At 41.1% G+C, this 144,179-nt stretch overlaps 1 protein-coding gene across 2 annotated transcripts; it reads left to right on the forward strand.

Annotated features, from left to right (window-relative positions):
* The first annotated feature begins 2,505 nt into the window (after positions 1-2,505).
* LOC126419079 (cuticle protein 18.6-like) lies at positions 2,506-120,459 on the forward strand. 2 transcript variants are annotated; one of them, XM_050086168.1, is made up of 4 exons: positions 2,506-2,551; positions 20,014-20,196; positions 117,361-117,556; positions 120,132-120,459. In XM_050086168.1, exons 1-4 carry the CDS (start codon positions 2,537-2,539, stop codon positions 120,185-120,187), a joined length of 450 nt encoding a protein of 149 aa, XP_049942125.1. In that variant the 5' UTR covers positions 2,506-2,536; the 3' UTR covers positions 120,188-120,459. The 2 variants fall into 2 exon arrangements, with proteins under 2 accessions (XP_049942125.1, XP_049942124.1); XM_050086167.1 differs by lacking the exons at positions 2,506-2,551; positions 20,014-20,196 and adding exons at positions 107,903-107,950; positions 112,705-112,887.
* The last annotated feature ends 23,720 nt before the right edge of the window (positions 120,460-144,179 follow it).

Here is a 144,179-nt window from a genome sequence, read left to right on the forward strand (position 1 = left end):
ATCCACAGAATTGCGTGTGACCTGCCAACACTTAGGCCTCATGGGATGATGAGAAGGCAGCCGAAGCAGTAGGAAAAAGAGTGCCTGCCCTGGACCAGCAGAACAACAATGCGTCAATCGCTGGCGATACAAAGCTGTCAGCATATCCAAAAAACAAACAGCAAAAAACGTTTGATAGAAAGGCAATACTTAGAAAGGCAATTGAAAATTCAACTCTTATAACTTCAGTATCAGAGTGGCCTGCTCACAACATTGCAAGTTAACCTTCCCAGCAATAACAGGAAGCAACGTAATAGGCCATTTAAAAGAATAATCACGTAGTAATCTCAACAAGATTTTAAAAATCAAGGTATACCTTTATTGGGGCCTCTTAGGGCTTAATAGACACAGTAATTGGGATACGCACTAAATGACAGATGGCCGGTCAAACTGTACAATTATAACCCGAAAGGCTTCTCAACACGGAGTAGAGAGTGTGCAAATATAAGCACGCACACACGCATGACCCACATGTGCGTACTTTTAGACTGAGTGCATGCACACAACTTTAGCCACAGGCCAAATCCTATAACTCGCCCCGGGAAGGGCTATGAGGTCTACAACAAACAGAAATTCAGTCAGTAGTATCAAATAATAACAAAAAAACATGATTTCAAGAAGAAGATTAACACTGTAAAATACTAGCTTGGCACATACAGAAACCTCCAGATTAAGACACACAGCCCCAAGGGTCACCGAAAGGCATAAAGAAACTGAATACCTGGCCAGCTCACACCGGGCAGAATTAACAATGTTTAAGTACAGTACTTACTAAACAGTCTTCATAGACAATTTCAAACAAATGCCAAGGAGGCCAGTAGCTTCAGGACTCCAGGTAGGGACCGGATAATACTGGCCTGCTGCTCATGTTTGCTAACACGTTGTGCAATATATCCTTGCGTATTTAGCACACCACAACTGAACTGAACTGATGCACGTTGTAACCAGGCTGCAAGCGACGAGAGTCACTTCTTGCCTACGAAATTATTCAGCTTAAATTATCTGTCGTTGCGTTTGCAACGTATGAGGAAGTGAACTTGTCTCCAAACCATAGTAGCCTCAATACATGAACCTTAGATGAGAGACACATACGCACACGATGTTTCTTGTCAGAGATTATTATAAAAGTAAAGTGACATTGTTGAGAGGTTGAGTCAATTGTTTTCCTTAATATGTTTCTAGTATTAATCATAAAGGCGAAAGAAATGGGGCATTCAAGATGGGGGAGGGGAGGGGGGAATCTTCATTACTGGAAGAGGAAGGACCACATATTATTGTAATTGGTATAGTCCACCACCGACTATATAGTTCGAATAAGCACTTAAGTTTGTGAAAACTACAACATACACAGACAACGGCCCCAATAATACTGTAAGCAGGGTATGTATAAAGCAGCAGTTTATCTTGATTGAGATTGCAGATAGACAACGTACACGCTGTGTGACCGGCAAAGTAAGTTCGACGCCTAGTACGGTCAAAAATGTTGTAAATTTGTGGTTAGATCTTATGGGACCAAACCGCTTAGGTCATCGGTGCCTAAGCTTACACACTACTTAATCTAAATTAAACTAACTTACGCTATGGGCAACACACACACCCATCCCCGAGTGAGGACTCGAACCTCCGACGGGGGGCTGGTACGGTCACTGAGAAGTCGTTAAGAGAGGAAGGAATGTGGAAGCAAATGCCTTTGTAACTCTTTGCAGACGCCCGTTTGAACAAAAGAATCCAATACTCAGCTATAACACTCTTTGATAGTCTGCCCATTCAAATGAAATGTCTGGTAGACAGGAGAAGTGTTTTCAAACGTAGTTTAAAGTTGGTTCTCCATAACATTCCCTGCTATATCACTAACGAAATCTTGAAATGTACATAGATATAACTCCCTGTAACATTTTCTTCAACTGACACATTAGACGTTGTACCCCTAAAGTTCATTGTGAATTTGGTCTAACGAATATGGGAGTAACTAACCAAATAACTAACTAGTGTAAAATCTCTAATGCACTGCAGAGTTCTTGAAATAGCGTTTTCATTTTCACGGAGAGAAACTGGTTAGTTACTGTGGGCTTATCTTAATAGTTCTCGTGTACGGGGACAGAGGAGGCACAGAGACTATTTCGATAGTCAGTTATTCATGGAAATGGCTTTCTCCTTACACGGTGTCCAAATCAAATGTTAACGAACACGCGCTAAAATTCATAGAGCGTGAATGACTTTGCTTGTTCATTACATAATTATATTCGGCCAAACGGCAGTCAGGTGCACGTGAGCTTTCGCCGCTCCTGTTTCTCTACATCCTCTAACGGCCGGCAAGAAACTGCGCGCACGTCAGCTGAAAATTGGAATTCCTGACAACGCAACAAGAAGCGAAGCAGGTAGTTTTTGAGGGAGTTACGCAGGGCGCCGGGCTGATGTGTGTATAAATAGGTCGTAACACCCACCTGCGGCACCAGTCAACCGCGGTAGCCATTCAAGGACCAGGCAGGAAACAGACATGGCTCGTGGACAAGTGAGTTACTCTGAGAGCTGTAGCAGTATTCAACGATTGATAACTATACAACTCGTCATAATGTTTTAGTTATGAGGGATCACAATCATCTGAATGACAACATACTGACTGCTACTGTGTAGACTTAAATATAGCTTTATTTCACGTTCATTACGACACAGTTTCAACTGGAAGCCTTTTTCAATTGTTTGTGTGGTATATGGATATACTTGTAAGTATGAGAATATACTTGGATTAGGTGCCAAGTACTCCGTAAACCGCACAATGGAAAAAAACATGCGGGAGATATTTGGCCGCGAGATGTCACTATACACGGTCTATTATGCGCTTACACTCATTAAGAGGAATACTACATCACGGATGTTATACACAGATGAGCCAAAACGTTATGATCAATGCCCACCTGATGGTGTTGCGGGCACGTGACGCAGTAAGGAAAGAATGTAAGCCGAGGAGAGACGAATGGGCAGTCATAGATACGGTGCGGCGAAGATACGAGAAGCAAATTCGGAAATCCACTGAAATAAGCGGTTTTGACAAAGGACACATTATATATCTCTCCTCTCGGACATCCAATGAGTATAATGGGCAGGGGCACTATGAATATAGTGCGGGACAATAACTTGGGAATGTGAGTCTCACAGGAGGCGTGCCAGAGATAAGTCCCCGGCAGTGGCACTATCCTCCGTGTCCACGGTGGCTCATAAGGGAACCTCCCCATCGCACCCCCTTCAGATTTAGTTATAAGTTGTCACTGTGGATAGGCCTTGAAAAACTGATCAATCGAGAAAACAGGAAGAAGTTGTATGGAACTATGAAAAAGATTAATAAAATATACAAACTGAGTAGTCCATGCGCAACATAAGCAACATTCAGGAGAATCTGAGCTCAGCAGCGTTGTGGTCCCGTGGTTAGCGTGAGTAGCTGCGGAGTGAGAGGTCCTTCGTTCAAGTCTTCCCCCGACTGAACATTTTATTTTCGCAAAGTTATGATCTGTCCGTTCGTTCATTGACGTCTCTGTTCACTGTAATAAGTTTAGTGTCTGTCTTTTCCGAACGCACTGCAAAACCGTGCGATTAGTAAACGAAAGGACGTGCCTCTCCAATGGGAACCGAAAACATTTGATCGCAAGGTCATAGGTCAACCGATTCCTCCACAGGAAAACACGTCTGATATATTCTATACGACACTGGTGACGGCATGTGCGTCACATGACAGGAATATGTTGTCGGCCCACCTAACTTGTACACTTAGCGAATGGGTAAAAAGATTCTTCTACCTTGCCCGATTTAGGTTTTCTTGTGGATGTGATAATCACTCCCAAAAAAAGTGATGAAAACATAAGAGTTTGTCACATAAACTGAAAATAAAAAATTAAACATTTCACTCGAGGGAAGACTTGAACCTAGGACCACTCGTTCCGTAGCTGCTCTCGCTAACCACAGGACCACGGCGCTCCTTGACTCTCAGTTTCCTTGATGTTGCCTATTTTGAAATGGACTACTTAGTTTGTATATTTTACTAATTTTTTTCATAGTTCCACACAACTTCTTCCTGTTTTCTCGATTGATCTATGTTCAGTTTTTCAAGGCCTATCCACTGTGCCAACTTATAACTAAATCTGAGGGGGGTGCGATGGGGAGTTTCCCTTGTCAGATGGATAGACCGTCTGCCATGTAAGCAGGAGATCCCGGGTTCGAGTCCCGATCGGGGCACACATTTTCAACTGTGATCCTTGACTTATATCAACGCCTGTATGCAGCTAGGGGTATTCGTTTCATTGTAAAGGGCACATTGTTGTGGCTCTGCGGCGGGAAACGAGAATCTCTGAAGCGGCGAAGCTGGTCAGCTGTTTGCGTACTACTGCCGTGAGAACTTATGGAAAGTTATTGAAGGACGGCGAAATAACGAGTAGGCCGTGTGGTATTGGAGGTCCACGTCTCATCGCAAAACGTAGTGTCGGAGGATCCCCTACTGTGTAATCCAGGATAGGAAGCGACCTGTGGCAGATCTGCCGACAGAGTACAATGCTGGTTCAGGCACAAGTGTTTCGGAGCTCCCCGTTCCTCCATTGACCCAACGATATCGTCGGTTACGATTGCAGCGGGCACAGTGTCACTAAGTTTTCGTCGTGGATCAATAGAAACGTGTTCCTTGTCGAGTAAATCGCATTTCTTTTCACATTAGGTCTATGACTGGATCCTTACACGCATTCATCCAGGCGAATGCCTGCTTGAAACGCGCAGCGATCCACAGATGCAGACCAGTGAAAGCAGAATTAGGCTTTGGGGTAGATTGAGTTCGGCTTCTAAGGGAGCTATGGTAGTTGTGGACACCATGACAGCAGTGAACTACGTGAACACTATTGTAGACCACCTACGGGGTATTCAAAAAGTCTCTCCGCAGTGCCGTATGCCTCAGTGAATATACCGAAATGAAACTCAGTGAAATACAAGTTATTTATTCAATTCATTTAATAATGTTTCCAAGCACAAGCTGTAACATTTCTTCTGTAACAGAAGCAGTGAAAGTGGATATTACAGTTTTCAATTCATGGATGGATTTTGGGCTGTTTTTATAGACAGTTTCTTTCGCTGCACCCCAGAAGAAAAAGTCAGATGGTGGCAGGTCAGGCGATCGTGGACGCCAAAGTCCCTGTCAAATTATGCGGTCATCGAAAACATCAGCAAGCAGCGACATTGAAACGCGAGCTGTATGTGCGGTCGCACCATCTTGTTGAAAATAACCGTTCAGTATTTCATTTAACACAAGTTCTCCTATGAATGCGTACAGAATATCACTGCAGTATCGTTGTGCGTTCATTGTTTTGTTGAAAAATATGGGACCCAGAATCCGACGTCTAGAAATTGCAATCCAAACTCCTATTTTCACAGAATTAAGTGGTTCCTCATTAATACACAATTGATTTTCAGTACTCCACATACGAGAATTTTGCGAATTCATGCACCCGGATAAATGAAACTACGCTTCGTCAGTGAAAAACGTTTCATTAAGAATATCTCTTCCATTTTGTTGAACGAAATTTTTGAACCATTGACAATAATGCGGTATCTTGCCATGATCAGTATTTTTCAGTTCTTGCTCGACAGTCACTTTGTATGGGAAAAGTTCTAATTTTTTCCTTACAGCTGTGTGTACCGTTCCGACACTAACATCGATTTCCTGGGCGAGCTTTATTACTGACTTGTTCGGACTCATGGATATTTTATCGCAAATATCGAGTAGTTTATCCTCAGACAAAACGCTAGGACGACCACTTCTCGGTGCATCTGTCACTGAACCCGTACTTCGAAATTTGTTAATCAAATCTCCCACAGTATCGCGATGTGGGAGTGTTGTCTCCGGGAAAACTGAATTAAATGTTTGACGAACTGAAACTGTGTATTTTTCCGCCAGCTTTGAACACTTGTTCGACTAAAACTACACGTTCTTCGATGGTTAGCATTGTAACAGTGACAAAAACGAAACAAGCGAACAAAGGAACTAAACTTAAACGTTCACGTCAACACGTAACGACACACACCAACGATACTACTGACGCTGGCTGAGATAAACGAAACAGTGGAATGTTGCGAGAGTCCACTTGAAGGGAAATAATCCAGACAGGCGAACAAACATATGTCACGCGCGGCTAGCAATCATACGGCACTGCGGCGAGACTTTTTGAACACCCCGTACATCCCTTCATAGTTAAAGTTTTCGCTGATGGCGATAACATCTTCCAGCAGGTGACACAACTCATATTGACGTCTTAGTCAGCAAATGCCCCTGATCTGTACCCAATGGAACACATATGGGGCGCCAGCTGCGTGCCCACAAACCACCGTCCCGTAATTTACGGGAATTTTTGTCCTGTGAGTAGACATCTGGTGCCATGTTATTCTGAAAACCTATGAACGACTTGTAGAATCCATACCAAGCAGAACAGCTCCTGTACTGTGCTTGAAAAGTGGACCAACACTTTATTACATAGATGGTCATATCGGCACATCGGTGTAGATACATTTGCAATAAAATATTTAATTGTATAGTCCGACCAAATTCCTACGTTATTACCGCTTTGTGATTCGAGTGCTTGGGCTCTGACTCAAGCAAAAATTTGAAAAAGATTTCGCAATGGAAACTGTGCAGTAATTTACAGAAAATTCAATAATGTTCCTGTACACACCTCCACGTGAAGATGATGCTGCTGTGGCTCGAAAACTACCAAATGATACAATAAATCGTATCAAATTCGATATTCGACAGGTTGTACATTATATTTACATAAACTGCCAGTTTAAATCACAGTTTCTGTTTGGCTTCCACAATGATACAATCTGTCGTGACTGTAGTTAGAGACCCACACCTATCTGCATTGAGCCCAGACCACCACGTCCACCCATTGGATATAATGAAAATGAAATATTTTAACCCTGCCAGCAGCAGCTCCGGTGGCAAACTGCAACACTGAAATTACTCTGACGGCAACTTTGGTTCCGCTGCAGGGTTACCGTATGTTAATGACATAAAAGAAAAAAAATATGTCGATAATGATTCTACAAAAGGAAAGGTCCCATCTTAGCGTCTACAATCTAGTTCCAAGAAACCAATACCCATATGGTAGCCAGAAACTGCTGCTTGCAAGTCCAGTACTCCAGCTGTGATTGTTATCACAATACGTGTAAGACTATCATGTCCAATTCAGAATAACATTCTTCTATCTTCTGTATCTTCTCCGTAAGTATAATACTGCAGAAATGTATTCCCCGATTATTACGAACATGCCGCACACTAGCTCGTTACCATTTGCGTGGAACTACGGCTCCAAATGTGATGCATAGAAGGAAATAAAGCTAAATATCTAGGTTACAAAAATTATAAATAATGACGGCTCTTAGTTTTGAACTATTCCGAAGTACAGAAACGGATAACCAGGCATAAGACCATAAATCCTTTAACTGTTAATTATATTATCGAAGTATCGTTCGAGTATCGGATCAACTTTTAATTTTAAGAAACTTTATCGGACTCTATCTTTTGTTCACTTTCTTTGAGTGCGTTAATCGTTAGTTAGATGCCTGCTGACAAAAATCACGCCGTGTCGCTCGCGGAAATTGAGGTCTGGTAAGTTCGGGAAGTGTAAGTGTGTGGATGATCCGGGGTGCCGGCGATTGATGTAAACAATCGAGTGCGACGGACAGTAACTAGGTGTTGCCTGTCGTTTGGTTACAGAGCTAGCTTTAACCAAATACTTTTTGTTAGTGGATTGATAGCGGAAACTAAATTATAAAATCGTTCTTTATCTCAAGAACTGATGAAAACCCGTGGCAGCGTTTAAGAGACTATCTTAATTTTGTATACAGATAGGGTGGACAAATGTTTTTAGATTGTAAACCGTGCTTTCCTAAAAAATCAACAAACAGGGCTCACACTTCGAGGCTTAACGGTTTGAGACAACACATAAGGCGATCACATGATACGCGGTATGTACAATTTGAAGGAACGATGGAGGTAGGGTCCGGTCGTGGAAAGCATAAAGAAAAATCAACCTTGGGTATGTACAATTTGAAGGAACGATGGAGGTAGGGTCCGGTCGTGGAAAGCATAAAGAAAAATCAACCTTGGGCATTTATATATCGACAGCGGAGCCAACAGCAGTAATCCGGTTAAAAGAATACGACAAAGAAGCATTGGAGAGCCTCTTGGGATTTCAGAAATTGGCAGCTGTGGATCTGAAGCTAGTGTGGACCAATGCACAATAAATTCAACTTCCGATAAATGTCCTGTAAAATACCACTTTAACGTTTAACAAAGTTAAAGGAATACGTTTAGTGAAGTTAGCTTTTTGATTAACGCGAGAAAGGACATGCATGTGGAGGTTTCCTTGGCGTGTCGACATCGGCACTTGGTAGTCACCTTACACTGTCAACTGACGCCGTTAATAAACGACAAGATTTTCTTACAAAACGGGAAGTTTTGCGAGTGTCTTCCCAAACGGTCTTCACACATGGCGTGTTTATTCGTACTTCTGCTGAAGTAGATCAGTTTGCTATGAAACGTCCCCTTTAAACAATTTATACAAGACTGTGCTTAACCTGACACACAATATTTTGTTAGCGCAACGCAATCTGACTTTCAAAATTCCCTACAAAATAATGGCCCTGACTAACATTAAACTATACCTTTCACAAATCACTAAATCACTTACCTAACAATAATCTTCGTTTCTCCCACTACTGCAATACAGCAAGCGCCACTACTGCCAGCTAAATAAAAGATTCAAACTACTAAAGGCACTAACTACTGATAGGGATAGTTAGCAAATGAAAGATATTAATAGAGAACAAACAATGTATTTACCTTAATATCATCACATGTCATAATATATATATCAGTTCATGACAAATTATAAATCTCCGCCATCTCTCTCCCCACATCCACCACTGCTGGCGGCTCACCTCCAACTGCGCAACGCTACGCGCTGTTAACAGCCCAGCTGCCGCTGCCCAACACTACAATGGCAGACAACAATGCAAACTAGCCACAGACTGCACACAGCACAGCCAGTGATTTTCATATTGAGCGCTACGTAACGTTGCCAATAAGAAAACATAAACAGCCTACTTACATAGAGAAAACATAAACAGCCCACTTACATAGCCCCCATGCTCCCCACAAAAATTTTTACAAATGGTGTTGGGCACTGCCCAATACAGATTTGACAAAAATTTTTCACAATTACAGTAACAAAGATATAAAATGCACACACTTATTAATATTATGTTGGTCAAAAGATCAAAATTTCTCACAGTCCATAAAGACAGTCCTAATCGTACATAACAGTAGAATAGCAGTGTTTTTCTCAAAGTCTGAGCAGTAAAAGAAAATGCACACGGAAGTAGTGGATTTCCATGCAGTCTTGAAGAAGTTGTGTTGTCCTTCCAACGGAAAGACAGTGCTGACTCTTGACATGCATACAGGTAATGGTCCACAATAGAGCAAACCCACAGCAGAGTCATTCGAAGTTTGGAAGAATATTGGTAGCTAGGTCATCACAGAGCAGACCCACTGTAGTCCTGGTAGAGATTACGGTATTGGTGGGCCACCAGAGGTGCAGACCCACTGCAGTCCTTGTAGAAATAATGGTATTGATGGATCATCAAAGATGTAGACCCACTGTAGTCCTTGAAGAGATGGCCAGCAGACATCTGTTGTGACTGTGCAGGTGCACAATCACCATTGAAGAGTCTTGCGGATAATATAGCAAGTCCATAAACCACCACTTGTGCACTCACAAAGTTTTTGAAATTGTCCTTAGAACCAGCAATGCTGTTATCCAGTCCCTTGCTGAGTTATTAACACACGTGCAAACACTAACAGTCCCTACTTCTCACATATTGTCCACATACTATGACCAACAGAAACGTGTGCAGTGAAATGTAACTAACAAGTTAATAATGTCATGAACTGGTGACAATTACAATTTTATAACATAAGAATACAATTACAAAGGTACAAAATACATCATTAAAAACATAATAATGATAACATTTGTAGTACAGGCTTTACAAAAGAATAGAAATAAACATATACATCAGTGTTACAAAAATAGTGACATAAGTACATACATAAAATAATGAGAATAGTTTTCGAAACATTAATTTCACACATGAACATTGAAACAGAACAGAATTGTAAACAACTTTACAAAGAAAATAACATATTATTAATGCAACTTATATTTGAGGATAACAGTATTCCTCCTCATAGTGAATATAGCTTAGTATTAGAAGAGAAAAAAATTCTATGAAACAGTACACAGAGACAGGAAGAAAACAAATACTCAAGGGTACACAAACATATAGTGGGATAACACCAATAGGAAAGGACAGGGTTCGTTTTCAGTGTAACATTTGGTACTGCAGTCCATCCCAAAACTTCATTCTATAGATCATTCGTCTTATTTCAACCTTTGCTTCCACCAAAAAAATCTTATCCAAGCATGCTTTCTGTATTCTGTTCATATTTCTTTCAAAATAATTATTTCTGATTGTACACTACTCATTTGGGCCCAAATCTTTTTTATATAACTTCGCAATGCATTCTTTACCTATTCTCCATAGTCAGTTTCTCATATAGTCTACCCCCTCTTAAGCTAACTTAAATCTACTGAGCTCAGATGCTAAACTAAGGGACGAGGCAATGCAGCAGCACAAAACATGTAACACAAACAGCAATGACCAAAAAAATGCAGAGTGCAAAGCAAGCAGCAGTAAATCTAATTTACAGACAAAATGCAAAATTACAACTAATATGAGCCAATGTGCAGCAACATGAAAAATCAATGAGTAGTAAAATTGGCTTAGCAGAGTAACACAAATTAAAGTTCAGTAGCACTATGCCTGGCAAACAGCAGCTTATATCGAAACATGACATAGCTCAAGCAGAAAAAATAGTACACTAAAGATAACCATGCAGATAAGGCAAATGTATAATCACAGCTTAATGTCAAAGTAATTAAAGTGGTGCACCACAACAACTGATTGTAAAAAGAAATATTACCATGTACTTGAAAAGAAAATTATAGATGCAGTTACTGGTATTAGTCCCTTCTTATTGTTCTTTCCTTTCCAAGTGCTCCTTTTTTAAAGAATGTGGATCATAAAATAATTATTTAATAGATCTGTTGACAGAAAGTGTTCACATTAGCAAATGCATTTCATTTTATAAAAGCAATGCTGCAACACAGCTGGAAACCAGATATCAAGTGAAATAAGCAATTACGCAAACCAAAGCATAAAAACATCATTCAATAGTCATGTGGCATTTCGTAAGTCAGTAGCTCTCAACTCTCATAGAAAGACACTTGTCATTATCAGGTTTGCAGATGTAAAAATATTTCCAAGGATAATGGCCTCCCCTTTTTTTTTTTTGTGCTACCTGTGCCGCTGAAAAGGGCTCGCAATAATGGCTTTTTCTCCAGGCGTCTGACACAGCTGGGTGCCCGCGACGCATTACGTGCAGGTGGTCACTTAACTTTCGTACGGAAATATTTACGACAGGAGATTCTGCTACCGTGGTAGTCTCATATAAAAATATTTCACAGGTCAAGAATTAGCGTTGCAAATCTGTAGAAACAAAACCCTATAAATATAACAGTGTCCAAAAAAATTTTCAGTGGCATTGTGATACATTCATGCATATACACACACATTTCATAACTCTTAAAGTACGATTCTTGGTTTCCAACAACCTTTTCATAAATCAGAGTCCCTAACCCCTACTCCTTATTCCTTACCTTATTACACATATACATATTCATATTCATCAACACGTCTTCAATATTTCATCATAATAGCTACATAGCATAATCAGATTCCTCATATAGCATCAGCTTATTTATCATAAACATACCTCAACAGCATAGTACACATCGTCGTCGTAATAATAACATCATAACACTTCAGTCAAATCTCTAAATCGTCGTAACTTCCTCCAATAATTTCTAAGCCTAAAAAAATTCTCTGCTCATGGTAAAAGTGTCATCTGCCTCAAACGTACTTTAAAAATCATGATCTCATACCAAATATATCATTCAAAGCTCTCATAGTATCACAATGATTCCGAAAAATATGAACATTTCACAAAGTACAGACAAAATACAGTTTCATAAGTGTGAAGTTATCCAACTGTATAATTGCGTAAACATGTGTCACTGATGTAGTAAAATAAATGTTTGTCTCTCTCAGTTAAATAATCAGATAGCTGTGTAATTTGTGTGTTAGAGAAATATGGTACCGATGTGTAAAGTTGTATAAGCAAATACCATATTAGCTAGGGTTCCTTGTGGTTGCCACACACATGGTACACAAAGTAAGCGTGTACCCCCCTGAGGATAAATGTAATTATACCCTCAGGTGTTACAAATTACAGCAATGGAATGAAATGTATCACGGAAAACTTTCTTTGTAATTAAAAAATCTTTGAAAATAAGTGTTTTAAGTATAAGATTAATCACTCAAATGCGTGTCCTGTAGCGCTAAATGCGCGTCTTGCTGTAAGATAGTTCTGTGGAACTGTCGTAGTTATCGTCCTCTGTAAGCAAGGTTCTGCTAAAGTCAATGTACTTACCTCATGAAACACAAAAGTGAAATGCTTTGCGTATAGATATCTTAGTTATTACGCTTATTGCCGTGATGAGGAAAGTACTGTACAGTAACGTATTGTTATGCCACGAAAAAGGCTGTCTCATTGTTGCTATACCACAAAAGTTACTACTAAAACATTGTTTTTCTTCCTAGAAGAATTCAGAAAACTGTGCAGATATAAAACAGATACACTGCAAAAGCAACATTGTAAATTGTCACTCATTAGTAGCGTCGTGATAAAAATCGTGTAGCTGTCACATAAACTAACCTCTGTGTCATCTGGTATCTCTCAGAAAGTACTTTAAATCCGGAATGTATTTTCAAGTAAACCAAAATATTGCATTAAAATCTCATGAGCAGTACCAGTACATGTTCTATGTATGTAAGCCTGATAGTCGTTACGTAATCGTGCAACTAGCAAGCAAGAACGTACAAATACAACACTGTGTCGTCTGTTCACTATAACAATGCATTCGTAATTTCTGTTTAAATAAGTTCTCATGGTTCTTGGCTGGATATTTAACTTCAAACATTGTTGCATGGTAACAGTTTCTAAAGCATACTAGTAACGTCAAGTGAAACGTTTTATGGCAAAGACAAAGTTAAAAGGCAGATTATCTGTCAATAAATGGTTTTACATGAGAAATGTGGTGTAAACCTTTACTCTTCCTAGTACGCAGAGTTTCAACTTCAACGCAATTATCATGTGGTATACGTCGGATTCTGTAAGGTCCATTGTAAACTAGAAAGAATTTGTGACTCAAGTGTTTCTTCTTATGTGACAATGAATGAGCTTTAATGAGAACTTTCTGACCAATATACAATTTCTTTGTATTTGCTTTACCGTGTAGTTTTCTCCTTTTGTCTGCTGCAGATTTTATATTTTTAAGAGCCAAATCAATTATGTCTTTGTGTCGAAGTTTACGTGTATTTGGGAAAGGTACAAGCTCTCTGATTCTGTTCGGTGGTTCTTCATTCTTTAGTACAAGAGTGGGTGGTAAAGCAGTGGAATCATGAGGCATTTCATTCAGCACATTTTGAAATAAGTGTAAATATCTGTCCCAATGCTGATGCTTTCTGTGACAATAAAGTCTGCAAAGCTTATTGATTTCTTTCATAATCCGTTCAGACGGGTTACAATGTGGTGAGTACAATGAAATAAAAACAGGTTTGATTTTATGGTTGCGAAGCATGCGTGACCAAACAGCAGATCTGAATTGCGGTCCGTTATCTGAAATGACTTTAGCAACGTGGCCAACTTCACGTAAGAAATTTTTAACAAAGGCGTTGGATACAGATCGTCCAGTGGCTTTACGTAACGGAGTGAAAGAAACAAATTTTGAAGTAAGTTCAACAGCGACTAGAACGTACGAAAATCCATTGGATGTTCTGACAAGGGGTCCCAAGAGATCAACAGCAGCAAATTCTTTTAATTTAGAAGGAATGATAGGAAACAGCGGAGCACGATGTGAGATAGTAGATGGTTTCGCCTTTTGACAAAGTTTACAAATAGACAAGACTCTTCGAATTCGCTTTTCCATATTGTTAAAATAACAAGTCGTTCGAAGAATATGATAACATTTTCGTGGGCCAAAATGTGCGTAACTGAAATGAATGTACCAAATGAGCTTATTAACAAAATCGTCAGGAATGCAAAGTACCCATAGCTTGTCATCAACAGTGCAGCGTTTGAACAGTATGTTGTTTCTAACCAGATAATAATGCCGAATCTGTGTGTGTGTCCTTTCATGCCATTTGCTCTTGATGTCTTTCCAAATCGGATCTTTATCTTGTTCATGAGCAATGTCCTTTAAAGATGTGGTGATGAAGTTTTCAAAGGCGACTTTCTGAATGTAAAGAATACTGAAATTTTTCTCGAGGTTGCCTTCTTTGTTACTTTTCTCAAGCCCAGCCGGTGCGCGTGACAGTGCGTCCGCAACAATGTTCTCCTTGCCGGGAATGTAGACTATTGTGAAGCGGAATTCTTGCAGAAACAATGCCCAACGTTTTAACCTGTCATGATTTAATTTTGAAGACATAAGAAATTGTAATGCACGATGATCACTGTATACTTTTACGTGCTTACCAGAAAGAAAGAAACGGAATTTGTTAAATGCCCAAACGATAGCTAAAGCTTCTAATTCAGTAACGGAATAATTTTTTTCAGATTTTGTTAGCACTCGGCTAGCAAAAGCAATGGTTTTCTGAACGGTAGTGTCATTTTCTATGGCTTCTTGAAATAAATGGGCACCAAGACCGACTTTAGAAGAATCCGTGCTAAGGCAGAAATCTTGTGACAGATCTGGATGAGCTAAGATTGGCGCGTGAAGTAACGCTTCTTTCAAAGAATTGAATTCCAATTGTGCTTGTTCGTCCCAGTTCCAAATAGTATTTTTTCCAGTGAGAGAACAAAGTTTTGGTGTAACAAGAATTTGCATATTCAGAAAACGACGGTAAAAATTTACGAGACCTAGAAAACTGCGGACTTGTCTTTTTGTGGATGGAACTGGAATGGCTCTGATTGCTTCTAACTTTTCAGGATCCGGCTGAATCCCTTCAGAAGAAATGATATGTCCCAAAAACTTCACCTTTGTCCTACCGAATTCAGACTTTTCCAAGTTAACTGTAATTCCAGATTCTGCAAAAATACGTAACAAACTGTTGAGGATGCGATTATGTTGTTCCCATGAAGCTTCTGCTATCAGAATATCGTCCACATACAAGGTGATGTGACGTTTTAAGAACTCAGGTAATATGGAATTTAACCCACGAATGAATGCTGCCGAAGAAATGTTCAAACCAAAAGGAAGTTTCCGAAACTGATAACAAACGCCGAAACAAAGGAAAGCTGTGTATTTTCTACATTCTGGATGAAGTTCGATCTGATAAAAGCTGGATCTGAGATCAATGGAAGACAACACTTTTACACCATTAAAATTTTGAAGAAGTTCTTCTAACGTTTGCGGCCTGTCTGTTTCAGGAATAATGATCGTATTGATTTGTCTCGAATCTAAGACAAGCCTGATCGATCCATTTTTCTTCTCAACAACATGTAATGGATTGTTGTATGAGCTTACTGCAGGCTCAATAATGCCCTCATCGAGCATAGATTGTATTTCTGTTCTAACATGGTCCCTATAATGTGCTGGAATTACATATGGTCTAACACAAAATTTAGTATGCTCACGAACACGAAATTGGTATTGAAATCCCTTGATTGTTCCTGTTTTATGAGTAAAAACTGTGGAATGTGCTTGTAAAATCTCAAAAAGGTCCTGCCTATCAGTGTCATTACAATTCTCAATTGTTTGAATTTTATTCTGAATTAACTTATTAGTGTCAAATGGGCCGTCGATATCATCCCTGTCAGTACTTGCAGAGTGATTGTTAGTGTCTAGTTCCGTAGAAAATTCCGAACTGTTGTCTAACAGAACGTAAAGCCGATTAATTTCCTCATCATGGTTTGAGAGCCAATCTTCAAATTTCAAAGCTATTGACTTACCTTCTTTTTCTAAAGTTATTTCAGCATCGTGAAAGTTTAAGATTGCTTTGTATTCATTCAAAAAGTCTACTCCCAGTATAATTTCCGTCGACAATAATGGAACAATGAGGAAGTTCGTAGAGAAGCTGTGGCTTTGACAAAAGAATTCTAGGTTGGTTTGTTGGCGTACATCTACACTTTTTCCAAAGATTGCACCTTGTAATTTAATCTTACGTAACGGAAGTGTGGGGCAATCGTTCGATTTGTTGCATTTGCTAAAGGCTGTTTCACTGATTACTGAAATGGGACTGCCAGAGTCAAGTACTGCCGTAAATTTTACGTCATTTACTGTAATGCAAATCACAGGATATGCAACGTTGTTATGTTTTACGTCGTGTTCTTGGAGTAAGATGTCCCTAATATCTTCCATTTTTACGTAATTACTAGCTACGGCAGCTGCGTCGTTAGTGTCATAAGAACGTTTTGTGGCTGCCAGCGGTGTGAGTCATTGCCTATTGTCTCTTTGTTGGCGCGCGTCGTTATTGGGGTTTGGAGACCTAACTTCTACAAATTCACCGTGACGAGAGGGCCCTGCTCTGTTTGAATCCCGCCAGTTCTGATGCAATTCAGGTCTGTCGTTACGATCATATCGTCTGTCGTCATGTCGGTAGATTCCATAGTTTCTTTCTTGTCGGTCACATGGTGGAGAATTTCTCCCTGAATCGTAACTGCGCGCTGGTCCGTTGCGTCTAAAGTTATTCTGTCTCCCTTGATAGTATTTATTTTGGTCCCCATATTGTCTGTTTCTCTTATTGTCTCTGTGATAATCATTACCACGGAGAGGTGATCTTTCCCTGTAGTTATTACTACTCTGCCAACGGTTGTCATACGGGTGGTGTCTGTTTTGGTCACGATTTGTGTTGTGAGAATAGCCTTGTCGTGTCAAGTTATTACTTCTTTCATCGCGGAATTGCGACGGATGTGACCTGTAATTGTTGTGTTCCTGGTTTCGCGTTCCGCGATTGTCAGTGTCAATTTCTAATTCTTGTAACAGTCCCTGAAATGCTTCAATGTCGTCTTTGCAACGTCCTGCCAAAATAATATGTCGTAAATGTTCAGGCAGTTTGATTAAGCAAATGCGGATGAGTTCTGAGGGGCTGTATGGGTTTGAAAGATACTGATTCTTATGCAACATGTCTTCAAAATATTTCACAAGACTGGAGAATTCAGATTGTTCGAAATGTTTCATCATTATGATGCCATGTTTTACGCGGTCTTGTGTGGCTTGAGACCAATATGCTGAGAGGAAGGCATGGTAAAATTCTCCTTCACTGTGGCAATCGTGAATTACCGATCGCATTCTTACAGCTGGTTCATTCTCCAAGTAGCCACACATAAATTCTAATCTGTGCTCCAATGACCAGTTGGGAGGAAAACAATGAGAGAATTGATGGAGCCATGCTTGTGGATGAATGTCGTTGCCAGAATTCTTAAATGTTTTGAATTTACGTGTAGTAATGAACAGCTTATAGTCAAAATCATCATGTCGTCGAGTCGCATATCGGTCATTGTTAGGTCGTGTCGGCCGTTCCATCTCAAAATTCGGTGCACATTGCCAATTTCTTTCATAACTTCCGAAATGCCCTGTGTTATTATTTTGTGGCTGTTCCGTATTTCTGTGTCCCTCTTCCCGTATTGGGGCGCGAGTATCCTCTGAAATACGTAATTCTTGTATTAACTGTGTCAGCTGATCTTGTACTTCCCGGATTTCTCTTTGGTGTTGCGTATTAATCTGATTCTGATTTTGTTTGAATTTCCTAATTTGTTCGCACTCTTCAGTGTCAGTGAAGGCTACAGGTCTTGTGTCATTCAGATCATCATCTACCTTTGTAGATAAGTTAGTGACCTGATCCGAAAGTTCGGCTACTTTCTCCGATAGTGAACACATTTCCTCAGTGTGTTTTTCTGAACCAAGTTTCAGAATGTCCATTTGTGTTGAGATCGAATCTACTGTGTCCTTTAAGTTTTCCTGAGTTATTGCAAGTTGCGTAACCGAATCGGTAGATGCAACTGAGTCAATTTTAGCTTGCAAGGTGTTGTGATTTTCATGAAAAATAGTTTGCAGTTCTTTTATGGCTGCTTCATGATTCTGTAATGCATTTTCATGCCGCGAAAAAATAGGTTGGAAATGCTCACAAATTTGTGATTTTACGTCATTACAGACTTTTTGACATTTCGATTCAATGTTATGTAACTCACTAGTTAAATCTTCACGTGTTTGTTCAAGTGTGATGTCTAACTTTTGAAGATTTTGTTCCATTGTGTCTAACTTTTTGAGATTTTGTTCCACTGTGTCTAACTGTTGCTGTGTTTGTCTCTGGTGTTGTTCCATTGTGTCTAACTTTTCAAGCTTTTGCTGTGTTTGTCTCTGATTTTGTTCAAGTGTTGTGTCTAACTTTTGTAGCTTTTGTCCCATTTGTTGCATTAACTGTAATAACAATGCACTGGTGTCTGAAACATGTTCCTCAGTGCTTTTCGGCAGTGAATTTGCACCGGCAACATTGACATTTTGACATGCAGAAAATGTGTCTTGACTTATTTGAGAAAACGGTGAGGAACCAAAACCTGAATCTACAGTATTTGCGAGATTGTTTCCTGTCATTTCGGATTCCTGAGGCGAGCTGTTGCCGACCGATCGTTCGATAATGCGTCCCTCTTCACTAATTGTTTCACTGTCCACGCCATTGTTTGCCGCCCGCTCCAAATTACTACTTTGAATGTCTGTTAATTCATTACTCTGCGGCGCTAACACACTGCTTTCGTCTTCACTGTCATTTCTCAGTTTACTTTGGAGCCTAGTATTACGTTTTTCACACGCCATAATTGTCACAGTATTTCACACGACAACACAGAAAAACACAATTTGAAGATCAAAAATAAGAGAACACATTAACATAGCACTGAAAATAATATTTAGTTAATTGCAAGCGCAGCTGCGAAAAACTTGCTGCAAATCTACATGCATGCCACAACTGTTTTACTGTACAACAATGAAAAACTACAACTACAAAGGAAATTCTCTCTATAATTACGCGCTAGCAATAAACAAAATCTACACTAATTACACAAACTACAAGAAAAAATCAGAAGATTCCAGGTTCGAATCCTGGCAGGGTCGCCATATGAAACGTCCCCTTTAAACAATTTATACAAGACTGTGCTTAACCTGACACACAATATTTTGTTAGCGCAACGCAATCTGACTTTCAAAATTCCCTACAAAATAATGGCCCTGACTAACATTAAACTATACCTTTCACAAATCACTAAATCACTTACCTAACAATAATCTTCGTTTCTCCCACTACTGCAATACAGCAAGCACCACTACTGCCAGCTAAATAAAAGATTCAAACTACTAAAGGCACTAACTACTGATAGGGATAGTTAGCAAATGAAAGATATTAATAGAGAACAAACAATGTATTTACCTTAATATCATCACATGTCATAATATATATATCAGTTCATGACAAATTATAAATCTCCGCCATCTCTCTCCCCACATCCACCACTGCTGGCGGCTCACCTCCAACTGCGCAACGCTACGCGCTGTTAACAGCCCAGCTGCCGCTGCCCAACACTACAATGGCAGACAACAATGCAAACTAGCCACAGACTGCACACAGCACAGCCAGTGATTTTCATATTGAGCGCTACGTAACGTTGCCAATAAGAAAACATAAACAGCCTACTTACATAGAGAAAACATAAACAGCCTACTTACAGCTAAAGTATTTAAAGCACGCTCCTTTCCTGTGTGCCTGCAGATGTTGTCGGCTCTGTTGGTGGCTGTGTTGGCCGCCGGCTGTCGGCGAGCGATGTGCGGCCACGCCCACTCGTACGCCCACCAGACGGGTCCCGTGGTGGGTCCTGCCCACCCAGTCACCGTGGAGCACTCCGGACACGTGGGCTACGGACACGGACACGGAGGACACAGCGTCGACTACGTGGTAAGGCGCAGCAGCGCTGCCGAGTGAGGTAGCCAATAGTCTGGATTCAAATCACCATCTAGCAATCCAGATTAATGTGCATTATCAACTTCTCGTGGCGTAATGAATAGTCCATTAAATTTCGGGCATACAGCCGCGCAAATAAAATTTTATTTGCGCCGCTGCATGCCCGAAATTTGATGGATCAGATTGATCTGTCCATCATTATCATCTACATTCATTGATTAGGTTCAAGGAACCTGTTGCAGCCTAAGTGTCTTAGCTCTAACGCTCCCTGGGTCGACCTAGGTCGCTTTGAGTATACATTGCAAAACTTTTTCAGGATAACTGTCTTATTGCAGTCTGTCTACATCTTGCTTCCCTTTCTGCTTATATGTGTCACCATTTTCTGTTATACCAAATATTCTAAGCTTATAGCTAATATCTTATTCTAGCTTCTTATTCTAGCTTTTAGTTTACATTCTTTAAATGATCTGAGGAAATTCATTTCGGACGTCACTATCGATTTATGTCTACCTCGTTTGCTGTCCAAGCCCCAGATTCGTAAAGTAGCACTGGAACAGGTAGTGTTTTATAGACTTCCAGTTGCGTTTCATTAGTTACCTCTATGTTTAATGTTCTTTTTGTTGTTCCACAGTTATCCCGAAGTTTTAGTGTTTTATTCTCTATGTGTTTACCATAATCCAAAGAAATGTCGCAGCCCAGGTAGTCAAAATGACTTACGCGCTTCACTGTTTCGTTTTTTATCACTGTTTTTGACAGCACCTCTTATTTTTCCTAGAATGCTATTACTTTTGTCTTTTCTGTTGATGTTTATAAGCTATAATTTTGGCCAATTTTGTTTGATTTAAATATCTCATTATAATTCTCCTCCAGGAGTGGTTATTATAGTTGCAGTGTATATTAATGTTTTTGTATAACAGCCCTTATTTAGTTTTAGGCCTTTTCTTTTTTGTTTCTTCACTCCATTTTTAATCGTGTCATTTTTATGTAAATTGAATAAAAATGGAGAAAAACTGCAACCTTGCTTAACTCTTTGGTTAATTAAAATGTCATTTTTCATAATTTTGTTTTCTGTTTTAATTGCAAATTTAGTGTGCCCGTTGTTCATCTAAATCGTTTAAGGTAAATGACGAGATGCTTCCTTTCCAAATGGACACGTCTAGTTTCCACCCTCACACGTTGTCCCATGGGAGTTTGTACCTTGTGTCTGATTACCTTATCGTCCATGGGACCGTAAGCTGCAATCTCCCTTCCTTCCACTACAACAGAAATGGCGCCGAAGCACCATTTTGTTCGTATTGAACGTTTTATTGTTTTGTCAACGTGTTGCTTACTAGAAACGATCAAGAATGTAAAAGGAAATGGGTTTCGTTATAGAGAACACATGGTGCCATTCTCTTGAAGTAACGTGGAACTAAACCAGAATGACTGAAGACGCGCGCGAATGTTTCGTTGAACTTTCCATTGAACAACTTATAATCATCTTGAGCTAACGGAACCTACTGCACCGTAACTAATTTTCCTTCAAATTACACTCATAAAAGTTTCTCCTAATCTTGGTCATTACAGAACTTGCACTAGTTATATCACAAGGCAGTTCAACATAGGATTCTTTCAAAATGAATAGGTCATTTTCCCCATAGTGGTTAATACTATTGCAACGTATGACGGTTTATATCAATGTGATTGTAGCTCTAACGCTCCCTGGGATTAAAACTTTGTGGTGAAATGTTGCACGTCCATATATAATATTATATGGCTATGGCTGGGGAACCTAGCCTGCCTCGGATCTGCTCCGTCTCTAGGGATAACGATGAGGGCTGATGAGTGGGCCACCGTTGATATAGTTTTCAGGCAGTTTCCCACATCCAACGAGGTAAATACTGGGCTGGTACCTCCATCCCGCCTCAGATACTCTCTACGAAAATATTTAAAAAACTTCTCAGACTTGACCAAGAGATATTCTACAGACCCACACAGATGACGTACACGAACTACGTCCCAGGTGACGTCAGGAAGGAGATCAGGCCACCAACTAATACTGTCAAAACCAAAAGAAACGGAAGAAGCATAAGAAAGAAAAAGATATTTTCTTCTAGGAATGCTAATTCCATTAGGTATTCGGTAGAGATTCTGGGAAGTTCGGAAAGTAGTAGTGAAGTATTAGCAAAACTGGAGCTGTGATATCCCTCGTGAATGGGGTGACAAAACGCCCCCAATAATCGGGATTGTCCCGTTTTTGAGCCTCAAAAATCTGTCCTGACTTTGAAAGAAATTATTAGTTTGTCACGATTTTCAAAGGATTGTTTTCAAACATTTCCAAACCGGTTAAAAATATTCTGACTGTCGATTTTATAAACTAACAATCGAAATTGACATTTATTGTGTCGGTACACCCTGATACGTGTATAGATGAAGCACTATGGTAGTTCTGTACCCGGTTTTCTCATTTTTAACGATAGATTATAAGTTGTCCCACTTTTTGACCAAGAGCAGGTATGAAACTCCCGCTTTTGTCCAAAGAAATTACGTTCCCCCTATTTGCGAATCGTATACGGATAGCTCAGTCGCTAAGAGCATTGCCCGGGAAAAAGAAGTTCCTGGGTCAAGTCGTAGTGCAGCAGAAAATTTTAATTTGCGAGCGAGGTTTACAATAGTATAGACACTTTGCTCCAGAATGGAAGATTCAGTCTGTTGTGACTGTTGCTGCTTTTTTTTGTCATACACGATGAACACTACAACGGCAAAACAGCTGCCACTAAAATGAAAATCAGTGCTAAATGTCCGACGCGTATAAACTGCAACGAAGGCGGGCAACAACAGTGGTAGACAGTTCCGTTTGGTGAGTCCCTCTTACTGCTGTACGGCAACCCACGGATTGCTTTGTTTTATGATCACAACTGAAACGAATGAAAAAATAATTTAGTTTAAGTGGCTTTCACATGTGAATAAATATTTGCGCAAATATGTCGTGAGAAAGATTCCGAATAAAACTACACATAAGAAATTTAACTTTTTACGTTTCTGTGGATCAAAGGACATACGTACTGCGCTAAAGAATACTTAGTATAGCGATTCTTCAAAGCCCGAAACATATGGAGTATGCGCAATCACAGTCACAGAACATATTGTCTCTGTCATGTTACTGCCAAGCTTCTGAACAATGTTAATGAGTAATCGATTTTTAAACTATAGGAGGTATTATCCTAACAGTGATTATTGATGTTACTTTGACCAGCTTCAATGTTCTGTCACAGGCGTACCCGAATTACGAGTTCGAGTACGGGGTGTCTGACGGGCACACAGGGGACCACCACTCCCAGAAGGAGCACCGCGACGGAGACGTCGTGACGGGCGAGTACTCACTCAAGGAGGCGGACGGCAGCGTGCGCACCGTCAAGTACCACGCCGACAAGTCCGGCTTCCACCCCGTCGTGCACCACTCGCACCATGGTGAGACACTCTTAACACAAGTCTATCTTGATTAACTTCTCATGGTTAGGGTTCACAGTCACGTAGAATTTTTTGAAAGACATCATTTTCGCCGTTGACTGTAGACAATACTTATTTTACAACGTTGCATGTTAAGGATGTTACCGTTGGCAATAGTTCATGTAATTTACATCATTGCACGATGTACGAAGCTTGGCGCTCCTTTAATGCTGCTACACTACGTGATCAAAAGTATCCGGACACCAGGCTGAAAATGACTTTCAAGTTCGTGGCTCCTTCCATCGGTAATGCTGGAATTTTGTTGGCCCACCCTTAGCCTTGATGACAACTTCCACTCTCGCAGGTATATGTTCAATCAGGTGCTGGAACGTTTTCTGGGGAATGGCAGCCCATTCTTCACGGAGTGCTCCACTGAGGAGAGGTATGGTTGTCGGTCGGTGAGGCCTGGCACTAAGTCGGCGTTCCAAAACATCCCAAAGGCGTTCTGTAGGATTCAGGTCAGGAGTCTGTGCAGGCCAGTTCATTACATGGGTGTTATTGTCGTGTAACCATTTCATCACAGGCCGTGCATTATGAACAGGTGCTCGATCGTGTTGAAAGATTGAATCGTCATCCCCGAATTGCTCTTCAACATTGGGGAGCAAGAAGGTGCTTAAAACATCAAATGGCTCTGGGCACTACGAGACTTAACATCTGTGGTCATCAGTCCCCCAGAACTTAGAACTACTTAAACCTAACTAACCTAAGGACATCACACACATCCATGCGACCGTAGTAGTCGCGCGGTTCCGGACTGAGCGCCTAGAACCCCCAGACCACCGCGGCCGGCAAAACATCAATGTAGGCCTGTGCTGTGATAATGTCACGCAAAGCAACAAGGGGTGCATGCCCTCTCCATGAAAAACACGACTATACCATAACAGCACCGCCTCCGAATTTTACTGTTGGCACTACACACGCTGGCACCGGGCATCCGCCATACCCACACCTTGCCATCGGATCGCCACACTGTGTACCGTGATTCGTCACTCCACACAACGTTTTTCCATTGTTCAATCGTCCAATGTTTACGCTCCTTACACCAAGCGAGGCGTCGTTTGGCATTTACCGGCGTGATGTGTGGCTTATCAGCAGCAGCTCGACCATGAAATCCAAATTTTCTCACCTCCCGATTAACTGTCATAGTACTTGCAGTGGATCCTGATGCAGTTTGGAATTCCTGTGTGATGATCTGAATAGATGTCTTCCTATTACACATTACGACCCCCTTCAACTGTCGGCGGTCTCTGTCAATAGTCGATGTCGGCCTGTATGCTTTTGTGCTGCACGTTTCCCTTCACGATTCCATTTCACTATCACATCGGAAACAGTGGACCTAGGAATGTTTAGGAGTGTGTAAATCTCGCGTACAGACGTATGACACAAGTGACACCCAATCACCTGACCACGTTCGAAGCCCATGAGTTCGGTGGAGCGCCGTATTCCGCTCTCTCATGATGTCTAACGAGTACTGAGGTCGCTGATGCGGAGTACCTGGTGGTAGGTGGCAGCACAATGCACCTAATATGAAAAACGTATGTTTTTGTGGGTGTCCGGATACTTTTGATCATATAGTGTATATTGTTACAGTGAACGAGCTCATTTCTGACAATGACATGTACACATCTCGGGAGATTTTAAATTTTGAAATGTGTTGACGCAAAATCTTTTGCAGTAGCACTTGATAATGTACTTAAGACCGAAATTGCAATTGTGAAACACGTAACTTCTACGGTCAATGGCGAATATGACGTCCTTTAAAAAAGGTATATTTCATTTCCAGGTGTAAAGTATTTAGAACAAACGTCAAGGAAGTACTACCTTTCATATTATTAATGGAACTACACAGCCAGAAACCTCTAAAAACTACGTGGAAAGCAGTTACGCTCTTATTCGAACTACTGATTTTCTATGGAATCATGTAGATGTAGACGGTGACAATCATAAAAGAATTTCATTATGCAGTAACTGGTTTCGAGCAGTCAGTCGTCATCATAAGAGAGCCATAACATATAAAGGGAGGAGTTATTACAAATCTATAAAAACTTCCAAGCAACTGTATACATAATGATGAAACAAGAATAACGTTGTACCTAAAAATTACATGCTACAATCTGTGCCTTATTCCTGTTGCTTTCTCAATTGCTAAAAATCAGGTCACATTATTCTAATGAATGTAATTATAAAACATGCCGAAGTGGTTATTCCTACGGTAGACGCGCATGAACGAATTTAGTTCCGTTAATAAAACCATCTTCTTGCATGAGTAAGAACTGCAAAAACACTTGTCTGTCTTGTTGGATGTTTTATAAGATAAGGACATATTGGTTACAGGCTTGGTGCATGACGAGTCTTTGTGAGATCGTCTATAAAATTTTGTTTTTACCATCTCTATGGACCTCAAGTGTTGCCGTGAAATAGACTATGTGAGAATTTCTTAACCAGTAAAGATTTACACAGTTTAACTCGGTTTTATTTAATTAAATGTAACATATTATATATGACATTCAAGTTGAGATTCAGGCCTGTTGTTTCACAGTGCATTACAGCGTATAGAGCAAAAACTACGACTCTGTGACTTATACTTGTGAAACGAAGCTGACGTTTGATTACAGAAACATTGATGCTGTCGTAGCAGAATGTCTTTGTATTAAAGTCGCAAATGTGTCAATCATTAATGGTATGAAACAGACGTTGAACAATCTTTTAGTTGTTATTTCTTTCCCGTTTCGTTTTATTGCTGATGATTTTATTTTTCCTCCTTAGGTTACGGTGTTTCAGCGCGCGCCGCTGAAGTGGGACCGCGGCCAGGATATGCACACTACTGAAGGCGTCGTACCTGAAAACACAGAGCTACAGAATGCAGGACGTCCTTAACACGAGGCGAAGCAATAGCTGCGTAGTGAACTCGTAAAAGATGACAACTGCTGGACTATATTACGATGTGAAAGGAAATAAGAGAAAAGCCATTGCTTTTTGGTATCCAGACATACAGGTTGCTCAGAAATAGTCTGAAAAGCTTGTAAGGGTGATGCAGGGGAGGTTGTGCTGGGAAATAATTGTTAAGAAATAAATTCGATGTGTTGCGCTGTTACCGAGTTTCTTAGCATTGAACTTAGGCAATTTCGTCGACGTGCGAGCAAATTCAAGCACTTGCACGAGCTAAAATGTGGAAATGCACAGACATTTGTGGGTGTGTAAGTTACGACTTGTTGAAATGCTCATCACCAATTAAAATGTGTCTTTTTCGGAAGTGATAAATTTAAGCTAAATGAGGAGAGGCTACGTTTGTTCGGTTTGAGGAAACTAAACGAAGAACACGTTTAGCAACGCTTTCTGGCAGGCGATTTTAATTTGCGCGTGCAACGGCTGATGGGCTAACTTCAGTGCTAAATAACTCTGAAATGTCGCAACGGAATTTTTTTTAACAGCTGTATCGCAGCACAACTTATCCTGCAACACCCTTACAAGCTTTTCAGGTTGTTTCTTACCACGTTGTACGTTTAGTCTGAGTGTAAGGCAGTAAAATCCGCGTCAGTTTAGGAATTACCCACTTAACGCGAAAACCTACATTCTTCAGTGTACACGTTAGATGAAACTGCATTGTCGTAAGGTTACCTTCCGCATATAGTAAATGAACACTGTAATATATTTTTTATGATAATTTGATATTAACCGTTATGTACTATTGTGTTCTATTATGTAAAAAAATGAAACCACCATAAATTTAATTCAAAATTATAGTAGACGTGTTGTTAATATTTCTATTGACCTAGAATTAATTCACAATTATATCCGTAGTAGGCTAGCAACCTGCTGTAGCTTTGCACGAGTAGCACTAAGTATCAGTGGCTGGGCGACTTCATAATATGTACCAGCTGACGAAAAAGACGAATATGTTCCTCTCATCCCTGCTACAGCAGGTTGAATTCTTATATGAAACGAATAGTAGCGATTAGTAAAGTTTTCTCAGTTTATTTATATACTTTGACTCTCAAGACACTATCCCTCTGAGGAGACATATTTCGACATCGTTTGCTTTTCGTTTTTTCTGGATTCGTTTCTCACTGATCACAGTTAATCGATGACGCCCTGTTAATGATTTGTACCTTAATAGAATAAAAATGTTATTAGGAATATTTTACTCAATTTGCAGTCTTTCTAGTTTCACATGACTTTTTGGCAGTAATTCTGAGTTATTTTCACGCATTTTAAGATCCTTTTCAGCCAGTTTTGTGTCACCGCAGTACAATTTTTTGTTTGTGTATAGGCGTGAAATGCTCATTATACAGAGATATCGCTTCATAAAATTTTATTGATGAAAAAATTCTGACTGAAAACAGAGTTTACTGACCTCAGGACCCTTGCAATGACCCTAGACAACTTTCATTAAATTCACCACTTCAGCTAAACTACACTTACGCACCAGACCAGGTATTACGTGCATATCTTACTCGCGCAAGTACGGTAACTTTTGAACCTCTGAAGCTCGGAAACTGATAATGAAGTCGAAAAACATTTCAAGGTTCCTCTAAAACATCATTTTAAGAAAATATTGTAAAAATTTCGGCGATTTTCCATGAACAGTAAATACAGTAATGATTGAACTGTGTAAGTATTCACTTGAACACGAACAACTGCTACAATTCCGCACTGCATTGATAATGACCTGACACAGGTCGAAATCTGATCTGCGTTGTGACTATAAATGTCATATTAAAGCAACTTAATCCTACGACTGATTGCTGCTCTATCTAACCCAATATAACCACAGTCGTTGCGTGCACCCACCCCATGGAGGGCAACCTGACCTGAAGAAAATACAGAGTTGCTGCTTTTGGTGACCAAAAATCGTGGTTTTTCTTGGTTTTCTCAGGAACCGCCCTTGAAGAAATAATACTTTTATAAGCTGCCTAACGTTCATCCTAGACCACATATAATGAAGAAGAACCAACCGATTTGCTCAATTTTCCTAAGCTGGATGAAGTGTGTAATGCTTAAATTTTGACCGTGTGCTGTAGGATAGTTACATTACACCCCTTCTTCCAATGGGTACACAAATGGTCGCTAGGTCAAGAGTGAATGAAAACGATTGACCCCTATTTCTGTGATCAACAGAACCCGAGATATGACCCTCTGAAAAAATCGCTTTTTCGAACATATCGGTAACGTGCACGTACCTTCCTCGTGAATTAGTATAGTCCATTCTATTTATTTCCTGAGGCTAGCTTTCACATACAGACCGAAAACCGTGGCAGGCGACGTATAGATTCTGCTCAAGCACCGCTGCTCCCTAGAGTTTTTGCGGCTGTTACTTTACTGTTTATCCGGTCGGATACTGCCTCCTCTCTATCTGACCAGCACATAGCTCCCATCGTTGCCACTAGATGTCACTCCGAACACCAATTAAATATGGAACATGTAACTGTACATATATTACACAATCATCACTATTATAAAGAATAAATTATGTACACAAACCTTCGTGAAGCAGTCTGTTTATTAATGAAAACCGCATCAAAATCCCTACGGTAGTTATTGAAATCACCCGTCAGAAACAGACAGAGAAACGCGACAAGGGACGTTAATTTATAATATGTATAGATGTTAAGTATTTTAATTTACCATAGTACCTAGTTACTTTTACTGTTGGCACCTGACGACTATTGGCAAGTATCAGAACTTGTTCTATATGCGCCTCTACGCTATCTTACGATCGGAAGTAGTTGGTGAGCTCTAGTTCGTTGTGGTTGCATGCGTTTTTTGAAGTGTTATGAAAATCAGGCTACATCGTAGCTGGAAGTTGGGGATTTTGGCTTCTCCAAGTGCTTTATTCATTTCGTTTTAATGGTATTTAAATGTCCTTTCAGTATTTATTCAATCTCTATAGCATACGGTTACGAAGGAAAGAGGAAAGTGAAGAGGGCGGAGAGCTTAATATGGGGTAGTTAGTGATTTGTAATTTTGGGTACCCATACTTGGAGGAGTTATTTACAAATTTACTTTTATGATCGAATACATTTTCTATAACATTTTTGAAATGAAGAAGATATGTTATATATATTTTTCTTATAACATGGCTTCACTACAGAAAAGAAAGTCTTGGGATGGTGACCAAATGAGCGGAGCAGTTTTAAGGAAAGAAATGGGCCACTTAAAAGCAGCTAGACAGTTCTGTGTAGCACAAACAACGTTAGAAAGGTATGTAAAGCAATGGCGAGAATGTGACGGCGAAGATATTACTACAAAGTTAGGAAGAAAGCTGACATTTCGAGCGGATCTAAAATCTGATTTGGTAAGGAATTCCCCGTTAATGGAGGAGTGATCTTTTTGAGTAACCAGCACTGATTTAAGACGATTGGCTTACCGCTTAGCCGTGACAAATAATATCACAAATAAGTTCAATGAAGTAACCGAATCTACCGTTAAAAGTTGTTGCAGGGATTTATAAGACGTCATTCATCAACATTGTCTGTTAGGATGCTTCAGGGAATTTCGATGGCTCGTGTGAAATCCTTTTCTGAGGAGAACGTGTTCATATATTCCAACACATTGGAACCGGAAATGCAGAAAATTAATTTCAATCCTAATCGGGTATATAACTTCGATGAAACAGGGATCAGTGTAGTGCAAAACGAAAGCGCCAAAGTTATTGCCTTAAAAGGAAAAAGATCACTGTCACTGACATCTGCAGAGCGTGGCTGCCTCATTACTGTTGTAGTCTGTATGAATTATATCCCACCTTTAACGGTATTTCCACGAAAAACATGAAGTAGAGCTCATGACTGGAACTCCACCAGGGTCAATTCACGTTCGCCATATTTCTGGATGGATGCAGGCAGATATTTTCATACAGTGGTTCAGATATTTTATCGCAGTGGTAAAACCGACTACGTTAAACCCTGTCGTCCTCATATTTGATGGACATTACTCCCACACCAGAAGCATGGATGTCACTGGCTGGGAAGAGAAAAAGGGTTTCAACTACATGTCTTCCACCTCACATCTCTCATAAGATGCAACCCCTAGACCTGACATTTATCAAACCGAACAAGCTTTCTACCGCCAGGAAAATGGGTTGCGATTAAAAAATAATTTCCCTCGCACAGTTACAGTACGCCAGGTGAGAAAATTATTTGCCAATACATATCTCCGAGCAGCAACTCTTGACATGGAGTTAACGGCTTTAGAAAAGGATGAATCGATCCGCTGAACCGAAAAATGTTGAAAATCCATGACTTTGCTGTACACTCTGGAAACGAAGCACTTACCGAGCGCCAAGATCAAATAACCTGTCAATGAACTTCAAATAACTGATGATAGACCTATAGCTTCAACAAGGGATACTGTGAGTGCTGCAGACGTGTGTTTCCTGCCATCCAATCTAATGCCACTGCTGATGACTTAGCATGTTGTTCGGAACAAAATTCACACTCTTCGAAATCACAAATTCATGCGTTAAGATGGTTGGTGCGATCTGCAGATTTGAGTCTTTTGCCATCTATTTCTAGTGCTGCTGCCCAAAGAAATTCTAGACCAGGTTGCTTGAATATCGTAACTTCATCGCCACATAAACAATAACTGGCAAGTAGTCAAACGAAGAAGATCATCAGAGTTGATAATCAAAACAATGCATGTCCTACTCAGGGTAAAGGGTTCTAGAAGATTACGAAGAAATGTTCCTATGCACTGAGAGCGTCAACTAGCTCTGCTAAACAAATAGGGAAAAGAAGATCTCTAGATCTTCCAACTTCATCTTCTTCAGAAGATTCAGAATTTTCTTCTCTGCCAGAGGATGATGACTGGGGAAATGAAAGCTAAGATGAAGCGGATGCTGAATGTAGGTATTGTGCAGGATTGTTTTCAGATGATCGGCAGGTGAAAAGTGGATGAGTCGTCAAAAATGTCTAAAATGGGCTCCCAAAAGCGTGCGGGTAAGCCTGTGTAATGTGCTTGAAATGCAAATAACGGAATGAGAAACCCTATGTGATCATTTTAGCTGTTCTCCTTTCATTTACTTCAGTTGATTTAAAGTAAGAAAATAATTTTTGTTTAAGTGTTTTCTTTTTGTGAGTGAAGAACTTGAAACAGTGCATTGTCTGTGTTAAACTGTTTCTAGTAATACTGATTTATTGTCATGTTTTTAACTGAAAATTGTAAGAAAAAGTGGTACCCCATAATAGGCGCCACCCCCATATTGGAGACCGTTTTTGGAGTTTTCTATAAATAGGCCACAAAAGCAATATCTTAAATGTAAAAAGGTAAAAGCCATATAAACCTAATCATAGAATCCCATTTTTAATATAGGTATAAAAGTAGTGATCAATTCTTTTAATGGTGTTAGCGGTATGAGACAAAACCAAAAGCTACCCCGTATTGGGACACTTTATCTTTCGAGACAAAAATTCAATTATGAACATGGATTAAATTTTCTACAAATGTATCTAGTGTCACTTCGCTTGTCATGTTTAGCACGTACAATACACCTTCTGTGGTCGGTCTTCTTCTGATGTTCCTTGAGTTAGCGAGATAAAGTGGCATTCGATTAGGCGTAAGAGACTACCTCAATCACGCGATCTCCTTCAGTGATGGCCCTCTGTTTGCAGTCGGTGGTGATTTCCTAGGATCTCCTCGATAAATTTCTGCTGAAAATCAGATACTGATACAAAATGTGATTGGAAATTTTTAAGAATGGATCCGCTACTGCTTACTGGTTTGGCGGGCAGGTACACGGAGGGTGGAGAGTGAGTCATTGCCTTGTCCTTGAACGCCCCCTGACAGAAAACTGCATTTCCTTTATTCAGTTCATTGTGGCGGCTGGTTAAGTGCGAGTCTGTTAGGGCTTGTTGCCGGATTCTATCTGCGTGAAAATGGACGTAAAAACGGAGCAACGAGTTTGTGTGAAGTTTTTTTTTTTTAAACCGGGATATCAGCTTCTGAGACTTACGAACTATTAAAAATAATTGTATGAGCCAGTCACATATTTTTGTCTGGCTCAACAGATATAAAAATGGCCGCAAATCATTTGAAGATGAACCACGGTCCGGCTGTCTTTCCACCTCAAAAACGAATGAAAATGTTGTGAAAGTTCGCAACTTAGTGCGCTCTGATCGTATGCTTACAATTAGGGAGATTGCTGATGAACTTAATTTAAGTTTCTATGCAGTTCAGTCAATTTTAACTGAAGATCTGAACATGCGTCGAGTGCCCGCAAAATTCATTCCAAAAGTGTTGTCAAGTGCCCAGAGACAATACCGACTTGAAGTGTGGCAAGAACTGATTAATCGGACTAAAAGTGACCCAGGTTTGTTAAATACGGTAATTACAGGTGACGAATCGTGGATATATGGATATGATCTTGAAACCAAAGTGCAGTCTCCGCTGTGGAAGACTCCAGGTTCACCATGACCGAAAAAAATCACGGCAAAGTCGAAGGTGATGACAATGTTGGTGATTTTTTTCGATTCTACCGGTATTGTGCATCATGAATTTACCCCTGGAAGACAGGCAATTAACCAGGAATATTACAAATGTGTCCTTCAGCGTTTGCGTGAAAAGGTTCGGAAGAAAAGGCCTACATTGTGGAAAGACAAGAGATGGGTGCTACACCATGACAATGCTCCAGCTCATCGTGCCTTCTCCATCGTTGAATTTTTGACCAAATTCAAAATTCGTGTGCTTCCACAACCGCCATATTCCTCTGATTTGGCCACTGTGGACTACTACCTGTTTCCTAAACTGAAATTTTCACTGAAAGTGAAACGATTTGACTCGATTGAAGACATCCAGGCAAATACGGAGAGCATCCTTAACACATTTCGGGAAAAAAATTTCCAGGAATGCTTCCAAAAGTGGAAACACCGTTGGAGTCGTTGTATTCTGTTAGAATGGGACTATTTTGAAGGAAATGCATCACAGTAGCATGTAAGTACCACCGTTGTACAATTACAAGCCTATTCTTAAAACTTTCCAATCAAACCTTGTATAATACTTTATGTTTGAGTTTTATGTAACAGGTGAGCGTTCACAAGAGACAGATCTACCAAATGAAAAAATACTTTTTTGTATCACACTCTCCTGAACATCGCATCACGTCGTCCCTATCGACAGCCGACGTATTTTCAGTGTAGCTTACGATGAAAGCTGGTTTTCTGTTTACTTCGTTTGTGCTTCTGTCAATTTTGTCAGTCGCTATAATTTAGTTTTTATGAAGAGTTGAAAGCTTATTCACTTCCCGCTTGGCCTGCTACTTGAGTGCAAGAGGTTTATCTGTTGACATGAAATGCAGCTCTCATGTTTTAAGTTTTTTGATGAAGCAGGCGGGGATTTACGGTTTTTCCGTACAGTTACACAAGAGTTAATCACTGCGTAATGCAGATAAGAGAATAACGCCGGATTGGAGTCACAATTGTGTGTAAGGCTTTTACCAACGTAGCATTTCAGTAAAGTAAGAACAAGGGTTCCAGGTATTCCAACATTTACAACAAAAACTGACTTTTTTTGCACCCGTTGGTGCATCCACATAAGTAATGAAGTCCAGAATATACCCCGTTCCACACTCGTATAAGACCATAAACATTACGCCAAATCATGGCGCTTGTACGGGTTGTACTGTCTGAAGAAGACATGGCCTTAGTAGAGATCTAAAATTTCGTCAGAGCCAAATCTTTAAAAGGATGGAGAGCATCTAGAAATGCGTTTCTTAGATGATCCAAAATTTACCCAATTATCTAGATTTTATCGTTCCCAGGGTCCACTTTGTTATGAACAAGTGTAACAGTTCTGGTAACAGAAGTAACAGAAGTACCCTATCTCTTGGCATAACTTGCGGCAACATCAGAATAGGTAGTAATCGACTGTTGGTCGAATAGCTGTTTGTATGATATTTGCTCACTGAAATCCGCAGACAATTTACGCCAAGGAAACAGTAAATTTCGTCAATGTTTGCGTTTCTCCAACGTCGCAGTCTTGATTTTACACTGCTGTCATTGCAAAGGTACTCGCAATCTATATTACATTTCTTGGCTAAAAAAAAAAAAAACTTGGAAGCCGTCATTTACAGCAGACGAAACATATAAATTGACGGTTTTGCTACCGGAATGACTTATTGAGATTATACACTTTAGCGTCCAAATCAGAGTCCACCCATCTAAAATCATCTGTTTTGTTTCCTTTAGCAGATGAATCGGGCATATGCTGAGTATATTCTTCGGTTTCGGAGGGAGAAGCGATGGTAACATCACAATCTGGACCTGCATTTATTGGTTCAGCATTTGCTGGTGCACTAATATTCTGAAAGCTTGTGGTGACGGACAGGTTCAGCGGAATAACTATTTGTCCAACCACAGTCAGCTGGACTGGGCATTATGAAGTTCTCGTCGTCGCTTTGATTTAGAAGACCCAGCAGCTCATCTGTAAACGAGTTCGGTAACACGGAAAGCGCAGCACACAAACTGGGTAATGTTACGATACCAGTGACCTATAAAGAGAATCCAGCAATCAATAATTTGTTCGACTAATTGCTAGGTTTCCAACGACTAGACCACATACTAGTGTAACAGTAGTCTCCGACTCGCTGGCCGATAGTAGACGTTAAACGCATCAATTGATTTGTTGCAGGGAACCGCTGTTAATATTTTTCATAGCATGTCGTATATATACGCCTTGTACACTGAAACGGTTAGCGTATACATATGTCTGGAACAGTGAGAAGATTAATATGTATTTTCATATGTGCCACGTTTGATTTCTATCTTCCGTGTTTCTACATGTCCGTCTGAACGGGCATTCTGAAACTCATTTGTCATTCTTTTGCAATATAATAGTCGAAAAACAACAACAGTATTACACAAAGAACGTGGGATTCTATGGGACAGGGACTACAAGACGGGAAAATAAGGACAGCGAATGACAGTGGTTCTTACAACCTTCAGGTATGCTTTTTTACATTCAATATCCAACTACGTTGTTGCCAGAATCCAGACTGAGTCCCACAAATTGGGGAAAACAGTCACAAAAGTTAAATATAACTGACCTAAATACGTTCTGGTGATGATACTAAGCTAAAGGTACAGTTCCGCGTTCTGACTATACAGGCCAGTCCAGGCCGACCGACCACCGTATCATCCGGCGTAACCGAATGCCCATCTCCATGTCGTCGTCGGGTTTCTAAACCTGGGAACCGCTACTATCGTTGGAGTCACGAATGATAGCGCTCGAGCTTAGGTTTGTTCTGCGCACCTACGTCACGCCTTCTCCGGTAGCCAGTGAGCGTTCAGTTGTGTTCTGAGCACTCTACTATGAATGTTGTATACAATGTGAGCATTATACGCGACCTTAGCGAGTTATTTAGTGAATTTGTGTTCCATTTGTTGCGAGTTGTCAAGGCTGATGGTGATGGTGAGCTACAAATACTACACAAGCACACTTTCATGAAGCGCGAAGCACGTTTAGGCGCGTACCGCTTGCAGCTGGCAACAACGCAAACACCGTCGTTCTCTTTGTGCGTTGACTGGACTAATAATCGGTCAAGTAGCTTCCGTGGAAGCAATGGAGATATAACGGAGGCGAGTTTTTTACAAAATGACGCACAAACTATTACGCTGGTGCATTAGTTCGTAGCATTTTTCTTTTGCGTGTTGCTGTTCCAGTTGCTATGTGTTGATTTATAGATGTCATTTTTTATTTGTAGTTCAGTGTTGCTATTTGAGTTTACATGTTGTCATTTTGTAATCTGGAGATAATGGATTGAGATGTAGACGCAAGACAATCGAACGCCAAGTAGAGAAGTCGGAACATTTCCGACATGATCTTCTGTTTGATTTCAGTGGAGGGATGACAGCAGTGGAGGCAGCCATTATGGGGATAATGCTGCTGGACGCAGCACGGCAAGAAAATGGGTTTCTCGTTTTATGGGGGATCGTTTTGACATTAGTGACTCTACACGTTCACGAAGACGTTCAGGGTTTGATGAAGATCGTTTGAACGCATTAATCCACAAATATCCACTTCAGAATTGGTAACTGTGATGAACTGTGATCTTTGCAGGTAATGGGGAAGGTTAAAAAGTCGGGTGTATGGGTACTGCATGCTCTAAGCCAAAATCACACAAACAAGGGAATGGCCATATGTGAATCTCTGCTTGCTCATTATCAACTGGCTCGTGAACTACACCGACCATTCCTATACTGTATCGTTAATGGTGCCTTTATGCTAATGCAAGGAAAAGAAAGGAATGGCTGAGCCCAGACAAAGAAGAATCTGTCCTACAAAGACCTGCACAGATCCACAGAAGACAATGTTATGGATATGGTGGAACAGCAACGGTGTGGTGTACTAGGAATTGCTTCCCTGAGGTGTAGCCATCACTACTGACATTTATTGTCGACATCTGAGAGGTCTTGCGGACGCGATCTAAGAACAACGAAGAGGAAGACTGCGTGAAATGATGCTGCTCAAGGATAACAGCCGCCGGCATTCTGCTGTATTGACAAAGAACACTGTACAGGAGGTGGGTTGGGAAGTTATTTTGTATCCATATTGCGGTCTCCGATTTTCACCTTTTCGGCTCTCAGTCGAACAACCTTCAAGGAACTTCCTTTCTGGATGAAAATGTGCTCTGTACATGGCTCAATGAGTTCTTCGACTCAAAGTTCCGTGATTTCTACAATCGCTAAATTGAAAAGATATCTGAGCCCTGGCAGACTGTTGTAAATACGATGCGTGTTTTCTAAGTAAGGTCCGTTTGAGCATAAGTACACAACGGAAGGTTATTTCAAAAAAGAAAGTACATACTTCACTCTATTTTTGACATAGTTTCCAAGCTTGTTCAAACACGTATCACCTCTCAACAAATTTTAAAATATCCTCTTCATAAAAACTTGCCGCCTGCTCCAATAACCAAGAGTTCACTGCCGTTTTCACGTCGTCGTCATCTTTGGAATGGTTGCCACTGATGTGTTGTTTGAGGTGGAAGAACAGATGGTAATCGCTCGGCGCAAGATCAGGACTGGCAGGTGGATGGTCTAAAGCTTCCCAGCCAAAACTGTCCAATAAATCGCGGGTCTGACCTGCAGTATGAGGTCTTGCGTTGTCGTGGAGAAGGACAATTCCCTTTGTCAGCATGTCGTGTCTTTTGTTTTCAATCGCCCTGCGTAGCTTTCTCAGAGTTTGGCAGTATGCTTCTGCATTGATAGTGGTTCCTCGTTGCATGAAGTCGACCAACAAAACACCATGCCTATCCTAAAACACCGACGCCATGATTTTGCGCAGGGACAGCGTCTGTTTACAGGCGAGTGTGTGTGTCTCCATTCCATGCTCTGTTCCTTTGATTCGGGCGTGATATGCGAAACCCATGTTTCGTCTCCAGTTATGATCTGACTCAAGAAGCCATAACCTTCTTCGTGATAACGAGTCAAGAACTTCATCGCACACTCAGATCTTTGGTTTTTGTGGTCCTCTGTTAAGAGTTTCAGGACCCAATGGGAGCACAGTTTCCTAAACTTTAGGTTTTCAGAAACAATGTCGTAAAGCACTGATCTCGACACATCAGGAAATTCGTTGTTATTGTGAAGCGCCTGTTCTCACGAATCCTTGCTTCAATTGAAGGCACCAAATCGTCCGTAATCGAAGAAGGGCGACCGGAGTGGTCCTCGTCATGGACGCTGTAATGGGCATCTTTGAATTCTCGTACTCACTTACGCACTTTGCTTTCACTCATAACAGTATCACTGTACGCTTCGCAGATCTGTCGATGAATTTCTGCAGCAGACAGGTTCTTTGCTGACAAAAACCGTATCACTGAGCGAACCTCACACGCGGCAGGCGAGTTGATAGTCTTAAACATTTTGAAAGCACAGAACAGAACCGTACAGGTTAGCTACAGAGCTGAAACTGAGCACAGTTGTTCCCGAGGCATGCCGGTACACGACGCACGCGCTCGTTGCGGTACGCGCGAGAACTAATAGTGTCTACAACAAAATGGACCTCGCTTAAAAAACACGCCTCGTAATAAAGGAGAATAGGATGACTGAAGTCTTGCTGATGTGTATCTGTTGTGTTTACTAAACGTATGGAAACACGCTAACTAATTTACGCTCTAATCCAATATACTCGTATGTTAACCAGAAGCAATCCAGTCCACCTGAATGTGTACACAACATGGTTGAGAGTGGAGCAGGAGTCTGCAGACAGCAACTGCTACAAAGATCAGTCACGTTACGTGCTCCACACCACTACCAGCGGTACATTCTTGAAGGCGAGTGAAGAGGACGACTCCTATGCACGATAAGCAGTGAGCAGCCACGTCATGCCAACTAACGCACCTACTTGTCGCAGACTGCTTTCATTCAGCATCTACATTTACGTCCTCTCGCTGCAAACTGCTGTAAAGTGTGCATCTCATAGTGCCATGTATTAGAATTTCTTTACGACGTATTAGCATTTCTTCTCATTTCATTCCGTAAGAAGTACAAGAGGAATGACTATTTTAGTATCTCGATGTGCGATGTAATCTTGTCTGTAATGTATTCCTAGATTTCTTACTTAATAAAGATCCCTGAAATCTTTTCAATAGGCTCTGCTGGATACTCGATTGTTTTTTCAAGCGTCTGTCAGTTCAAGATTTTCAGTACTTCCGTGACACTCTCCTGTGAGTCAAACTAGACGATCACTATAAAAAAAAATTAAATTGTACCAAGACTGATGTAATACCTGTATCCACATATCAGACTGATTACGAGAGCACAATTTATCTTACCACGAGGTCCTACCAAGTTAGCCAGAATCCGAGTGAGCGGCAGTCGCCCACTCTGAAACCAGCAAGGGGGAGAATGTTGAGCCAAAGACCAATGTTACCTCATAACAATGCTTATGTAAACTCTCATGCAAAACTATCTGCCTCTACCTGTTGGTAAAGCTCCTGCCCATCTGCCTAACAATCCGCGCAATTGATTCACCTCTTACTTTAACAATAGACAGCAGAAAGTCATTATTCACTGTTTTGAGAATGGCTGTGATGTGGGGTCTGAGTCGAGTACGGTCAAATGGGGAGTGCTCCATGTATCAGTGTTGGGGCCACTACTATTTCTTATTTATATAAATGATGTGCTCTCTAGTATTACGGGTAACTTAAAATATTTCTGTTTGCTGATGATACTAGCTTGGTAGTAAAGGATGTTGTATGCATCTTTGGCTGGGCTTCAAATAGTGCAGTTCATGACCTAAGTTCATGGCTTGTAGAAAATAAACTAACGCTAAATCACAGTGAGACTCAGTTTTCACAGTTTCCAACACGTAATTCAACAAAACCCGACGTTTTAATTTCACAGAATGGGCAAGTGATTAGTGAAACTGAACATTTCAAATTTCTAGGTGTCCAGATAAATAGTAAACAGTCGTGGATAGCCCACCTTCGGGATCTTGTTCAAAGACTTAATGCTGCCATTTTTACTATTTGAACAGTATCTGAAGTAAGTGATCGTTCGATACGAAAATTAGTCTACTTTGCTTATTTTCATTCGCTTATGTCATATGGTATTATATTTTGGGGTAACTCTTCCCAATCTAAAAGGATATTTTTGGCTCAGAAACGGGCGGTTCGGGCATAAGTAGTCTTAAGTTCGCGAACCTCTCGTCGACCACTGTTCAATAATCTGGGTATTTTGACATTGGCCTCTCAATATAAATTATTTACTGTCGTTTCTTGTTAACAGTCTCAGCTTATTCCCAAGAATAAGCAGCTTTCATTCAGTTAATACTCGACAGAAATCCGACCTGTACTTGGATCAGACTTCCTTAACTATTGTGCAGAAATGGGTGCACTATTTTGCTGCATCCATTTTCAATAAGCTACCACAAGATTTCAAAAATCTTAGCAATAATTCACGCGCTTTCAAATCAAAACTGAAGAGTTTCCTTATGGGTCACTCCTTCTATTCTGTTTAGGAGTTCCTTAAAAAATTAAGCTGATTCTTATGTTATATGGTTGACAGCGTTTACTTAAACTTATGGCTTGACTTTTTCTGGGTTCATAAACATTTCATTTTTATCTGTTATTACTTTTATGTTGTAATTTCATGTGCTGACACGTTCCATGACCTTGGAGATTTGCTCCTCAATTTGGTCCTACGGAACTTGTCGTGTGAATAAATAAATAAATAAAAAAATTGGCAAAACTGCACTTGCAGATTACAAGACTCCTTTCATCCAAGAGAAACACACTCATCTGATACAGTCAAGCCAGACTTACAGAATGAAAACACAGGTTTAGGACACGGGAAGAAAGGGTTAGGATAACGTAGATGCAGTGACTGAAGAAGAAAAACACTTGGCTCTTTTCTTCCTTGAGATTTGCTCCCATAACATATCGGAAGATAGGGGCATCAAGAAACCAGAAACAGCACGATTAAGAGACACAATGATATGAAATGGATCTGACAGAACACATTCATCACCTTGTAGCTCAGAACTAGCCTAGCAGTGGTTGATTGGTTCAAAAAATGAAACAGTTAGTGACACACTTTATACATGCGTTTCTGGCCTACTCCCCTTCATTTTTGCCATCTTTATTTAACAACATTTTTGCTTTGTCTCTATGAGAGAAGGTCGAGTATTCATTATGGGTAATGCAGTGAGCACTGGGAACTGTAATCATCCATGGTGTTGGGCTCTGCATGGTTTCTTTGCGGTACTATTTAGCCTTCGTTTGGGTGATCTGCGGCAGAGTCAGGATACCTGCAGGGGCCAGTGAACGTAGAGGTGGGTTGAATCTCGAGCGACCTTCCTGCAAATTTAATTCTTTAGTGTCAGCAGACAACAGCGAATAAACCGACCTCTATTTGTGTGACCAGAGTTGCATTCCAGCCTACTGAACTGTGAAGCACTGAGAAGGCGACGACTCCGTCCTGGTATAATCACTTTACGATAGTCTGGCATCCCGGCATAACTTGGCCGATGCTACCAGCGAGTAATGTATTCCGATCTTCCCACAAGTGGCCACTAGTCGAGCTGCTGGATACAACTCTCAGGCGCCGGCAGTTCAATGAACTTTTGGTCTTGTGTGTGTAGCGGGGGGGGGGGGGGGGGGGGACCATTTTCCTATGCCAGCGTAGTTGTAGGAAATCGAATGGGTGAATCATGCTCTATGATGTCAGAGAGCCTCGTCCTGAAATTAGCGGGACAAGAACCCACTGGATGATTATATGTCGCGTGCCAGTTTAGCGCAATTTCCCGCGGCACCTTGAATATTATGATTGGAGCATGTTCCTGTGGACGCCGCCAGTTGCGAACTTTCGACGTTGATAGATGTCATAGTTTGCTCAACTTCGAAACTGTGAGTTTAATGAGTGTTAGGGAGAACGCTCTGGATCTAGCCTCGGTACGATTTGGGTGCAAGATTTCGTGTTAGGCGTTCTTCTCCTGGAGACACTATCACAGGCTAACAAGTACAGTGCCTCGGTCATCCGGACAGAGGCAATTCATGTCAGGTTATTCCTCAGGGATGGATCATATTAGAACAGTCGATGGCGAATATTTCATTGTCAGCACCATCTACTTGCTGTTTTCGAACTTTGTATTGCTGAAGAAGTCTGAGGTAAACTCCACCCCAAAACCTGGTTAACACAATTCACTAACGCTACCAGCTTCACGGCCATGACAGGCGAAACTTGAGTTCCTTCGTTGGCACATCAGGGGCCCAGCTGTAGAGAAAATACGTGGCATAGGGACGACTTACTGCTCCTATCAGGAATTTTCGGACCTATTCCTTTCTTTTCGTTATGTTAACACAAAGACATCATTTCTCATATACCAGTAATCATACAACCTCAAAAGAATTGCAGGCTCCCATAAAACAGAGGACTGTATTTTGACCAGACCGTAAAGTGTCTGAATATAAAAACGCTGCAAAATTGTCGAGGAACTAGTTTCTGGATGCATCATACAGTAGTGGAGCAGTCATTAAATTTTGTTGCCAGCTCGCTTGGCAAAAGCGAGACGTTAGAGTTCGCTTTTGTTCTGCTCTGAGTTTGCTGCTACAGGTGAACTTAAACCGCCATGAGCAAAGCGAGCGCGATTTATAGTTCTGCCGTAGGTTGCTGAACGCCGTTTTCTCGGCTACATTGCACATGAAGAGGTTATCGTTAGATTAGAAGATGAGCGTAAATTAAGAGCTACAGAACGTGTTGTCTGACGCAGTTCAGTCACCGGTCATTTAAAATCAGCTCTACACAGAGCACCTCGCTTTCACGTCGTACCTGATGGCAGTAGCTTCCTACATTGCTCCGCCTTACGTGAAAGCATTTCAGCACTTGTGAAGTCACAAACCGTGCTTGCGTGTCGCCTTTAACCGAGCTGTAGCCGATGTGGTAACATTGTAGCGCCAACTGACAGGCGTCAGCTATGAAGCAATTTTAAATGGTGTATGGTACCACTAGCCACGTAACAATCAGAAGGATAAACTTGCGAAATTATACTCCAAACAACAGCACGAAGTTTTTCCTAATGTACTAAGCGGAAACCTCACTATAAGTCAAAATTAAAGTGCCCCAGCACTACTGCATTACCTGTATCCACATCTCATACCTTCTATGAGAGACACAACATGACTTACCATGGGCTTGAACAAAAGTATGGCATGATTCGACTCTCGCTCACTCTGGGAGCGCGAGAGAGGCAGAGGGCTAAGCCATACAAAATTACGTATCTCTCCCTATTGGTAAATCTCTCTGCATAACGACCCTACCTTGGCAAAACTACCCTTGAAGACCACAAAACTTCCTTCAACAACGAAAAACACGCTCATTTCACACAGACAGACAAAAAATACGTATTGAAAACACAGAATCTGGATATGGGGAAAAAGGTATTTGAATAAAAGTAGATTAAAAAAAAACACACACACACGCCTATTTTCCTTACTTGAGATTCGATTCCGTTACGTACAGGAAGCTGGAGATATTGAGAATCCAGAAGCAACATGGCTAAGAGAAGCATAAATATGAAATGGACCCGATGGATCCCTTTTAAAGTGACATAACAATTGACGTGTGTGAAAAACTAGCTTCTGCTTCAAACGGGTAAAAATTATCTCGACTATACTCATTCGGTATTCGATAAAGAGAGCACAAACGACTACCAACGAACTCACAACTTAATTTCAGATTTTTGTCAACTTTCTCTGACTTACAAGCTTAACATCAAACATTTAACACATTAACTCATATGTGAAGTTATAAGAGCCCAGTGGTAAAGTTATTGAGAATCACCTGTGATTAACTTCTGCACCGGAACGAACTCTAATGGCCAAGTTGTGAACCCTTAATTGCCAACTTCTGATAAAACAATAAATAACGTGAAATATTCTACAAACACATCCAGAATTATTAAATTAACAAGGAATCTTCTCTATTGAAATGAGAGAGGTTATTCATTGAAACAACCGACTTAATGCAACAGAAACATGCGTAGAGTATTATCTTCCAACAAAATGATTCAAAAGAAGCACAGATCCAACAAATTACAATTACGCCAGAAGAAATAATTGGATGGCAATGTTGTCATAAAGGTTTGCCTGAACATTAACAGTATCTGAATGACTATCTTACGTAACAGTGACTGTGAATCACTAAACTATAAGACTGTGCTACATTCTTTAGGTGATCCATTGCTGCCACAGTTCGAAAGAACATGGATGCGTCCCTAAACGCTGGAACTGCAAATGAGCTCAGCACGGTCATTGGCTATCGCGAGTGAGCCTTCTGCTCAGCGCTCTAAAAATGTACAAGTTTGTGAATGGGCGCCCGCCCTCAGTGTCGATTTCTGCTTCCGGGTGAACTCTGGAATTCATATACCACACCATACCCCAACAATTTTCTCTGGATCAACATCCCCACAAACTCTCAAAAAACAAACCACATAGAACACCCCGAATAAGTTGCACGCAGGACGATTTTCTTCACGGCAATTGGGTGCACGTTGTATTCCTTCAGGACATGCACTTGCCGCTAAAAGGTACTGACAACCTCGGTACGTCTTCTGACATCACCGTCTGATTTCCACTCATGACGCTTATTTTCAGTGCGCACGGGAAACTACTTGGCATAGGAGCCAAAAATCTCAAAAAAAAAAAAAAAAAAAAAAAAAGAAGTACACCGGCTGCATTGGTGACAAACTGTCGTGCACCCAGCAGCGCGGGACTATCTCTGATTCTGAGGAGAAGCGTTTTACGACGCTAACAGATACGCTTCTCTGAGAAAGGTCCTTGGGCGTCCGGCCTGCAAATACCTACAGATTCTGAGAAAGATTTTCTAAGCACTCCGGCACTGGGAACAATACGCCGTCCTGCGTTAACAGCGGGACTGCGCTGGTCGCTTGTTGACTCCCCATCATCTCTGCTCTTGCGCCAGCCTCAGACTCTGAGTAAAAGCAGTCAATAGTTCCCGCGTGCTCTCTGCCATTCCACCTGCAGATGGCCAGTTCTGTCTTCTGCGGTAACACTCAGAGCAATGCTTCTCCCCCACATACTTCAGCACAAACATATCACAAAATCTTAGTCAAAAGAAGGAAAGTACAATCACCTCTAATCACCCAGTGCAACTAGACATGAGGCACACCGTATGTAATCACTGTCACCCGATTCCATTAAACGTCATAACAGTAATAAGAACGAAAGGGCGGCAGCCCTCAGGGTTTTCTGTCTTTTAAAGTAATAAGACCTTTGAAGCCGTTATATAAAGAGGAGCTCGAATCCTTAAGGAAATGGGGTTTTCTGGTGTAGTTGTAAATTGAACAGTATTCGGAAAACAGCAAATTCTGTAAAATTCTGCTTAGTATATTAGTTCAGTATTGGCTTAAAGTATAGGTAATCGGTGGTTATTTTGTTAAATATCAACCAAAAATTTTCGGTTTAACAACAGGTTCACTGTTAAAAAACTGAAAGTGTGCCAAAAGTCATATAACAACTGCGTTTAAAGTTGAGAAGTATAATTGTGTTTGTTTCCTCAGAAGATCCGTTTGTGTATATTGTTACCGTTACACCATTTTTATGGACATATCGTGACAAATAAAATATTTTAACCTATGATACTTTTGAGATTAAACAGAAGGAGCTTTAATAGCAAAGTATACAAGGAAGATGATTCTTTAACGTCTGGTCAGTCATGAAGGCGTTAAAGTGAAAGCTGAACCTCAGATTGGAGAAGGATGGGAAAGGAAACTGGACATGTTATGTTCAGCAGATTCATTTCAGTGTGTGTGTTGTACAATGCAGAAAACAACAAGAAAAACACAATTCTGTAAGGCTGAACGGAGATAAGAACTTCTCTCCTTCCGAAAGTGCTTCCTCTCTCGCTTTATAATAAGACATTGTCCCCTCCTTTCCGTTTACTAGTGACAGTGTTGCGGCTTTTGCCTCTCTGCTGGGACGGAATTCACGCAGACGCTCTAGTACTTTAACACAAAGTATTGGGTACACATGCTTCATATTTTCCGGTCCCTTCAGAGGACGAGTCAACACCAAACGCCAAGGTGACTACCTGTGGAGCAGACAGCATTTGCCAGAGTAAAAGGAAGAAAGACCCCGTGTTTGGCTTAAAAGCAAATTCCGCTACATTGTGTGGGAGCCTACGCATTCTTTACAAATATAGCATTCAGTTTCAGAGATTTTCACAGGGAGACAGCAAAACGCCAAACGCCGATGCTACAGATTTCCGGATTGGTCGCCTTAAACGAAACGTCATTCTCCCGTTTTAGAAGAGCAATGCTGATTGGCAGACGATGTTCCTGACGCCTTGAGCTGGAGTAATGGAAGAGACCAAAAGATATACTCCTTCACGTCTGGTGTGGAGAGGGGCCGTCCCATTGTCGCTCTTGGAGCAAGAACACGTAACGAGAGTGTGTGCGCTCGTACGTGTACTCAAAGAGCGAGGAACAAGTCTCTCCTCAGTACTTCACTGGGAGAGCAGCTCTGTCGAGAGCGAATTGGAGTGCGACTCTATATTGAGTCCTTGCGATTAAGCATTGTTCACTGTGTTGGCCACCACACTTAATGTGCGGTGTCAACGGACAGAATTATAGTTAAACGCCAGCGAGCGAATTTTGGAGTGGCATCACGATGGACTGGTTATCTGACCAGTGTACCACGCCAATCGGTAGACTAGGGGCGAATAGGAGTCCTAGACTTCATCAAGGAGTAGGGAGAGTTTAATTGGCGAAGGTTCAAATGGCTCTAAGCACTATTGGACTTAACTTCTGAGGTCGTCAGTCCCCTAGAACTTAGAACTACTTAAACCTAACTAACCTAAGGACATCACACACATCCATGCCCGAGGCAGGATTCGAACCTGCGACCGTAGCGGTTCCAGACTTGGCGAGGGTCAATCCAGATAGAACGAGAGTTATCTTATTTGTCAGCAGCGAGCGGCGCAGACAGCAGTCTTTGCAGCTTATGGTATTGTGTGCTACAGCTCTTGCGAACCCCATATTTCCTCCACAACAGTACACTTCACTGCATTTCACACACGACTGCCTTGACCGTACCTAGCAAAATTCTAACAAATAATTATTCAAGTTGAGTAGGCACGGCTCTCAGCCATTCTGCCAAGTCAATAACGATCTTACACTTTGTATAGAAACTTCATTAGCGAATCCTATCCCTGAGAGGTAACTTCATATTCCAAAAAGAGCCCGGAAATAACTTGTTCAGTTCATGACTAAAGGTGCCATTGTGATTTCTCAGAATTTGAGCAAAATAAATAATAATTTTCTTTAGTTTCATGTTTTTCTTACACTAACTAGCACTACTCCAGTACCCAAGTATCGCACTAGTTACGTAAGAAATTTTGTGAATTTTTGTGTCATTTCCTTACAGTGGACGACTCCAGGAAATATTTATTGCTGAAAGTTTTTCAGGCGTTTCTCTTTAGAACGTTAGGAGCGTCTGTCTGACTTCTGTAGTAGTGTGGGGTGGAATTTTCATCTTGCAGGAGGCAGAGGGTAAAGGGTGCATCTCAGACTAATTAGTTGCGCAGAGCGACAGAATAGCACCCACGCGCTCACAGCCTTTCGGATCCTCACTACCTTAGAAACTGAAACCACACTCATTGAAATCTCAACAAAACATGCAATACATATATCATCAATTGCAAGCCAAAAATTCACACTCATCATACTACATGGAGGTGATTCAACAAACCATCTGAGAAAATGAAGACGCATGACTGGCTTCTTGATGAGTTCACATAGAGACGGAATTTACCATTTGAGAAGTTTCAAATAAGTTGTGATTTTGATGTGCTGATCGGCGTATATGTGTATGACTTTAGACACAGGAACCTCTTTAATACAAGTGAAATATCAAGACTACCAGAATGTGGGTTCATTAAATAAATAAGTACGTATGTTATTAATCTAATGTGACATCGTCAATGTGAATCGCGAAATAATGTCTCTACATTTCAATAATTTTGTACGACAGGCTGCGTGAAAAAGTAGCATTACGTACATTCAGTAACCAGTAAGTATATGTAAAATAGAACTATGAAAGCCAGGTATATCGAAGAAATGAATGTATTTGTCTATATAGCGACTGTACAGTGTAGATGAATGAATACTGATAGCTTTTCTACACAAATCGCTGTTGCTATTTACTCATCCCTAATTAGGTTCTCGGTGATTACTCGACATCGTTTAAGATACATACTCTGATGTTGCTTTTTAAAGGATGTAGTCAGTTCCTCCCATATTTTTCAGCAGTCCGACCACAGTCGACGACCTGATGAAGACTGCTGCAGTAGGGTTAAAAGTTGTTCGTTGGCTATTGTACGTTCAATAATGACACGCCAGTTGTTCCTGAAGGACTGTAAAAACAAAAAAAAAAAAGAAATAAATGGTTCTTTTAGGAATCAAATACAGTTTCGAAAAGATGCTACACTTGCCCAGTTTACTGTGGCGCATTCCTGTGTCATTAGTATTTGGATAATGAATAATTATTTTGCTGTATAGATACACAACTGCGATTACGATACCATATTCATCACATCGGAAGCATCTGACATTAATACAACTCCATGTAAATTAAAGGTGGAGATGAGGAGAAAGGAAAAAAAAGGGACGGGATTACTGGTGTCAGCTGTATCGGGACATTATGCGAATCAGCGGTGACGAGTAAAATGTGTACTGTAACCGTACCAGGAATCGAATCCGGGTTATTCCGCTTGCTAGGTAGGTGCGTCAATCATTGCGCCATCCAGGACACAGAGCTATCGTAACTGCACGGACTACCTCAGCGTACCGTACGGCTGACCTACACTCCCACCGAGCACCGTATATCCGCAGTTCCTGTGCATTTCCACCACACTCTCTGCTCTTGAGTTGAGACTCCCAAAGAAGGTCGGGCGTAGTTGTGCATCTACTCTGAAGAAAGTGAGTTTATCCTCCCTCTAGGCGAATCAATTATATGAATGGTGTCTGTTCACTCGCACATACATGCCCGAAACAACAGACACCACGCATTCATATAATTCAGCTGGTTTGACTCATGGTGAAATGAACACCTTTTGTACTACAAATACACTGATAATCTGTTTGAGATCCGGATTCATAGATCAGCAACTAATGTACTACTAGCGCAAGCAGAACATGTCATCTTTAGACGGTGCTTAAGTGCGGCTTTTGTAGGCGACAGACTAATACTTGCGTTTTGTGCTATAGTGCCTGTGAAGGTAAAACATAGACTGAGCACTGCACTTCAGTGTAAAGCACCCTGTTACGTGTGAACTTCGTAAACAACTTTTTGGGATAGCAACATTTTTTCCTTTGTTCATTTCTCTGCTCTTTGTTTTTCAGAATAATGCATTCTTTCGAGCTATTCGCTATCGGTCTCTCTTTTTTTGTGATTTTTTTTGGTGGCAATCCCTTCCTTATCACACATAACACCTTTGCCAATTTGTGATAGTCTTTACATTTCTGCAGATTCGTACAATTCTTCTTCTCTCTAGTTCACCGAAAGCCAGACTAACCAATGTTCAGTTAACAACTATATACTTTTTTCTTAAGGGTACTCTGCTGGCCGGAGTGGCGCTACAGTCTGGAACCGCGCGACCGCTTCTGTCGCAGGTTCGAATCTTGCCTCGGGCATGGATGTGTGTGATGTCCTCAGACAGAATGTCGCCAGAAGGCCATACGTTCACCACCCCCGCGCCTAGTGTCATTCATGCGACAGTGCGTGAACGTTCTTTAAATGATTACGAATCTTGTAACTGAGGCAGAAGGTGGGTTCCAGCCCAGTATTCACCTAGTGGGATGTGGAAGACTTCACAAAAGATACACCTAGGCTGGCTGACACACCGGCCTCATTGTTACTCTGCTGGACGGATTCGATTGGGGGCTGGCGCGCCTCCCCGAATCAAAGAAACGGCGTGCTAATACGTGCGGCTATCCAGTCGGGTAGTTTTTTTTTAATATTATACTGTTATAATTTATAATTTGGTACGTTATTTGTAAGTTTAATATTTTCCTACCTTATTTTTAAAATTGGTTTACCCCACATGGATTTCAACACACAAGCAATTTTTCTGATTTCTCGTTTCTCCGCTGGTCGCTTCTTACTTCCGTACAAAGCTGTGCTGTAAGCGTTAATTTCTTGACACGCATGGATAGTAATGTTTCAGGAATTTGGCGTTTCACCGGACGGTTCCGCGTTCCAACAAAGGTATTTTCATTAGGCGTAAGTACGTGACAGAATTTAGTTCATTGGCACAGCACGCCAGGACTGTGTCCGAGCTACAGCTTGGTTGATTGGGTGACCTAGCCACCCATTACACGTGAAATTTCGCCGCTCCTGTTTCTGAAGTGCCTTCGAACGCCGGCAAGAACTGAGTCGCTCGTTGGCTGAGAATTGGGGGTATTGGTCACACCACAAGAAGTGAGACGGCCTGTTTTTGCCGAAGAGTTATGCACAGTGTACGGCCATAGTATGTATATAGGTACCTAATTCAACACAGTGGCAGCAGTCAACGTGTAGTAGATGTTTCACTGAAAAACTTGAAAAATATGGTTGGCGGACAGATGCAGCATAGTACCTGTAGCAGGGTTGTGGTACTTGAAGATCCTCACGACTGGACTGGTTTGATTGGCAACAAGATTTCATAATATGGCAGTACTATAACTATTACAGTGTTGACGATAACTTCCCCTTTACGGGCGAATTTACAACATATTATGAGCCACTTCATGTAACTTACATTCAGTTTCCGTTTGCCCCTAGGATACAGGACGTAATTAAGCAAAGCTGCAACTTGAAGGACCGGTATGCAGTCGTACCACGATAGCTCGTTTTGTGTCTTCTTACTGCACCAGTGGTAAATTACCGTCATTTATGGGATTGTGTTAGGAAATTGTATTAATGTATTGCGTATTTGCCTTTAGCCACATCTACGATGTTTTCTGTATAAGTTACCTTCAGTGATAACGCCAAAGTTCATAGGATCTGCAGCAAGGATCTTCGTAAGTGACGCCAATTAACATTTCGATTGGCCTATCCCAGGATCTAAGATTAATATTTATATTTTATATGAAGCATTCATCATTCAGAAGACTCAATATTCCCTCGAATCACGATTTTTGGCTGTACTGAATTGATTTTAGGAGACTACAATAAAAAAATGGTAGTGAAAAATGCAATGTCTTCAACACAATCGAAAAAAAAAGATTCGTGTTTCATTCCTTCCACTCTCATCTCAGCGTTTCAAAGAAAATAAATTCTCTTTTGAGTAATATACACTGACGCACCAAACAAACTGATGTGGGCATGCGTATTTAAATACAGAGACACATAAACAGGCGGAATACGGCGCTGCGGAAACGCCTATATAAGACAACGCCTATATGAGACAAGTGTCTGGCGCAGTTGTTAAATCGGTTACTGCTGCTACAGTGGCAGGTTATCAAGAGTTTTAACGTGGTGTTATAGTTGGCACACGAGCGATGGGGGACAGCATCTCCGAGGTAGCGATGAAGTGGGGACTTTCCATACGACCATTTCGCCGTGAATATTAGGAATCCGGTAAAATATCAAATCTCCGATATCGTTGCGGCCGATAAAATATCCTGCAACAACGGGACCACCGACGACTGAAGAGAATCGTTCAGCGTGACAGAAGTTCAATCCTTCCGCAAATTACTGCAGATTTCAACGCTGGGCCATCAGCAAGTCTCAGCGTGCGAACTATCCACCGAAATATCATCGATAACGGTTTTTGGAGCCGAAGGGCCACTCGTGTACCCTCGATGACTGCACGACACGAAGTTTACGTCGCGCCTGGGCCCGTCAACACCGAAACTGGACTGTTGATGACTTTAAACATGTTGCCTGGTCCGACGAGTCTCGTTTCAAATTCTATCCAGCGAGTGGACGTGTACGGGTATGGACTGCTCAAGCTGGTGGAAGCTCTGCAAAGGTGTTTGGCGCGTGCAGTTGGACTGGTATGGGATCTCTGATACGTCTAGACACTGACAGTGTAATATTGCTACATGAATTTGCTATGATGAAAGCGGTACTGACTGACAATAAAACCGGGTTAAAAGCTGTGAGCTGTCTGGGGAGAAGTTAACCGTGCATTACTGCGCAACTGTTTCACCAGGTAACTAGTCTAGGTTTACCACATTACCAATCACACTAACATTGATTGTAATCTTTTACAGTCATAGAACAACCGGTAATATATCTATATATAAAAAGGAGAATTTAAATAAAAAGAAAGAAATCAGTTTATATTTGGAAATTTATTTTAAGATTGTTCATTGAAATTTCAGCATATTATACGTGAGTTATAACTGAGCTGGTGCCTTGTTTAAGGACTGTAAAAATGTGAGATTTTAATCTTACGGAACACATCAAATATGGAGCCAAGATTGGGAGACTGCATACAACCCTGCATTCACAAAACAACACCCAAAGAACGTTGAAACATAAGCAAGAAGAAATTAACCACAACCAACAGATTCAGTTTTCACCCAAAGAAATTACGTTCGTAACACAATCCTGTCCGTCATGTAATTACCACACACTGGTATACTAAATTCATATTAACTCTTTGTGAAATCTTCCCAAAAAGAATAGCTGAAGGCTACTTTGATGATTACACCACATGCTCCACGTGGTCAACTTGGTTTACAGAAAGCGTATAACTCCACAGTAATTTTGATAATTAAAATAAATTCGATCGAAAAGCAATTGACAAAGGAAAAACCTTGAACTGGTTACTAACGTCTTACTATTAACCTGATGGGTCAAACAGTTATATAAGCACGTGGTACTGGTCTCGCAAAGTACACTCCACGTGGGTTGAACATAAAGAAAAGCATAAAGAAAAGTTGCTATTTTGTAAAATATTGTCAAGACGAGACGTTATAATCACACAAGCATTCATATTTAAGATTGATGAACTTAGTTAGAGTTACTGATCAACACGTGGTTCCACTTTACTCACAAAGTAGTAACAAAGCAACAACCGGAAAATACTATGAACTTCACACGAGAATTACACTACGCTGCAATTTAAGATAACCTTAGATATTTTAGAGTTAAACCCGAAATAAAGATGATTAAATTTTCAGTTAGGCTGAACTTAACAAATCCATTGTCCTATGGACTTAGCAGACACGCGCTTAGCCGGAGATCTTACCACTTCAGACGCTCGCCACCGCCAGACTGCAACTCCCTACTACCGAGCGTGCTTCCTGAGGGTGGCTCACAAAGACAAACGGAAGGGGCCAGAAGGGCAGCTTCCTATACTAACATGATAACGGACGGACAGAACCATACTAAGGTTAGAAACCTCTCTGCTTTAAGAAAGCATAGCTACCTGTTCCGACGTTGGTCCTACTGTTCTCTAGCAGACAGCCTTGTCTGCTACCCTCAAGCATGCAACTACAAACACATTTGATCATTCATCCTCTCACACAGAAGGGAAGGGGGATGACAGTATCTTATTATATACAGTATATAACAGAAAGCGGATGTAGGTTCCGTATGAGACTGTGTGACATGAATTACATATAAACTGTGTTTTAAAGTGTAGTAGTGTGACAGATCGTTCTTGTTTATGTGTAAAAGTAACACGTTCCACTACTCAGTCTCCTCCCAGATAGTCAGAAACGCCACAGTAAATTTAGGAGAGGAATTTACTCCATAAATGACAACAGATTTAAGAAATTAAACATGAAAGGAATCCAACAGAGACCTTTCATAACCCCAACGCTCCGGGAAAAGACTGTGCAGGGAATTTTCTGGCCATGCTAGGACATTTCCAAGTAGGCTTCTCACACCCTACTTAAACCAAAAATGTAAAAAAAAAGGCAAAAGGTCACCAGCTACTTGCTAAAACACAATAATTTCAACACATCTTTAGAATCTACCAATTTCAAGGAGGAAACAAAAAAACAATCTGTGACACCTATTTAAAAGATATTGTAGACCTAATTCGGTCAGCAAGTAAAAACAATGGTTCCTGTGTCATTAATATGAAAACAATTTCTGGTTGTTACCCTTATGGAGTTCACCAGTATTTGCTCATTGCAAGAGCCAACTGATCACAGGAAAATTTATGACTGTTTATTAACAAGTAAAATTTATGAAAATAGCAAAGATGCCACAGCAATTAAGAAAAGAACATCAAATAACATCGGTATTATAAAGCAGAACATTACAATGCACAATCCGCAAAAGCAAAAATTGATAAGAAAAAAAACATGTTTTACCAAGTGGTTACCGCAAAAAAATTCTATATCTTATAAAACTAATAATTTGTAGAATTAGCATAACTATGTGGCATTAATTTAATCACTCTACTATATTTCAGTTAGTTAGCAAACAATGAGCACTGTGTCATTATACTGAAAATACAATTAATTATGTGATTGTTACTCTTAAGGGGTTCCTCACTATAAATATGCCCCATGCAAAGGCTAATCGATCACAGTCCAATGAGAATGAATAGCAATCTGACTGATAAACGAAGCAATGCCACATGAATGAATTTACGAAACAAAATAACACAAATCTAATACATCACACAAGAACAAACATTGATCAATAAAACAGTATAATAGTCAATATCTAATAAAAAACACCAATAAATAAAACACCTGCAAAATACAAAAGTCAAAGTCTAAAATAAACAATAAATAGAACACCTGCAATATACGATAGTCAAAGTCTAAAAAAAATTAATAAATAGAACACCTGCAAAATACAAGAGTCAGTCTAGTAAACACCAATAAATCGAATCCCTGCAAAACACACGAGTCAAAGTTTCTGTGACAGAAACACACGTATATGCATTGAACTAAGAACCGTATAATCACTGTTCACTGATACACTCACTAGTTCCACTGTTCCGAGGCACAATATAAGGGGAGGGGAAGGGGGTGCGTCGCCGCAGCTGTCAGTAGGGATTTTTGTCCATCTGTTGCGTGCAATCCCGCCGTCTCTGCCCTCTCATGAAGTTTCTCTTGGTGGTCTGTGTCACGTACATCTCGATTTGGTTCCATGTTTGTGTTGTCAAATTCGTGCGGTATCCTCGATTGACACGCCAGGTTGATATTCCTGGGCAAGGATGACACTTAATGGCTCTTCTTTTGTGCCACCCTTAGCGACCAGAGAACATCGAACCATGATTTACTGTCGCTTGACAGTAGGCATCCGTGAGGAAATGTCGATAGGCGTCGTTGAAGTCTGCCAGTTTCTCTGGACAGTACCTGTCAAAAGGCTCCACGCCCCTTGTGTTGTTTCACCGCGGCCGTCTCGTCACGGTCGCGTGCGTGTGGTGCGTTGCCAGCAGATGGATTTCCGCGCGGTGGACCGCTCGCCCATCTCAGGTCATCGCCTCGAGGAAGGGTCGCCCGGGGCGGCCGCCCATTAGCTCCAGGTACAAGGGAAAGTGTTTGCCACGTACCTTCTTTCGTTGTCGGCCGCGCTCCCGAAGTGGCCTGGCTGACAGCGTGTCCTGCTGGGAAACCCGCCAGTTTACAATTAGTCCGGCTGCTCCCGCTGTCTCTTAAGAGTTTTGCCGGTTCGCTTTCACGTTCTCAACTGCATTCACAGAAATTTTTCATCATCCTTATGTGATTACACAATGTCATACATAATACCACTTAGTATTGTCTTTCACAATTTTTAAGAACAAAGTGAGACTTAATTTTTTTTTTTAAAAATTAGATGAATCGACAATATAAAATAAAATTTAAATGACTTGACAATGTAAAAGAATAAAAATGAAATGACTTTACAATGTAAAAAAAAAAAATAAGAATTAAATGAACTGACAATATAATATTTAAATCCACATCACTAATGTGGTTCACTTACGTTTTAATAAAGCAAGTGCTACTTACTAATTCACTAAAATGAATAGGATTATGCCTTGTGCAAGTATAGGTCAGGACAGCATGGGGTTCACATGTTATTTACACACACATACATGCACACCTGTTGTCTATTCTACAAACTAACTACCCATAAACATGCATTACTCAATATTCTACTTCTATCCACTACTAGTTAAGCCAATAACCTACTTCAATGCTATTTCAACACCGTGTATATACCACTACAACATTGTTCTAATTCGTCCTCTTCTTGACGCTCGCGGCATACGTCTTGTCACATGATAAATATGTAGAAACTTTCCTTAAACATACACAGTAAAAAGAACAATGGTTATTTACACACCAAAACATTTATACCAGTTCGCACACCTGAAGAGAGACTCGCAATTATACATTTATCATACTCATATATTCACACATAAAACAGTAAGAAAATTTCATCTAAAATTACGTTATCACAAGAATTAATCACACAGATGGCTCTGAGAACGGTAAAAATGTCTGCACTATACAGGTTATACTACATTTTCTTACCCATTTTGCTGCGATTTCGTTCCTTCTTTAAGTTACCTCTCGCTTCCAAATCAGTCATTTCGCCTGTGGTGGTTATTCTGGACTCATTTCTCATGAATGGCAAAATTGTGGTCACCTCTATTCTGTAAAACAGTTTCATCTTAACATGTTGAACTCACAACCGACACAAAAGATCCGAATCCTCCTGTAGTTTAAATGACAAATGTTTTGCTTCATCCTTATTACCTTAAACCAAGCTTTCCTTCGGTCCCATAATCAAAATTATTTAATCATCCTCTACCTTCAAGAGGGAAATTTCCTCAGTACACATCATATAGGCTGCAGTGCATCCCGCACCAGCGAAAACAGTAAGCTGTAATACTCACAGCATCAGCAAAACACATAAACGTCGCTTTTCTAGGACAAGTATTAACGCAGAATAATTTTTTTAGGCTTTGGCTCAACATCAATCAAGAGTACAGAAAGGATCCATATTTCTGTTCCATTCTCCATTTGCTGAAAAACTGCTCGTATTTGACTACCACAATAATATTTCAGGGCCACGTAAATTACACAAACCAGAATTCTTCTTTCACCTTGAAGGGAATCAATATACTTACGAAATCCACAGACAGCACTTTCCGTACTCAGCTATAAAGAACAAAAAAGACATATATCATCAATATTAACATATCATCGCATATTGGGAAGCCAATGGTTAAACAATCGTATTATCGCGTCCTGTTTTCAAGATTCCAGATATACTCATTCCTTTCTCAGAGTTCTCCTGCCTTAAAATATTCATACAGCGCGCATACTATAGTAAGAGATCCTCATTTATACTGACAGATATAGAATAGTAATAGATAGATAGTAGCACTGAAAGCAGAAAATCGGAAACAAGGCTACTAACAGCTGGGGACCTGGGTTTGCCAGACCCATAATACCCACAGATCGGATATTCCCCTTGCTTCTCTCAGGAGCGGCTCTTTTCAATTTACACACACAAAAAAAAAACAGCATTTCACTCGTTCACAAGGAAACCTTTTATCTTTACGTTTGAATCAAACTAAATCCTAATTGCACAAGGAAAGAAAATAAATTAACAACATCACTTCAATCAATTACATAAAAACATCTTCATCATTAATTTTTACCAACATATTATTCAAAATGCATGTCACAAATTTAAACTAATCAATTCATTCTCTTCACCGTCCTCTCTACTCCTCACTGTCCTTTCTACTCATTTGCCATGTCGCTCATTTGTTCCGATTGGGCGCCTTCTGCGCTGATCGTTTGTCATTGCCGGTTTTGTTCATTTCCATTTGCTGGATTATGTCTAGGGTTAGCCGGCTGAATTTCGACATCATGAGGTGCTCCCCCTACAGTCCTATTCCCACCGTATTCGTCGTAGTATCGATTCTGGTTGCCGTACCTGTAGCGTTCACGATCTTGTCCACGTCCTCGATCATTTCTGTTGTTCCACCTGTGTTCGCGACTGTTACCCCAGTTTCTATACGGCCGGTCCCGATTATTGTTTCGTTCGCGTCGCGACGACCAGTCACGCCGTTGATTAGTAATACGGCCACGACTGCGGTCGCGCTGCTGTGCCCCGTAATAACTTTGTGCCTGATTAGGCGGGCATTCTGCTGTATTATATTCCAACTCTTGGAGAAGTGTTTTAAACAATTCCACGTCCTCTTTGCATCGTCCCGCAAGAATGACGTGCCGCAAGTGCATCGGCAATTTGGTGATGCATATCCTAATTAGTTCCGCAGGCCCGTATGGGTCGTATAAAAATTGATTTGCCTGCAGCATGTGGTCGAATAGGCGTGCAGGGCTGCCGAAACCAGACTGGTTCAAATTTGGCAGCATAATTATGCCATGTTTGACCCTGTCTTGTGCCGCTTCCGACCAATAGGCGGAGAGAAAGGCTTGTCGAAACTCCCGAGTGGAGTTGCAGTGACGTGCTGCCGACCTCATGCGACTCGCCGGTTCGCCTTCCAAATAGCCACACATATATTCTATCTTATGTGAACTTGACCAGTCGGGGGGAAGACAAAACTCAAATTGCTCGAGCCATGCACGTGGATGTATTCCTTTTTGCGAATTTCGGAATATCTCAAACTTTCTTACTGTAAGGAAATGTTTGAAATCAAATCCCCGCAGTTCCTCCTGGCGAGGCCCTTGAATGTTTCTATGTCTCTCATGTCTGCCCCTTAAATTACATTCTTCCCTGTCGTCAAAATCTCCCTCGTGGCCGGAGTCCCTCTCTGCACTGTTCGTACTGCTATTTTTAGTGCTATTGGCGAGTTCGGAATCACACGCCATGCGGTTTTCCAGATGCGCCACGCGTTCTTGTAATTCGCCTGCTACAGCTTTGTTTTGCCTGTTCACCTCGAACTGTCCCTTCTGAAATCTCAGAAGCGAACGCACTTCTTCGGTCTCTGCGGCCGCTACCAGTGTAATATTGTTCTCGCTTTCCGTCAGCTTCATCGTGCCTACAATGTCCGCTAATGCCGCAATCTTATCATCTATTTGTCTCTTGTCCTCCGCCCCAGTCTGCTTCAGTTGTTCTACTTGCTGTTCCAATGCGTGGATCGCTAAACTGTTGTCCGCTATTGTGTTGCTAACGGACGTGGGACAATATGTTTCCGCCTCTTGGACCCTCGAGGGTACCTGCTGGTGTTCCCTTTGGCATTCTTCCCTCAGCTCTTGGAAATTCCTAAGTAGCCGTTTTTCGCTTTCTTTAGATTCGGCATCGCGACTCCGCTTGCTCTGTTCTAAGGCTTGCAGACGATCATCGATTTGTTCAAATGTACGGCCTAATTCTTTCATAATATCACTTTTTATTTCACTTGACAGATTGTTTATTCTTTGTGAGATATCATCGGACACTCTCTGCATCGACTTGTCGACTTTATTTGTCTGCTGGATTAGTTTTTCGTCTATTTGTTCGCCTAGCTTGCGGATCGATTTTTCGGATGATTCTTTTTGTTCTCGGAACGATTTTTCTGATTTCTGCGTCATTTGATCGCCTAGCTCTCGGATCGATTTTTCAGATTTCTGCGTCATTTGTTCGCCTAGCTCTCGGATCGATTTTTCAGATTTCTGCGTCATTTGTTCGCCTAGCTCTCGGATCGATTTTTCAGATTCCTGCGTCATTTGTTCCCCTAGCTCGATTTTTCAGATTTCTGTGCGTTTTCTTTATTTTGTTGCAATAAGGCTTTCATGAGTTCTGCCAAATCATTTTGGTTAGTAGGAGGCAAATTAATTTGTGGCTCTGATGTGAGCCCGTTCGTGCTGTTCTGCATTTCGTCTGAAGTATTTCCCATTGCATTTTCGGAACCGCCCGACGCGTTAACATTCGAAATCAAATTATCCCCTTGGTCCATGTTGCTTAAGTTGTCGGACCGCTTACTTTTAGTTTGGTTACGCGTCTGCATTAGTTCAATTTATACCCAGTACGCAACACACTAATCACAGTAAATGTATCCCCCAAAAATTTCGACAGTTACACGAAAGGTACCCAACCTAGTGCTCACTTTTTCACACGCAAAACAAATTTTTATCTTTGATCGAAACAGTGGAATTTACAAGCGAGGAAAAAAAACCACACACACATATAAAACACACAAATATAGAAAACAAAACAACAAGACAAACAACAAGACGCCGCTCAACAATGCAGTGAATCTTTAGAAAGTCTCCTCAGAAACAACGCAGAAGTTGTTTGAGCGCTGTAAGGGAAAAAAATTAAGATTATACAAAGCTTGCAATCTAACGTCTCAGATATTCCAGAGTCTAGCGGAATCACAGAACAGGGTCGCCATGTGTAATATTACTACATGAATTTGCTATGATGAAAGCGGTACTGACTGACAATAAAACCGGGTTAAAAGCTGTGAACTGTCTGGGGAGAAGTTAACCGTGCATTACTGCGCAACTGTTTCACCAGGTAACTAGTCTAGGTTTACCACATTATCAATCACACTAACATTGATTGTAATCTTTTACATTCATAGAACAACCGGTAATATATCTATATATAAAAAGGAGAATTTAAATAAAAAGAAAGAAATCAGTTTATATTTGGAAATTTATTTTAAGATTGTTCATTGAAATTTCAGCATATTATACGTGAGTTATAACTGAGCTGGTGCCTTGTTTAAGGATTGTAAAAATGTGAGATTTTAATCTTACGGAACACATCAAATATGGAGCCAAGATTGGGAGACTGCATACAACCCTGCATTCACAAAACAACACCCAAAGAACGTTGAAACATAAGCAAGAAGAAATTAACCACAACCAACAGATTCAGTTTTCACCCAAAGAAATTACGTTCGTAACACAATCCTGTCCGTCATGTAATTACCACACACTGGTATACTAAATTCATATTAACTCTTTGTGAAATCTTCCCAAAAAGAATAGCTGAAGGCTACTTTGATGATTCACCACATGCTCCACGTGGTCAACTTGGTTTACAGAAAGCGTATAACTCCACAGTAATTTTGATAATTAAAATAAATTCGATCGAAAAGCAATTGACAAAGGAAAAACCTTGAACTGGTTACTAACGTCTTACTATTAACCTGATGGGTCAAACAGTTATATAAGCACGTGGTACTGGTCTCGCAAAGTACACTCCACGTGGGTTGAACATAAAGAAAAGCATAAAGAAAAGTTGCTATTTTGTAAAATATTGTCAAGACGAGACGTTATAATCACACAAGCATTCATATTTAAGATTGATGAACTTAGTTAGAGTTACTGATCAACACGTGGTTCCACTTTACTCACAAAGTAGTAACAAAGCAACAACCGGAAAATACTATGAACTTCACACGAGAATTACACTACGCTGCAATTTAAGATAACCTTAGATATTTTAGAGTTAAACCCGAAATAAAGATGATTAAATTTTCAGTTAGGCTGAACTTAACAAATCCATTGTCCTATGGACTTAGCAGACACGCGCTTAGCCGGAGATCTTACCACTTCAGACGCTCGCCACCGCCAGACTGCAACTCCCTACTACCGAGCGTGCTTCCTGAGGGTGGCTCACAAAAACAAACGGAAGGGGCCAGAGGGGCAGCTTCCTATACCAACATGACAACGGACGGACAGAACCATACTAAGGATAGAAACCTCTCTGCTTTAAGAAAGCGTAGCTACCTGTTCCGACGTTGGTCCTACTGTTCTCTAGCAGACAGCCTTGTCTGCTACCCTCAAGCATGCAACTACAAACACATTTGATCATTCATCCTCTCACACAGAAGGGAAGGGGGATGACAGTATCTTATCATATACAGTATATAACAGAAAGCGGATGTAGGTTCCGTATGAGACTGTGTGACATGAATTACATATAAACTGTGTTTTAAAGTGTAGTAGTGTGACAGATCGTTCTTGTTTATGTGTAAAAGTAACACGTTCCACTACTCAGTCTCCTCCCAGATAGTCAGAAACGCCACAGTAAATTTAGGAGAGGAATTTACTCCATAAATGACAACAGATTTAAGAAATTAAACATGAAAGGAATCCAACAGAGACCTTTCAACAGGTGGCACGCATGTAAGTACCTGCATCCATTCATGGCAATTGTTCATTCCCACGGACTTAAGCAAATCCAGCAGGATAATGCGACATTCCACACACCCAGAATTGCTAAAGAGTGGGTCCAGGAGCACTCTTCTGAGTTTAAATACTTCCGCTGGCCAGAAAACCCCCCAGACATGAGTTTTGTTGAGCATATCTGGGATGCCTGGCAATGTGTTGTTCAGAAGAGATCTCTACCGCCTCGTGCTCTTACGGATTTACGGACAGCCTTGCAGGATTCATGGTGTTATTTTCCTCCAGTACTACTACGGACATTAGTCGAGTCCATGCCACGTCGTACTGCGACACTTCTGCGTGCTCACGGGGGCTCTAGACGATGTTAGACATATGCACCAGTTTCTTTGGTTCTTCAGTGTATATCAAGGGCGTACAACTTATGGTACTACATTTTCAAATTTGTCTACTCATCTCACAAAAATACGACTAATGAAGATATAGTTTACATTTATAAATTCTATCACCGCATCATTTTCGGAAGTAGAATTGTCTACTGACATTTTGGTTCCACTGTATCAGATGAGCAAACGCAAGAAGAAACATATAAAGAGAAAATTTTCAAAATTAAGCAATGGTCACTGTAGTGTTGGCATAAGAACCAACACTGTGTGCTAGAGGAGGCCGAAAAGCACGCGTTTAATTACACGCTGACTGGCGTGAGGTCTGGAACAGTTAAGGGAATTAATAGTAGCAAATATACTTAACTTTAATCCACAACTGGTGTACATCGCTCTTGAAGGTAAATGTTATAATCTCAATATCAAATGCTATGGCGCCCTGCTAGGTCGTAGCAAATGACGTAGCTGAAGGCTATGCTAACTATCGTCTCGGCAACTGAGAGCGTAGTTGTCAATGATCCATCTCTGGCTAAGTCGGCTGTACAACTGGGGCGAGTGTTAGTAAGTCTCTCTAGACCTGCCGTGTGGTGGCGCTCGGTCTGCAATCACTGACAGTGGCGACACGCGGGTCCGACGTATACTAACGGACCGCGGCCGATTTAAAGGCTACCACCTAGCAAGTGTGGTGTCTGGCGGTGACACCACAGTCACTACATTTCACTTTTTAATCTCATATTAATATTTTCTTTCCAAATAATCTGCAGACACCGCGCTAATACTCTTTTAACAGTGCCTGCTAATTTCAGTGTCATGCCGTGTGTTCCTGCAGATGGCGTCGGCGCTGTTCATGGCGGTAGTGGCTGCCACCTGTCATCAGTCACTGAGTGGCCACGCCCACTCCTACGCCCACCAGACGGCTCCCGTGATGGGTCCTGCCCATCCCGTCACTGTGGGGCATGCCGGCTATGCCGGTTATGGACACGGACGTGGAGGACACAGTGTTGACTACGTGGTAAGAACTCTTCGTTGAGTGTCGACAAAGACACAATTTGTTGTTGCTGTTGCGTACTTCGTCATTAGGTAGGAAAGTGTGGCTAACGACCGCTCGTTGCCTTTCTTAATGGTACCATTCCATTTTTGATACTGAACGATTTGGAGACATGCGAAACGTAAAACAGAATGCCTAGACAGGGTGTTGAATATCCCTCCTCGATGTTCATTGCCTTAGAATCGTGCCAACTCCATAGCTGAAAAGAAAGTATTCTTTTCTTGGCAGTAGAAACTGGACGGTCAAAGGCCTTGCCGCAATGGTAACACCGGTTTCCGTCAAAACACCGAAGTTAAGCGCTGTCGGGCTGAGCTAGCACTTGGATGGGTGACCATCCGGTCTGCTGAGCGCTGTTGGCAAGCGGGGTACGTTCAGCCCTTGTGAGGCAAACTGAGGAGCTACTTGACTGAGAAGTAGCAGCTCCGGTCTTGTAAACTGACATACGGCCGGGAGAGCGGTGTACTGACCTCATGCCCCTCTGTATCCGCATCCAATGAAGCCTAAGGGCTGAGGATGACACGGCGGCCGGTCAATACCGTTGGGCTTTCCAAGGCCTGTTCGGACGGAGAGAGAGATTGTACAATGCACCAGTCATTTTCGTCTATAAGGTTAACATGTGGATCGTATCAGTTGTGTGGTAAGGTTCGTTCTATGCTATATAAAAGGTTGGTATATACTTCTCCTTCATAATGCTACAGTAATTGTGTCTAATAGTGTTACTCTACCACTCTGCTATGTCTCTCTCTCTTTTCCTCCTCTCTGCATACATACACACACAAATATATACCTATCATGACATTTAATCTTAGTTCAGATTATTCTTTGAAAGAGGGATGAGACTCATTTATTTATGTCACACTCTTACGACATCATACTGTTTTGGAGATACCACAAGGTACTTTATGGATAAGCATTCTTAACACTTGTGAAATAATGTCGACATATTGATACATTTGATCAATGAACGTGGCTTTTGCCTGTAATAACGTGTTGCGTAGGTGACCAGTATCCAGCTATGTTCGGACGAAGGTACAGCTGTCGGTTTCATAGATAATTATATTCAGAGGAAGGAGAGGAAAAACGCCATCCATTAGCAGGCTCCTTAGACAAGTGTTATCCCGCAAGTGTGTAAATACATTACACATACTAGCTCCAGTAATACATATTGCCTGTACTGTCTAGACTGATTTTCACTAAGATATTTGTGGACTCTCTAATTTAGCTTTGTTGTACGTGAACAGTGTTATTTGTGACTGTTTGGAGTATATTTTTATGATACTTATCAAATTCAGTGTATTGTGATCAATTCCAAATTCTGTAATTGTTAATAAAGTGGTGTAGCTAATTGGTACAGAAAAGTGATTAGCAAATACGTTAGTGTTTCGCTCTTGATGTTAGCTTTACCTTACGTGTTGTACCCTTCTAGGCGTACCCGAAGTACGAGTTCGAGTACGGGGTGTCTGACGGGCACACAGGGGACCACCACTCCCAGAAGGAGCACCGCGACGGAGACGTCGTGACTGGCGAGTACTCGCTCAAGGAGGCGGACGGCCGCGTGCGCACCGTCAAGTACCACGCAGACAAGTCCGGCTTCCACCCCGTCGTGCACCACTCGCACCATGGTGAGGGACCCTGATATACGCTCATTTGGATGACTTTCATGCCGAACTAAGAACAGACATCAACAAGTTCACATTCAGTTACATGGCTAGGCGTTCTGATAGAAAAAGGAAGGCTGTATACTTACACATACCTCGAACAACCCTAGGTACGCATTTTAACAAAGTAACTTCCATATGATGTGTCACTGGCAAGTATAGCTCGATGAAACTTTGACCATATATAAAAAGAACTGCTACAGTATAGCACGGAAAATAAGTGAAAGAAATATGCAAAGAGACGAACAGAAACAAACCTTGCATTCAAAGACTTTAATTACGTCGAACTACCGGTGGTTCATGATGATACCCTGGGCATTGCAAAGTGTGGGTCGTGGCAGTCTACGCTCTAGAGCGTGCTTCCATGCTGGCCACAAGGTTGGTAAAGAAGTTCTTGTGATATGACGTTCCATTCCTCCACCAGCCCTGCTGATAAATGCTGGATGTTGATTGGTGCACGTGAACGTGGTGTAGTGCCTCCTCGAAGCATCACACACGTGCTAGACGGGATTTAACGCGCATAAACAGGCAGACCTGTCCTTTTGCCGCCCGTGGTGATCACACACCCTGTAAAGAACAATGCCCCGCCTTTTGTAATGTCCTGGGACCATCATGAATGGCGGTGACTTCACTACACTTACTGTCTTCGAATAAAAGTGTCATTTCTGTTCGACCATTATGTATTTCTTTCAGTGATCTTCTCTACTATACTGTAGCAGTTATTTATATGTATGGTCGAAGTTTCATCGAGCTATGTTAATTGACACTGACACAGCGGAAATTACTTTCGGCCTAGTTTTACGCACAAGTGTAGTTAGAATACGACGTTGGTTCGTAAAGACATTTCATATCCATCAGTGTCTTTTCATAGGTCATTCACAACTACCCACCTTGCAATATCATTAGAAATTCTAAAAACAATTAATTTTTCTAACATGTTGATGCAGTAGTTAATACAGGAATGGGTCAGGTACCTTTTCGAGAGTCTGTTCCATTCTTAGAGGGTTTCACAACGGTATGTGTTGTATTTATGTCGGTTCAGTGAATGGATGGAATACTTCGATTAGCCGGGCGGGATGTGCTACAATTTATTCTTTTCTTCTTCATTATGCTTCGTTATGACCCTCAAAATTAGGTAACAACACATTCTCTGAAGCTTCTCTGGTCGGAGCCTCTGTCATGGAAATGATTATATGATAGTTACATTACTTCTGCTGCCTTATGTTATGAAACTTCTGTGTATACTGGAGTCAAACGAAACAGTCATCTTAGTAAACATTAACTATATTTTGTGATTGGACCCAAGCCTGTGACGTAACGAGGTTACCCTCATGCATGACACTAACAGAAAGTACTGGTTTTGTAATCCTCTATCCTATTCCGTATGTATTCAATAACAATGCAAATAGTGCTGTTGCACAATGTATTTTAAATCCTGTAACAGAAATCTTCATTTTATTCTCCATAGGCCAGGGCGTTTCAGGTGGTCTTTCTGAAGGAAGTCTGCGAGGAGGATACGGAGACTCCTGAGGGTGTCTCATCTAGAAGTACTGACCAACGGACCGCACACACAGTTCAAGTGTCTCACTTCTCACGGCCGTTAATCCAAGCAGTCGTCCGGCGCCCTACCACGGGAGATGACGGAGGTGTTTGTCACATCGTTTTAATGAGAAGAAGAAAATAAACTTAAACGTTTCGTTGTTATTTACTTGTTTTCAATTCCTTCATTTCACAATAAATCTAATTATCAGACAGCCTGTTTCCTGTTAAATCCAAAATTGTTTTCTATATGCGAAACTCAATGTCATTCAACGATCCTGTCATGAAGAAGTACATGATGATCTTTTTCCTGGTCTTCTGTGTAGATAACGAAAGTAGGATTAATATTGCTATTTCTGGTAACTATGTTGTATTACTTGTGTAAAATTAAGAAAAACTCATAGTAAAAAGTAATCCATGTGAAACCAAGGCGAACTGTCCTTAATCTTTATACGGCTAGAACTGACCTCAAGTATTGGTAGAACTGGCCTCAAGTATCGCAGTACTGAAATTATGCATCAAGTATGAGAATATACAGCAACACAGGGATGCAAAATTGTTTTATTCTTCATTACTGTGTTTGTGCTTTTAGCAAACAATTTCATGATATCGACAGGGCATTCTGTACTGAACCAACAAATCTGGGAGCAGTAAGAGTATTTGTGTGTCTCGTCTAATGTTGTAATGGGGAGGAGGAACGTTTATTTTTAATAAAAGTACAGCCCAGGTGTGGACAGCGCATCATAGGCTATTTACTTCACTGCCACACTATTAAAGTTTAGAAAATCTTCGGCAGTAACAATTTTATTTTAAGGAAGTACATTCAAACACAAACATATTACGTAGCATTGAAAGGCTGACTACGTACGAAACAAACATCATTTTGTATTCTCAAGCGATTGCATGAGACTACAGCACTGGATAGCACTTTTGTTAGTTGTCAGAAGAAAATGAAGTGATATGGAAAAGTAACATTAGAATTTATACAGTTTCACCAAATCAAACACTCAGTAAGGAGGAAAGTATGCTAGTTTGAAAATGCATTTCAACGGATCAGTACTATGCATAACAGGATATTGGACTAGATCAAGAAATCCAACATAGCATTAGCTGCTCATGAAAGGGCTGGCTGCTTAAAAGCTGGAAGTACATGGAGTTAATGTCAGAACAGGAACGCAGCTTAATTCCAAATTTTACGTAATACTACTTAAATCATCCTTCGATAAACTCTTAGAAAAGTCAGCTGATAATACAACTTGCAATGTATAAGAAATCACTGTATGTGTGTATTGATCACATAGTGATAGTTTGTTTTTCTTTATTGTGATTTCATTCCCCTGCCCCATATGGGCAGGGGAAGGCTGGCAGTGGCACAATCCGCCACTCTTCAGCCGAGTGGCATTACAAAAAATAAAAGAGGAAACTATACCTAAAATAAGGGCGAGAAAAGGGCGATATAAAAACATAGTAAATGGTGACAATGGAAGTTAGAACATACACTGGCATGAGGACATTCACTGAGCGACAGTGAAAAAATCGATATAAAGTTAAAAGAACACAGTTGGCGATTTGTGGGGCACTTAAAATACAATGGAGTCACACACACAAGCTAAAAGTCGAACACAGTATGAAAAAAACGCGGAACAAGATACACTTAAAAAACCGATGTAAGCCACTTAGCACACACGAAGAATAAAAACTGCTAGGAGGAACCTGTCGAGGGTGGGAGTCTGGGGAGGAGGGAAAAATAGGAGAGAGGAAGGTGAAGTGGGGGAGGGGCTGGAAGGGGTGGGAGGAAAACAGAAAACGGGGGTTGGGGGAGGCGCACCAAGAGGCAGAAGACGAGTGGGACGGGAGATGAAATTCAGAGAGCGCAGAGACACAGAAGCAGGGCACGGGAATGGGAGTGGATGTAGGAGGGAGGAAAACCGCTAAGGGGAAGGGAAGAGGAGGGGAGAGGGAGCCCCAAGGAGCAGGAGGGGGAACGGGGAGTCATAGTGAGAGTCTGAATAATTTGTTATGTTATAAAAGAAGCATACTTGTATCCTGAGAGCAAATAGAAACACTGATTCTAGAGTTGAAGAAAACAACACCAATTAAAACAATGTATATAGTTTCGGTAGAGAAGATGTGTTACGGACTGCAGAGTGTTCAGCGCATAAGCTAAGCTGTCTGAGCGTCGTGACCAATCACCTTCGTTTTCTGCCTGTCGACGACATGCCAGCCACGGATGTCACTATAATGCGAAAGAAAATACTTCCCAATTCTGTCCACATGTAACATATTACATGAGATATTCCAGACTTCTGAGAAGAACAAAATGAAAATGAATTGTTTCAAAACTAGTGCAGAGAGATGTTAAAGGTTCTTCTGTTGTTGTTGTTGTTGTGGTCTTCAGTCCTGAGACTGGTTTGATGCAGCTCTTCATGCTACTCTATCCTGTGCAAGCTTTTTCATCTCCCAGTACCTACTGCAACCTACATCCTTCTGAATCTGCTTAGTGTATTCATCTCTTGGTCTCCCTCTACGATTTTTACCCTCCACACTGCCCTCCAATACTAAATTTGTGATCCCTTGATGCCTCAGAACATGTCCTACCAACCGATCCCTTCTTCTGGTCAAGTTGTGCCACAAACTTCTCTTCTCCCCAATCCTATTCAATACTTCCTCATTAGTTATGTGATCTACCCATCTAATCTTCAGCATTCTTCTGTAGCACCACATTTCGAAAGCTTCTATTCTCTCCTTGTCCAAACTATTTATCGTCCATGTTTCACTTCCATACATGGCTACACTCCATACAAATACTTTCAGAAATGACTTCATGACACTTAAATCTATACTCGATGTTAACAAATTTCTCTTCTTCAGAAACGCTTTCCTTGCCATTGCCAGTCTATATTTTATATCCTCTCTACTTCGACCATCATCAGTTATTTTGCTCCCCAAATAGCAAAACTCCTTTACTACTTTAAGTGTCTCATTTCCTAATCTAATTCCCTCAGCATCACCCGACTTAATTAGACTACATTCCATTATCCTTGTTTTGCTTTGGTTAATGTTCATCTTATATCCTCCTTTCAAGACACTGTCCATTCCATTCAACTGCTCTTCCAAGTCCTTTGCTGTCTCTGACAGAATTACAATGTCATCGTCGAACCTCAAAGTTTTTATTTCTTCTCCATGAATTTTAATACCTACTCCGAATTTTTCTTTTGTTTCCTTTACTGCTTGCTCAATATACATATGAACAACATCGGTATTAGTTCAAAAATTCTATGTGATCCGGATATTTACAGACTGATCAGAAAAACGATACTGCTTTATTTCTCTCAAGTGTCACTCATACATTCTGTTGTTGTGCAAAACAACACCACGAGGTACAGGAGAAATGGAATTGATAAATTAGATACTGTGTTAGCCAAAGCGTTAAGTGGTCGTAATTCACACACGTATGTGTTGTAAACAATGCAGATGTCACTTAAAAGTTGAAAGCTTTTGCTCCGGCATGATAAAAATTACGAATCGACTACACAAATACCAGCAATCTTCAAGTATAAATTCATATGAAAATGTGCAGGGGTATTTACTTTTTAGTATGAAGTGCAATGCACTTTTAGATATCTGAAGTGTTGCATTGCCTACCAGTATTTACGTTCCTCCTGACTGTCGTGGAAAACTTACTGCAAATACCACAATGTTCGCAGACAGAGTTGTGTGTCTTATTTAGGTAGTGTACCTAGGAATATACGACAGTTTTTGGTCATTATCTTAGTATAGTGATCGATTTTAGAATCACACGACGGAATACCTACCAGAGGCTATCATAAACAGCTTCCGCCATTTTTTACAGTTTTTGTTGTTGTTAGACATGAGGTTGTGTTTTGTGCAGCATTTGTAAATGTTTCATGTTCTACACGTTTAAGCGCTGTATAATACCGGGTTTTTCAAAATGAATATCGGAAGTTTAAGACTTTGTACGATTTATTACATTCAGCATACAATTATAAACAGCACATCAAATGAAAGAGCACTCAAGCAGCTTTTCTTACAACATTCGTCACATGGCACACATCGAGCAGACTGGCGAACTCTTTTCAAAGCTTGATCAGTGCGTCTGCAGTAATTGTTGCAACAACTGCTTCAATTCTGTTAATCCTGTTAAGTCGGTGGTAGCGGAGATACGTACACATAATCCTTTTTTGGTAAAGATCACATGGCGCCAGATCGAGTTAAAGTGGAGGCCATGTGAAACAATATGTCATGTGGTCCCTTGCAGCCAATACAACAGTCGAGCACAACATCGTTTAATCAGCAGCGTACTGAATTTTGCCGGCGACATGGCGCAGCATCTTGCTGCTAAATAAATTTTTGTATTTTCTCTTATTCCTACTGAGAAGGGGGCCATAGTTCTAGAGCATCAACTTTAAAATCACCAGTGACAGCTGCTTCGTGAAAATAGAAAGGACCATAAACTTCGTGTCGGGATATGCCAAGAAAAATTCAGTTTAGGGGATTTTCGTAGGAAATGTACCGTCTATTAGAGATTTGCTGAACTCCAGATGCACACATTACGGATAAACACATTTCCACTCAGATGAAATGTCGACACATCACTGAAGGCGACATGAACCAGAAAATCTTCATCGTCGTCTTAAACGAGAACAGCTCCTTGACACCTGTACTGTGATACGGAGATAAGCTGGTGACGACTCCATTATGCTCTGGCGAACATTCACGTGGGCTTCCATGGGGCCAGCGGAGCTCGTGCAAGGTACTATGACAGCCAAGGAGTATCGTACAGTTGTTGCAGACAACGTACACTCCTTCATGACGATGATGTTTCTCAACGGCAGTAACATTTTTCAACAAGATAATGCGCCATGACATACGGCCAGGAATGTAATGGAGCGCTTCGAGGAACACAGAGGAGAATTCTAATTGATGTGCTGGCCCTTCAACTTATCAGTTCTGAATCCGATCGAACACATCTGGGGTGTAATTTCATGTGGCACCAGAGTTCTTTGACCCCCTCCCTGGTATAAACAGGAATTAGGTGACCTGTGTGTGCAGATGTGGTGCTATTACCCTCCAGCAGGCTACAAATGCCTCATTCATTCCATGCCACGATGCGTCGCCGCTGTTGTCCTTCCCAAAGGTGGACATACCGGCTATTAGATAGGTGATCCCATGTTCTCACTGATCAATGTAAGTTTGATGTATGGAAATTTTCTTATAGATTCTATTCTTTTCTCTGTGTTGATTGTTTGTATGGATGTAAGTGTGTATGTCTGCATGTGTGTGTGGGCTTTGAGGAATCCTTTCTTTCTCATCATATGTACTTCCCACGTGTTGAGATATAATTCATGACGTGCTTATTGTATTGTGTAATGAGTATCAGCCCTCCCCATGAACCATGGACCTTGCCGTTGGTGGGGAGGCTTGCGTGCCTCAGCGATACAGATAGCCGTACCGTAGGTGCAACCACAACGGAGGGGTATCTGTTGAGAGGCCAGACAAACGTGTGGTTCCTGAAGAGGGGCAGCAGCCTTTTCAGTAGTTGCAAGGGCAACAGTCTGGATGATTGACTGATCTGGCCTTGTAACAATAACCAAAACGGCCTTGCTGTGCTGGTACTGCGAACGGCTGAAAGCAAGGGGAAACTACAGCCGTAATTTTTCCCGAGGGCATGCAGCTTTACTGTATGATTACATGATGATGGCGTCCTCTTGGGTAAAATATTCCGGAGGTAAAATAGTCCCCCATTCGGATCTCCGGGCGGGGACTACTCAAGAGGATGTCGTTATCAGGAGAAAGAAAACCGGCGTTCTACGGATCGGAGCGTGGAATGTCAGATCTCTTAATCGGGCAGGTAGGTTAGAAAATTTAAAAAGGGAAATGGATAGGTTGAAGTTAGATATAGTGGGAATTAGTGAAGTTCTGTGGCAGGAGGAACAAGACTTCTGGTCAGGTGACTACAGGGTTATAAACACAAAATCAAATAGGGGTAATGCAGGAGTAGGTTTAATAATGAATAGGAAAATAGGAATGCGGGTAAGCTACTACAAACAGCATAGTGAACGCATTATTGTGGCCAAGATAGATACGAAGCCCACACCTACTACAGTAGTACAAGTTTATATGCCAACTAGCTCTGCAGATGACGAAGAAATTGAAGAAATGTATGATGAAATAAAAGAAATTATTCAGATTGTGAAGGGAGACGAAAATTTAATAGTCATGGGTGACTGGAATTCGAGTGTAGGAAAAGGGAGAGAAGGAAACATAGTAGGTGAATATGGATTGGGGGACAGAAATGAAAGAGGAAGCCGCCTGGTAGAATTTTGCACAGAGCACAACATAATCATAACTAACACTTGGTTTAAGAATCATGAAAGAAGGTTGTATACATGGAAGAACCCTGGAGATACTAAAAGGTATCAGATAGATTATATAATGGTAAGACAGAGATTTAGGAACCAGGTTTTAAATTGTAAGACATTTCCAGGGGCAGATGTGGACTCTGACCACAATCTATCGGTTATGACCTGTAGATTAAAACTGAAGAAGCTGCAAAAAGGTGGGAATTTAAGGAGATGGGACCTGGATAAACTAAAAGAACCAGAGGTTGTACAGAGATTCAGGGAGAGCATAAGGGAGCAATTGACAGGAATGGGGGAAAGAAATACAGTAGAAGAAGAATGGGTAGCTTTGAGGGATGAAGTAGTGAAGGCAGCAGAGGATCAAGTAGGTAAAAAGACGAGGGCTAGTAGAAATCCTTGGGTAACAGAAGAAATATTGAATTTAATTGATGAAAGGAGAAAATATAAAAATGCAGTAAGTGAAACAGGCAAAAAGGAATACAAACGTCTCAAAAATGAGATCGACAGGAAGTGCAAAATGGCTAAGCAGGGATGGCTAGAGGACAAATGTAAGGATGTAGAGGCCTATCTCACTAGGGGTAAGATAGATACCGCCTACAGGAAAATTAAAGAGACCTTTGGAGATAAGAGAACGACTTGTATGAATATCAAGAGCTCAGATGGAAACCCAGTTCTAAGCAAAGAAGGGAAAGCAGAAAGGTGGAAGGAGTATATAGAGGGTCTATACAAGGGCGATGTACTTGAGGACAATATTATGGAAATGGAAGAGGATGTAGATGAAGATGAAATGGGAGATATGATACTGCGTGAAGAGTTTGACAGAGCACTGAGAGACCTGAGTCGAAACAAGGCCCCCGGAGTAGACAATATTCCATTGGAACTACTGACGGCCGTGGGAGAGCCAGTCCTCACAAAACTCTACCATCTGGTGAGCAAGATGTATGAAACAGGCGAAATACCCTCAGACTTCAAGAAGAATATAATAATTCCAATCCCAAAGAAAGCAGGTGTTGACAGATGTGAAAATTACCGAACTATCAGCTTAATAAGTCACAGCTGCAAAATACTAACACGAATTCTTTACAGACGAATGGAAAAACTAGTAGAAGCCAACCTCGGGGAAGATCAGTTTGGATTCCGTAGAAACACTGGAACACGTGAGGCAATACTGACCTTACGACTTATCTTAGAAGAAAGATTAAGGAAAGGCAAACCTACGTTTCTAGCATTTGTAGACTTAGAGAAAGCTTTTGACAATGTTGACTGGAATACTCTCTTTCAAATTCTAAAGGTGGCAGGGGTAAAATACAGGGAGCGAAAGGCTATTTACAATTTGTACAGAAACCAGATTGCAGTTATAAGAGTCGAGGGACATGAAAGGGAAGCAGTGGTTGGGAAGGGAGTAAGACAGGGTTGTAGCCTCTCCCCGATGTTGTTCAATCTGTATATTGAGCAAGCAGTGAAGGAAACAAAAGAAAAATTCGGAGTAGGTATTAAAATTCATGGAGAAGAAATAAAAACTTTGAGGTTCGCCGATGACATTGTAATTCTGTCAGAGACAGCAAAGGACTTGGAAGAGCAGTTGAATGGAATGGACAGTGTCTTGAAAGGAGGATATAAGATGAACATCAACAAAAGCAAAACAAGGATAATGGAATGTAGTCTAATTAAGTCGGGTGATGCTGAGGGAATTAGATTAGGAAATGAGGCACTTAAAGTAGTAAAGGAGTTTTCCTATTTGGGGAGCAAAATAACTGACGATGGTCGATGTAAAGAGGATATAAAATGTAGACTGGCAATGGCAAGGAAAGCGTTTCTGAAGAAGAGAAATTTGTTAACATCGAGTGTAGATTTAAGTGTCAGGAAGTCATTTCTGAAAGTATTTGTATGGAGTGTAGCCATGTATGGAAGTGAAACATGGACGGTAAATAGTTTGGACAAGAAGAGAATAGAAGCTTTCGAAATGTGGTGCTACAGAAGAATGCTGAAGATTAGATGGGTAGATCACATAACTAATGAGGAAGTATTGAATAGGATTGGGGAGAAGAGAAGTTTGTGGCACAACTTGACCAGAAGAAGGGATCGGTTGGTAGGACATGTTCTGAGGCATCAAGGGATCACCAATTTAGTATTGGAGGGCAGCGTGGAGGGTAAAAATCGTAGAGGGAGACCAAGAGATGAATACACTAAGCAGATTCAGAAGGATGTAGGTTGCAGTAGGTACTGGGAGATGAAAAAGCTTGCACAGGATAGAGTAGCATGAAGAGCTGCAGCAAACCAGTCTCAGGACTGAAGACCACAACAACAACAATGAGTATCAGGCAACAGCATTCTCTGGCGACTGTGATTTTGTTTGATTCTTTTAGTGTTATGATTAATACAACTGCAAAGTAAATGTTCATGTATTTCTCAATTTTCAGTCGTTGTGTTATTTCATGTAATTCGATCCAATTTTCCAGCTTGGGCTTCTTTAAAAGTCATCCACTTATAAGACCACTCAGTAGTACTATTTGATTTTTAATATTTTATGTTATATACTTACGAAAGAATCTCTATTCTGATTTTGATCGAATGTTAATCAGAGAGATACTTTTCCAACAGTTCATTTTAAATTTTATTGAACTAATTAGTCATCAACTTCTACAATATTTGACTGAGACATACTAAGAGTAAACGGGCACCAAGCACTTTTTCATCGTATTCTGAGCAGGTACAGCTTCAGGTCCCCCATTCAGTCTTCAGATTTATACTCTCGTTAATTATTGTGTTTCAGAATTTCTTACCCCACATTTGTCGCCATAAACAACACTAATTTCAGTATTGTACACTGGAGAAGTACCACAGGGAGCCTAAATCTTGTCACTTGTATATGGGCCTATTGTTTACATTATTGACACGTGCAAGCCACTACCTTCTGCAAATCATCTGCAGTATGGTGACGACACCGCCTTCTTAGTCCTCTATCCTATCCTCCAGAATTCCAACGGCCCCTACAGATCCACCTCAATGAGTTTACATCGTGGTGCAAGATAAATGCAATCAAAATCCAGGCAACAATTATGAAACTAGCCATCCACACCCTTCGTCTCCTTAACTTTCTCCTAATAATGTATGACTGTCTTACTCCATTAGATAACTAAAATACTAACCTATGTGGCAATTCCTAACCACTCAATCGCTTCGATTGAACGACCTGTGATCGACAGCGGCGTAGTTACAATGCCAATTTATCGACTTTATTTTGTAAATACACATGTAAAATACACAGTGAATAGATTAGATTCCTAGTTTTTGTCTGGAATATATTGTCCTGAATCATATTAAAAGCATTTCGTACCACTCCATTCTGACAAGGGCTTTCTTGAAGTTTTCTTTTGTTGTAAGGCAAATGCTGGAACGCAATCCCCTTCCAGATTTTGCCAAATAGAACTTCTTCTCCTTGCTACGAGCTCGTCTAATACTTGTATGGAAAGAGCATAACTTGAACAGCACAGGGAATGAAGAGTAGAAAAAAAGCGCTCTGCCTTTCATACTTTGTATGCTGAAGGGAAATAAAATAATAGTCCAGAGTTTCAAGGAAAAATATAATAAACTGGGCACAGATAATGATCCGAAAACATTTTATCATTAGATGTCTGTGTGCAAAATTCTGTAAGCTCAGCTAATTTTAATACTGTAAAAATTTACAAGATCATTGAGAAACAACAACTTTTTACCGAATGTCAGGATGAGGGTTTCTAGCGAAACAATGTAGGAGAGAGATGGGTGTTAGTCATTCTGTAACGAGACAGGACCTCTCAATGACAGCTACATCCATTGCTTTCTTATAATGGGATCTTTGACACACAGTGGCAATGAAGAATTAGACTGCAGGTGACGTTGGCAATTGATATTTCAAGTATTTGGTGTTTCGCCACATGGTTCCATATTACAACGTGCGTACTGTATAAACGAACGTGACAGAATTTAGTCCGTTGCGAAGTGTCATAACAGCTACGTCCAGCGCTCGCTTAGCTTGATTGGCAGTCTAAAGCTTTCGCTGCCCCTGTTTCTCCAGGCCCAGTGATTGCCAGTAAGAAATTGTGTGGCCGGCTGGCTGATATTAGAAGAATTGACTGCGACGCAAGAAAGGAGACAGTTTCTTTTTTACTCCAAGACGTTACGCACGGTGCATAACGTTCGTGTGTATAAAAGGGCCCAAATTCATGGGAGCAGCACCAGTTGTCTCACAGCAGCGACCAGAATACTTCAGTTTCTCGCCTAAAGCCAAAATGATACACGGACAGGTGAGTCGCTCTGACAGCTGTTTACTAACTGTAATTGTCTCCATTCCTTCCACCACGTGAACCACTCGCCTTACTAATTGACGGGCAGACGGTGACACGACATTGCGAAACATCGATCTGATGTTTCCCCGGTGTATTTCTAACTTGTGGAGTTCTCGGGTGTCCACCAGAGCCACATCGTAATTTCTACCAGATATTTCGGCAACGAGTCTATTTCATCCGCTTCTCATCTACGAATGGAATTATATTGTTAATGACATGTGGCCAGTTACTGACTGTGCCGCATGTGTGGGTGCCCGTTCAGAAAAATGTTGTGGAACCACTCCATACGACTTTACACTTGTATGTCGAGATAATTGATGTAGTTAAGATGTTCCAGTTTCATTTCACTTATTCGTTCTTTGAGCGGCCAGCGAAGAAAATTTAGTGCACTAAATGCGAGAAATAGTAAACTTACAGAGCTTAATTTTACTTATTTTAAGATGTATCACAAATACGAACATAATTTGTGCAGAAAAATTAAAGAGTAATAGAAGATGATATACTGTAGTAGATTATGAGAAGATATTGAACAAAACTTCCACAATTTCATACGTAAACGTTGACTAATTGAGTATATTACAAGCGTGTGAATCTGTTGTTCGATTTCAGCGAAATGTTACTACACTTCATTCCATTGATGTTATCTTTATTCGTGACATGATGTGTAAGCAACTTAATTTTTAATGGCACTTAACTTAATGTAATAATAATCTCTCTGACAATACTATTCAGAACATTAGGGTTTCGTACAGTTTTCTGAATTTTCTGTAATCACCATTGGTTCCATTTTGCGGTGACTGTGAAACTGTATGAATTATGCTAAGGTGCCATATGGCATGACAGAGCAACAGCGTACAGGAATTTTCTGCGTTTAATCAATCCTATTTAATTTTTATCTTGAACTGCTTGCATCTATACTTTGTAGATACCATTTATGTAATGTAATTGGTCTTTCATGCGATATCATAATTACCGATGGTGCAAAACGAAGCGTCTTCTTCTATAACTTCATAGAAATTTCTAGTTCCCAGCAAGTCATTCAAAATGATCTAGATACTTTCAAGCTTGTGTAGGGAAACAGCAACTCAAGGAGTTTTTGTTGTTGCTGTTTTTGTTGTAGTGATCTCCAAAAGCATGGGTGCCAAACCAACGGTGAAATCATCTTACGTGATTTAGTTCTGCACGAGCGAGTCCGCCACCGCAGACCGTCGGAAATTGAGGACATCATTTAACACGGCTCCACCTACCAGAACATTAATTTACGAGTGTGAATAGAAGTTTAAGAAAACAGGAAGTCTTTATAAAGAGACAAGTAGTGGGCGGCCATCGGCATCTGAGGAAAAGGTTGAACTGATCAAGGGAACGTTCCTCAGGTGTCCACAGAAGTCAACGTCTGTTGGCTGTTTTGCACATGCTCAGGTAGTAGTGGCAAGTGAAGTAGATGATATATGCTTTATGCTATGAAAACATATGGTAGAATATGGGGACTGAAAGCAAATTCTGAAAAGAGTGAATACGTATGCAGTGAAGAAAATGTATGAAACACAACAGTAAAAGGCCAGCAGATCAATACATGTAAGAAAAGAAAGTGTCCTATAGAAGTATTGTAGAGCATATAACGACCTATGGATACGAGTGGGATATGAGCTAACTAGAAAAAAAAGGAAAAGAAATTGAAAGTTGTAGAAATGGACTATCTCGGAAGATCGTGTAAAATATCTCGGCGAGAAATACAATTAGGGATTTAAATGAAATGGGGCATCACAGACAGAAAAGAAGAACGGCAGTTTGCCTGGTATGAACATAAATGCGAATGACAGATGGCAAATGGTCGAAGAACATCTTGACGTGCCATCCGCAGGGAAGAAGAAGAAGACGGAGACGGACGGTTGCCTGCTTGGGCGGGATAAGGAGCCTACGAGAAAATGTGAATCAGGGGAAGACGAGGAAGCACGGCAAGATAGAAAACAATACCGACAGATAGGTGGGATGAGGCGACATGTGTAGAAACCCCACACAAGGGAGAGAATTTTTTATTAAATTTTATGGCAATTTCGCTTTCATTTTCAGTTTCGTATGGAGCGACACTATAAAACGTCAAGTTCCTGTGTGGCCATTGCATTGAGAACTGTTCAATTGGTACCATAATCGGTATCACAAGCTGATGCCCGCTACTTCAGTGTTCGCTTGCGAATCTTTGTATCTCATGGCCGTAATTTCAGAGCAGACAGTGATGCTAAAATAAGGATAGCTTGTTCCTAAAGAAAACGTACTGTTGAAAATTTGTTAGCATTTCACTTCAGATTTCTTATCTACGTTAACAAAAACAGAAAACTTATTTTTATATATTGTGAGAATACGCCATGTTCTGCATTAACTATTGGTACTTAAGTTTTGTAAGTGCATCATTTAAATGATACAACGTTAAGTGCTGATGGTCGTTCCTCATAAATGACGACAGTTATGCAGCAAATCCTTTTTTGTGGCTATCGCCTCATCATGATAAGTCTCATATTTTTTGGATTAAATCACTTTGCAGATGCCTATAAAGCGCCATGACGTTGTATGTCCTTGCAGACAGCTGCACTGTTGCTGGTGATGATGGCTGCTTCGTGTCACCAGGCGATGTGCGGCCACGCCCACTCGTACGCCCACCAGGCGGGTCCCGTGGTGGGTCCTGCCCACCCAGTCACTGTGGAACACGCCGTACATGGAGGCCACGGACACGGACACGGAGGACACAGCGTCGACTACGTGGTAATGCTTCTTAACGTCTCTTCAATGTGACGTTTGTTTGGAAGGTAAATCGGTTTTGTGAGGGTGGAAAGAACTTCAGGAATTCTCAGCACTGGATCTGTGAGAGCGTTTACGAGCAGTACTTGTCTTCGTAGCCGAGGTCACTATTGCACATTGCTCTGGTTCCCGGAGGTAGTTGGTTCTATTCCTGCCGGTGGAAGAAGAGGCACCAAGGTCTTCAATTAAATTCCATGACTCTTCACAGTGTCTATCAGACGGGGACTCAATGCACGTAGTCCCGTTGATATTATTCGAGAAGAGCAGTGTATGTGTCGGGTTCCATTCCCTCTTTTCCTGACAAACATGATGTTTTTATATACAGAAATCGATTAAAGTCACCTTTATGCAACAGATACACTTAGGTCTCATACAATACGTTGGAAAGTATCATTGTGCAGAAACGAAGAAGACCTTCCTGATTGTCAGGTGTGGTCCAGAAAACCATTGAGAAAATATTTCAGGCTGCCCTTATGTGGAGACTTTCTCATGATTCCCAGTAGTCGATATTAATGTCTACAATTCTTCTCTCTCTTTGACACATACACACATACATGTGTTGGAGTCTGAGTCAATTGGAGCAGTAATCGAATAAGTCTTGTGTATGAATAACGTTTTAAAGTTCAAACTGGTCCATCTCTTTTCATCATATCTCTTCCTGCCTCATCTCATCGGATTATGCACATTGTGAGGCATCCTACAGCTTGAAAAATCAACTGCTGGTTATGACAGACTTATTCATGACAAACTACAGTGCATAGTTCCCAGAAAAACAATTTGCACTTAGCGAACACTTCTTTAATTACTGTGCAAAAAGGGCTGAATGGTTCGGTAAGTTCTATTTTGACAAGCTTCTCACAGGACTTGAAAACTTGGAACAAACCCAAGATTTTTTAATTTAAATTGAAAGGCTTTCCTGCGGCGCCCTTTGGTTACTGTGTAGAGCAGCTATTCACTGTAAGGTTTTATTATTATGAACATCCTACCGAGATCTTCAGTTTTATCCTTTTTAAAATAAATACTTTCTAAATTTGGAATTTTTTACTAGCTTTATGGGGAGTAAATAGTGAATCTTATCTTGATCGGGTAGCTCTGACTCACATTCTTGTACGGAATTAAGGAAAGCAAATTAATAAATCTAAATAAGGTACCAGAAGAAAACTTTCCCTGGTACCGAAACGTAGTATCTATCAATAATATGGGGCAAATTTAAACGTTGGTTGTTCTTCCTATGTAATTTCGGAGCAGCGCCGGCAAGCCCCATTCGCGAGAGGTGTGACTGCACCTATCCTAGTAGTGTTGCGACAGACGTTATGTCACACCACTGATAATTTGCACAGTCAACGGCATTGGATGAAAAGGAAAGGAAGGAAGATTAGAGACGGAGCACAAGCTCGGATTAGGAAAGGATGGGAGAAAGAAATCGGCAGTACCTTTTTGCAAAGGAACCATCGTGGCATTTGCTTTAAGCGATTTGGGGAAACCCCGGAAACCTCGATATGAACCATCGTCCGACGAGTCCAGTTCCTTAACCACTGTAACGCTTCGCTCAGTCCCGCGCTATAGGCGTTAGAGAATCACCCCCAGATATTCGCGTCGGAAGCTGATCTATAACATGCAATCTTTTCCAGTGGACGGTATTTCCCTGTAATATCAGCACTATGCTCACATTAGAAGATGCAAAAAATTTACAAATTAGGCGAGGACGTTTAAAGTGGTTGTAATTTACGAATATAGTTAGGATGTCTTCTAACGTAAATTTGCTGTGATCTTCAGCTGTACTACAAATGTATTACGGAGCACGTTCAATATGTCGTAGATCATTTACCAATAAAATTACATAAACAGATGCTATTGTTAGAACAACTAAATTTTGTGAAACTTCCTGGCAGATTAAAACTGTGTGCCCGACCGAGACTCGAACTCGGGACCTTTGCCTTTCGCGGGCAAGTGCTCTACCAACTGAGCTACCGAAGCACGACTCACGCCCGCTACTCACAGCTTTACTTCTGCCAGTATCTCGTCTCCTACCTTCTGGAACTAAATTTTGTCTCTGCCGCCTTACTGCCGAAGCTGCAGCTGATGTAAATGAGTAATAATTCTTCTTTCGTTAGTAGAGAACTTAGTGTGCGCGCTTCATCGTCTAGTTCTTGAGACTATGTGAACCCTATTTCTCGTATTCTTGCAGGCGTACCCGAAGTACGAGTTCGAGTACGGGGTGTCCGACGGGCACACAGGGGACCACCACTCCCAGAAGGAGCACCGCGACGGAGACGTCGTGACGGGCGAGTACTCGCTCAAGGAGGCGGACGGCAGCGTGCGCACCGTCAAGTACCACGCCGACAAGTCCGGCTTCCACCCCGTCGTATACCACTCGCACCATGGTGAGAGATTCTCATACGCAATTAATCTGTTGACTTACATGCATGACTGAGAATGAGCATCATCGCGTACTAATTGTGTACCAGCAATGACAGGTTTTGTGTCCGTAAAGTTTATGCAATATTAATTTGTTTATGTTTGGAAGGGAAGGAGCACTCAGATAGAGATTCAGTCGGAGATTTCTCACTACACTTTTCTTCCGAGAACTTCATAACCCCAGATGTTATTGTTTTTTTGTGAGATGGTGAAAATGAAGTGGCATTACTCCTCAGCTCCTAAAGGAACAGCAGTTAGGACAGCGTATCTCCGCACGTAGTTACGCACTCTCGGGTTACTAGACTCGACTTTTGAAAATTGAAGTCGATGTATCTTGCAATAATCCCTCAGTTGTCCTCAAGACGCTGTTCCACATCTTAAAGACGGAGAAAGGGTAACATCATTGGCGGATCAAACCAGTGTGTGTCCGTCGCATACCGGCCTCGCAGCAAGTGATTTCAGCACATCCATTGTAAATGGCATTTAATTTGTGCAAGAGATAGATGCTTAGTTTTTGAGTTCAGCTCCTGTACACCATATACCATGAACTCGTACGCGAATTGAAGTATGTACAATCAAGAGTTAACAAATATTAAAATCGCTCTTTGTATGTAGAAGCAGGGGATGGGTCGGTTATAGCTGTTAATAAATAATCAACTTCAATAGCGAATTTTACGTATTTCGTTACAGAGCATATAATTTGATCTAGAAAAATATTATGTTTTTTGGGATAATTAAAATGGAGAAAGGCTTATAGAGGTATGTAGGCATTTCAACTTGAAAATAATGACAACACATTTCAAAAAGCTGAGCCGAAAAACTAAAACATGGAGATCACCAAATCCACTTCTCGGAGAATTCCAAATTGACCATGTGGCTATCTCACTTCATTGTCAAGAAGAAATTCAAAACACTAAAGTGCTGAAAAGCCTTGATGTTGATTCAGACCACTATTTGACTACGAATAAATTCAGACCACTCCCATTTCGAAAAGAGAAGAAAACCTTTTACAAAATTCCAAAATATAACACAGAAACGTTAAAAAATGAAGAAATTAAACAACGGTTTCAAAGAGCATTGCACAAAGATAGCGATGGCATATCCACAATAAATAAGGAAGCGGGATGGGAGGAGATCAAAAACGAAATAGTTGAAATAGCAAAAGAAAATTGTCTCGTGAAAAGAGTAAGAAGACATCCATGGTGGGACAATGAATGTGATGAGAATCTGGAGAAGAGACAGAAATTGTGGCAGAAATGGAACTCCACAAAAGATCCTCAAGATCTTGACAATTTTAAAATCCAGAGAAGAGAAACAGCTAAGCTTTTCCGTAATAAAAAAAGAAGACAATTTCAGGATAACCTAGAACAGATTGAGGAAGACTTTAAAAGAAATAATTCTAGAGATTTCTACAAAACTTTTAGAAAACAGCTAACCAAATACCAATCCCCAAATTTATGTTTTAAAGATGAAGAGAACAAGCTAGGTTTGACAAACAAGACTAATTGTGAAATATTAGCAAAATATTTCGAGAATCTACTAAATTGTGAACCACCCAAAGATAAAATGAGTTTTGAAAACCACCGAAATACTAATACCGAGTCAAAACCTCCAGACGCTGAAGAAATAAAACACATAATACACAGTCTAAAAAACAATAAAGCCCCAGGTGAAGACTCCATAGTACCAGAAATCCTAAAAATAATGGATACCAACCTCCCACAAGTTTTGGAACATATGTTTAAGAAGATCTGGGACGAAGAAAGAATTCCTGAAGACTGGCAGTGTGCCCTGATACACCCACTACACAAAAAGGGGGATAAGATGAATGTTAATAATTATAGAGGGATCTCGCTACTACCAGTAGGATACAAAATTTTGTCAAGGAAATTACTTCAAATCGTGGAGCCAGTTCTGGATAAAAAAATAGGTGAATATCAAGCAGGTTTTAGACAAGGTAGATCCTGTGTTGAACAAATATTTAACCTGAAAACACTAATTCGTTACAGAATCTCAAGAGGCCAGAGATTTGCAATAGTATTTGTAGATTTCAAAAAAGCATACGACTCGGTAGATAGAGAAACATTACTGAAAGTATTGGAAGAATTTGGGGTCGATACGAAAACAATTCAAATTATCAAACAGACGCTAACAAACAGTAAGGCCAAAGTTAAATTTATGGGTGAAATTTCAAGGAAGTTCGAAATTAAAACAGGTGTTAGACAAGGTGATGGTTTATCCCCAATCCTCTTCAACTGCGTACTGGAAAAGATATTGAGAATATGGAAAGAAGAACTCAAAGGCACCAAGAATGACATCAGAATTGGAACAAAAAAAGAAAAAATAGAAGTGGACTGTTTAGCTTTTGCAGACGATCTGGCAATAATTACAGAAAACGAAGAAATAGCTCAGAACTACCTGGAGAAACTACAAGAAGTTTCGGCCAGAGCTGGACTGCAGATTTCATTTGAAAAAACCGTGTATATGTCTAATCATAGAAATAACAAGAAAAATCTTATTACTAAATACGGCAATATTAAGAGAGTAGAAAAATTTAAGTATTTAGGTGAAATAATTCAAGTGAATGGTTTAGACAAGAGTGCAAACCAGGCGAGAGCAAGGAAAATGGAATTTGCTTTTCAAAAAACCAAAGACATATATAACAAAAAAAACATTTCGATTCAAGCTAAATTAAAACATTATAAAACTGTCATTAGACCAGAATGCCTGTATGCATCGGAGTGCCAAACTCTTAACAAAAAGGGGGAAATAGAAAACATGGAAAAGAAAGAAAGGAAAATTTTGAGAAAAATATTAGGACCGAGAAAGATTGGAGAAGAGTACAAGCTAAAGAGTAATAAGGAAATATACAAAACTATTGAGAAAGTGAGTGAGGCAATGCGTAAACGCAGACTAACGTTTTATGGTCACCTGTCGAGGATGGATGGAAACAGACTAACAAGAAAAGTGTTTGAACATAGTAACAGGAACGAAAAAACCAACAATAAATGGATACAGATGGTGAAAAAGGATTTGGCCTATTTTAATGTCACCCGTGAGTCAATCAGGGACAGGGAAAAGTTTAGACAAATAGTGAACGAAATTAAGTGTTTTCCAGAAGAAACGAAACTAAAGAATAATAACAGGAAATGGTCGGAAGAGCGGAGGAGGAACCACTCGAAAATGATGAGGAAATATTGGGAAGAGAGAAAAAAAGATCAAAAAGCCGGGCAAGTGAATTGTTGAACGTGGTCCAAAGATGGCCGAAATCGAAAGAAGAAGAAGAAGAAAATATTCTTCAGTATACGAAGTATTCCGTCGGAATTAACGATATCCTTCTGAGAACCAGCCAAGGTAAAACTATTCCACCTGGTGTGCAAGACGTATGAGACAGGAAAATCCTTCAGACTTCAGGAAGAATGTAATAATTACAATTGCAAAAAAAAGCAGGGGCTGACACGTGCGAATATTACCGAACTATCGCTTCAATAAGCACAATTGAAAACCACCCACACGAATTATTTACAGAAAAAATGGAGAAACTGATAGAAACAGACTTCGGGGAAGCTCAGAAGAATGTAGGAACAATGAGATAATATTGACCCTAAAACTTAGAAGATAGGTTAAGGGAAGGAAAAATAGAATTTGTAGACTTACAGAAAGCTTTTGACAGTGCTGACAGCGATACAATCTGTAAAATTCTGAATGTAGCAGAGGTAAATTACAGACAGGGAAAGGCTATTTACAAGTTGTACGGAAACCAGATGGCAGTTATAAGAGTCGATGGGCACAAAAGCAAAGCAGTGGTTAAGAAGGTAGTGAGACAGGGCTGTAACCTATCCCTGATGGTATTCAATCTTTACTCAGAGCAAGCAGGAAAGAAAACACAAGAAAAATTTGATGAAGGAATTAATGTTCAGAGAGAAGAAATAAAACTTTGTGCTTTGCTGATGAAATTGTAATTCTCTCAGAAACAGTAAAAGATTTGGAACAGTAACTGAGTGCAATGGACAGTATCTTTAAAAGAGGATATAAGATGAAAACAAAGAGCGAAACATCGGTAATGGAATGTAGTCGAATTAAATCAGGCAATGCGGAGGAAATTAGATTAGGAAACGACACAGAAAAAGTTGTTGCCATTTGGGCAACAAAATAACTGTTCTTGGTCGAAGTAGGTAGGTTAATATAAAATGTAGACTGCCAGTCTATGAAGAAGAGAAATTTGCTAAAGTCGAATACGTACTTAAGTGTTAGGAAGTCTTCGTTGAAGGAGTGTAGTCTCGTACAGAATGAAACATGGATGATAAAGAGTTCAGACTAGAAGAAATAGAAGCTTTGAAATATGATGCTACAGGAGAATGCTGAAGATTAGATGGATAGATTATGTAACTAATGAGAAGATACTGAATAGAATTAGGGAGAAAAGAAATGTGTGGCACAACTTGACTAGAAGAAGGGATTGACTGATAAGACACATTCTCAGATATCAAGGGATCACCAGTTTAGCAACTGGGGGAAGTGTGGGTGATAATGATTGTAGAGGGATACCAAGAAATGAATACAGTAAGGATGTTCAAATGGATATAGGTTGCATTAGTTATTCGGAGATGAAGAGGCTTGCACAGGACAGAGTAATATGAAGAGCTACATGAAACCAGTCTTCGGACTGAAGACCACAGCAACAGCAACAACGTAGCATTTACTGTAATGATGACGCAATGGTCAAGGATATGGCATCTCATTCGGGATAATCTGGGTTCATATTTCCGTATGACAAGTTACGTTTTGGTTTTTACCCTTTCTGTTAAATCGCTAACGCGAATAGCAGATGAACGATCAGAACGGAAGTAACTCATTTCCTTCTCCATTCTATTTGTCTGGATTTGTGCTCGTCATCGAATGGCCTCTTCATCGACAGGGTGTTATGTCTTCATTTCTGTCTTTTAGTTATTATTGCTTTATGAAGACGAAAATTAATAGAATGTTTGAATAAAAATGCCTACGATCACAATTTGTGTTTTATCAAATTACAGGAGACATTTCGTATCCTGTGAATCCATTTTCAGATGCAAATAATCTAACACACAATTTACGTTTGCTCTTGAGTAAGGTGAAATGTGTTTTCCTATTATGAAAATGTTAGGTGTTTGGTTTTGTATTTCTTGAATAGAATGCGGAAAATATGTGAGAAACAGCGGAAAAATGTAAGAAATTGACCCAACAAACTTGGAAGAACATTTTTAATCTTTTGAGGCCAGCATGCGTTGGTTATTCATTCTGTCGTCGCACACAACTAACAAAGAGTTAGGAAATTTACTAGTTCACAACATAAAAAAACAGTAATATCAGAAAATTGAGTCCGCCTAGATGCTAAACACCTTGTTATTCGTTTATTTCTTTATTCTCACAAGCTAGTTTCGGGGAGAAATTTAAAAAAACCCACTGGTGATGGTGATATTTGTCGCCGAAACTAGTTTGGGAGAATAAGTAGCACGTTATTACCTTACACTGTAATAACGTGCTACTGTGTTTGTATAACCATTCTATTTTCTGTAAGTTTTAGATTAAAAAAAAACCCACTGGTGATGGTGATATTTATCGCCGAAACTAGTTTGGGAGAATAAAGGAATAAACGAATAACAAGTGTTTTGCATCAAGGCGGACTCAATTTTCTGATATTACTGTTTTTCTATACAAACACGGTCCAAGTGGAAGAGTTCCAAGACAAAAGCATTGTCACGACATAAAGACAGATAATCAAAAATTCAACAGCATTGGAATATGTAAAATATCATTGCCGAGTTGTTCTGCCTACTGTACAGGGAAAACAGGCATAAATTTCAGGCTCAAACACTTTGAAAAATCAAACACATTATCAACAGGATGCAAAGTGATTTGGTAGTACTACACCACACTATCACATTCACACCACCGCTTCCTCCAGCACTTTTCCTACCTTCCAACCTACGAGTACACAGCAATTCTCCTGCATGCGTTTTTGCACTGGGACTCTTTGGAGATAGAAGGAATTCTAGTCCACCAATGAATCTAGGAGAGCTTTCGTGGAAGTTGAAGGGTGGGAGAAGAGGCCCTGACGGACGGGATGCTGTGAGGTCGGGTTGCGAGTCGTGCCTAACTCTGCTAAGTCGGTTAGGGCATTGCCTGCAAATGACATTGTTCACAGTTCGGATACTGGTATCGCACACTGTTTGAGTTTGCAAAGACCTTTTGAGAACCAGTGCAACCACAGAACTAAGAATAATTAGTGCTACGAAACATGACACACTACAGAAAAGTGGACGATTAGTAGATGTATCTGTTACTGCGCGTTTAGTTGTCAACGCTTTTCTTTCTCCTTTGTAGGCTACGGCGCTTCACCTGGCGCAGGATTCCGACGAGGTTACGGACACTACTGAGGGTGCCGCTCCTACAGCAGCTGGAGCCCAGATTGCAGCATCTGCCACGTCTCCTCACGCTCTTAGTGTTAAGCTTCTGTTGATCTCGTAAAAGGAACATCGTAAGCACCCTGTCATAGCATCTCAAGTGCAGTATTATTATTTCCTGGAAACCAGTTTCCCCATTCCACGACATGTGATTATAATGTAGCCAAGTTCCTACTAGTGAGATGAATGTTCACTCCATACGAACCCCGCTGTACTACGCCACGTCGGAAGAAACTGCATTGTCAAACATTTTCCTTCTTTTAGTGTAAGTGCCGTCTGCACTGTTATTTTTGTGTTGGTTGTATATTAATACTTTTGTACTGTTGATTATAATTTAGAAGAAAAGATAATAAAAATTAATTCTTGCAGAAACAAGACGTTTTAGTAACCTCACTATTGACATAAGTGCTTTCGAAGTCTCTCAATGGAATATACACATAGGGCGAATGGATAAAGATACACCGTGTGTCCCTCCTAGCAGTCGTTTGGCGCATTTCCTCTGCAGTTTCGTTTTTGAAGTGTGTAGGTGAAGTCAGCTCCAACAAATATTGATGCGATGCCCAGTGTCTCTGATGCAATGTCCAGTGTCGACGAAAAGCGTCGGTTTGTTTCCCATTACAAAAGAAATGATTTTTCAAGCGGAGTTTGCGTGCCCATTAGAAAGAGTGGTCCGAAATTCGTCTAGTGAGATATTCGTATGAGCGATATGTATTAACAGGGACAGTGAAACACGGAGAGTAAGCAGTACTCCAGCACTGACCGAGCAGCACTGCTGCAGGGCAATATTTGATGTCAGTGCGAGTCTGGACAGTGCTATCGCTACTGGAGTACCCTTTATTCTTCGTGTTTTACTGTCTCTGTTAATACATGTCGATAAAACGAATACTACAGTAGATTAATTTTGGAGCACTGTTTCGAATGAGCAGGTAACACACCGCTTCAAAAATAACTTCTTTGTAATAGGAAACAAACTGACGCTTTCAGTCGATACTGTACGTCGTATGAAAGATGTGACGAGCAGTGTTGTATGGAATGACTCCAGCTACACACTGAAAAAACTAAATTGGAAATACGTGTTTGTTTTTATTTCTTGGTACGACAAAATTTACGTTGTCCATAAATACTCTACACATTTAATTAAATGTGCCACACCAATTATAACGCTCATGAGAAAAAATTATACTTAAACCTATAGCGAGAGCAAGTGTGATTAGCAACGTTATCAACAGTGAGATCACTTGTCTTTCACAACAATCGGATAATTATCACTAGTCCCTAGCACCTACAAATACTACTCAATTTATAAGCTTCAATTTCTGCAGTAAGAATTGACATAAAACTTCACACTGAGCGAAGAACCGATGAATATTTTTCCATAAACTTCCCTGCCGCTGGCCATATCGTGTTGTAAAATGGATGTACAAACGTTTCGGCCACTTTTGCTGGTGGCCTTCATCGGGGTAAGTAACACCTTTGCCAGCCTCAAGGACAATACAGCATTCAGACAGATTCCAGCAGATGCTTTATATTTTCATATGTACAGTTAAAATATCTCTAAATTAAAATGTAAAGACAGCAAAATGGGTGCATACAACAGTGAAGAACAAAGGTACAGCTGATGCTGGAAAAGGAACTACAGTCCGTTAGTGTCGATTCTTGATGAAAAAATGGCACAGCTCATAACACTACGAAAATTATGCGGATGTGTTACTAAATTATTCTGTTATCAAAGTGCAAATGGTGTACATCATGAATTCTCAAACAAAGTGGACCTAAAAAATATTCACCAAAGACACGAAAAATTATGTGACGAAAGGGTCTTATCCACCATCTACGTCAATTGTGCGTTGAAGATGTCCAGTAGTAAAAAAGTAACCCGACTGCAATTGAGATGTCTTAACCAAGCATGTCGTAAGCCCAACTTTTCTACTTGATGTCACATAATGAAATGGTGATCTTATTCAACTTAGTTTCGGTAGTTTAGACGATACACTCAAATGGAATAGTTTACAAAGAGTATGTTCACATTCAGCTTCCTAAAACATTTTCGTTTTCCCCAAAATCTATTTCCTCTGTAGAAAGAAAAGTGCCTCATTAAATCTTTTGTTATTGATCAGAGTGAGCGAAGTAACAAGCTTCTTAACTTATGGAATTACATTAATAGAGATATACTGTTTTAAAGTCATTAATTTCTTTTCTTATTTTTCTTAAGCTCGGTCTAGTTCGATATTTTTCTAATCACATAGTTAAAACTTATTTTGCGATTTGTTACTAATCCATTCACAGAATCTAGGTAATTTCCTGAATTCGTTGGATGTCTGTTGTCACGTGACTGCTGTGGACTCACGTAACTGATATGGACTCATATAGACTCAGGGTCTTGTATGCGATTTCCTTTATATGTCCACTGCGTTTTTCCAGAGCTTATTCAGATCTTATTCTTCCATTCACCTTCCCTAATACTGATTTTACACTGTCCAGTCACGTTAATGTGACACTTGTCATACGTCTGAATAACCAACTGTTGCAGTGCGTGCGGGCAAGCAGAGAGTCAGTGAGGTTCTGGAAGGTACAGACTCTGATGTGGAGCCATGACGACTCCATGGCAAGAATAGCCCGTCCGAGGTGGTCCCACAGATTATCGATTGGGTTTAAAACCGGGGAGTTTGCTGGCTAGGGGAGTACGCTAAACTCCCCCTCCCCCCCTCACACACACACTCAAAAATGTAGCCTCCGAGCTGTGTGACACGTTGTTTTGTTCTCTTGGTAGATGCCATCGTGCCGAGGAAAAAACGGACTGCATATAGGGGTGGACATGGACCCTAAGGATAGACGCATATTTGTGTTGATCCATTGTGCCTCCCAGATCACCCAGAGAATACCACAAAAACATTCTGTAGACTGAGTCGTGCAAGGCTCCCGTTTATCCCATCTATAGTTTGTCATGCTCTTTTACGGTACTGCCGCCTCGTTTTCTTATTCCATTTACTGGCGTCACTACCTTCCTGTCTTACTAGCCCGTGTGCAGCAGCAGCAGCGCGTATCGATAAGTGCACTGCCGTACCATCTCTGGAGCGACCAGTAGTATTTCCGGATCGTCGTGTCTCCGGCAGTCAGTTGGACCAGCAGCGCAGTCGGCATGCTGCAGCACTGAAGTCGGGAACGGAGCGCCGGTGAGGCGCCGACAGCCAGTGCTCGCCTACCACTGGCGACACACCTGAACTGTGCGACGGAGGAAGATTGGAGTGGGACGACCGTTGGTTGGCCGTTCGGTTGGTCGTCTCATCGGCCGACGTATATTTGGTCCATTCACAGTTTCCGGGCCTGGGCAGTTGGTCGGTTGGCGTGGAGCAGCGAGGAAATCTCTGCGGTGCGTAGTTTGGCCGACGCAGCTGGCGGCGTCTACGGCCGGTCGGACTGTGTGGTGTTGTTCCCATTGCTACGAGGTCCGTGGCTCACCAATCCTGGACATGAAAGTTGAGTTTTGACCTAATCTACCAGCAAGTCACGACTGTTCGTTTGGATTTCGTTGTTGGCTCTGGGGATGGGGACATTCCTGTGAGCAGCAACGTTCGTTTTCAAATCGGCAAATTTTAGCCATCCTCCGGTGGAGTTTAACTGTACTTGGTTATTTTGAATTGACGTGCACCAGCTGAATCTTCTGCCTTGTGGCCGTTGACGTTCCAGTTACCTTCCCTGGCTGTTGACGTAAATTCAGGCAGTGTATTTTCTGCATTGTGGTGTCGCTGTCCAGTACGGTGTGTAGTTTGACAGTTGAATGTATAATGGGTTTGGGCTCCAATACTTTCCACGTTGTTCCATTGAACTCCCTATTGTGTGCTGGTCAGCTGGAGCAGAAGTTATCTTGCCAGTGGGTCCGTTGACTGTATTTTGGTTGGGTTGTCGTCGGATCGAGAATAGTTCCGACTGCCTGTCTCACCTAAGCGAGAGTTAGTGTTTGAATTCCAAACCGGCCCTCATAAACGTCTGAGTGCCGTTGGATGTACTACTTTTTCTTATTTGTTCTTGTCATGTGTATTTGTGGACTTCTAGCCGATTTTTAAATTAATTTTGTTTTGCACTTAAGGCGTATGACTGTTTGGGCCTTCAGCCTGATAAGGAACTGTTTTAAGATAGGACCTTTTGCCTTTTAAATATTTAATTTCGGTTTGAGTCTTAAGAGATGGGCCTTCAGCCGATTGCTCTTAAGATGTGAGATTGTTCGGGCCTTCAGACTAATTGGTTCAAATGGCTCTGAGCACTATGGGACTCAACTGCTGAGGTCATTAGTACCCTAGAACTTAGAACTACTTAAACCTAACTAACCTAAGGACATCACAAACATCCATGCCCGAGGCAGGATTCGAACCTGCGACCGTAGCGGTCTTGCGGTTCCAGACTGCAGCGCCTTTAACCGCACGGCCACTTCGGCCGGCAGCCTAATTGAAACAACTGATTTAAGATACGGCCTTCTGCCTTTTAAATTTCTGATTTTTGGTTTGAGTCTTATCGGCTTTCAGCCGATTTTAAATTAAAGTGGTCTTGCCCTTAGGGCATGAGATTGTATGGCGCATTCAGCCGGTAAATTGATGCTGTGTTTTTTTAAAAAAAATTTCTTGGCTTTTGTAATGTTTGGTCAAATAAATAAAGTTGTATGTTCGAGTGTAACCGACAGCCGCTTATTTTGGCCCCTTTTAACAATTTAAACTATCTGTCCTGTCCTGTGGGTTTAGCAGGGCGTCTCATAGACCATAACGATCGTTATTCTGGTCTGGATTCTTCCGACGAATGTTGCAGGGCTGTACACGCCAACGGCCAATTGCGTGTTGGAACATGAAACGTGATTCATCCGAAAGGGCCACCTGACGCCAATCTGTGCACGTCCAGTTGCAGTACTGGCATGCAAATTCCAGCCTTCGTCAACGATTAACAGCAGTCGACATGGGTGCAAGCCCCTTGGTTCATATGAGCGGTCAGCTGCTAAACTACAGCATGTCTTTTCGCCCTTATACATCTCCGCTGCCGTCGTTTATACTTGTCATCTATGGCCCATGGTGCAACACAGTTGCCTCGCCAACGAATTTGGATAGCGCAGTTTTGCCATGCACGGTATGCTTCAACCAAGGCAGTACGTGAACAGTTGACAAACTTAGCTTTTTAGAAAATGCACGCTTTTTAATACGAACACTTTGTCCTTGGTCGACGACTCTTATTATTCTCTCTTGGCTGTTGTACATATTGTATATGACCCGTCTCTCCCTATAGCGTACCCATACTTTTTTCACAATTTCAAATATTTTGCACCATTTTACACTGTCGAATGCTTTTTCCAGGTCGACAAATCCTATGAACGCGTCTTGGTTCAAATGGCTCTGAGCACTATGGGACTTAGCTTCTGAGGTCATCAGTCCCCTACAACTTAGAACTGCTTAAACCTAACTAACCTAAGGACATCACAAACATCCATGCCCAAGGCAGGATTCGAACCTGCGACCGTAGCAGTCGCGCGGTTCCAGACTGTAGAACGTGTTTTGATTTTTCTTTATTCTTGCTTCCATTATTAACCGCAACGTCTGAATTGTCTCTCTGGTGCCTTTACTTTTCCTAAAGCTAAACTGATCGTCATCTAGCGCACCCTCAATTTTCTTTTCCATTCTTCTGTATATTATTCTTGTAAGAAACTTGGATGCATGAGCTGTTAAGCTGATTGTGCGATAATTCTCGCTCTTGTGAGCCCTTGCTGTCTTCGGAATTGTGTGGATGATGCTTTTCCGAAAGTCAGATGGTATGTCGCCAGAGTCATACATTCTACACACCAAGGTGGTCATTTTCTTGCCATTTCCCTCCGTGATTATAGAAATTCTGATGGAATGTTATCTATCGCTTCTGCCTTATTTGATCTTAACTCCTCCAAAGCTCTTTTAAATTCTGATTCAAATGCTGGATCCCCTACCTCTTCTCAATCGACTCCTGTTTCTTCTTCTATCACATCAGACAAATCTTCCCCCTCATAGAAACTTTCAATGTACAGGGTTATTACAAATGATTGAAGCGATTTCACAGATCTACAATAACTTTATTATTTGAGATATTTTCACAATGCTTTGCACAAACATACAAAAACACAAAAAGTTTTTTTAGGCATTCACAAATGTTCGATATGTGCCCCTTTAGTGATTCGGCAGACATCAAGCCGATAATCAAGTTCCTCCCACACTCGGCGCAACATGTCCCCATCAATGAGTTCGAAAGCATCGTTGATGCGAGCTCGCAGTTCTGGCACGTTTCTTGGTAGAGGAGGTTTAAACACTGAATCTTTCACATAACCCCACAGAAAGAAATCGCATGGAGTTAAGTCGGGAGAGCGTGGAGGCCATGACATGAATTGCTGATCATGATATCCACCACGACAGATCCATCGGATTTCCAATCTCCTGTTTAAGAAATGCCGAACATCATGATGGAAGTGCATCCTGTTGAAAGATGAAGTCGGCGCTGTAGGTCTCCAGTTGTGGCATGAGCCAATTTTCCAGCATGTCCAGATACACGTGTCCTGTACCGTTTTTTTCACAGAAGAAAAAGGGGCCGTAAACTTTAAACCGTGAGATTGCGCAAAACACGTTAACTTTTGGTGAATTGCGAATTTGCTGCACGAATGCGTGAGGATTCTCTACCGCCCAGATTCACACATTGTGTCTGTTCACTTCACCATCAAGAAAAAATGTTGCTTCATCACTGAAAACAAGTTTCGCACTGAACGCATCCTCTTCCATGAGCTGTTGCAACCGCGCCGAAAATTCAAAGCGTTTGATTTTGTCATCGAGTGTCAGGGCTTGTAGCAATTGTAAACGGTAAGGCTTCTGCTTTAGCCTTTTCCATAAGATTTTCCAAACCGTCGGCTGTGGTACGTTTAGCTCCCTGCTTGCTTTATTCGTCGACTTCCTCGGGCTACGCGTGAAACTTGCCCGCACGCGTTCAACCGTTTCTTCGCTCACTGCAGGCCGACCCGTTGATTTCCCCTTACAGAGGCATCCAGAAGCTTTAAACTGCGCATACCATCGCCGAATGGCGTTAGCAGTTGGTGGATCTTTGTTGAACTTCGTCCTGAAGTGTCGTTGCACTGTTATGACTGATGTGAGTGCATTTCAAGCACGACATACGCTTTCTCGGCTCCTGTCCCCATTTTGTCTCACTGCGCTCTCGAGCGCTCTGGCGGCAGAAACCCGAAGTGCGGCTTCAGCCGAACAAAACTTTATGAGTTTTTCTACGTATCTGTAGTGTGTCGTGACCATACGTCAATGAATGGAGCTACAGTGAATTTATGAAATCCCTTGAATCATTTGTAATAGCCTGGTATTCTTTCCACCTACCCACTCTCTCCTCTGCATTTAGCAATGGAATTCCCGTTGCACTGTTAATCTTATCACCATTGCTTTTAATGTCACAAAAGGTTGTTTTGACTTTCCTCTATGCTGAGTCTGTGTTTCGACAGTCATTTCTTTTTCGATGTCTTCACATTTTTCCTGCAGCCATTTTGTTTGAGCTTCACTACACTTCCTATTTATTTCATTCATCAGCGACTTTTGTTCTGTATTCCTGTTTCCCGGAACATTTTTGTACTTGCTCCTCTCATCGATCAGTTGAAGTATTTCTTCTGTTACCCATGGTTTCTTCACAGTTACCTTCTTTGTACTTATGTTTTCCTTCACAACTTCTCTGATGCCCCTTTTTAGAGATGTCTATTCCTCTTCAACTGTACTGACTACTGAGCTACTCCTTATTGCTGTATCTATAGCCTTAGAGAACTTCAAACGTATCTCGTCATTCCTTAGTACTTCCGTATCCCACTTCTTTGCGTATTGATTCTTCTTGACTAATGTCTTAAACTTCAGCGTTCTCTTCCTCACTACTATATTGTGATCTGAGTTATATTTGCTCCCGGGTACGCCTTACAATCCATTATCTGATTTCGGAATCTCTGTCTGACCATGATGTAATCTAGCTGAAATCTGCCCGTATCACCCGGCCTTTTCCAAGTATACCTCCTCCTCTTGTGATTCTTGATCAGAATATTCGCTATTACTAGCTGGAACTTGTTACAGATCTCAGATAGTCTTTCTCCTCTCACATTCCTTGTCCCAAGCCCATATTCTCCTGTTACCTTTTCTTCTACTTCTGCCCGTACAACTGCATTCCAGTCCCCCATGACTGTAAGATTTTCATCACCCTTTATGTACTGATTACCATTTCAATATCCTTATACACTTTCTGTATCTCTTCATCTTCAGCTTGCGACGTCGGCATGGATACCTGAAATATCGTTGTCGGTGTTGGTTTACTGTCGATTCTGATAAGAACATCTCTGTCACTGAACTGTTCACAGTAAAACTCTCTCTGCCCTACCTTCCCATTCATAACGAATCCTACTCTAGTTATACTATTTTCTACTGCTATTGATATTACCCTATATTCATCTGACCAGATATCCTTGTCTTTACAAAAAAATGTCTTTTTGCGGGGATCCGCCTTCAGCAAAATACAACCATTTTTATTATTCTTTTACCAAAATCTGTTCACTGAAATTTCAGCATCATCGTTGGATTTCTATTGTAGTTCTACTAAACAGGAAAAATTCTCTTTACTACTTCTACACATATCAATTTGAGTTTCTATGAAAGTATTTACAAATAGTTTTGTATAGATATACCTTGTTACCAGAAGATGTGGTTTTCCTGGTTTTTATTTTTTGATTTACACTTCCCTTTCTTTCACATTTTGTAATCTTCAGCCATATAGAACTTAATGTAGAACAATTATTTACTTAGAGGAAAACTGCCAAACACAAAAAGCTGTAGTCGAAGGAAAACAAATAACAAATGAATACACAGCTCTCTGCAACAAAGCACTGTTCTCTACCGTCAAAAAATATCAGACGATAACAACCCTTAAACACAAAGAACCACCCACCCACATGTACAAACGCAAAGAAACTAAATAACAAGTGTCGATGACATCATATGCCTTCTACGTGACATATTCAGTTGCATCCTACAACATCACAGTGACATAAACACAGTTTATCCAAAAGTAAAGTTCACCACAGAAACAGGAAACAACAAAATGTTAAATATGTTTGACCTCACAGTACACAGACACAACAGCCAACACCTGTTCTCCATACTCAGGAAATTCACCACCACCATCACAACCATACGCAAATAATCTAATCACCCAATCAAGCACAAACTAGCTGGTTTCCAATATGTGTTTCTCATGTGTAGCTTCACAAAATATACGGTATATTCACTTATGAAATTTGTTATTAACAATCCGAATGAATTCAAAAGTAATAGTAGTGTACATGGCTACAACATTAGGAGAAAGGATGATCTTCACTACTCAAGGTTAAATCTAACTTTGGCTCAGAAGAGGGTAAATTATGCTGCCATAGACGTCTTTGGTCACTTGCCTAATAGCATCAAAAGTCTGACAGATAGCCATATAGTATTTAAAAGGAAATTAAAAGAATTTCTGAATGGCAACTCTTCTACTTATTAGATGAATTTTTGGATACAGTAAGTGGGTAATTTCCCCACTCCCCACAAAAAAAAAAAATTAAAAATGTTAAGTGTCATGTAGTATTTTGTGTAATGTAATATCTTGGATAGACACCTTTTATTAACCTGAATCGTTCCACATCATTACGAAGTGTCGTATTCATAATGTGTGGAATAAGTACTAATCTAATCTAATTCTGAACAAAACTGATCTCAATGAAGACAACTACAAAAATCACAAAATCAAAACAAAAATAAAGGGGGCACATAGCAGACTATAACAAACAGCTCGTCACCAACACACAAATACAGACACTCAAAATTAGACACACAGAACATAAAGACACAGAACGCAAACCGTACGTGGACGAAACACCAACAACAACAAGCAAACGGTTATCTCTCACTTACAACAAAGCAGTCCACAGAATAAGCAACAAGTCCAGAAACACAAAGGCTAAAAGTTGACTATGGAACAAATAAATCAATGCAGAGGAAACAAAGGTCAACCAATACAAACACAGACAAACACAACATACCTTGTATCTACTAGCTGACCTGCCAGGACTGCAAATCAGTTTATACAGGGTAGACAAGTAGAAACGAACACAGAGGAGCTTAAAAGGTACATCAAAACAAATTTGAAAATTCTCAAATGCAGCATCAACACTCCAACAGAAACTAATTATGGAAGAAAACTACAAAATACAAAAAGCTGTACTCGAAGGAAAGCAAATAATAAATGAATCCACAGCTGTCTGCTACAGAACTCTGCTCTCTGACTTTCGGACAACACCAACCAATAAACACTCCCCCCCCCCCCCCCCGTCCCACACACACACACACATACACACACACACACACACACACACAATTACATACACACACACACACACACACACACACACACACACACACACAAACACACAATGTTCCACATACTTCTAACCACAACATTCCCAGTTGTAAAATTTAGAAGTAAATAATTTTTCTACATTAAGTTCTAAATGATTGTAGATGAAAAACTATAAGGAAAATGAGAGTAACGCAAAACATGAAGAGACCAGGAAAACCGCAGCATGTGGTAACAACGTGTATACATACAAAAGTTTATTTTCGTATTTGGAAACACTTTCTTAAAAAATCAAATTTGTATGTGTACAAGTACTCAAGATCACTTCTCCTGTTTAATAGCAAGAAACCAAAGGCTACTGACGATGCTGAGACTTCAGCAAAACATGTCTAGGTAATACATCAAAGTGGACCCCTCAAAAAACGAATTTACTATCGAATTTAAAATTTCTGCTTTCTTTGTGCTGTCTTCAGTTTCGGCATCAGACTGAGCCATAGAGACAGAATAAAAGGTTTGGGAAAATTATTGTCAGCTGTACACACGACCCTTGTTACCAATAGACGAGTGGTCATTGATTTTTCTCTGTTAGTGTTTCCGTAACCTTTTTGTAACGAGAGTGTAGTAAGTCTCCGTTCGTCTCTGTTTCCACAACATTCTACAAATGGGAACGTTGAACTAAGTTGCGCTCCTTGCCATCTTTGCTGATGTCATTACTTTACTTGAAATGTAGTTATGCAGACAGAGGTTTGTAACATCTTTTAATTCCAGCCATAATTTCTGGCGTTTGCAGGATCTGAACTGAATGGTCTCAGTTCGTTTTTTAAATGAGTGGATAAAGTATTTATATCAACTGTACCAGTCTTAAATACTCTTGTAGCTATCTTGACGACGTTATTTCGTTGGTTACATCGTCCCTTTAATAGCAGCACAGTCGCTAATCCCACTCTAAGTGTGAAATTTCCTTGGCGATGAAGTCTGTTAGTAACTAGGAGGACTAGACTGCTTCTTTCGCATGTCAATTGTTGGACCAGTTGTTCGAGGTAGTCAGACAAAGTTTTGGGTATTACTTCTGAAGATTGTTGCTTCTTACCGATTATATTACATGCGTAGTGTTCTAGGGTGGGTAGGTGTCACCATCTGCTATTACCGTCTAGTCGATGTATTTCCAAGCTCTCGAGTTTGGGCTATCTTTGAATGACTTTACAACTGATCTGTCTGAATCCAGCGGCCCCTAGAAACACCCGAGTATAATTCTAAGTCCACCAAACTATGAGCTCATATCCATATTAGCTCGCAACTTCATTCATTTTGGACCATACTAGACTTAATTCTTCTGCTTTTCACTATAAAGACACCTCCTGCTGATGAGTCTGACCTATCTTTTCAATACACTTACCACGTATTGTCGATAATTTCCTTACACACTACTTTTGGTTCAACCAGTGGTATACAGATTTGGTATACAGATGCGTAAATGTTATATGACAAAAGATAGAGAGAGAAATAGATTTCAGTGCCTGTAACTCACTAAATAATTTATAATTTTTAAAGCATTCATCCCTTGATAGGTTCGAGCACTCAGTTTGTAGGCATATCGATAGAACTACTTACATATCCAATAACTTCAGTAAGGTCTGAGAGACATTTTAATTGAAAAAATGATTAAAAGCAGCTTATCTTTTGAATGAAGACACATATACTAACAGTACGCAGCATATGTTGGAAGCAATTAGACATTAAGATTCATTATTTTTTGTCCACTGAAGATAAGTGAATTCTAATAACAGAAATGGAAAGAGGAAACAAAATTCTATAAAATAATTTAGTAATCACAATTATAAACAGTGAAGGTAACAAGAAAATATACAATTCTCACCTTTAACAGCAGAAATTGTAAATATTTAAATTTTGATTAGAGGGCCAACTATAGCCCTCAAAATCATTGTTATATGCATTCTTAGTGTGGAATTTTAGCACACAGCTAAAGGCAAAAACAGAATTTTAATCAAACTTATGGACCATAAGTCGTATAAAGGACAGTTTTCTGGAAGAGGTGACAGGGTCTGTAAGATCAGTGACCATGATCCTCTGGGTCGCAGAGTATGGGAAGGTGACACACTTTGGGAAGATTGAACGAAGCAGCATCTGCATCGGTATGGCCGACGGTACAACCGGCGCGGAGTGGCCGCGCTATTAGAGGCGCCATGTCACGGATTGCGCGGTCCCTCCTGCCGGAGATTCGAGTGCTCCCTCGGGCATGGGTGTGTGTGTGTGTTGTTCTTAGCATAAGTCAGTTTAGCTTAGTTTAAGTAGTGAGTAAGTCTAGGGACCGATGACCTCAGCAGTTTGGTCCCTTAGGAATTCACAAACATCTGAACAGTTGTTTTTTCGGTACAGCCACATTCGTTGGGTGTTTGAAATATTTCGCATTCCTTGGACTCTAATTGGAACAGAGTTTGACTTAGTCTCAGACAGAATTGTAGGGCCTTTATCTAAATTCCTTAACTAATTGGCATTTGGGACAGTGAATGTTTGTGTCGATTAGGCAGTTTATTGGTTAGGATAGTTGACTACTTTTATAGCTGTGAACACGGTCAGTTATTTCCAGCTAATTTATTAATGTATTTAACTTACGTAGTGAAATGCTCTCCATTGTATTGAGGTCTCGAGCTCTTTCATCAGTTAGTCATAACAACTTGTATTGATCACTAATTAACAGTCGCTTCCAGTTAGACACAACACTTGAACAAACACGTGAAGATTTAACTGCTGAGCCACTTAAAATGGAATCGAAATATCAATAAATTTCTGAAAATGCTCACAAATTTGTGTTCTTACATGTTCAGAAATGTTTTGATGTTTCGATTCTATTTTAAGTAGCTCAGCAGTTAAATCTTCAAGTGTTTGTTCAAGCGTTGTGTCTAACTTTTGAAGGTGTTGCTTTGTTCGCACATGATTTTGTTCCATTTGTTGCCGTGTTTGTTTATGATTTTGTATTAGTTGTAATAACAATGGATTAGTGATAGAAACATTGTCCTTTGTGGTTTTCAGCAGTACATTTGCAGTGGCAATATTCTTATTTTGAAAAGAAGAGAATGAGTCTTGACTTAATTGAGAAAAATGTAATGACGAAAAACTTGAATCTACTGTATTTGCAAATTTGGTTCTCTTATTTTGCATTCATGAGGCGAACTGTTACCAATCGATCGATCGAAAATAGTTCCATGTTCACTGATTGTTTCACTTTCTTCCCCGTTGTTTACTACCCGGTCCAAGTCCCTATGCACAGTAACCTAATTACTGTCTTGGATATTTGTCACTTCGTTACTAGGTGGTGGTAACACGCTACGCTCGTCTTCACCGTCATTTCTCAATCTGCTTTGCAGTCTAGTGTTACGCTTCTTACATGCCATAATTATCACAGTATTTCACACGATAACACAGAAAAAACACAATTTAGAAACCAAGGATAGGAAGACACACTAAAATTGCCCTGAAAATAATTAATATGCAATGAGTTGCCAAAGCGACTGCGAGATACTTAGTGTAAATCCACATTCATGCCACAGCTGTTTTGCTCTTTGCAATACAATACAACCATAAGAAACTACAACTACAAAGGAATTCTGTATACAGTTACGTTCTAGCAGTAAACAATAATTTATTTCTAATCATGCACTAATTATTCTAATTACAAGAAAATCACATGATTCCAGTGAAGTAAGGTTCGAGGATGAAACTTTTGTGTTTTTACTTAAACCTCTGAATGCAACTAAACCTACTGAGTGACACCTCTAGTCTTTAACACGAGAAGAAATTTCTAAGTGCAACTGAATCATCTTAAACTGATAAGTGAAACTGAACGTAGTCTTATTGCTATTTTTTTATCATTTCACAGACCTACAGAATTTTCCCTGACAGATACAACTCAAATTTATCCTATTCATTTATGACCCACAGTATACAAACGCATTGCAGTCTGACTGTAAATAATTAACACAAAAGAATGAACCTGAATTAGAAGAGATCCTAAAAATATCCTATACATTTCATAAGTCACTTACCTCACAGAAAACCTTCATGAGACGAACTACAGCAAATACAGCAAGCAACAACTACAGCCAGCTAACTACTGTAGGCTCTAATACTAATAGGCATTTGGCTAGCAAAGGAAAGATTTTGTTGCCATGTGAACAATGTATTCATGTGACATCCAGTTCCAAAATAATATAATCGTCAATAATTCCATTATCCAAGCGTTAGCAAATACATCAGTCATCATTTTGTAATCCATGTCGAACCAATGCTAAATCTCCATGACGGACACACGTCCAGTCCGTCTGCTCGCGTTAGCACTGGTAATCTCCATCACTGCTAACTATTAACTTTTAACTTTTTCTGCTTTCTTCATATTTTTCCTCCAGCCATTTCGCCTTGGCTTCCTTGAATTGGATATTTATTTCATTTCTTACTGGGTTACATTTCTGTATTCTAATCTTTCCCTGAACGTTTCTATACTTCTTCCTGTCGCCAGTAAATTTAAGTATGTCTTCTTTTTCCCAAGGTTTCTTCGCAGTTACCTTCATAATATGTCTGTCCAACATCTGTGAGTATCTTTTTTTTGGAGATGTCGATTACTCTTGTGTGGTATTCATTATCAGTTTACAACCTTAGAGAACTTCAAACGCTTTTCATCAATCGTTAGTACTTCAGTATATCACTGCTTTCCAAATACATTCTCCTCATTCTTCATTATTACTAAAATGAGATTTGAGTCTATATCTGCTCCTGGGTACGTATTAAAATCCGAGATGTTTCCAAGAATACCTCTTCCTCTTGTGATTTTTGAGCTGTGTCTTCGCTATTACTAGCTGAAATTTATTGCAGGACTCAATTGTCTTTCTCCTCTCTCATTCCTATTACCGTGCCCACATTGTCCCACAACTCCATCTTCTAGTATTTCCCCTACTACTCTGTTCATGTCCCCCATGATTATTAGATTATCACCTCTTTTTACATACTGAATTACCCGTTCGTTACCCGCAAATACTTTCTTCATGATTTCATCATCTGCGTATGACCTAAACTATTGTTGTTGGCCTTGGTTTGCTATTGATTCTGACGAGGACATCTCTGTTACTGAACTGTTCATAACAATTGAGCCTCTGACCTACCTTACATGTTTAGGCTTTTTAAGGATGCTTTTCTATCCTTCATACTTTAATGAGTTTAGTATGGAAACCGTAAGTACTAATACTGTTATGCACTTATGTCATAAACCACATAGACGTGGTCGCTTTTTCTCTGGTGGTTGTTTTCATAATTTTACGCCTTTATAAATAGTTTCATACGTTTTATTGCGCAAGCCTTAACTGCAAGTAACATTATGCATTATGTTTTACATCATGTAGACATCGGGCTACATAATACTAAATGTCGGCACATCTAGTTACTGTGTGTCTTTGTTCTTTTTCAGAAGTTTATTAATTGCATATTGGAATAGCATTGGTAGCCACTATCTGTTGTGCAGTAGAATAATTTATAATAACTGACACTTAGAACATAAGATCACGAAATCATACTTACTGCAGGTTGATTCAAGCAATACTCTGTGTGTCTATGATATATATGTATTAAGAGTACATACTACATTCCATACGCCCCCCCCCCCCCCCGCCCCATAACATCAAAGGTTTCCCTTCTCTTATTACATTCAGCTTTGGATTTGTAGTGCTGCACTGTACACATTATATGAGGATATTATATTCCACTTATAGTGCTCTACCCATATTGTTGCACAACGCTTTCCTTAACGCAATGAGTGTTGCTTTTCCTCTTTTTGTATGTACAAAGCATTATTATCTTTTTATGGTGTACTGACAAACGTATGAAAAACATACATGTAGCATGAGCTGTACATCGTACTACAGTTAATGATGGTTTCTTTCCGTCCAGGTGTTCTTGCATTGGTGTGTGCTGCACCTACACATAGAACGAAGTGGTTTATAGACATATACTTGAGACAAATACTTATGTACTATTGTTTTCATACTGATATTTTGTTTATTTTTACTACCTTGTTCCTCTACTTCTATGTAGCCCTCGTTTACCAAACTAATACCTAAACACTGAGTTGTAAGTTACGAGCTCAATGTTGTAAATTATGTTTGATGGTTGTAGGATAAAATTTTGTAAAACAACGAATACTTTATTTTTATATGTAACAAAGTGTCTTTTTTAGTGTCTACAGTTGTTTAAACTCACCAAGACATCAACCAATAGCTTTCGTTGTACTGAGAATTTATACTGTACTGTTGGTATTGTCTGAGGAGATTAAGATTAAAATTGTAAAATGTTTTCATGTTGCCTTCCTAGAAATATATTTATAAGTTTTAATACGAACTACTTTGCTCTCTACACCTGTTTGTCTTCCCTAACACACATTAAAGGATAATTACGGATATTCAGCACTCTCTTTTATGATTAAGAAAGAAGTGTAAAGTTAGGTATTTAAAAAATTTAAAAATCTTCTTTTTTCTTTTAGAAAGAAGTACCCTGATTTAGATAATTCTCTGTACAATTGCATTATAAACATGCATGTGGACATATATTTGTGGTTATGCTTTAAACGAAACGCTGTGAATCAGTTTTGTTACTACTATGGCGCCACCTGATGGCTGATTGTGGTATCTGCCATGTTCACCAACCAATCAGTCTGCATCCGGCTTTTAGGAGAGCATGGGCATGTATTTTTGGTACAGTGCGTATTATAATTTATGTAAACATCGTTTTACTTTTGACTTACCGATATATGTTCTTGGAATGTCTATTGATTATGTGACACTGATTAATGAACCCATGTATCAGATTCTTTGAAGTGTAGTGCGTAAGGTACATTATGGATCCACTTACTCTAAAATATTATGTGGGTATCTCTCATCCAGTTTTGTGCACACTCGGTTTATGCTTCGCAGATCCAAAGATGGCAACTGGTAGTTTGTTGAAACCAGAAATCTGAATAAATGCTCTACTAAAGCGATCGTGGCATTCTCAAGTATAGTACTTCTGTTTTAACAGCAATCGTCCCCAGAGTGAGCTAATGTTAAGCATATACAACAACAGGACTTACCATCCTTGCCACATTCTGATGAGCATTCAGCATCCATTCAGCAAATGCGACATCAGTTATGTTGTCATATCCGTCAGCTCCCCACAAAATGATACCAGGAGACGTACAGAACTAAAGAATCGCATTCTGTTTGTGTATACGGACACTTTGGCGTCGATCTGACCACCATAAAATCTAAATTCCGTTCGAACAGTCCTCAGAAGGCGGAACGGCACCGACCGACCTCCGTGTCCCATTTGGCTCTGGCTCTATACCCTGCAAGTCTCTGTTGTTTGTGGTGTGGTGCCGGCCGATAACTCGAGATCGTGACTTAGCTTCTAGTACCCTATTCCCGATGTTTCGTTGTGACACACTGGCTCGTCGCGATTTCAGCTGTTATCTTTTCTCCCTTCATCAGAGACAGCCGAATAATCCTACGATCTTAAGATAGTAGGTATTACTTCCTGAGGGAGTTTGGTTATTCTTCTTGTCAAACTATCGTTCAGAGTACATTCATCACCGTCTGCTTGGCAGTTGTTGCACTACAGACATCTGTCTGTGTAATCTGTCGCTATGACGCCCCCTCGTCCCTCATGACAATGATTTGCCTTTCCCCAAGCCCACGTGGCCGTTTTCTGAGATCTCCACACGAAATTTTCCGATAATGTTAGAAATACCAAAGAACCATCCTGTACTTACATCACTTCTCATCTGTAGAAACGGCATTTTCTACAGTGAAAATAAGTCCCCGTGATCACTAAATTTTAATTTAACACTTAACTTAGGCATGGAAGTAATGTAGTATGGTTTGGTCAAGGTGTACATGGTAGAACACCCTCCATTTCCGTCACTGTAATAACGGTGAGAGGCGCCGTCTATATTTCGTATGCCTGCCATTCCACCAGACGTTGCGGCACGAATCATTCTAGCGTATATACATAAGTGCCAGAAGTCAGTTAATTCGTACGTCAAGTCATAACTGAGTGCGGGGCACGGTTTGATTGTGTCACCTGGTCGCCCAGAGCTCGCGAGCTTTCGCCGCTGCTGTTGACAACTCTGCTAATCGCCCGCAAGAAACGGCAGCGCGCCGACACAGCATAGCAGGTACCGACTGCTACGGAAAAAGGGAGGCGGACGCTTTTTACGAGGACTTACGCAGACTGTGCCACGGTCCTATCTATAAATGGTCACGAATTCAGAACAGCAGCACCAGTTCGCTCATAGCAGCCGACAGAGTACCTCACTGGGGACAAATATGGTTCATGGACAGGTGAGCTCCATTGACATCAAAGCAATAGCTATTATATTTCACACTCGTCCGAGTGAACACCTCCTCATGTTCCTGACGCTAGGAGAACACACTGGACTTATTTCCCTCAAACCATGAAATGTTGCTGTTGGTAATAGCTATTCCGTTTTCTTCCACTTGACAGTTCTTTAGATCACAATTGTTTTATCTCTCTTTGATTTGGCGTTGCTACATAACAACATGTAGTTTCAGAACGCTATTGTCAGCTTTGCCATAGTAAGTCCGCGTTAAACTAGCAGTTCTACGTGAAGTTATGGTAATGAAAGGAAAGGATTAAATAAAATCGAATCATCGTATGCTACAAACAGGTGATAGCGGATCTTAGGCCTCTCTTCGGATATACATGTTCCTAATTTAGATATTTGCTTGATATAGAGAGGAGTAACAATATTTGTCTACAACGCATGCACGGTCCAAAATGTATACCACTCTCGCCATAGGATATTTCCACAGAAATGTAAATTACAGAAATTACATTGGAAATGTAAATGCCGCGTGGTGACTAGGGCCCCCAGTCGGGTTGACCGTTCGCCTGGTGCAAATCTTTCGAGTTGACGCCACTCCGGCGACGTGCGTGTCGATGGGGATGAAATAATGATGATAAGAACAACACAACACCCAATCCCTGAGCGGAGACACTCTCTGACCCAGCCGAGAATCGAACCCGGGCCGTTAGGTATGACATTCCGTCGCGCTGACCACTCAGTTACCAGGGGCGGATAGAAATTACATTGATCCACCAGAACATTATCACCACCGACCTACTATCGATATAAACCCGTCCAGGCAATAGCAGCGTGACCTGGCGAGGAATGACTGCTAGTCAGACACACGCACGATGCATGCAGTGTCATCGAGCATGCTGTCCGTTTGTAGAATGGGGAAAGCGTGCGATGTATCTGAGTTTGACGACGGCAGATTGTGACAGCCCGGAGGCTCGGCACGAGCATTCATTTAACTGCATGGCTTGTCGTTTGCTCGAAGAGTGCTATGGTGAGGGTCTTCAACATGTGGTGAAACCAAGTCCAGACGTCTTGGAGTTGGGCAGTCATTCCTTATTACAGATTTTGAACGTCGGAGGCTGGACAGACTGGAAAACAGGACAGGCGACAAACTGTGGCGGAACTGACATCAGACATTAATGCTCGGCGGCGTACGGGTGTGTCTGAATACACAGAGCACCAAACATTCCTGACGATGCGCTTTTGCAGCCGACGACCCACGCATCTACTAATGTTAACACTATGACTGAAATAGGCCCATGCCACCGACACTGAACGTTGGCGCAATGGCAGAGCGTTGCATGGTCTGATGAATACCGAATACCTTCTTCATCATGCCGATTGGAGTGTGCGAATCCGTCGCCTTCCAGGGGATTAGGTCCTTGAAACTGAGATGGTGGGACGGTGACAAGCTGGTGGCGGCTCCATTGTGCTGTGAGGAACATTTACGTGGGCATTCGTGGGTCCAGTGGAGCTCGTGCAAAGCACCATGACGGCCAAGGAGTATCGTTCACTGGTTGCACACCACGTACTCCACTTCATGACATCATGTTTTACGACTTCAGTGGCATTTTTCAGCAACATAAAGTGCCATGTGACAAGACCAATAGCGCTATAGAGTGGTTCGAGGAACACAGTGGCGAGTTCTAGTTGACGTGCTGGCCCCCCAACCCGACCGAACACAACTGGGATGTGACTGAACGTGGCGTCAGAGCTTGTCGCCTCCCCCCCTCCCCTCCCCCCAATTTACGGGAATTGGCGAGTTGTGCAGATGTGAGGCCAACTCGCTCGAACGACCCACCAGGGTCTCGTTACTTCCATGCCACGAAGTGTCGCCGTTGTTATCCGTGACAAAGACGGACATACCAGCTATTAGGTAGACTGTCATAATGTTCTGGCTGATCAGTGTACACAGCTGTGTATAACCTACGTATTCTTGTATTTTCTTGAAATCTGGAGGTATTAGGTCTTACAAGCAGAGTCTTAAAGCAGAGAACGTCCTGAATCACAGTAACTGTCCAGTGTTATTATCGTCCAGTGATATTCTGACTGCACTCAGGTTACGCAGAAGGTATAACAGGCAGTAGGAGTCACTTTAGTAGACTTGTAGTACCAAGCGCTTTCTTTTACTGTTTTGGCTCCAATGAAATTCTGTGTCTATATTGTTACATGACTTAGGTGTCTTCTTAGTGAATCTATGATGTGCACTGTATAACGATCTATTCGATGAGTTTATTTCTTGAAACGCTGTTTAAAAAAAGAATGTCGGAAACTAATACTTCAGCGACGTTTCTTTCAAAAGGAATAGTAATTTTACTTATAATTTTATGTAGTCAAGACGAAACAACGTTAAAAGTGAGTTATCACTATAACGTTTGGAAGCCGCAATCAGTGTGCGTTGTTTGCTTGATCACTCGTGAAATTTTATCTTTAGTATTTAAGTATTTAAGTATTTTTACCCTTTCATCATCGATCAGTAAGTATAAAAAGCAATAAATGGGAGATGAGATTCTTTTGGTTTTCGACTGCTCATTTCCACGGCAGCGCATTTCTATGTGTTATGTCTAACTGCCATATTTGGTTGCCATCTCGTTGTGGAATATTCCAAATGGGCAGATGATGTGATCGTTGTCTTCAAGGTAAAGAAGTTTATTTGGTATGTTCTTTTGTCTTTTCATACGACAGCACGACCGTACTGTTTCACACTGACACTGAGAAATAAAATTTGTGATTGTTACATTTGTGTTATTCTTTTCTTTAGATTGCTCCTGTTTGTTCAGTATTAATCAGCTTACGTAGCTATGTGCTTTGCAGGAAAGTTGACCATCTGTGTCATCTGATTCGTGTAATGGAAACTTAACTATGTCTTCTTGAATTTTTGTGTCGGTAGACTTACAGCGAACTTCATCTGCTACTACTCACTGTGATGCTTGTTGCATGATTAGCGTTCAGCGGTAATGAATCAGGGTCTTCATTACGAGTTTTATTACTGCTAAGCGAGACTTCAACCTTGGCTTAATATTTGTCGTCGGAACTATTCGCGCAATGATTGTTCTTGATTAATCTTCGGCTTACTCTTCATCACTAGCCTACTAAACTGTGATCTGAGTCAATGTCCTCTCCTGGATACGCCTTATAATCCAGTATCTGAATTCGGAATCTCTGTCTGACCGTGATTTAATCTAACATCTTTCCCGGATCTCCCAGCCGTTTCAAAGTATACCTCCTCATCATGTGATTCTTGAGCAGGGTGTTCGCTATTTCTAGGTGAAAATTACTGCAGAATTCAATTACTCTTTTTCCTCTCTCATTCCTAGTACCAGGCTCATGGTAGCCCCAACCCATTCTTCTGCTGCATCCTTTATAACTGCATTCCAGTTCTCCATGACTATTAGATTTTCGTCTCCATTTAGGTGTTGATTACCAGTTCAGTATCGTCATATATTTTCTCTATCTCTTCATCCTCAGCTTGCGGTGGCTGCATGTATACCTGGATTATTGTTGTCGGTGTCGGTTTGCTATCGATTCTGATCAGCACAACCCTATCACTGAGCTGTTCACAATTGCTCACTCTCTGCCCTACTTCCTACCTATATAGAATCCTACTCCCGTTCTGCTTCTGTTGATGTTCCTCTTATCTCATCTGACCAGAAATGCTTGTCTTCTTTCTATTTCACTTTCGTGAGCCCTACTATATCTAGATTGAGACTTTGCATTTCCCTTTTCAGATTTTCTAGTTTCCATGCCAAGTCCAGATTTCTCACATTCCACGCCCGTACTCGTAGAAAGCTATACTCGTAGTTTCGATGACTATTCGATCTTCTTCTCGTGTTCACCTCTCCATTGGTTCACCTCTCCATCCCGGAGATCCGAATGGGGGACTAGTCCGGAATCTTTTTCCAATGGAGAGATCATGAAGACACTTATGCAAGTACAGGCGACGCGTGCAGTGAATACCCATAATGTGTCTGTAACGCAATAGTTTCCCTTGTCACTAATGGGCTACGTGTGGGGGAATGTGAAGAGCATAGTTTACGAGATTTCAGTCGATACTCGCACGGAGCTGGTTAGGATTACCGCAGCCGCAGAAGTAGGAAAAACTACTGGTTTCTTGAGCATGTAAGACAGTCGTTTTGTGTCTCTGTACACTCGGTCTTGATCGTAATAGTCGACATTTTGAACTATACCTGCAAGAGAAGGTTTTTCCTTTAATACGTGGTGGACTGTACACCGAGAGAGCGGACTGACATTATTGTGACAAAAGCGTATTTGTTTCGTCTGAGGGTTGTTGCATTACTCTGTGTTGTGTGTTGTACCTTTTGGTTAATGCACATTAAAAACTTCTTCACTGCTGTGAAAGTCCGTCCACTGACACAAGGGCGGTGGTGCTAACAAACCGAATAAATCAAAATTAAATTATTACTCTGTAACGAGCTGCCGGACACCGAAGATAGCTTAAGCCGAAATACTGAGAAGCTATCCGCGAACAACGTGTGAAAGCTTGTCGATGGATTTCTGATTTACCCTGTATAAGTATTTTAGCAATTATATACTAACTCGCACAGTACAACCAACATATTTAACATTACTTGCACGTGTTGCTGTCGTGCACGAAATGATTTACAGGCGTCGTATTTTAATTCTTAAATTCGCTAATGTAAGTCGCTTTGCTGTTGCCTACAAAACGCCATAACACGGTTTATGTTCCTGCAGATGGTGTCGGCTCTGCTGTTGGCGGTGATGGCCTCCATGTGTCAGCAGGCGATGTGCGGCCACGCCCACTCCTACGCCCACCAGACGGGTCCTGTGGTGGGTCCCGCCCACCCAGTCACTGTGGGACACGCCGGCTATGGGGGATACGAACACGGTCACGGAGGACACAGTGTGGACTACGTGGTAAGGCCCTAGCATCAATTCCTATCAGTGCTTGTGAATGGACCACTACTATCTCTGGGCAAGACATTCAATGATTGCCGCGCGGGATTAGCCGAGCGGTCTAAGGGGCTGCAGTCATGGACTGAGCGGCTGGTCCCGGCGGAGATTCGAGTCCTCCCTCGGGCTTGGGTATGTGTGTTTGTCCTGAGGGTAATTTAGGTTAAGTAGTGAGTAAGCTTAGGAACTGATGACCTTAGCAGTTAAGTCCCATAAGATTTCACACACATTTGAACATTTTTCTATGATTATTGTGGGCAATTTATTAATGCAGAATTCATATTATAAGCCAATACTGAACTTCCGAAAATTACGAATTAATCTGTTGAAACTGGAAAATATTTCAATAACACAAATGACAACTGATTTTATTTAGGAAAAACAGGAAATACTTGAGGTCACAGTCTACCAGTGTGATAACAAGTTAGGGGTCTGCGCACACATGCTTTCGCACTTGCACATACACACACACACACACACACACACACACACACACACACACACACACACACATACGCGCGCGCGCACACACGAAATTACGCAACAGTTTATTCAGCTCTGTTAGCGACAAACTTTGGAAATTTACTCTCACGACAACGAGAAAAAGTCATTTCACCATTACCATGAACCAAGAGTTGCTTAAACCGGCAAAATAATCACAGCTGTTTCTATCTGTTCACAATATGCCTTCGTTCCCTCCAGACGAAGTAAAGTTGTATAATCGCCCCTACGTCTCTCTCTCTGTCTCGACATCACCTGTCAATTGTTGTATAAATTTCATACAAACCTGTAGGTCAGTTATTCAGTATCAATAAAAGTAACAAGGGTACACCTTTACCATTAGATCTTAAGAAGGAATGCCGAAAATCACTTCCCCAGTGGTATGTGAGTATCATTTCCACTTTTTACTAACTATGGCGCAAAAGTGAAGATTATCAAAGTGTAAATGAACTGCTTTCTAATCGGTCTGGATTGCACAAAACGTTTTATTATGTAATTTTTGAAAACGTATCTCTTTGAGCAGTTAGCGTTTCGTGGAGTCGTAGCACCTGCTCCATCCAACACCACCGTCCACCACAACGTGGTAGGTTTGAAGGTGGTCTAAATCAGACCGAAACCGGTAACCTCATATAAGAAAGATGTTTCACTGCGGTTGTGACTGTTCAGGTTCATTTTTAAGATTTATTGTGTGGTTACAGATTTCAACTACATTTGCTAATCAGGAGACGAAAATAAGGTAGCAACCGGCAAGAACAATTCCATATTCTTGTTCAACTTTATGCTTTTGCTCTTGTAATGATATTATCTCACGTTGCTATTGCTGCCGCGCGGAGTGGGCGCGCGGTTTGTGGCGCCATGTCACGGGCTGTGCGGCCTCTCCCGCCGGAGGTTAGAGTCCTCCCGCGGGCGTGGGTGTGTGTGTTGTCCACAGACACGAGGGTCGTGGTGCTAACAAACCGAATAAATCATAATTTAATTATTACTCTGTAACGAGCTGCCGGATACCGTACACTCAGTCCTGATCGTAATAGTCGACATTTTGCACAGTATCTGCAACAGGAAGTTCTTCCTTTAATATGAGCTGTACTGTACACTGAGAGAGCGATCTGGATTGCACAAAAAGATTTATTATGTAATACACTCCTGGAAATTGAAATAAGAACACCGTGAATTCATTGTCCCAGGAAGGGGAAACTTTATTGACACATTCCTGGGGTCAGATACATCACATGATCACACTGACAGAACCACAGGCACATAGACACAGGCAACAGAGAATGCACAATGTCGGCACTAGTACAGTGTATATCCACCTTTCGCAGCAATGCAGGCTGCTATTCTCCCATGGAGACGATCGTAGAGATGCTGGATGTAGTCCTGTGGAACGGCTTGCCATGCCATTTCCACCTGGCGCCTCAGTTGGACCAGCGTTCGTGCTGGACGTGCAGACCGCGTGAGACGACGCTTCATCCAGTCCCAAACATGCTCCATGGCGGACAGATCCGGAGATCTTGCTGGCCAGGGTAGTTGACTTACACCTTCTAGAGCATGTTGGGTGGCACGGGATACATGCGGACGTGCATTGTCCTGTTGGAACAGCAAGTTCCCTTGCCGTTCTAGGAATGGTAGAACGATGGGTTCGATGACGGTTTGGATGTACCGTGCACTATTCAATGTCCCCTCGACGATCACCAGTGGTGTACTGCCAGTGTAGGAGATCGCTCCCCACACCATGATGCCGGGTGTTGGCCCTGTGTGCCTCGGTCGTATGCAGTCCTGATTGTGGCGCTCACCTGCACGGCGCCAAACACGCATACGACCATCATTGGCACCAAGGCAGAAGCGACTCTCATCGCTGAAGACGACACGTCTCCATTCGTCCCTCCATTCACGCCTGTCGCGACACCACTGGAGGCGGGCAGCACGATGTTGGGGTGTGAGCGGGAGACGGCCTAACGGTGTGCGGGACCGTAGGCCAGCTTCATGGAGACGGTTGCGAATGGTCCTCGCCGATACCCCAGGAGCAACTGTGTCCCTAATTTGCTGGGAAGTGGCGGTGCGGTCCCCTACGGCACTGCGTAGGATCCTACGGTCTTGGCGTGCATCCGTGCGTCGCTGCGGTCCGGTCCCAGGTCGACGGGCACGTGCACCTTCCGCCGACCACTGGCGACAACATCGATGTACTGTGGAGACCTCACGCCCCACGTGTTGAGCAATTCGGCGGTACGTCCACCCGGCCTCCCGCATGCCCACTATACGCCCTCGCTCAAAGTCCGTCAACTGCACATACGGTTCACGTCCACGCTGTCGCGGCGTGCTACCAGTGTTAAAGACTGCGATGGAGCTCCGTATGCCACGGCAAACTGGCTGACACTGACGGCGGCGGTGCACAAATGCTGCGCAGCTAACGCCATTCGACGGCCAACACCGCGGTTCCTGGTGTGTCCGCTGTGCCGTGCGTGTGATCATTGCTTGTACAGCCATCTCGCAGTGTCCGGAGCAAGTATGGTGCGTCTTACACACCGGTGTCAATGTGTTCTTTTTTCCATTTCCAGGAGTGTAATAGGGACCGATGACCTCAGCAGTTTGGTTCCTTTGGAATTCACACACATTTGAAGATTTTGTTGCTATTGCTGTGTTCCAAATGTTGCTCAACATCTTATAAATTAATGTTGGGTCCTTGAAAACTTACGGCCACATGAAGTCTCCGTGCTGAATAGGGCCTCAAAGCCAGAAGCTTTCTTTCGTGGTTAGAACGTTTAACGTCTTAGCAATCCACGCAAAACTTACGGCTCATCCTCATAAATTGTACCAATTTATCTCTCCCGTAATGTTTTAATTTTCCAGGGCGTTTCAAAGCAGTGTACACCCCAGTGAAAGATCAGTTCTGAAAACAACCCTGAGGTTTGGTTAATCCTACGAGGGCTACTTTTTTCAACCACCGTTCGGTCGCGAAATTGGGACCACAGTGAGAATCCAGTGGAGCTTTACGCAGATGTATTGCTCAGTCTCTAGTATGCCCATGTAATTCAGCCATGTCGCGTTTTTCAGTTCTGAGCACACAGTGAACGCTTAAAGATGTCTAGAACAACAGTGTCTCCCGCCAAGCGTGAAGTGCCTGCTGGGAGGTTTCGCCTGATTTCGTGCAGCTTATCTAACGTGTGATGTGTTTCCTTCTTCATGACAGTTCTCGGCCGCAAACTGCAGGTGCAACGAAGCCGATCCTGCAGCGTTTACAATGGGAAGTGTTTGATCACCCGCCACGCAGTCCGGACCTGGCTCCCTGTGATTGTCATTCCTTCGCTCACCTGAACCGCTGGTTATGAGTACAGCATTTTTGCACAGACAACGAGCTTCACACCGGCGTAGGGAATTGGCGAAAACAGTGGGAGGCTTCCTTCTCTGACGAGGGTACTGTAAAGTTGGTACCACGCTACGACAGATGTCTATGTCGGAGTGGTGGCTGTATAGTAGCTGGAAAGTACAGTTAAATGTTGCAAATAAAATTTTTGATCTTCCCTGTGATTTCCATTTCGTGACTGTTCGGAGGCTGAAATAAAAAATAGCCCACGTATCTTCCAAGAGTGGTAAGGTCAGCAATGTAAGCAGGATATTTTCTATGAGTTAGGGACAGGTGCTGACAAAATTCGAGCTCTAAGGACGATTGTGAGTCCAGCATGGATAGCTAAGTCGTTAAGTCCAGTGCCAGCGAAAGACAAGGTCCAGCTTTCCGAGTCCCAGACCAGGGCGCAATTTTCATTTTCCAGGAACTTTCAAAACGGCGTACACTTCGCTGCAGAGATACATACTGTAGGAAATACTGTTTCCACGTCTAAATTGATTTGACACTGTACTAACAGAGGTCTTTTATCAATAACCAACAAATAAAACTACGAAGTAGTTTAATGTGACTGACGTGACTGTATGCTTTCGCAGGCGTACCCGAAGTACGAGTTCGAGTACGGGGTATCTGACGGGCACACAGGGGACCACCACTCCCAGAAGGAGCACCGCGACGGAGACGTCGTGACTGGCGAGTACTCGCTCAAGGAGGCGGACGGCAGCGTGCGCACCGTCAAGTACCACGCCGACAAGTCCGGCTTCCACCCCGTCGTGCACAACTCGCATCACGGTGAGAGACTCCGATACTGTTGTGGTCTTGAGTTCTAAGACTGGTTTGATGAAATTCTCCATGCTACTCTATCCTGTGCAAGTCTTTTCATCTCTGCATAACTACTGCAATCGGCTTCCACTTAAACCCATACAACCCGTAGCCAAGCCTTGTTATTGCTTTACAATTTTTACCCTCCATACTTACCTTCATCACCAAACATGATTCCTTGATGCGTTCGAATGTGTACTGTCAACTGATCCCCTGTTCTTGTGCCCTAAAGCTCTTCACTTCCCAATTCGATTCCTACCTCTTCGTTGGTCATCGACCCATTTAATCTTCAGCCTCCTTCTGTAGCACCACATTGCAGAAAATTCTATTCCCTCTTTGTCTGAACTGGTTGTCGTCCAATTTTCACTTCCATACGAGGCTACACTCTTGATAAATTCCTTCAGAAAAGACTTCGTAACATTTATGCTAGATGTGAATAAATTCCCCTTTTCTTTAAACTATTAGTCTGCATTATGTATCCCCTCTATTTCGTCAATCATCCGTTATTGTGCTTCCCAAATAGCAGAATTCATGTACCACTTTTAGTGCTTCATTTCCCAATCTAGTTCCCACAGCATTACCGGAATTAATTTGTTTACATTCCCTTACCCTTCTTTTACTTTTGTTTATATTCAGCCTCTTTTCACGACATTATCCACTCCGTTCAACTAATATTAAAAGTTGTTTCCAACCTCTGCTAACGTCAAATTTTTCTCTCTCCTCTCTGTACTTTTCCTTTCCAAATTTCTCCCCGGTTTCCTTTACTGCTTGTTCAATGAGCGCCTACAGATTGATAGACAACGGGGATAATCTGTAACCCTGTCTCAGTTCCTTATCAACTTGATGGATGCAACGCAGGAGTAAGGGTGAAGAACAAGAATGTGCTAATGGTTGAGCAAGAATGTACCGATGGTTGATCCTAGCTATGCACTAATACGAAGAGAAGTTCGTAGTTAGGGATTCTCGAAAATAAATTCCTGTATATTCAGGAACAGTCTGGTGTTTTAGGGACGCTGATGGAGATGGAAATGTACTGCAATGCTTACTTTAAAGAGTGCAACACTTACAGCCTTCCTTTTTTCTCATCTAGTTGTCTACAAGATCGTCAAAGCTGTAGTGAGATAAGAAAGGAAGCAAGATTAGGGTTTCACGTTCCGTCGATGAAGAGACAGTTAGACAGATCTCAAGCACCGGTTGGGAAGTGAGTGATGTCAAAGAAAATGTTTCCCTTTCGACAGAACAATCTCTACCTTTATCTTAAGTAATTTAGAGAAGCCACGGAAGACGTAAATCTATGTGGACGAATGGGGATTTGAATCATCATTTTCTAGAATGCGTCTCTAGCGCCTTTCCACTGCGCCTTTCACCGAGCCTCGCTCTTATGTCGGCTAATTTATACCAGTCACATGTGAGTGGTTGACTGAATAATTTCATCACTCGCGAAATTTCGTTAGAAACCCTTGCTTAGTGTTATTCTTAAGGTACTTGTAAAAGGGACCTGACAATGATCATTGATTAAAGCCATAGTTGCTTTAAATATTGACGGTTATCGGTTGCTGCCGTTATGGGCCATCATCAGATACTGTCAGCTGGTTTACTGTATAATTCCTGATCTTCAAGTCAAGTATTTTTGTACTGAGGCAGCCATACACGGTGACGAAATTGTTTCAGAGCAAAAATTCTGAAACCATCTGAAGGTGGCCATAATGATCGAGCCAGTAGTCGCCAGTAAGTATTACATCGCAACTATGACTGTCGTAAATAGTCAATCCTAACTTTCCAACAAATGTTGTGTCTCAATGTCGACACTATGTCTACTCTTACAAAAAGAGTTGAATTTCTCGAAAAGTAATGTTATTTGAATTTCGTATCTGAATTTTTCTCTACAGTCAAATTAAAATGAAGCACTGGGAGGATTTATCACGCACAGAAACAGAAACTTAACGAAAAGTTGACTACGTAATCTTCCGACAAGACAGAGCTCCTGCGCATCGTATCATTTGTGTTATTTTCTTCATGTGAAACTCTGTCGTTGATGTACTAGTAGGGATGGCTTCAATGAAAACCAGAATCTATGAGCCTCACTCCTTTAGCTACTTGCCAGCTCACTAAGTTACCGCATCATGATCAAGTCAACTATATTCCAAATTTGTAGAAGAGAAACAGATAATGAACTAAGTCATTAGTTCTATGGACGTTCGGCAACAAATGGAAGCCAAATCGAACAGCAGTAAAGTTACGACAGTTTGCAGATTGTCTTATTTAGTACGTATTTGAAAAGTTGATTGTTCAATCTTGTGTCGGTAAATGATAACAAGTATGTATTTGAAAAGTTCATTGTTCAAGTTTATATCGGTAGTGATACCAACGTTTTTGTCTGTGGTTTTACGGACGTGCGGTATCTTAGCTACATTTCGTACTAAGCTCTACAGCGAAGCATACACTTAAAATGCCGAAGGGCTAATATTTTGAAGATGGTCCTATTAGATCTGTGACAGAAATCCTTTACTTTGCAGCGCTAATACTTGTACTTACTCCTCCTTAGGTTACGGGGCTGCTGTGGGAGGTGCTGGACTAGGACGTGGGTATGGATACTACTGAAGGTGTCCCGCTGGGTTCCAGAGCATATCGACAGCATTCCTGTAATGGACGTATCAATGGATGTATTATGTTAACATCTTAATGTCAATAACTGTTCATTATTATTCCAATGAATACACTTTCTTGATTGTGGTATTGATATAATCTGATGATAACACAGTGAAATTTCTATCACTGAAGGTACGAGCTATCTTATCATACCAAATGAATCAGAATGGTGACATTGTTCTTATTTTCTTCCTCGTGTAAATATAATCTGTGTTGCATGTTGATTTTATACATTTTTGTACTGTTTATGTAATATATCTAAAAGTAATAAAAACAAATTCCTGCTCAAAAAAGAACAGCTTCATTTTATTTAGCTTACGAGATAAGGCTCCTCTGTTTTCTTTTTCAGTTATGAAATCCGAGGAAAATATCGAGGCAGTTAAAAAATTGTTTTGGATAATCCAGTTTTAGAACAAGTGTCTCAGGTATCGTATTTAGGTTATGCTGTAGGTTTTGATTTGCACCCTGTTATTGAAAATAACATACACAAATTCCAAGCTTTCTGTGGTACCATTAGCAGAACACTAGGCCATAAAGTACAAAAAGAAACTATCATGACATTCTGTAGACTAATGGTGGTTTCCGTATTATCCTACGGATGCTAGGTTACCACCAAAAAACAAGAAATGAAATTCAGAGAGCAGAGATGAGGTTCCTAAGAAAGAAGAAGGGTTGCACAAGAAGAGATTTGATTAGAAACGAAGATATTAGACAGAATTAAATATTTTCAGCATGAACGAAAAAACTCAAAAATATCGAGAAGACTGGATACAACACCTTGTGAGAATTCCAGTTCACAGAATTCCTCAAAAGATCCTGAACGACAAGCTGACTGGGAAAAGAGGTATTAGAAGACCTAGAAAAACATCGGAATGATTTTGTTTGTGAGTTCAGAGCAGGCAACAGCCTAATCCTTGAAAGGAAGAAGAAGATGATGATGATGGTGAAATCTGCTCATAAATACTGGCTCATCAGAGATAAAATATTTGAGAGAATCGATGAAATCGTCAGATTTTCGCCTTGATCATTTGACCGACATATTAAGGAATCAGATTGCCCCTGAAGAGCTAGTGCTGATCAATTAAGTTGCGCAATGGAATTTAAAGAAAGCGATAATTTATGGGTCTATGAGGACTGTATCTGTTGCGTGGGTATTACTTTACTTTCTACTTACCTAATGATATGGGCTTCATTAACTGTGAAAGGAATATCAAGAGGTAAAATATATTCATAATGTATTCCATAACTGGGAGTTTAGATATTGAAGGAATTAAACATCCATTATAAACAGTGCTGAATCCAGTATTACACAGTTGGCCAAACCACCATTTGTTGGCAAGATTCTTAGGTGGATGGGTGTAGCAATTTAATTACGCCGATTTTCCGTCGTCATTATCCTGTCGCGAAGTTCAACAACATGTATGCAGTAACCGCAAAGCCAAGAGGATGATAGCTAAGGAAAGAATATTGCTGGGGCAGAGCGACCGATCATTATTTCCATAAAGCCAACGAGTTGACCTGCCTATCCAGCCCCATCAAGCTGTTGGTGCAAAGTGTTCTTACCGGAGTCAGAGATCATGGTGCGTCGTGCCATAAAGGTGTCAGCTCGAAAGGGCACTCAGTCTCTCTTCAGTCTGGATTTCAAGTCTCTCCTCCTGTCTAGGGAGCTGAAGTGTCCTCCATCATCTCCGCACCCTAGGTCTGTTGTCTCTCGTCCCTGTCGATTGAGTCCTAGAAACTCAACCCCTCTTGGCATGTCGGCTGTTTTTATACTTACTTACTTTTAAGGTCTTCTCCACTCTCCTGTAGTTGCCCCGTATTCCCACTCGCCAGTTTCACGATCAGGGCAGTCTTCCTCTGGCAGACCTCTCTTTCTCACCATTCCAATTACACCTACATATTCCATCGCTTCCCATAGTCCGTTGATGGGTACAGAATCATATGGTCCAGCTGCGCAGAATATTTAGCATTTTAATTGCTCCTCTTGTGTGTTGGGTTTGGATTCCACATCTGCTTCACAGCTTCCCGAGGAATCGATAGTCGATCCTAAGTATTTAAACTGCCTTGAGGCAGTACTATATCCCTTCTATCTCCTACCTCTACTAGATTATTCTATCTCCTCCCTCCACTAGATATTCTGCTGTGCTTATATTTGTTCCAAGACCGCGTCGTTCGGATGCTTCCATTAACTTATTTATCATATATTTGACGTACTCTCTGTTTCGTCCTATCAGTACCAGATCATCGGCAAATAATAATGAGTAGGTGGTACCAAGCTGGAAGAGAAATCCCACACTTCCGCATGACTGATTCCCCCATTCTAATATATACTACATACATATTTTAAACGGAGTCGGCGACATATTGCAGCCCTTTCTAAATTCTTTCGATATTTGGAATGTCTCACTCAACTTTCTCCCTACATTAACTGCTGCGTACGATTGCTGGTAGATTCTTTGAATTAGGGGTATCTATTTTGCTTTACAACTGTATACTCCGTCTCTTCCAGTAGTTCGTTGATTGGTACAGAATCGTATGCTTTTCCTAAATCGAGAATGTTTGGTGTACTTCTTGACCCTTGGAATACACCTTCTCACTTGTTTGTCTACGACTGAAAGTATGACCCATATAGGATAGCCCAATGGTAAAACCTCCTGTTCCTCTCACATCTTTCTCTCAATCTCATTCTCCAACCTGTTCCTCAGTGTGGTGCTGGTAGAAGCAACAACACTAGTTCCCCTATAATTATTTGGGTGCATCTTCTTTCCTTTTTTGTAGATAGATACACACCACTGTCTTGATATTTCCTCTCGCTCCACAACGTGTCAGAAAAATTTACGTTTAAGTTGCAACGGGACAGCCTCCTCTAGCACTACTTTTCCTCAACAGTAACTGTAGATACCGGTATCATTTTTTTCGAATTTCGGGTAGGTCAATATTATCTCAGTTGCTTTTCTGAAAACTTTCATATAATTTTATACACAATATGTTATATTTCAAGCTAAAGTTTATAGAAAGTAACTGCTTTGTAAAATATTTTAATTTCGATGTTATAATCGATAAGTACTAGTTCTGAATGTGCAGTTAAAATTTTTTTAGAAACACTTGAAATTACATGTTATTTGTACATTTAAAATTTCTATTATTAATTACGCAATCCTGAACTGCTTACTATGTTTATTTCTAAATTCGTTTATGAAATAATAATCGAAATCAAAACTATAACGAAAACTAGCTGTGTTTCATTTTTTAAGAAAAATCGTAAATCCTTTGGAATATTGTTATTTCTGCAGAGTGTGAGGCTCGTAATCTTGCCTTGATGTAATAGGACGTATTTTCGTTTAGTAGGTACGAACAATGTAATTTCGGCTTTGTTAATGTGAAAAATCAAAATACTATATGATATACTAAAATACGAGAAAATCTGTGGAAAATATATTTACATTGAAACATCCCCTTAGAAAACATTAAAAATTACTGTGCCAGTAAATCTCTTCAGTTATTTGATTTTCAAACAGCTGAGGAAAACTCAACGTACTCAAACAGTTTTCTCTTTACTTATTCTGATCATCACTAAACTGACACACAATATTTTTAGCCCAACGCAATCTGACTTTCAGTAATTTGTACAAAAGAGTGGCCCTGACTAACAATAACCTATACCTTTCATGAATCACTTACCCCACAAAAATCTTCGTTACTCGAACTACTGCAATACAGCGAGCGCCAAAACTGCCAGCTAAATAAAAGATTCTAACTACTGAAGGCACTAACTACTGATAGGCATAGTTAGCAACTGAAAGATTTTGGTAGAGAACAAACAATGTATTTACCTTAATAATGTTCAAAAGTATCATATATATCCATCAATTAATGATAACCATCTTTATAAAATTACTTTTTCTGGCAGACACATATCTACATCGTCCGCTTATAGTAACCTCTCAAAACTCTGGCATCTCTCTCTCCATATCCACCACTGCTGGCGGCTCACCTCCAACTGCCCAACTCTACGTGCTGTTCACATCCAACAGCCCAACACTACACAAACGAATATTCCAACAATGAGTTGAAACAGCCACAGGCTGCACACAGCACAGTCAGTGATTTTCATAAAGAGCGCTACGTGGCATTACCAACATAAAAACCTAAACAGCTTACTTACATAGCCCCCACGCTCCCCACAAAAAAATTTACAAATTGTTTTGGGCAGTGCCCAATAATGATTAGAAATTTTTTTCATAATTACAATACCAAATATCAAATGCATACACTTATGGATACAATGTTGCTCACATGCAAAGATTGTTATCACAGTCCATGAAGACAGTCCTGATCATTCATTACAGTAGTACGAAGTCTGAGCAGTAAAAGAAAATGCACACAGAAGCAGTGGATTTCCATGCAGTCTTGAACAAATAGTGTCGTCCTCCCAGCGGGAAGACAGTGCTGACTCTTGACATGCAGACAGGTAGTGGGCCACAACAGAGCAAACCCACAGTGGAGTCAGTCGAAGTTTTGAAGAATATTGGTAGGTAGTTCATCACAGAGCAGATCCACAGTATTTCTTGTAGAGATAATGGTATGGGTGGGCCACCACAGGTGCAGACACACGGCAGTCCTTGTAGAGAGTATGGTATTGGTGGGTCATCAAAGGTGCAGACCCACTGTAGTCCTTTTAGAGATGGCCAGCAGCCATCTGTTGCGACTGTGTGGGTGCACAATCCCCAACGAAGGGTTTTGCTGATAATATAGCAAGTCCATAAACCACCACTTGTGCACTCACAAAGTTTTTGGGATTGTCCTTAGAACTAGCAGTGCTGTTAACAGGTTCCTTGCTGAATTATCAACACACGTGCGAGCGGAAACAGTCCCCCTCTTTTTTAACTTCTCACATATTGTGCATATACTATGACCAACAGAAAGGTGTGCAGTGAAATAAAGCTTAATTTGAAGAACTGGTGTCTAACAATTACAAATTTATGACATGAGAATACATTTACAAAGGCACAAAATACATCATTAAAGAACATAATAATACAGATAACATTTGTATTAATACAGGCTTTACAAAAGAATAGAAATAAACGTATACATCAGTGTTACAGGAACGATGACATAAGTAAAGAAATAAAATAATGAGAATAGTTTTCGAAACGTTAACTTCACACATGGGAATTAAAACAGAACAGAATAAATAATGTCTAAACATCTTTACAAACTAAATAACATATCATTAATGCAAATTATATTTGAGGAGAACAGTATTCCTCATCATAGTAAATGTAGCTTAGTATTAGAAAAATTCTAACATAGCTCTTATCAGCTAAACACATAAAAAAGGAAAGGACCGAGTTTGTTTTCAGTATAACATTTGGTACTGCAGTCAAACCCAAAACTTCATTCTATAGATCTTATTTCAACATTTGTCCCACATAAAAATCCCAACTAAGCATGCTTTCTGTATTTATATGTTCACATATTTCATACCTCAATATTTATTTTCCATTATCTTACCTCATCACATATTTCCAAGAAAATCCTACTTAAACCTGTTGTCCCTAAACCCTCTTTTTTTGTTCATATCCTCTTTCAAAATAATTATTCTCCATTGTACACTACTTTTTTGACCAAACCTTTTTCTTACAGTGTCTCAATGCATTTCTTCCAGTTCATCACAAATTCTCTTATATAGCCTACCCCATCTTAAGCTAACTTAAATCTACTGAGCTCAGATGCATAAACTAAGGTACAAGGCAATGCAGGAGCACAGAACAATTAACACAAACAGCAGTGATAAAAAAATTATACAAATTGACAAAGAAAGCAGCAGTATATCTAAATTAAAAAGGTAAATGCAACATTACAACAAATATGAGTCAATGTCCAGCAACAAGAAAAATAAGTCAGTAGTAAAACTGGCTTAATACAACATGAAATTCATTAGGACAATGCCTGACAAACAGCAGCAACAAATGCAATAACTTATACCTAAACATGACAAAACTCAAACAGAAAAAATATTACACTAGAGTGATGCATCACGATAACTTACTCTACCAAACAACTTACCAAGTCGTTGAAAAAATTATGTATGCAATTCCTGTGAAGGGAAATGTCTCTTTGTGCTCCCGTGTTTAAGAAAGTAGATCGTAAAATTATTATTTAATGCATCTGTAGACAGAAAACAGTGGTGTCAGTACATATATCAAATTTTATTTTAATCCATGCTGCAGTGCAACTAGAAACTAGATATTAAACAAAATGAGCAAATATATATATATAAAGCAAAGCATGAAATGTCATTCACTAGCCGTATGTCATTTCAGTAAATATCAGCAATTACGAGCTCCAAAGTGTAATTACATGTCTTCAAGTATGAGCGTGTCGTATTTGCGATGCTTTCTGCAGAGAAATGTCTCCGCTTTTCAAAATGCGAATGTTGCAAGTGCAAATGCACTGCCGAAAAGCACAGAGGAACATGCTGCAGACACTAATACATTGTTATTGTAATTCATGCAACGAATGGAACAAAATCAGAAACAAATTGGGCAACAGCTTCAAAAGTTAGACATAATGGAACAAAATCAGAGACAAACATAGAAAAAAGTTAGACTCAATGAAACAAACGCTTGAACAAAGACGTGAAGATTTAACTACTGAGTTACATAACGTCGAATCGAAATCTCAGGAAGTTTGTAATGACATAAAAACGCAAATTTGTGAACATTTTCAACATATATTTTGCGCCATGAAAATGCATTACAGAATCACGAATCAGCTATAAATGAAGTGCAAACCGTTGTTAATGAAAACCACGACGCCTTGCAAGCTAAAATTGACTGAGTTGCATCTACCAATTCGGTTATGCAACTTGCAAAAACTTAAAGGACACAGTAGATGCTCTAAAACTTGGTTCAGAAAAACACACGGAGGAAATCACTTCATTATCAGACAAAATAACCGAACTTTCAGATCAGTTCACTAACTTATCTACCAAGGTAGATGATGATCTGAATGACACAAGACCGGTGGCCTTCACTGACACAGAAGAGCATGAACAAATTAAGAATTAAAAAAATCAGAATCAAATCAATACACAGTACAAAAGAGAAATCCGGGAAGTACAAGATCAGTTGACACAGGTAATACAAGAATTACATATTTCAGAGGAGACTCGCGCTCCAATACGGGAAGAGGGACTTAGAAATAGGGAAAAGCCAGTAAATAATAACACAGGGCACTTTGGAAACTATGAAAGAAATTGGGAAGGTGCACTATTGTTTTCCTCCCAACTGGTCATTAGAGCACAGACTAGACTTTGTGTGGCTACTTAGAGAATGAACCAGCTGTAAGAATGCGATCGGTCATTCACGATTGTCACAGTGAAGGAGAATTTTATCATGCCTTCCTCACAGCATATTGGTCTCAAGCTACTCAAAACCGAGTAAAACATAGCATCATAATGACGAAAAACTTTGAAAAATCTCAATTCTCGTGACTTGTCAAATATTTTGAAGACATGTTGCACAAGAATCAGTATCTGTCAAACCCATACAGCCCCTCAAAACCCATCCGCATTTTCTTAATCAAATTGCCTGAACATTTACGACATATTACTTTGTCAGGACGTTGCAAAGACGACATTGAAGCTTTTCAGGGACTCTTACAAGAATTGGAAGTTGACTGAAAATCGCGGGACGCGAAACCAGGACAACAAGAATTATAGGTCACATCCATCACAATTCCGTGACGAGAGAAATAATAACTGGACACGACAAGGATATTCTTACAACAAAAATCGTGATCAAAACTGACACCACCAGTATGACAACCGTTGGCAGATTAATAATAATTATACGGAAAGATCACCCCTCAGCACTAATGACAATAACAGAGCCAATCATAGAAACAGACAACATGGGAACCAGAACTATTATTATCAAGGGACATAGAATAATTTCAGACGCAACAGCTCACCACGCAGTTACGATTCAGGGTGAAATTCTCCCCATGTGACCGGCAAGAAAGAAATTACAGACATGACGACAGACGATATAATCTTAACAACAGACCAGAATTTAACCAAAATTGGCGTGATTCAAACAGGGCAGGGCCCCCTCGACAAGTCGAATTTGCAGAAGTTAGGTCTCCAAATCCCAGTAATGACAGGCGACAACAAAGAGTCAACAGACAATGACCTGCACCGCAGGCGGCCAGTTACGCCGCCTGGGCTTGAGAAAAATAACATAGAAGCTAACCTCGAGAAAAATTGCAGTATTCTTTACCGATGTATACCGCATGGTAATTGCGTTGAAGTTGAAACTCTGTATACTAGGAAGAGTAAAGGATTATACCACATTTCACATGTAAAACCATTTATAGAGAGATAATCTGCTTTTAACTGAGTCTTTGCCATAAGATTTCTCACTTCACGTTAGTAGTACGCTTTGTCACACTTAGAAACTGCTAACATGCAACAATGTTTTAAAGTTAACTATCCAGTCAAGAACAAAGGGAACTTATTTAAACAGTAATTACCAATGCATTTTGATAGTGAACAGATGACACAATGTTATTGTGTGTACATTCTTGCCTGTTAGTTGCACGATTACGTAACGACTATAAGGCTTACATATTTCGAACACAGACTGCTAATGAGATTTTAATGTAAAATTTTGGTTTACTTGAAAATACATTCTGGATTTAACGTACTTCCTGTGAGATTACAAATGACTTAGTATTTGGTTTGTATGAGACCTACACGATTATATTACGACGCTACTAATGAGTGACACAATTTACATTGTTGCTTTTGTGCTGTATCTGTTTTATATCTGCACAGTGTTTCTGCATTATTCTGGAAAGTAAAACATGTTTTAATAGTAACTTTTGTGGTATAGCTACAATGAGATGGGTATTTTTCGTTACACAACAATGAGTTACAGTACAGTACTTTCGTGGTCACGGTAATGTCCGTAATAACTACGATGTCTATACGTGTAGCATTTCATTTTTGTTTATTGTGAGGTAAGTACATTGACTTCTAGAGGACTTTGCTTATGGACAACGATAATTACGACACTTGGCACATTTTTACCGTTACGTAATGACTCAGATTGTCTCACAACAACACGCACAGTTTAGCGCTACAGTACACGTATTTTAGTTATTAATTTTTCTATTTGGAACATTTTTTGAAAGATTTTTGAATTACAAACGTACAAAGAAGGTTTTCAGCGATACATTTCATTCCATTGCCATAATCTGTAACACCTGAGCGTATAATTACATTAATCCTCAGGGGGTACACGCCTAATTCGTATACTAAGCGTGTGGCAAGCGTTAGGAGCCTTAACTAATATGGTATTTGCTTATACAATTTTACACATCGGTACCACATTCTCTAACACAGGATTGCACAGCTGTCTGATCATTTAAGAGAGATAAACATTTTTTTTACTATGTCAGTGACACATATATACGTAATTACACAGTTAAATTGATTCACACTTATGAAGTTGTATTTTGTCTGTACTTTGTGAACTGTTCATAATTTTTTGGAACCATTGTGATACTATGAGAGCTTTGAATTATGTATTTGGTAAGGGATCATGATTTCTGAAGTATGTGTGAGGTAGATGACTCTATTGAAGCGAACAGAGAGAATTTTTAAAGGTTTTGAGATTATTGGAGGAAGCTACGACGATTTTGAGATTTGATTGATGTGCTATGATTATATTATTACGACGACGATGTGTATTATGCTGTTGAAGCTTGTTTATGATCAATGAGATGATACTATATGAGGAATTTGATTATGCTACATATTTATTATGATGAAATATTGAAGAATTGTCAACGAATATGTATATGTGTAATAAGGTAAGGAATAATGAGTAGTGGTTAGAGACTCTGATTTGTGAAAAGGATGTTGGAAACCAAGAATCGTATTGTAAGAGTTGCGAAATGTGTGTACATGCGTAAATGTATCACAACACTTTTATTCATGAGATTTCGTTTCTACACATTTCTACTGCAATTTTTCGACATGTAATTTTTTTTTTTAATGTGAGACTGTCACTGTAGCAGAAACTGCTGTCGTAAATATTTCGCTAAGGAAGGTAAGTCACCTTGACGTAATGTGCTGTAGGCGTCCAACTGTATGACAGTCGCCTGGAAAAAAGCCATTAGTGTGGGCCTTTCAGAAGCACAACAAAAAAAAAAAGAGAGGCCATTAACACCATTTTCCGAGTCGAGATGTGGTTGGACCTTGTTGGTTCGTTGGAACTGAGCAGCGACATAGTCTCCACAGCACATAGCCAGGCCAGGGCTTTTGGTGGCGGGCATGCACTGTTGCATTTGGAGGCACTAGCTATGTGAGCGACTTTTCACTTTCCTCTGAAGCAGGATCCTCAAGTAATTAGTTGCCTGTTCTTAAAACTAGACGATTACGATTTCTTCGCTTTGGTGGATTGTTCTTTCCTCAGCTATTGACGTGTGTGCTAACAAGTGGTGTGTGTTGTTGCCTAGAACCCAAGCCTTCTTTCGTAGTGATTTGACAGTTGTGACTTGTGTTTTCTGTATTCTTTTAAACTTGTCTTGAGTGGTATGTGATGTCTTGATCTTGGTGATACCATGTCCGAAGTATAGGTATTTTGGTTTACTCATCATCAGCAAATATTTACTATTATTTGTGCAGTTGGATCTGATGGTTGGAAATCGGTCAGATTGTCGGTCGGTCATGAACTGTCCCTAGGTTGTGCTGCCTTCTGTTATATGACCTTAGGCCTCCGCTGCCTGTCCCACTTCACTACATCCATAAGGGACCTTCGCAGGACGATCCTGGAGTATTTTCTGAACACCACTTGTTATTGTTTTAATTGCTTTCCTCTTTTGTAATTTTGTACGTACTGTGCTTTGCCTTCTCTAGTGTATTAATGCTGTTTTTGTGGTGTCACTGCCAGACACCACACTTGCTAGGTGGTAGCTTTTAATCGGCCGCGGGCCCTTAGTACATGTCGGACCCGTGTGCCGCCACTGTGTGTTCGCAGACCGAGCGCCACCACAAGGCAGGTCTCGAGATATGGAATAGCACTCGCCCCAGTTGTACGACGACTTTGCTAGCGACTACACTGACGAAGCCTTTCTCTCCTTTGCCGAGAGACAGTTAGAATAGCCTTCAGCTAAATCAATCGCTACGACCTAGCAAGGCGCCATTAACCATTTTAAGATAGAGTCTCACTTGTATCATCAAGGAATGCTGTATACAAAGAAGGATTAAAAGTTAAGTATTATAGCAGCTACGTACTTTTCTTGCTACCATTCATTACGTATCCTGTTTCAGATCTCTATCTAGCCTACGTGAGATTACGCGTGCCTTTCGGCTACTTCAGTGTGGCGTAGCTGTCTTGTTACGCCACAAAAGTTTGAATGATTGAAATTAGGTCTTCAGCCATGTTTTACTTAAATTTCTTGTTTGCTCTGTGTTTAGGCCTTCAGCTGCGTTTGTTTTAAAATATGCTGCTTTCAGCTGTACTGTGGAAATTCCTGCCTCTGAGGTTTCTCTTTAATTATCTTGAGTTCCTAAAATGGCTTATAACCATACTGTGCACATGCTTATCTTAAGGCTTGTCTTTAATTATTTTGAATAATTGTTTGGGCCTTCAGCTGTGAAGATATTTCAGGTTTTCTTAAGATGGTTTTCTGTTGTACTGTGTAAAGGCTTGTCTTTAAAGGTTGCCTTTTATTATGTTGAAATATTAATGGGGCTTTCAGCCGAGGAAATAATTTTTCTTAATATGGCTTTCAGCCGAAATTTGTAATTGCTTGCCTTTTAAAGAATTTTCTTTGCTGATCTGTAGTATTATTTGGGCCTTTAGCCGAAAAGATATTTTAATTTTACTTAAGTAAGGCCTTCAACCATTTGTCTAAATCCTTGTGTTGTAAAAGGAATTATTTAAACTTTATTATTGAGAAGTTACTAGGGCCCTTGTTGTTTTAAGGAGAAAACTGTGCATTGTGTTTTGGAGCGATAAAGTTGTGTGTTCTTGTGTAACTAACAGTAACTGATCTTGGCCCCTTTCCACCAACTTATCCTGATCCGCCCTGTATTGCGAAAGCTGATTTCAATAGTGTTTGGTCTATGTCTATGAGGAAAAAAAAAGAAAAAAGTCTAATGGACTCATGTCTCAAAATGCATGGTTTTCATGCTAAAGTCCATTTATTCAGTGATACTTTGTAACAGAGGCTGCTGTCTAATACTCACTGTACAACGCAGCTGCAATTACAGTATGTATTGAAAATGGTTTCCATGTGCCCCAACACATGTGTGTACGTACCGTAGCATGTCTGTATCACACGTTCTCATCGGCCAGGCTGCATCTGAACAGTGTCAAAGGCAGCAAGAATATGCTGCTCCAGTGTCCGCACATTTGGAACGGGCTCTGCATGCACGATGCTTTTGGGATGCCCTATAACCAGAAATCGCATGGGTTGAGATCCAGTGAACGAGCAGGCCATGCAACTGGATCCCCTCGTCTGATCCATCGACCAGGGTAGACACGATTGAGACGCATCCGGACGTTAACGGCGAAGCGGGCTGGGGCACCATCACGTAGCAGCCATGTAACCATTCGAATCATCAGTGGCACTTCTTCCAGCAGAATAAGTATTGTCACCTGCCAGAAACGCCGATAGTTCCAGCCTGTTAGGCGATATTGAAGGAAGACTGGTCCCAAAATACGGTCGCCAATCATACTGGCCCACACATTCAGGATGTACCAATGCTGATGATACGCTGTCACCATACCACAGGGGGGGGGGGGGGGCGGGGAGGGGGGGACCGCGCTTTGTAGCCGCACGGTCTCTGGGTGCCTTGCCACGGTTCGCACAGCTCCCCCCTGTCGGAGGTTCGAGTCTTCCCTCCGTCGTGTGTGTGTGTGTGTTTTGTCCTTAGCGAAAGTTAGTTTAAAATAGATTAAGTACTGTGTAAGCCTAGGGACCCATGACCTCAGCAGTTTGCTCCCACAGGAATTTACCACCACCACCACCGCCATCACCACTACCACCACCACCACCACCACCACCACCACCACCACCACCATCATGGTGGTTCTGCAGACTATCGTACAGATGACTGTTGTGAAAGATACCATTGTACATAAAGATGGCCTCATCTGTGAATAGGATGGATGACAAATCCTGGAATCGTGGTTACCTCGTGAAGAAACCAGTGACAAAACTGCTCTAGATGTGGAAACTCTGTCAATAGTAAACACCACACATGCTGTAAGTACAAGGGTAGTAACAGTTGTCATGGAGAATGTTCCACACGGTCATCTGGCTTACCCTGTACTGGCTGGCCAACTGCCTGGTACTGAAACGGCAGTCGCCTTCCACAGTGTTAATCACATTTTCCTCCAAGTCTGGTGTCCGAACATTTCGGGTACGTCCTTCATGACTTCCTGCTTCCTGAAACGATCCTGTCTCAGATACAAGGCGAAACACTGTTGTAGACATTGAATGCTGTAATTGTTGTCGGCAGGGATAGGTCTTCTGATACAACCTTGCTGCCCACCGCCCGTTGCCATTTGCCTTTCCGTAAGTAAACATCATGTCGACATGTTCTCGATTCGAATGTGGAACCATTGTGTACAACGCTGTCTCACATCCACTACAAAGTGAGTCAGCACGAGAAGTGAATCCGACACAGCAAAATGTGTGTCCCGACCGCTACTTGGACCCGGGATCTCCTGCTTACATGGCAAACGCTCTATCCGATTGAGCCATCGAGGATACAGCGGACAGTGCTACTGCAGGGACTTATCTGTGGCACGCTCTCCGTGAGACCCACATTTCCAACTTTGCTGTCCACACACTACATTTGCAGTGCCCCTGCCCACTATTTACTGATTCCCACAAGAGTTTGAGCAATGTGAGTGCGTCCGCACTGAAGAAGATCATTGGCCGGTAAGATTTATACGAAGATGATATCTGTTCATTCGGACAAGTCCGAAAGACATGTAGTTTCTGGCGGACACAGGAGTCGGTCCTGTGGTTTGCCACCCTTGCCGCAGAGTAATTTCATTCGCAGTTTCACTTGTCCAACCATGAAAACAAACACTTCATTTTTTTTTCGTGCTCGCACTTCGGTGTGTTTCCAAGGCGGATGCCATCTCCATGCAGAGGTGCCATCACGAGTAGCTGCCGCCATCAGCTCGCCGTGTTGCGCCGTTCTGTCGCTAATAACGCAGCTCCGGCCTGCAGGGTTTCAGGTGGTTTTTTCAGCCGCCCCAAATTCGAGGTTTCTCAGCAGTGGCATCTGTAGAAACGCTTTTTTCGCCTTAGATGATATCGTGGTACTCCATCCGATTTCCTATTTGTTTATCGATATTATATTTTTCACCTGTTGTCTTTGCTCTCTCTTCTCGTAGTACAGAAGCACACTACATTTCACGCAGTGTCGTTTGTATTAGGGTCTTGCCAACATCTCTATCAAGTGAGGACTATTTACATGTTTGGTTTATGTCAATACCCATGATATTCCTTGGACAAATTCATGATCAATTCTGTGATCCATTTAAAGTAGATAAATGTAATTACAAATTTTTACGAGAGCACTTATGTATTACACAGTCACACTGACCAGAATGCTTTCCCGTAATTATTTCTGGAAGGGAACTGCGATTAATTAATTTAATAAATAAGTTATATGATATGCTAGCCATTATATCACTCCGTTACGTACCTTGTGCAGATTCATTATAAACCCATTTGGATGTGATTTGCATAACATACTGATTCTGCCTCCCTAACTTGTATATTAGTTACGGTTTCCATGATGATAAACACGCGGCTAGTTTCCAAACGATTTGGCCTCTATGATCCACGTTCTCAATGTAGATTTTTCTGTGAAAAACTACGTCGTCCAGGTAGTTCTGGAGACACTTAAAATTTAAATCACCCAGCACAGAGTAATAGGTGTGATAGTACAGCTGCCAGCCCGAACGGACTTCGTTATATTCAAAGATGTTGCAACTTGTACAGAAATATTTAAGTACTTTAGACTTCTCTGTGAAAGGTAGCCACAGTGCCTTATAACGTAACATTCCCCACCGAGTTTGGGAACCAAAAGATCGGCACTGCGTATGGCTAGACCGACGAATTACGCTATCAGCCAAAAGCTGATCAAACTTTCTTAATTCTCTTATCGTCGATGGTCATAACATGCAGGGCGACTGCCGAACTGGCACCTGTTCCGTCAGCAAGATCTTATATCGGACTTTGCCAGCGACCCCTAGCATATCGATGTGTACTTTTGTGCACCATTCCAAGACAAACTAAGCATGTCCCGTTATCTACTGAAATGAGATATATCAAAAGGTGATACCTCTACCTCTGCAGAGCGCAACACCCGGCATGTGACGGTACAAGCACAAAAACTACTCCCCAGGCCTAAATTTGAACATAATTACTTTTTTGGCGTAATTTAATATGCATCCCGATGTGCTCAAAATCACATTCTAGGAGCACGTCAGAACTCAATCTTTTGATAATACGTCGAGAAAGTCGCTAAATGCCAAGATACAGTCGCACCATGTTTACTATCGGTAGTGGTCTTCCATTCGCAGTGTGACATAGCATACTCGATTTCTGCGTACCAAGTAACTTTCAAATACGCAAAATTTTACTGATTTTGAACACCTGAGTCCAGGTGTGGAAACTACTCGTCCAACAATTCAATGTTGGCTTGCAGACCTGAAAGGAGGCTGCCACAAACAGTGACACGTGCAGAGAGCGTGGGAAAGGGGAAGTGGAGAGTTCAGAGATTACAATGAAAAGATGTTCAGGGCTGACATACTTTTAATTTAAAACTTTTCCTCATTTTTTTAAAGTTTCTTTTCTTTTCTAAAGCGCATCATCCGTTGGCCGGCTGCAGCCCATATCCAGACGCCCGAAGTACCTTCCTTGATCCAGGTGCTGGAAGCCAGGACCGTACCATGATTATGTGATAGCGGAACAAACACTGGTAGCAGTTACTTCTGTAAAATATCTGGGAGTATGCGTGCGGAACGATTTGAAGTGGAATGATCATATAAAATTAATTGTTGGTAAGGCGGGTACCAGCTTGAGATTCATTGGGAGAGTCCTTAGAAAATGTAGTCCTTCAACAAAGGAGGTGGCTTACAAAACACTCGTTCGACCTATACTTGAGTATTGCTCATCAGTGTGGGATCCGTACCAGATCGGGTGGACGGAGGAGATAGAGAAGATCCAAAAAAGAGCGGCGCCTTTCGTCACAGGGCTATTTGGTAACCGTGATAGCGTTACGGAGATGTTTAGCAAACTCAAGTGGCAGACTCTGCAAGAGAGGCGCTCTGCATCGCGGTGTAACTTGCTGTCCAGGTTTCGAGAGGGTGCGTTTCTGGATGAGGTATCGAATATATTGCTTCCCCCTACTTATACCTCCCGAGGAGATCACGAATGTAAAGTTAGAGGGATTCGAGCGCACACGGAGGCTTTCAGACAGTCGTTCTTCCCGCGAACCATACGCGACTGGAACAGAAAAAGGAGGTAATGACAGTGGCACGTTAAGTGCCCTCCGCCACACACCGTTGGGTGGCTTGCGGAGTATAAATGTAGATGTAGATGTACCACCAGTACTGATGCGGCATGGGTGGCAACGCTGGCACACACGCCATCCGCTGCTGAAGGAGCGAGACGCAGAGACAGCGGAACTGTCTTGCTCTGTAACAGACAACTGAATAAGTGACTTAAGTCACACTGCAGTGCACACCACCACTGTTCGATGACTTAGGAGAAAGGCAAAGAGCAATACATTGCTTAAGCATTAGCATAAAATTTCATACGAAAACCTGAACAAGTTCTGACTCCATATTTATTATAGTGCTTTGCGTTATGCATTAGCATTGAAATAAACCGGAAAAGTATTAATGATAATCAGATCGCAGTAAATTTTGAACATTAAATTCTTTCAACACAGAATGAACGAGCATTCACCGTCAAAAGGTAACACAGCTAACGTTTCTTTATTTCTTTACATGACCAGTTAGTAACCCAAAGCATTATACATAAGACGCAAACAGCGGTCACTCTAACCTTACTCAAGAAAGTGAACTCACAATTACTACCTTGATTAGCTTGATGCCTTTATGACTATGTCAATAGGCCCTTATAACAAACTATGACAACAAAGCGACTATTCACACTGGAGTACAGAATGTATGAGACTGGCAATATACCATCTGAGTTTCGGAAAACAATATCATTCAGGAATGGGGGAAAGAAATACAGTAGAAGAAGAATGGGTAGCTCTGAGGGATGAAGTAGTGAAGGCAGCAGAGGATCAAGTAGGTAAAAAGACGAGGGCTAATAGAAATCCTTGGGTAACAGAAGAAATATTGAATTTAATTGTTGAAAGGAGAAAATATAAAAATGCAGTAAATGAAGCAGGAAAAAAGGAATACAAACGTCTCAAAAATGAGATCGACAGGAAGTGCAAAATGGCTAAGCAGGGATGGCTAGAGGACAAATGTAAGGATGTAGAGGCTTGTCTCACTAGGGGTAAGATAGATACTGCCTACAGGAAAATTAAAGAGACCTTTGGAGAGAAGAGAACCACTTGTATGAATATCAAGAGCTCAGATGGCAACCCAGTTCTAAGCAAAGAAGGGAAGGCAGAAAGGTGGAAGGAGTATATAGAGGGTTTATACAAGGGCGATGTAGTTGAGGACAATATTATGGAAATGGAAGAGGATGTAGATGAAGATGAAATAAGATACTGCATGAAGTTTGACAGAGCACTGAAAGACCTAAGTCGAAACAAGGCCCCGGGAGTAGACAACATTCCATTAGAACTACTGATGGCCTTGGGAGAGCCAGTCATGATAAAACTCTACCATCTGGTGAGCAAGATGTATGAGACAGGCGAAATACCCACAGACTTCAAAAATAATATGATAATTCCAATCTCAAAGAAAGCAGGTGTTGACAGATGTGAAAATTACCGAAATATCAGTTTAATAAGTCACAGCTGCATAATACACTCCTGGAAATTGAAATAAGAACACCGTGAATCCATTGTCCCAGGAAGGGGAAACTTTATTGACACATTCCTGTGGTCAGATACATCACATGATCACACTGACAGAACCACAGGCACATAGACACAGGCAACAGAGCATGCACAATGTCGGCACTAGTACAGTGTATATCCACCTTTCGCAGCAATGCAGGCTGCTATTCTCCCAAGGAGACGATCGTAGAGATGCTGGATGTAGTCCTGTGGAACGGCTTGCCATGCCATTTCCACCTGGCGCCTCAGTTGGACCAGCGTTCGTGCTGGACGTGCAGACCGCGTGAGACGACGCTTCATCCAGTCCCAAACATGCTCAATGGGGGACAGATCCGGAGATCTTGCTGGCCAGGGTGGTTGACTTACACCTTCTAGAGGACGTTGGGTGGCACGGGATACATGCGGACGTCCTGTTGGAACAGCAAGTTCCCTTGCCGGTCTAGGAATGGTAGAACGATGGGTTCGATGACGGTTTGGATGTACCGTGCACTATGCAGTGTCCCCTCGACGATCACCAGTGGTGTACGGCCAGTGTAGGAGATCGCTCCCCACACCATGATGCCGGGTGTTGGCCCTGTGTGCCTCGGTCGTATGCAGTCCTGATTGTGGCGCTCACCTGCACGGTGCCAAACACGCATACGACCATCATTGGCACCAAGGCAGAAGCGACTCTCATCGCTGAAGACGACACGTCTCCATTCGTCCCTCCATTCACGCCTGTCGCGACACCACTGGAGGCGGGCTGCACGATGTTGGGGCGTGAGCGGAAGACGGCCTAACGGTGTGCGGGACCGTAGCCCAGCTTCATGGAGACGGTTGCGAATGGTCCTCGCCGATACCCCAGGAGCAACAGTGTCCCTAATTTGCTGGGAAGTGGCGGTGTGGTCCCCTACGGCACTGCGTAGGATCCTACGGTCTTGGCGTGCATCCGTGCGTCGGTGCGGTCCGGTCCTAGGTCGACGGGCACGTGCACCTTCCGCCGACCACTGGCGACAACATCGATGTACTGTGGAGACCTCACGCCCCACGTGTTGAGCAATTCGGCGGTACGTCCACCCGGCCTCCCGCATGCCCACTATACGCCCTCGCTCAAAGTCCGTCAACTGCACATACGGTTCACGTCCGCACTGTCGCGGCATGCCACCAGTGTTAAAGACTGCGATGGAGCTCCGTATGCCACGGCAAACTGGCTGACACTGACGGCGGCGGTGCACAAATGCTGCGCAGCTAGCGCCATTCGACGGCCAACACCGCGGTTCCTGGTGTGTCCGCTGTGCCGTGCATGTGATCATTGCTTGTACAGCCCCCTCGCAGTGTCCGGAGCAAGTATGGTGGGTCTGACACACCGGTGTCAATGTGTTCTTTTTTCCATTTCCAGGAGTGTACTAACGCGAATTCTTTACAGACGAATGGAAAAACTGGTAGAAGCGGACTTCGGGGAAGATCAGTTTGGATTCCGTAGAAATGTTGGAACACGTGAGGCAATACTAACCATACGACTTATCTTAGTAGAAAGATTAAGAAAAGGCAAATCTACGTCTCTAGCATTTGTAGACTTAGAGAAAGTTTTTGACAACGTTAACTGGAATACTCTCAAATTCTGAAGGTGGCAGGGGTAAAATACAGGAAGCGAAAGGCTATTTACAATTTGTACAGAAACCAGATGGCAGTTATAAGAGTCGAGGGGCATGAAAGGGAAGCAGTGGTTGGGAAAGGAGTGAGACAGGGCTGTAGCCTCTCCCCGATGTTATTCAATCTGTACATTAAACAAGCAGTAAAGCAAACCAAAGAAAAATTTGGAGTGGGAGTTAAAATGCAGAGAGAAAAAATAAAAACCTTGAGGTTTGCCGATGACATAGTAATTCTGTCAGAGACAGCAAATGACTTGGAAGAACAGATGAACGGAATGGTCATTGTCTTGAAAGGAGGATATAAGATGAACATCAACAAAAGCAAAACGAGGATAATGGAATGTAGTCAAATTAAATCGGGTAATGCTGAGGGGATTAGATTAGGAAATGAGACACTTAAAGTAGTAAACGAGTTTTGCTATTTAGGGAGTAAAATAACTGATGATGGTCGAAGTAGAGAGGATATAAAATGTAGACTGGCAATGGCAAGGAAAGCGTTTCTGAAGAAGAGAAATTTGTTAACATCGAGTATAGATTTAAGTGTCAGGAAGTCGTTTCTGAAAGTATTTGTATGGAGTGTAGCCATGTATGGAAGTGAAACATGGACGATAACCAGTTTGGAAAAGAAGAGAATGGAAGCTTTCGAAATGTGGTGCTACAGAAGAATGCTGAAGATAAGGTGGGTAGATCACGTAACTAATGAGGAGGTATTGAGTAGGATTGGGGAGAAGAGAAGTTTGTGGCACAACTTGACTAGAAGAAGGGATCGGTTGGTAAGACATGTTTTGAGGCATCAAGGGATCACAAATTTAGCAATGGAGGGCAGCGCGGAGGGTAAAAATCGTAGAGGGAGACCAAGAGATGAATACACTAAGCAGATTCAGAAGGATGTAGGTTGCAGTAGGTACTGGGAGATGAAGAAGCTTGCACAGGATAAAGTAGCATGGAGAGCTGCATCAAACCAGTCTCAGGACTGAAGACCACAACAACAACAACAGTTTCGAAGACAGCAAGAGCTCGAAATATCGGACAATCAGCTGAACAGTTCACGTATCCAAATTGCAGAAAGAAGAATAGGAAACAAAATTGACTATCTGTTAGATGACAATAGGTAGGTAAAGGCACAAGAGGTGCAGTTCTCACATTGTGTTTGGTAAAGGAAGCAGGACTGAAGAAAAATCAAGACACATTCATAGGATTTGTCGACCTGGAAAAAGTCTTCGACAGCGTAAAATAGTATAAGATGTTCGAAATTCTGAGACAAATATGGATAAACTACAGGGAAAGACTGATAATGTATAATACGTACAAGAACAAAGGGGGAACAACAGGAGTGAAAGACCAAGAACCAAGTGCTCGGATAAAAAATGGTGGAAGACAGGGATATATTCTTTCGCCCGTATTGTTCAATCTCTACGTTGAACTAGCAGTGAGGGAATTAAAAGAAAGGTTTAAGACTGGGATTAACATTCAAAGTGAAAGGGTATCGATGATAATATTCGCTATGACATTGCTGTCTTCAGCGAAAGTGGAGAAGAATTACACGATCTGGTGAATAGGATGAACGGTCTAATGGGTACAGAAGATGTGCTAGGAGTAAACTGAAGGAAGACGAAAGTAACAAGAAGTAGCAGAAATGTGAACGGAGAGAAACTGAACATCAGATCATAAAGCAGAGTAAGTTCAGGAATACTGTTACCTAGGCTCCAAAATAATATGTGGTGGATGGTGAAAGGAGGACATAAAAAATGAACTAGCACTGCAAAAAGGACATTCCTGGTCACGAGAAACCTACTTGTATCAAACATCTCAATCTGAGTAAGAAATTTATGAGACTGTCCCTTTTGCACACAGCATTGTATGGTAATGAAACATAGACTGTTTGCAATCGGAACAAAGTAGAATCGACATATTTGAGATGTGGTGCTGCAGAAGAAAGCTAAAAGATAGGTAGACTGATAAGATAAAGAATAAGGAGGTTCGTCGCAGTAATGGCGAGGAATGGAGTATTTGGAGGACCTGAAAAGAAGGAGGGACAGGATGGTAAGACATATGGTAAGATATGAAGGAATAACTGCCACGGTACTGGAGGGAGCTGTAGAGGGCAAAAATTGTAGAGAACGATCGAGATTGGAATATATCCAATAAATAATTAAGGGCGTCGTTTGCAATTGCTACTCTGAGTTGAAAACGTTGGCACAGGAGAGGAATTTGTGACGGGTCGCTTCAAACCAGTCAATAGGCTGATTGTCCGGAATAGGGCGTAAGCCAATACGAAGCTTTTTAATTCAAATATACGTTCCTATCATATCCCTGAATATTGAGCATTCCTCCTGTGATACCCTTTCTAGGTAAATATCACTTAAAACATTAACGCATCTGAATATATTCGATTCATAACTCAGTTAATATCACGTGGCTATCTATAGTGATTACTCACGCAGGTACGAAGTGGGTTCCTGAATCAGGACTACCACACAAGCGTGACGATGACAGCGAGAGAGGGAACAATCACATAGCAGGCGGCCGTATTTCACAGAGAAATGCTCACAAGACAGTTGAGGAAAACAGTTTCCAGCTTTTAGGAAGTCATTAAAATGTTACACTTGCAGGGCGGAGATCCTCAGATAGCTAAAGGACCTACCTCAAACTGCAAGACGGCGAATGGTGTCAGTATTGCTTACAAAGATTGTCGGACTATGGTCTCAGTCAGTCAAGCTGAGTTACTGCAGGGAGAAGATTCTAGTCTAGGGACTTCGTCAAATTTTGGAAGATGTGTAGACATCAGGCTCTTCTATTTGCAGCAACGAAGTTTACGGGAAACTATTGCACAGTGGTGGACGGCGAGAAATTGAGGTATTATGGCTAGGTATTGGATGAATTTCTACGCTATGTGCTATTCGGTTTGACGCTGCAGATTGTGAATGCTGTATTATTTCCTATGGCAGCTGGGACAAACTATACGCGTTTGCGTCCAAGACTTGAAAATGCGGTAAGAGCTAGGCGATTTCCCATTTCTGTATGGTTTTCTAATCAATGTTTTCTATTGTACATATAAACGTAGTTAATACGTACTAAACTGATCAATTCCAATCAAGCACTCTTTATTCCACCATCAGACTTTCTACTAATATTTTTGTCGTGGTTAAAATAAATCACCTCTTTGACCTCTGTCTCACAACCGACAGCGAGATACGAACCCCTTGTGTTCCCAGTCCCTAATGTTAGAACTGAGCCGTATTAACTTCGTCCACTACACCGAAGATCAAGTCAGATAAAATCTTCTGCGTTTCCAAGTAAGGACAAGCATAAAGTCTGCAGAATATGACAAGGGTTATAGCTCTAGAACGTAGTACGCCATTGGAATCCTCTGACCTTTGAACAGACTTATCCAGCCAGTTCTTGACGCACCAACAGTTTAAAGCAGTCTTGAAGTTTTTCACATTAATAGTTTGAGAGTAAGAATTAGTATTCCTTCAAATTAATTTAAAGTCATACTTAACAAATGCAACAAATCAGCGGAATATGTTAAATAGCACGCATTGTTTCAATAAATATTGATCTTCAAGTGCTACATGCTTCAGAGGAGTGCTGAAAAACGGGCGTATTGGAGGAAATAGAAATATTCATACATGACCAAAAGTAGAAAAATGAAAGTCTGAACTAATTGACAGCACTTCACCTGCTTTAACCCAGTAGCATTAAGGCAGAAAATCCGTAATGATCAATAGTGGTATGAGTCTGTATGTTCCATAGCACATCTTTGTGTATTTAATGTTGTCATTAAAAACATGAAATAGTTATATTCCCTCATATTGTATATATCAAAGATCCTACGTCAAAATGTGTAGGAGATATTAAAAACACTGGGATCGACACATTGATAGTGAAGTCGAACCAAGCCTTTGACCGCTATGTTGCTTCTACTGTACAGCGATCTTAACTATAATAAATAACGCGGTGAAAGTATTCTTTACAAGTTTGTAAAGAGTCGACAGCAGCACCTAACAAGTTGAAACAATGGATGGAAGTGTACGGTACAAGAATGCATCCATTTCATATGGATAATGCAGGAAACAGCACATGCCTAGACAGAACACAGCTGCTTGAAGACCTACATGAATTCATATTAAATGTTTTTGTACTGGGAACTTTGCCCGATGCTGCGGTTATATCTCGAAATGTGACTGATGGCAGTCTCTGAAACATATGTTGA

Source organism: Schistocerca serialis, chromosome 9, assembly GCF_023864345.2.
Source record: "Schistocerca serialis cubense isolate TAMUIC-IGC-003099 chromosome 9, iqSchSeri2.2, whole genome shotgun sequence".
NCBI classification, from domain to species: domain Eukaryota; kingdom Metazoa; phylum Arthropoda; class Insecta; order Orthoptera; family Acrididae; genus Schistocerca; species Schistocerca serialis.

Excerpts from the sequence above, each read along its gene's own strand:
- LOC126419079 (XM_050086168.1), top strand. Across the intron at positions 20,197-117,360 it reads GACACAGCGTCGACTACGTG|GCGTACCCGAAGTACGAGTT; the intron begins GTAAGGCGCAGC and ends ATGCTTTCGCAG. Across the intron at positions 117,557-120,131 it reads CGTGCACAACTCGCATCACG|GTTACGGGGCTGCTGTGGGA; the intron begins GTGAGAGACTCC and ends ACTCCTCCTTAG.